The following is a 144,179-nucleotide window of genomic DNA, read 5'->3' as shown; positions in this document are numbered from 1 at the left end:
AATGATGCGCACGCATGAGGTACGCGTACGCGTGGTATTGCTTGTGCATAAAGCACACTTTCTACACTGCTCCCACGTAACTTTCTGCCACTTTTTTTCAAATTTTTTTTATGAAATATGCAGATGAAGATGCAAACTATATGTACTAATAATGAGAAGAGTCACTTAAAAAAGAAAACTAAGAAGAGAGAAAAGAATGATCATACCATGGTGGGTTATCTCCCACCTAGCACTTTTAGTTATTGTCCTTAAGTTGGACATTTGGTGAGCTTCTTGTCATGGTGGCTTGTGCTTGAACTCGTCTTGAAACTTCCACCAATGCTTGGACTTCCAATAAGCTATATCAATACCAGGTAAATTCCTCAAGCTTTGATGGAGTTCTTCACAAGCTTTGAGCTCCCAAAATTGATCCTCATATATTCCCGGATCCCAAATCCTATTTCTACACCCGCCTTCAAGTGGATCATGATGATTCCATCTGGGTGGTTCAGCCTTGGAATTCTCATTTAGGCACCTAAATATCCTCCTAGACCCAATCAATTGAGAATTATACCAACCCTTGCAATTAGGCCTTGAGCTTCCAACCTTAATGAACCTAGGATGGTGTTGCCAACCACTAACCATCTCCCTTTTACTCTTAATGCCACAAAGAGCTCTAAGTTGACCATCTATCTCTAGTAGCCCATATTCAAGTGGGAAAGTAAAGGTTAAGGATAAGAATTTTACCCACTTGAATGTTGTATTGGACGGTAATGGCTTTGGGAGAGGTGCTTCTAATGATCTTGCAAGCTCCACTCCCTTGTTCTCTTCTTTGAATTCTTCCACCTCTTTGCAAGCTTCTTTAATATCAACCTCTTTCTATTGGTAGCTTTCTTCCAATTCAATCTCTTCTTCATTGTTTACCAAGGGCATGGGAGGTTGTGCTTCTTCTTTAATCTCCATATCTTGATCAACCTCTGCAAAGTCTTCAACCATGATATGTCTTAGAGGTTGTACACCTTCCTCAACATCAACATCAAACACCTTGGAAGGAGGCTCTATGACTTGACTTTCCCATAGAGGTTCCCCATCTCCTAAGTCTTCAACCACTTTATACTTTTATTTTTGTTTTCTTTTCTTATGTTCTTGTAGATATTTGTTAGTACTTTTAGCTATTGCATTTTGAATCATTTTCTTAGTATATATTTTATAGATTGAAGTTGTGATTGGATGTTGGGGATAGTATAGCACAGAGTTCAATTTTGTCCTAATTGTTCATGTTAGTTTTTGGTTGTTGAAAATTAGGAATAGAACTAGAAAAATTTTTGAAAATTGTATCCATCGCATCATACATACATATAAGGAATAATCTTAGTGAGAAACAACAAAGATTTCCAAGAATTTTGTTATAGGGCATTCTATTGAATTGATGTGAAAAAGTGTTTTTAAAGCTTTCTTGAATGATTATTTTGGAACATAGAAGAGTAAAGAACAAATACCTTGTGAGTTTTTGGGCAATATTGAGTGGTTACACATTTTAACCACTAATTTTGTTCATTATGTGTTATATCTCTTCTATGATTGTAATCTTCGTTTTGGTTGATTCTTTATTTCCAATGATTGATGTTTTGAATTGCATTGAACATAATTGAGGCCATCTTTGATAAAAGCTTACTTTACCCACATAGCCTACCCTTTGCATCTACCATTGTTAACCCCTTTGAGCTTTGTTTACCCCATTGTTCTTGATACTAGCACATCACAACCTTAAGCGGAAAACCATGATTGACCTTGGATTGCATCCTTGATTAGCTTAGGTTGAAGAAGTATGTTTCATCTAAGTGTGGGAGAATTGATGAGTCCATATTTTACGATATATTTTGATTTAATTTGAGTGGATTTCATCACATAAACCCATATTTATTCATCTAAATAGCATAGTTTTGTAATTCTCCATAGATTTGTGTTTAATTGTGAAAACATAGTTTTGTAATTCTCCCTAGATTTGTGTTTAATTGTGAAAACATGCTTTTTAGGCCTTAAAATAGCTAAAATTAATTCACTTTAATCCAATTTGGTGCCTTGATGTATTTGTTGAGTAATTTCAGGTTTCCAAGGCAAGTATGGGATGGAAGAAGTGAAGAGAAAAGCATGCAAAAGGGAGAAATAATGAAGAAAATGAAATTTGGAAGCTGCTGCAAAGGTGCGTACGCACAGTGATGTGTGCGTACGCACAACGGTGACTTCGTGCAAGGATGTGTACGCACCAAACGTCGTGCATACGCACGATGGGAATTCTGCGCAACTGTGCATACGCACCGTAGGTCGTGCGTATGCACGCGTGCATATGCGTGAAGTCATTAATGAAAATTGCTAGGGGCAAATTCTGGGCCTCCAAAACCCAATCCAACTCATTTTCTGAAGCTATTTAAGGCCAAAGTGCAAAGGAATGAAGGTGGCAATTAGGTTTAGCTTTTTCATGCTTTTCTCTTAGTTTCTAGAGAGAGAAGCTCCCCCCTCTCTCTAGAATTAGGTTAGGTTTAGTTAATTTCTCTTTAATTTTAGCTTTTAATTCTTGTTCTAGTGTAGATTCATTTATGTTTTCATGTTCTTTTATCTTGTTCTCCTTCATTTCTCTTGTTATTTCCTTTCTTTTGTTCTTTTATGTTTATGAACACACTTTGTTATTTTAATTTTCAATTAATTCAAATTTATGTTTCATCTTTCAAAAAAATCCTAAAAGGGGGATGAAAGTTACCCCTAAGTAAAGAAACAAATGAACAAGGAATGCACAAGTGCTATGATTGAAAAACGCATACATGAGTGTTTGTGAAAAAGAAATGGTGAAAGGTTAAGGTTGTATTTTGTGTTGATTTGATTGATATAGGTTGATGTGGAAACTTGAACTAATCAAGGATTCAATTCAATTTAGTCCACTTAGCCATATTTATCCCACCTTGTCCATAACTCCATTTCAACCCTATGAAGACCTCATGATAATTACATTCATGCATCACTTATTTGTTGATTGTTAGATGAAAAGCAAATCCTTGAAAGCATGATTAGGAGGAGACTTGAGTGATTATTTACTCAATTTACTCAATTCTATGTTTTCACTCCTCTTATCATGCATTCTTGCAAGTTGCTTCGTTTTGACGAGTAAATCAATTCCTTAGATTTTGAGTGCATTGAATTATTTCATTGCTTAGCCCTAAATGTCTATATTCTTGCTTGGAAATTTGATTGTTTGTTTTCACCAACTTCATAGGAAGCTATAGATAGATAGATATATAGGTATATATAGTATATACATACTTACATGCATATAGATAGTTGCATTTAATAAGTTGATTATCCCTTTTGATCATTTTCCTTGTTGGTTTAGCATGAGGACATGCTATTGTTTAACTGTGGGGGAATTGACGAGTCCATATTTGATGGTATATTTTGACTTAATATGGATGGATTCTAGCACATGAACTCACACTTAAGCATCAAAATAGCATACTTTTGTGTTTTGTCCCTAAAATGAACCTAAATGTGAAAACATGCATTTTAGAAAGGATGGCCAAAAGTGGAAGAAAGCATGTACAAGGGATAAAACATGAAGAAAACAAGAAAAAGCACACACAGCAAAGTGTGCGTTCGCACAACCCTGCTTGCGTACGCACAAGCGAGAATTTCCATGTGTGCATGCGCACAAGTACGCACAGGTCATCTTTCAGCCGAGTGTGCGGATGCACACGTCTGTGCGTCCACACAGGTCCCTGCACATGATTTCATTAATGAAACACATGCTTTGCGAATTTTGAGGCCTCTTGGCCCATTTTGGAAGGCTTGGATGCTGATTTTGGATGCTATATGAAGGGAGAATCAACATATATCAAAAAAGGATAAGCTTTCATTAGGTTAGATTAAGAGAAAATGCATTAGGATTAGGAGTAGGAGTAGAATAGAAAATGCTTTCTTAGGGTCTAATTTCCATCTCCATTGTAGCATTTTATAGAAGTTTTGATCTTTGATTTTGCTCACCTTTATTGTAAGTACTCTCAATTTTCTCTTCAATTATAGCACATTTACTTTCATTTGCTTTGGTTCAAGTACTTGTTTATAATTGCAATTTTGAGTTTCTTGAAGTTTTGATTGATGAATTTAATGTTTCATGCTTTCTTTATGTTTGTTTGGATGTCTATTGTTGATCTTGTTGATAGTTGGTTATAGTTTTCTATTTTACTTTGCAAATTTCCATGTTTTACTTTTATGCACACAAGGTGTTTGTGAAAATGCCAACTTTATATTTTGAGTAGATTTTCACACCTTGGCTTGTGGTTTGAGTTTCTAGAACACTAGAGTCATAATGTCAGCCATTTAGTGGTAATTCTTGGGTAGTTAGTTGACTCTTGTTTCCATTGATGCTAGCCTTTTATCAACTAGTTTGGTAAGTTGGTTAGGACTTATGAATTAAGGTCAATTATGCTTGCTTGACTTACTCCTCGATGGTTGGGGTTGACGAGGCGAGGTTGACTCATGATAATTACCATAGTTGTAGTTATATCAATGATAGGATTCTTAGACTTTCATTCCCAAGTCAAGGCTCGTTATCGCATTTATAACATTTTCACTAGTCTTGATCTTGTTTACCTTTGATTGCATTAATTACAATTTTGATCATTTCTTAGTTCCTTTATTCTTAAGTTCTTTCAATCTTTAGTTCTTTAATGGCAAAACCCACTTTTCCTCACAACCGAAAGCGCATAACACTTCAACCACATCCTAGGGAAGAACCACGAGGTTTAACTACTCTCGGTTAAAATAGAAATTGTAAACTTTGATCGGGCGTTACTTGTTGGTTGAGAGCTATACTTGCAACGAGGTTATCTCTCCTTTACCGAGAAGGAATTCTTAACCGACAGTTTGCTCGCGTCAGAAGCTTAGAAATCACCCTCAGCAAATTTACTTTATTGAGGTCACGTGATCAGCGTACGTGTCGCTGCCCAAAATTCCTCCTCAAGCGTACGCGTGAGTGATGCGTGCGTGTGGCTTGCATATCTTTTTTCATGCGTACGCGTAGGTGACGCGTGCGCGTGGTCTTCAATTCTCCAAATGCTCATTTCTTAATGAATTCTCCACTTTGCATGCTTTTCTCTTCACTTCTTCCACCCAATACTTGCCTTATGAATCTAAAATCACACAACAAACACATGAAGGCATCGAATGGAATTAAGGTGAATTAAATTTAGCTATTTTAAGGCCTAAAAAGCATGTTTTCACTCTTAAGCACAAATTTAGGAAGAATTACAAAACCATGCTATTTCATTAAATAAATGTTAGATAAGTTGATAAAATATCCTAAATTAGGCACAAGATAAACCACAAAATTGGGGTTTATCGAACCTTCCCACACTTAAACTAAGTATGTCCTCATGCTAAACTCAAGAAAGAAACAAAGGGTATCTACATTTATTCAATGCAAACTATCTACATACAACCTATCTATAGGCAAACTATCTAAATGAATGCAACTACTCGGTCAAGATAAATCAATCTCCAAGAATACATATATAAGCATAAGGGCTAAAGGTATTAACAACCAAATCAAACCCACAATTGAATTGAGTTATTGAAAAGATTTTACAAACTTGCAAGAAAAGAGATGATAATGGGTAAAAACAAGTAATTGAGCAATCGAACCCTCACCGAATGTGTATCCGCTCTAGTCACTCAAGTGTATAGGGTTGATTCACTCAATTCTTCCCTAATCATGCATTCCAAGATTTGTTTTTTCATCTAATAATCAACAATTATTTCATGCATGCATACAAATATCATAAGGACTTATCCAAAGGTTGTAATGGGGCTAGGGTCAATGTGAGATTGTATTTGATCAAGTGGACTAGAAATTTGAATCTTTGATTAACTTAAACTTCCCACTTAATCTATGACAACGTATACAATTTAAATGCTAATCTAACTACCCATTCTTCACTTTTTCACACACTCATGAATTCTCTTTTTTTATCACAACTCATATGCATTGATTTTATTATTGAACTTTTCTTTAGGGCATTTTTGTCCCCTTTTTATTGCTTTCTTTTTCTTTCTTTCTTCTATTTTTTTTATTTTTCTTTTTTTTTCTTTTTGACAAATTATATACAAAGGTACCAATGCATATGGTTTAAATATTTAATGCATGAGTATTTACCCAATTCCAAAGATCTTCAACAAAAATACAAAAACACACTTTTATCCCAACCAATGTTTCCAAACTTCCCCACACTTGAATGATACACACTCTCACTAGCCTAAGCTAATCAAAGATGCAAATTAAGGACATTTATTATTTTTCTCTTTAAGGCTAGTAATGTGATAAATATAAGAACAAAAGATCTTAAAATAGGCTCAAAATTGGACCACAATGGTAGATAAAAGGTAAGGCTATTTGGGCAAGTGAGCTATTGAAATGACGGCCTCAATCATATAAATACATTCATATACAAAATAATGGACATAGAAAATCAAACAAATCAAAGATTACAATCATGGAAAGAGAATAATACACACTATAAGAAAAATAGTGGTTGTATGATGTAACTACATAATTAGGCTCAAAACTCACAAGCTTATGTGTTCTTAGCTCAAAAAACATGTTTCATAATATATAATTCAAGCAAGTTCAATGAAAAAATTTTTACTCAAATCAATTTGGGTGGAAATGCCTTATTGAGAATGTTTTTCTTGAAAAATTTCATTATTTTGACTAAGCTTATTATATATATATATATATATATATATATATATATATATATATATATATATATATATATATATATATAAACCAAGAAAATACACCTAACAATTCTAAATGACATAGTAATAACAAAAAAAATATATAAGTTTTGGGATTAGAAATTTGTCACCTAAAAATCGACCGATTGGTCCGACGACCTCTCCACACTTAAAAGTTTACACCGTCCGTGCATACAAAGATGAGCAAGGGGGTACGGTGGTGCGGTATTTTACAACCCACAAACTAACCGGCAAGTGCACTGGGTCGTACCAAGTAATACTTTCCGTGAGTAAGGGTCGATCACACGAGGATTGATGGATTAAGCAACAATAGTGTTTGATAGGCTTAGTTAGACAAGCAGAAAATAGTGTTTAGATGTTCAAAAAGCATTAAAGAGTAAAGAAGAGTTTGAAGAGACAGGTGAATAAGTGAATAAATTGGGAATAAATATGGAGAAGATATTTAAGGTTTCAGAGTTATCTATTTTTCTGGATTAACTTTTCTTACTAACTATTTTAATGTATGATTTAATTCATGTCAAACTATATGTGACTAGACCCTAATTCCTTAGACCTTCCTAGTCTCCTTTAAAATTCATTAACTGCCAATTCCTTGGTCAATTAATTCCAATTAGAGGGTGATAATCAATTTCCAGTTTATATGCCAAAAAAATTCTAATTACCCAAAAATAAGGGGATTATATATCATGTATCCCGTTAAATCCAAATAATTAAAATTTAGGAAAAATTGTTTTCAAGCTGTTGTTCAAGTAAAGAGCTTTTTCAAGTTTTACAAGAACTCAAATAGATAGAGGATCATACTTCCGTTCCACCCAAATTCATAAATTAAAGAGCGAAAACAATTCTTAAATTATAAATCCATGCATAAATTAAAATAGAAAAAGCAATAAAATCAATCCATACAAATAGACAGAGCTCCTAACCTTAACAATGGAGGATTAGTTGCTCATGGAATGTGGAATGTAAATTTGTATAGAATTCCCTATTGGAATCCCCCTAATGGAATGTACCTAATAGAAGAGAAGTCTCCCCCTTTTATAACTAATCCTAATTAATTTAAAATCTAATATTTAAAATTAAGATAATATCTTTTCATATTTTAAAATCAAATTTGAATTTAAATTAGAATTAATTAACTACTCCGTGTCTTGTAACGTGGGGACCACTTGGCTTTACTGGATCCGCACCTAACTTGGGTGCTAAAATGGGGCCCAGAAATCACCCCAGCGTTTTCTGCGTTTTCTGCACGTGGCGCATGTCACGCGTACGCGTCAGTCACGCGTATGCGTCGATGGTCTTTTTCCTGAGTCACGCGGACGCGTCGATCACGCACACGCGTCGCTGAGCAAATCTTCAAATCACGCGTCCGCGTCAGTCACGCGCACGCATCACCGTGGAAAGCTCCAAATCACACGTATGCGTCAGTCATGCGTACGCGTCGCTCCTCGCTGCCATCTCTTTTGATTCTTGAGCTACAGAAACTCCATCAAATCTAGTCGAATGCTACCTAAAATAAACAAAATTGCAAGAGACTCAAAGTAGCATCCATATTGGCTAAAAGATAATTAATTCTTTATTAAACTCAACAAATTAGATGCAAATTCACTAGGAAAAGATAGAAAAGATGCTCACGCATCACAACACCAAACTTAAACTGTTGCTTGTCCTCAATAAACCAAAACTAATATAAGCTTAGGATGTGAATTTGCATGAGAATGAGAGTTCGATTAAGCTCATGTCTCTTCTTATAGTAGGGTTTACAACTACAATCCTGAATAGTTTTGGCATTTCACTTTATCCTTTGAAGTTCAGAATGATTGGAATCCATAGGAACTCAGAATTCAGATAGTGTTATTGATTCTCCTAGTTCAGTAGGTTGATTCTTGAACACAGCTACTTTATGAGTCTTGGCCGAGACCCTAAGCATTTTGTTTTCCAGTATTACCACCGGATACATAAATGCCATAGACATAAAACTGGGTGAACCTTTTCAGATTGTGACTCAGCTTTGCTAGAGTCCCCAGTTAGAGGTGCCCAGAGTTCTTAAGCACACTCTTTTTCCTTTGGATCACGACTTTAACCGCTCAGTCTCAAGCTTTTCACTTGACACCTTCACGCCACAAGCACATGGTTAGGGACAGCTTGATTTAGCCGCTTAGGCCAGGATTTTATTCCTTTGGGCCCTCTTATCCATTAATGCTCAAAGCCTTGGATCCTTTTTACCCTTTGCCTTTTTGTTTAAAGGGTCATTGGTTTTTTCTGCTTGCTTTTTCTTTTTTTCTTCTTTTTTTTGCTAGCTTCGTGTTTTTCACCATTTTTTCTTGCTTCAAGAATCAATTTTATGATTTTTCAGATTATTAATAACATTTCTCTTTTTTTATTCATCATTCTTTCAAGAGCCAACAATTTTAACATTCATAAACTTCACTATAAAAAATATGCGCTGTTCATGTCATACATTCAGAATTACAGAAAATACCACCACATTTAAGTAAATAAGACTACTCTTAAAATTAACTTAATTTCTCATGCAATACATCACTTCTGTATTTTTTTATTTGAATTCAAGTTTAGTGAGTAATACATGAGACATCTTTTCAGAATTAAAGCAATTAAGAGAAAACAAAACTAGACCTAGGATTCTAACTAATAAAGGATCATGCAACAAACAAAGCAAAATAGTAGAAAATCGGAACATAACATAGAAAAAGAGGGGAGGAATAAAAAATGTAAGGAACTTAACCACCTTAGTTATCCCAGCGGTCGCTTTATTCTTCAGGTTGTGCACCTCAGTGAAGATGATTTGCCTCCCTTTTTGGTGCCATAGGAATAAACAGAAAAGCTTTAAGCGAAGCGTCAACACCAAACATAAATGTTTACTTGTCCTCAAGCAAAGAAAATCTGAAAACAAAAACAAATAATAAGATGAAAGAAGAATAAAAGGAAAGAACAAGAGAGAATTAGGATTGGGAGAGAGAGAAAGAAAATTAAAACTGGGCGGCGAACTAGTGTAATTGTGCGGCGCAGGCAACGCGTACGCGTGCAGCACGCGTACGCGTGGGGCGCAAAATTTCCTTAATAACGCGTAAGCGTCAGGCACGCGTCCGCGTGCCCTGGGTTTTGTGCGATTCGCGCGAAGGCAGCCGTGCGCACGCACAACTCGCTGTTCGCGTGGCTTGGGAACTAATATTTTCAGACGACGCGTGCGCGTCATGCACGCGCACGCGTGGATGGCCATTTGTGCAGATGACGCGCACGCATCAGTGACGCGTACGTGTGTTCAATTTTGTGCGTCTAGCACACTTCCAGTCCAAAGCCAACACAACTCTCTGCCCAACACATATTTATGTTGAAATTCAAGGTCACGTGTACGCGTCAGTGACGCATACACGTGGAGTGCCAAAATCACAAATGACGCGCACGCGTGGGGTATGGGTACGCGTGGGCTTGTTTGTGGAAAAGGCATTATTCTGGTGCCACTTCCGCGACACTCTCTATTCATTTTTATTTTTTACGCACACCCATCTGATGCGTGCACGTCAGCGACGCTTGCGCGTCGGGTGCTCTTTTTTTATTATTATTCGGTTCCTATTCTAAAATAGCTGCAAGATCAGAAAATTAGTAAGAACTCAATAAAAATCAAATAAGTAAGAAAACTACTACTGCGAAAAATAACTAAGAATGAAAAGGAACGATCATACCACGGTGGGTTGTCTCCCACCAAGCACTTTTAGTTAAAGTCCTTAAGTTGGACATGTGGTGAGCTCCTTGTCATGGTGGTTTGTGCTTGTACTGATCTAGGAATCTCCACCAATGTTTGTAATTCCAATGGCTACTGGGATCCCAATCTAGGCGCCTAATGCCTTTGAGCAAGTTGAAGCAAGTGACAAGACCCCAAGAGTGTTGATTGTGGGAATAAATTCCAAGGTCCCAAACCTTGCTCTTACATCGTCTTCTTGTGGATCACTATTGTTCCCACCGGGTGGCAAGCAGTCTGAATTCTCACAGAGACATCCAAACAACCTTCTAGATCCATTCAATTGAGCTTTACACCAATTATTGCACTTCAATTTGGAGCATGCAACAATATTGAATCTTGCTTGACAACTCTTGCCACTAACCATCTTCCTCTTACTCTTAATGCCACAAAGAGCTCTAAGTTGACCATCCGTCTCCAGTAGCCCATATTCAAGTAGGAATGTAAGGGTTAAGGGTAGGAATCTTACCCACTTGAATGTTGTATTGGATGGTGATGGCTTTGGAAGAGGTCTTGCAAGCTCTACTCCCTTGTGCTCTCCTTTGAATTCTTCTACCCCTTTGTAAGCTTCCTCAATTTCAACCTCTTCCTCTTGGTAGCTTTCTTCTAATTCAATCTCTTCTTCATTACTTACCAAGGGCATGGGAGGTTGTGCATCTTCCTCTTCTTCCATATGTGACGGTGGAAAGTTCTCTAATTTATTGGAGTATAAATTCCTTTGATTGGTTTCCTTACTTTCTTCTATAGGATCTTGCATTGTATCTCATGGGAAGGAATTTGCTTGTTCCCCTTCCTGGTTCTTAATCATTGTCTGCACATAATTCTCTACATTTTTGACACTCGTCTTTATATCATGTAGGAATTCTTTCATGAGGAGCTCAAGATCTGATGGCATTTGAGATGAATAAGGAGATTGTGGCTCTTGATATGAATAAGAAAGAGATGATGGTTCTTGATATGAATATTGAGATGGTAGTTCTTGATATGAATATGGAGGTGGTTGCTCTTGATAGTTGAAACATGGAGCATTGAAGTCTCTTTGGTTTTGACTTTTCCAACCAAAATTTGGATACCTCCTCCATCCACCATAATATGAATCACTACTAGGGTGTGAGTAGAAACCCATGTGATCTCTCTCCATTATTTTTCCTTAGCACAAAACACCAAACAGAATTAAACGCACCATGTGGTAAATAGGAAAGCAAAGAAGACAGAACATAATTTTCTTTGTTTTTTTGTTTTTTATTTTGAAAATATTATTTTTTATTTATTTATTTTTTTGAGAAAAATTACTACGAGGACACCAAACTTAATTTCAAAAATTAAGAGGAAAAAATTTTTAAATAAAATAAATCAAAATAAATATATATATATTTTTCGAATTTTTTTAAAATAGATTTTCATAAAATTAAAAATAAAATGCCTAATCTAAGCAATCAAACAACTAATAGTTGTTAATCACAGTCAATCCCCGGCAACGGCGCCAAAAACTTGGTGCGGTAAAATATGGAGAAGATAGTTAAGGTTTCAGAGTTATCTATTTTTTGGATTAACTTTTCTCACTAACTATTTTAATCATGTATGATTTAATTCATGGCAAACTATATGTGACAAGACCCTAATTCCTTAGACATTCCTAGTCTCCTCTAAAATTCATTAACTGCCAATTCCTTGGTCAATTAATTCCAATTAGAGGGTGATAATCAATTTCCAGTTTATATGCCACAAAAATTCTAGTTACCCAAAAATAAGGGGATTATATGTCACGTATCCAGTTAAATCCAAATAATTAAAATTTAGGAGAAATTGTTTTCAAGATGTTGTTCAAGTAAAGAGCTTTTCCAAGTTTTACAAGAACTCAAATAGAAAGAGGGTCAAACTTCCATTCCACCTAAATTCATGAGATAAAAAGCGAAAACAATTCTTAAATTATAAATCCACACATGAATTAAAATAGAAAAAAGCAATAAAATCAATCCATACAAATAGACAGAGCTCTTAACCTTAACAATGGAGGTTTAGTTGCTCATGGAATGTGGAATGTAAATTTGTTTAGAATTTCCTAATGGAATCTCCCTAATGGAATGTACCTAATAGAAGAGAAGTCTCTTCTTTTTATAACTAATCCTAATTAATTTAAAATCTAATATCAAAAATTAAGATAATATCTTTTCCTATTTTCAAATTCAAATTTGAATTTAAATCAGAATTAACTAACTACTCCATGTCTTGTAACGTGGGACCACTTGGCTTCACTGGATCCGCACCTAACTTGGTTGCTAAAATGGGGCCCAGAAATCACCCTCAGCGTTTTTTGCATTTTCCTCACGTGGCGCATGTCACGCGTACGCGTCAGTCATGCGTACGCATCGATGGTCTTTTTCCCGAATCACGCGGACGCGTCGATCACGCGCACTCGTCGCTGAGCAAATCTTCAAATCACGCGTTCGTGTAAGTCACGCGCACGCATCGCCGTGGAAAGCTCCTAATCACGCGTACGCGTCAGTCATGTGTACGTGTCGCTCCTTGCTGCCATCTCTTTTGATTCTTGAGCTGCAGAAACTCCATCAAATCCAGTCGAATGCTACCTAAAATAAACAAAATTGCAAAAGACTCAAAGTAGCATCCATATTGGCTAAAAGATAATTAATTCTTTATTAAACTCAACAAATTAGATGCAAATTCACTAGGAAAAGATAGAAAAGATTCCCACGCATCATACGACAACTGCACGGATTGCCACCCTCAGCTGGTGGGTCAACCGGTTGCTGCGTGTTCTTTCTCCCGCTTCCCTTGTTGCTTATGGTGAATTTTCCATGAAAAATAGAAAATAACACCGTAAAATGAAAAAATGCAAAAGTAAGGAAGCGTAGATTGTTGGAATGAGGTAAGAATTACTAGAATAGAGTGAATGAATTAGTGTGACATAGATACAAACAAGTGTGTCACAACTACACAAAAGGAGCATGAACTTCACTCAATCTAGTGTGCTTGAGATACTTGAGAGAAAACTTGTTGGCTAATACAAACAAACAAGTTATAAAGAAGCATAGAAGCTTTCAAGCAATAATCAGGCAAATGTGAAATGGATGATGAATAGACATTGATTGATGTGCAAGGAAACGTAATGAATAAAATAAAATATGAAAATTACACATCAATCAATGACACACTTTTAATTTTTCTTCCATCACCTAATTGACTAAAGTGGGACACATGGGTGCTATGCAACTTATTAAAAGAGAGATAGATGTTAAAATTAATCACATAGGAAGCATGGTCCATATGGCTTGAAAATTTTAAAAAATGTCCTTAGGTGAGCTTACAATCCAATTTCACAATTGAAGGATTATGCCAAAATGTCTAGTTTCAAATATGTGTAGAGCACATAGTCAAACAATTGAGGGTGAACATGTCATTAAGGCACAAGCATAACATATGGATGCACATGATCAAGCAACACAATGTATTGAGATAAATGCACAGTATCTAACATAAAAAATTGCCTAACAATAGATAGGGAATTCAAATTACATGATGACTAGCTATAATATGCAATTTAAAGAATGTAGAAAGCTTTGAAGGCAATGTAATAAGTACTTGGTATTCACAAATGTTAAGGATGAAGAACTCAATACCAAGTAACAAAGTATAACCTCAACAAAGAAATCCAACAATTGAATATTAACAATAATGAAGCTAAATTAGCATCCTATCAATAATCAACAGCAATTAACAACAAACAAGATCAATAATCCAACACTTAGTACCAAAACAAAAAATTAAACTGACTAACTAGCTAACTAAATAACTAACTAACTTAAGAAAATGGTAGTGGTAGATGATGGTTAGAGGAGGGAAAGAAGAGAGGAGAAAAGAGAGGAAGAAAAGAAATGGAGAGAAGAGGAGAAAAGAAGTGTAATGAAACAGGGGAGTCCACGCGTACGCGTGGGTCTAAGTGTGGGATGGGCAAAGGGACTGCGTGGAAGGAGAAAAGAGGTCATGACGCGTACGCGTGGGCGACACGTACGCGTGTGGGGAGAAAAGAGGTTATGACGCGTACACGTGGGCAACGCGTACGCATGGGTGGAATTTGTGCTAGACGCATGGGCCTCGCACCCTATGCACACAACTTTTTGTTTTTCGCGTGCAGCAGTAGCACCTTCCCCACACCATTCTCGCATGGTGGTCTTTCGAAGTCACGCGTACGCGTCAGGCACGCGCACGCATGAAGTGCCCTATTCTTTTTTTTAGAGAAGCATAAAAATAGAAATTAAAACTCTCCCAACACTATATACAACTCTAAACCAACCAAAATGCAAAATTAATAAAATCTTTAGCTTTTTGAAAAAATTTTCAAATACTATACTATGAAATTAAACAAAGTTACAATTTAAATAACTAACCTACAACTTAAGGTATAAACTTAATCAAACCAACTAACAACCAAAACACTAAAACAAGAATGTGCAAAGAAGAAAACTACCGAACAATGGCGACTCAATTCATTCATTGATTATATATACCAGAGAATGGAAAGAGTTTACCATGGTGGGGTGTCTCCCACCTAGCACTTTTATTTATTGTCCTTAAGTTGGACAATTGGGAAGCTCCTTGTCATGGTGGCTTGTGCTTGAACTCATCTTGAAACTTTCACCAATTCTTAGACTTCCAATAAGCTCCAACATTCAAAATTAATAGCTCCAAGCTTTGATGAAGTTCTAGACAAGCTAAGGGCTCCCAAAATTGATCCTCTTGATGTATACCGAGATCCCAAATCTTGTTTCTACACCCATCTTCAAGTTGATCATCATTCCACTCGGGTGATAAGCAAGCCGAATTCTCAATCAAGCACACAAACATCCTCCTAGATCCTCTCAATTGAGTAGCACACCTATCCTCGCTCCTAAACTTTCAGCTTCCAACCATAATGAACCTTGAATTTTGTGTCCAACGACTAACCATTTCTCTTTTGCTCTTAAATCCACAAATGGCTCCAAGTTGCCCATCCGTCTCAAGCAAATCATATTCAAGCAGAAAATTAAATATTAATGATAAAGGTTTTACCCACTTGAATTATAGAATGAATGGTGGCCTAGAAAAAAATGGTTCCAACCGTCTTGACAAAAAAATTTCCACTACCGTCCTTCTTTGTTGAGGGACTTCAACCACTTGATAAGCTTCTTCAACTTCCACCTCTTCTTCACCAAATTCTTCTAATTCTTCCCCATCACTCAAGTCATAAACCGGAGGCAATATGAAATCTATCTCAATATCAACGTCAAATTCAGAGGGGGAAGATTCATTAAGCTCAAAAGGATCATATGTTGATGCGGAATCATCATAAATAGGTGGACTTGTTGCTTGCTCCATTTCTTCTGATTCTTCATGCATAATATGCTTTGGAGGTTATGCACTATCCTCCTCAACATTACTTTCAAGCTCAATGGAAGAAGGCTCTGCAACTTTGGATTCCCAAGGGCATTCAACATCTCCTCTAAATCTTCAACCACTTCTTCCTCTTCTTCAACAATCATGGCTTCCTCCAATTGCTCCAATACAGAATTCAACTCCTCATTCTCCATCAGAGTTTCCAATCTCTCTTTCATACTCCGTTCTTTATTAGATTCCCCACATGTAGCCATGGGAGTACTTTGAATGTGTAGGCGTTGGGAGGCTAAGTTGGTTACTACCTTGGTCAAGGTAGCCATGAATTCTTCTTGCCTCCTTTGAAATTCAAGTCGCTCTTGAAGAATGGTATGAAGCTCTCGTTGCTCTTGGAGAATGCTACAAAGGGGATCATCTATTGGGGATTAGAGTGGGTATGAGGGTTCATTGTTTGGAGAAAAGGATTCATGATAGGAAGGTGATTCTTTTTGGTAAAGGCATGGAGGTGGTGTATATTGAGGTGGTTCTTGGGAGTAATTGGGTTGGAATTATTGTGGCACTATGTATGGCTCATATGGTTTATATGGTGGTTGGTATGGTGGATACAGTTTAAGGTCATATGAAGGTGTTTGGTGGTGTGGGACTTGTGAGTATGGTGGTTCAGAACTATGTTGAAGAGGGGGTTCATAGGCATATGGTGGTGGTTGTTGATAATCACAAGGAGGTCCACCATAGCCATTAGATGGGTATGCATCAAGGGGTGGTTCTTGCTCATAGTACATTGGAGGAGGTTATTGCTAAGGGGGTTGATCATAAGCATATGGTTCCTCCCACCTTTGATCTTTCCATCCTTGATGCATGTTCTCATTGTATTTCTCATCTCTTACAACATAGTTATAACTAAACTCATAGCCAAGGGGGTGAGAATTCAGGATAGCAAGAGAAAATAAAAACAAAGACTAACAAGAAATAAAGAAAACCAAATCCTACAACTAGCAAAAACTAGCAAAGAAATAAAAGATCAAGCTATTTACAATATTCACATATATACAATAACCAATAACAAGAACACATTGCAATTCCCTGACAATGGAGCCAAAACCTTGATGGAGGATTAATGTCGGTCTAGAATTTTCACTAAAATAATTCCGTTGCAAGTATAGTTCCAAACCAACAATTAAACCTCAATCAAAGTTTAATTTGTTTGTCACAAATACAAACCCAATAAAAATAACTGAAGTATTTAAATCTTGGGTCGTCTCTCAAGGAATTGCAGGAAAGTGTGTTTATTATTTGGTTATGATGTACTTCTTTTTGGGGGTCTTGGGTTTGATTGACAAGAAAATAAAAATGACAAGAAAGTAAAACTAACACTAAAATGGGTCTTGGCAAGGATCAAGAGACAATGGCTCCTATCTTGGATCAATGACCATAACATGGTAATTACAAAGGATTAATTCCACTTAGTTGCCCTCTAACATCAGTGGACATTGTTGGTCCTAAAACCACTAACAGCCCGAAGTCACCAATGGAACTGGACATCAATGATCTCAAGGGTCCTAAGTCCTCAATCACAAGTCAAGAGTATCAAAATCTACTCTAAAATCTAACCAAACATTTTATCAAACACTTGGAAGACATAAAAGAAAAGCATAGTAAATTGGCAAGAAATATAAATTCTACAACTACAAAATGCAAGAAAAAAACAATAACAACTCAATTAAACAATAAGAAACATGGAAACATAAATTTCATTGAATGAAATTAAAATCAACAAGAGTGCATGAACATAAAGGCAACAAATAAAAGGAAATAACAAGTAGATCTAAAGGAAAAAGATTTAAGAACAAGAAATAGTAAAGAAAACTAAATCAAAACAACAATTGAAACCTATATCTATGAGAAGAATTAATACAAAACCCTAAATTCTAGAGAGAAGAGGGAGCTTCTCTCTCTATAATTCTAACCTAAAACATGGTAAAAACTAAACTATGACTACTTGGTTCCTTTCCCCTTCAATCCTTGGGTTCAATAGCATCCGAAATCGCCCCTAGCGTTTTGCCTTTAATGAGGTCATGTACCGCTTGTCAAGCGTATGCATGGGTCACGCATATGTGTCGCCTGGCAAATGACCTTCTCACACGTACGCGTCGGTCATGCGTACGCGTCGCCATGAGTTCTCCAAATTCTCATTTCTTCATGAGTTCTCCCCCTTACATGCTTTTCCTTCACTTCTTCTTTCCAATCCTTGCCTTATAAACCCTGAGATCACTCAACAAACATATCAAGGCATCAAATGGAATTAAAGTGAATTAAAATTAACAATTTTAAGGACTAAAAAGCATGTTTTCACTCTTAAGCACAATTTTGGAAAAATTTACAAACCCATGCTATTTTAGTGAATAAATGTGGGAAAATTTGATAAAATCTACCAAATTCAATACAAAAATAAACCATAAAATTGTGGTTTATCACCCTTTTAGGCTATGTTCTACAAAGCTTCCACACCAAACTTAGAGTGATTACTTGTCCTCAAGCAACAAAGAACAATGGTGGTGATGGAATTAAAATAATCATGATTCTCTAGTGAAAGCAAATAAGTGATGCAGCAGTATATTCAAACCAAACAACCAGAGTGAAGGGAATGCTCTAGAAAATCCCTAGATATGACACCAGTACATGCTAAAATTTAACAAAAATGGGAGGTAAATACAATCAAATATTCAATAACGGATCATGACAAGCCAACTTAAAAAAAACAAAATAATGAGACAACTATTCCTAACTAAACTATTTATAAGCATGCATAAGATTTATTCATAAAAACTATTCAAACATGAGACATCTACTCTAAACAAATAAAAGAAACTACTATTCAATAAACTAACAAATTTAACAGCAAATAAGGTGAAACACCCATTGTAAAACAAAGAAATCAAAACTAATTAGTAAATTCAACAGACTAACTATAACAACTAAAGTTATGCATGAATTCAGTGACTTCCATAAGCAAAGAGTAGGTGTAAATTAAGTATAAATCAAGCTCAAAGGGTACCATGCAATGCAAGAAATAAACCATGCCACATCACACAACACCATGCATGCAAAAGTAAACAGAAGTTAACTACCATGACTAACCAAAATAACTGATTACCAATAATCTTAACCACTAACTATAAACTAAAATGATGCATATTATTCAATGTTAAACTCAACTAAAAGTCAGTACAAAGCTGATACAAATTAACCATGCAATGCAAGAAATACTGTAACACCTTGCCACACAGAGCTTTACGCTTAAGCCGTAAAACAGAGGTGGTGTGGTACTACGACCTCTAATATATGAAAAAGAGATAGTATACTAGAAGCCTTAAAGGACAGGTAACACAAAATCACGAAATAAAAGGCGCATCACTCAGAAAATGAGATACTTGCATGTAAAGAAATCTAAAGTTCAATAACACATATATACAAAAGGCAAGAGTAGAGAGTCAAGAGTACAAAATATCAAGCTCCTAACTCAGCCTGCGAAGCCAAGGCTGGCTGGAGAATATTTACATACATATATACATATCCAAAAATCCAAAATACATAGATAAAACCCTAGTACTCCATAATCCTCTAGGAGAAGCAGAATAAAAAAGTATATAAGAAGCGATATATATATATATATATATATATATATATATATATATATATATATATATCAAAAGAACAAAAGAAACCCTAAAATAAAACCACTTCACTGCAGAATCTCCAGATGCCTACTGAGGTGTCTCTCGACCTGCATCTGAAAAATAACAACATAGTATGGGATGAGAACTGAAGGTTCTCAGCATGGTAAAGGTGCCATGCATATAAGATATAAGGTCCTGGGAATGCCAGAGGCAATCCTAGAACACTGACACTCAGATTATAAAACTTCAAGATTTAAAATAAAAACCATAAACAAGGTGGCTCTCTAAGGCTTCCTAAACTTAACCGAAACTCTAATCAAGACCCTCAAGTCTCCACCTTCCTCCAATCCTCCAAACTCTGGAAGAACAACAGAAATAAACAAAGCAGACTGATAAACCACTATTTTATGGTTTATCTTGTGCTAATTTGAGTGGTTTTTATCAACTCTTTAATCACTTATTCATATGATTTGCATGATTTTACAATTCCTTCCCAATTTAATTCTGTGGTTGAAAACTTGTTTCCTAGACATCTAAATTATATATTTTTAATTTCCCTTTATACCATTCGATGCCGTGATCTGCGCGTTAAGTGTTTTCAGAGTTTATAAGGCAGGAATGGCTTAGAGGGTGGAGAGGAAGCTTGCAAAAATGGAAGGAACACAAGAAACTAGGGAGCTGAATAGCGAAGAACGACACATGCGCGTACCTGACGCATACGCGTGACACGCGAAGATGGCAAGCGACTTGTACGCGTGACTGACGCGTACGCATGACATGCGCGACTTGCAAAAAACGCAGAAAATGTTGGGGGCAATTTTGGGCCAAGTTTTGACCCAGTTTTTGGCCCAGAAACATAGACTAGAGGTAGGGGATAGCAGAGACTCAAGATACATTCACATTACGCATAGTTTTTAGTTTTAAATTGAAATCTTGGAGAGAAGTTACTACTTTCTCTAGGGTTCTTTACATTCATAGATTTCTAGTTTTTATGCTTTTGCTTTAGATATTGAGAAGAGTCACTACCTCCGTGAAGTTATTACTCTAGTTTGTTTCCTTTTTCCCTTACTCTTCCATATCCTTAATCCTTATTTAGAGTTACAATTGGATTGTTTTTAGAATTTATTAATGCAAGGAACTATTTTTACCTTTAATCAATTCTTGGTTATTATTCAATTTATCATGTCTTCTTCTTATTCCCTTTATATTCCTTTGAACGTAATATTCATGTCAATGGAGTAGATTCCCAACTTGACTTGGGGGTTAATTAAAAGGAGACCCTTGAGTTGGAATGCTCAAGTGATTAGTTAAATTGGAAATTGTTGGCTAACTCTCTAGGCACTAACGCTAATCCTTCCCAAGGTAGAGGATTAGGACTTGTGAATAAGAGTTAGCTCAATCATTTGACTCTCCTTTATTTAGTAAGGGTTAACTAAGTGAAAACAACAACCTTTTGCTATTCCACTTGGGAGAATCCAACAAGGATAGAACTTCCAATTAATCTACCCCCGGTCAAGGTTTTTACTTTGAATATATAAATTGCTTTTAATTCACATTGCTTTAATTTACCACTATTAAATTTTCTGTTCCTCAACTCTCAAAAATTTTTCGGAAAACCCCTGACTATTAAAATAGCACTCTCTAGTCAACTCGTTGGGAGACGACCTGGGATTCATACTCCCAGTATTTTTATTCTAAATTTGTGACAACCTTTCTAAATTGATAAGCGGATTTTTGCTGGTTAAGAACTGTACTTGCAACGTATTTCTTACATTAATATCTTAATTGGCTAATTTCTGCCACGTTAATTTTTGGCACCGTTGCTGGGGAGTTGCAATACCGTGCTAAATTGTTAGTTGGTGAAAATATTTTTAATTTTATTTGTTTGCACATTTTATTTTATTTTAATACCATGAGTTGTATGTTTCTTTCATTGAATGGCGCGTTCACTTCTTGATCCGAGCTTAGCCGCATTTGATCCTGAGATTGAAAGAACTCTTTCACATATTAGGCGAGCTCGATGTCAGTTAGCCTCTGAGGATGGTGAAGTGGTTATTGCCAATTCACCAGTCTTATCTGAGAGTGAATCTGAAGTGCCATTTGAGGAAGAAACAAGCTCCTCTTCTATTAATTCAGTTGATTCATGTGCAGGTAACATGGCAGAGCTCAGGAGAATTACTCTCCAGGAAGCTGGAGCCCCAGACTTTACCCTGCAACCGTATCAAGCGCATCACCCAAATTTGGCTGCAGATTTTGAACTGAAGACTGTGCTAATCAACTTGATACCTAAGTTTCATGGCTTACCGGCTCAGGAGCCTATAAAGCACCTCAGGGATTTTCAGACAGCTTGTTCTACTGTTAGGCGTCATGGTGCAGATAAGACTACTATTTTGCTGATCGCCTTCCCATTTTCTCTTGAGGGAAAGGCGAGGGAGTGGTATTACACTCAACTTGAGTCAGTTGTTACTAACTGGGATACGCTCCGGAGAGAGTTTCTGGACAAGTACTTTTCGGCTGAAGTTACAGATAGACTGAGGAAAGAGATATCCTGTATTATGCAAGGAGAGTCAGAAACCCTTTATGAGTATTGGGAATGCTTTAGGAACCTTTTAGATTCATGTCCCCACCACAAGATTGATGAGATGGTGTTGATGAGCTACTTCACACAAGGAATGAAGCCTCAGGATAAGACCACACTAGATGCTGCAAGAAATGGCTCTCTGAAGAAGTACAAGACAACAACAGAAGCGTGGCAGCTGATTACCGATCTAGCTGAGTCCACTCGGAATGCTAGACACAGGAACAACCATCCCAAAGCTGTTGCGGAGGTCTCCTCTGGCAGTGAGACTACTTCTTTCACACGGGCTATGTGTGAGATGATCAACCTACTTAAACAGATACATCTGAATCAACAACAACCTCAGCCTCCCCCATCACAACAGAGTCAATAGTTGGTTCCTCAAAGAGCATGCGGAATATGTGCTGATTATAGTCGTTACACTGATGAGTGTCCACATCTCCAACAAGAAGACAATACCTTGGCAGCTACTCACAACTTCTATGACCGCCCGAATCAAGGATACTATCACAAGGCGGCAATAATAGCCAAGGTGGAAATTATAACTAAGGTTAGCAAGACAACTCCAACCAGGGGTGGAGAGATAATTCCAACCAGGGCTGAAGGGATAATTCCAACAGAGGAAGCAGAGACAACAATGGAAATCAGAGCTGGAACAATAATAACAACAACAGATAGCAAAACCAGAACCAGCCTTATAGAGCGCCTCACCTAAGGCAGTCCTAGGCACCTCAGAACAACCAACAGCAGGCCCCTCAAATCACTTACCCTTCTTCTTCTAATGACAAGTTGCTTCACTCCCTTGCGCAAGGACAAAAGACCATTGAAAGCACACTTACTGGTCTAACTTCTGCTATACAAGCTCTCGTCTCCCAGATGGGATCATCGAGTACCTCTAACACTCAACCTGCAAGCTCCAGTGGAATTTCTTCTCAACCTCTATCCAACCCCAATGGTAGAATCAATGCCATCACTTTGAGGTTCGGGACTACATTACCAGAGAGGAGTCATGAGGAGCCAAGCTTAAAAGAAGACACGCCAGTTGAAAGTGCTGTGGAGGTAGAGGATGCTGAAGAAGAAGATGTAATACAAGACTTGGTTGAAGAAGAAGAAGCTCACCCCAGGAATGGAGCACCAAGGGACGCAGAAGTTGCAGGAAACGCTATCCTTATCCCATTTCCGAACCTTGCAAAGAAGCCCAGAAAGCAGATGGAACTCGATCCTAAAATGGTAGAAATCTTCAAAATAGTTGAGGTAACTGTTCCCCTTTTTGATGTTATTCAGCAAGTACCTAAATATGCAATGTTTCTAAAGGATTTGTGCATGCATAAGGATAAGATTAATGAATTAGAAACTATTCCTTTGGGTAGTTCCATATCTGCTTTAATGGGGGATATACCTGAAAAATGTAGTGACCCAGGTCCATGCATGGTTAACTGTACCATTGGGGGTGTAATATTTTCTGATTGCATGTATGATTTAGGAGCGTGCGTGAGTATTATGCCTTTGTCTATATATGATGCTTTGAGGCTCCCTCCCTTAAAAAGGTCGGCAGCTCATTTTGTGTTAGCAGATAAAAGCATTATTACAGTGGTTGAAATTGCTGAGGACGTTCTGGTGAGCATTAAGGGGCTCACATTCCCCATTGACTTCTATATCTTGGAAATGCCCCCAATAACTCAAGAAGACCATCATCCATCCTACTTGGAAGACCATTCCTGAAGACTTCAAAGTTCAAGTTGGATGCCTTCTCAGAGACTTATTCTTTTGAGATAGACGGTCGAGCAGTGAGCTTCAATCTGAATGAAACCATGAGGCACCCTCCGGAAGATCATTTCATCTTCCAATTCGACATCATTGATGAGACTGTGGCTGAAGTCCACCAAGAAGAAGTAGAGGAGCTGCACATGGAGCAAGATACAAGTGTGAGGACACCCTCTGAACACAATGAGGACACTTTTCCATCATCACTAGCTCCAGATAATCAAGTACATAGCCATGAGAAAAAATTGGAGTTAAAGCCCCTTCCACCCCACCTCAAGTATGCTTACCTTGAGGATAATCAGAAGCTCCCAGTTATCATTGCAAGGGAACTCACTTTCCAACAAAAGGAGCAGCTGCTTAGTGTTTTGAGAAGACACAAGAAGGCTATTGGGTGGAGCTTGGCGGATATAATAGGCATCAGCCCTCAAGTTTGTGAGCACAGGATATTTTTAGAAGAGGGAGCAAGACCTGTCCATTAACCCCAAAGAAGACTAAATCCCACCATCTTGGAGGTTGTTAAGAAGGAAGTGACCAGACTGCTGGAAGCCGATATCATCTATCCAATCTTAGATAGCGAATGGGTCAGCCAATTACATGTGGTGCCCAAGAAGTCTAGAGTCACTACAGTAAAGAATGAGCAAGGAGAGCTCATAGCAACTAGAGTGCAAAATTCCTGGAGGGTGTGCATTGACTACAGGCGACTCAACCAGGCCACTCGTAAGGATCACTACCCCCTGCCATTCATTGATCAAATGCTGGATCGCCTGTCAGGTAAATCGCATTACTGCTTTTTAGATGGTTACACAGGCTATTTTCAGATTCAAATAGCTCCTGAAGATCAGGAAAAGACTACTTTTACATGTCCCTTTGGAACATATGCTTACAAGAGGATGCCTTTTGGCTTATGCAATGCACCAACTACTTTCCAAAGGTGCATGATGAGTCTTTTTTCTTAACTTATTGAGAGTTGTATGGAAGTCCTCATGGATGATTTTAGCATATACAGTGGTTCCTTTAGCCTTTGCTTGATAGTTTGTCTAGAGTATTAGACAGGAGTGTTAGTTCAAATCTTGTCTTAAATTTTGAAAAGTGTCATTTTATGGTCAAACAAGGTATTGTTCTAGGACACGTTGTCTCTAATACTAGTATTTCTGTAGATCCAGCAAAGGTAAATGTCATTTCTAGTTTACCTTACCCTTCCTCCGTGAGGAAAGTCCGTTTGTTTCTTGGCCACGCAGGTTTTTATCGAAGATTTATCAAGGATATCAGTAAGGTAGATTTACCTTTATCTAGACTGCTACAAAAGGATGTTGAATTCAAGCTGAGTGAGGACAGTATAGAAGTGTTTGATAAGGTGAAGATCGCCATGACACAGGCTCCGATTGTGAGAGGACCAGACTAGAACCAGCCTTTTGAGATTATATGTGATGCCTCCAACCATGCAGTAGGACCGGCGCTGGCTCAGCGTGAAGGTAAGGATCCTTTTGTAATCGCTTATGCGTCTAAGACATTAGACGCTGCTCAATATAATTACACTACCACGGAAAAAGAGATTCTAGCTATTGTTTTTTCTCTGGATAAATTCCGAGCTTACTTACTTGGTACTAAGGTGGTAGTGTACTCAGACCATGCAGCTCTAAAATATTTATTAGCTAAAAAAGAGTCCAAACCAAGGCTAATACGTTGGATACTGCTGATGCAAGAATTTGATTTAGAAATTAAGGATAGGAGTGGTTCTCAGAAATTTAGTAGCGGACCACTTGAGTCGCCTTGAGCACGTTAAGGATGACTCCACTCCTATCAATGATGCTTTTCCATTTGATAGCTTGCATGCAGTATCTCAAGTAGTTCCTTGGTGTGCACCTGTAGCTAATTATCTAGTTAGTCATACCTTCCCTCCCAATTTTACTAAGCATCAGAAGGACAAGCTGAAAAGTGAGTCCAAATATTATATATGGGATGATCCATATTTATAGAGGTATGGTGCTGACCAGATAATTAGAATGTGTGTGCCTCAATCAGAATTCCTGTCCATTTTAGAGACCTGTCACTCCTCTGAGAGTGGTGGACATTTTGGCTCTCAAAGAACAGCTAGAAAAATTTTAGATTGTGGATTCTGGTGGCCCACTCTTTTTAAAGATGCTACTGCCTTCTGTAAATCTTGTTCTCCATGCCAGAGGTTTGGTAGTATATCCAAAAGGGATGAGATGCCTCAACAAATTATATTTTTCTGTGAGATTTTTTATGTTTGGGGCATTGACTTCATGAGTCCGTTTCCAAACTCTAGCGGTTTCTTATATATATTGTTACCTGTAGATTATGTTTCTAAATGGGTGGAAGCAATTCCTACCCGTACTGATGATGCTAACACTGTTGTCTCTTTTGTTAGAAACCATATTATCTGTTGCTTTGGATCGCCACGAGAAATCATGAGTGATCAAGGCACCCATTTTTGTAACATGAGATTGACTACTCTACTGAAGAAGCATGGCGTTATTCACAAGGTAGCAACTGCTTACCACCCGCAGACTAACGGACAAGCAGAGGAGTCTAACATAGAGATAAAGCATATCTTGGAGAAGATAGTCAAGCCTCATAGGAAGGACTGGAGCACCAGGCTACAAGATGCGCTTTGGACATATCGAATAGCATACAAGACACCAATCGGGATGAGTCCCTTCCGCCTAGTCCACGGAGAGGCTTGTCACCTCCCAGTGGAGGTGGAACATAAGGCTTACTGGGATGTGAGGGAGTGTAACATGGGATTTGAGAAAGTTGGCACTGAAAAGAAGTTGCAACTAGCAGAACTGGAGACCCTTCGACTCGAAGCATATGACAACTCCAGACTGTATAAAGAGAAGGTGAAGGCTGTGCATACAAGCATGTCAAAAGAAAGGAGTTCAGACCTGGGGAGCTATTTCTCCTGTACAACTCAAGGCTGAGGCTCATGCCAGGCAAGCTGCGCTCAATATGGGAAGGACCGTATAGAGTAAAGAAGGCAGAGCCATACAGAGTCTTCCACCTGAGTCACCCTTCAAGTTCCAATCTCATCAAGGTCAATGGACATCGCTTAAGGCTATATCATGGTGAGAAGATGAAGGAAAATAAAGAGCTAGAGGTCTTCCTCTTGGAGAACCCACCAACAGAAGCAGATTAAGCCTGTGGACCATCCAACTTAAGGACGTAAAAGCAAAGTGCTAGGTGGGAGACAACCCACCATGGTACCATCTTTCATTTTTACTCTTAGCTTTATTTTATTTTGTCTTGTTTCCTCCAGTATCCATTTATAATTTTTGCATTATCATCTGCATACTACATTCTGCATAAAAAAATAAAAAATAAAAAAAGGGATGGAATAAGCACCGGCGCGCGAGCGTCCACGACGCGTACGCGTCATATGTGAGTGCGAGAATAAGAAGGATTAAACAGATAGTTACGCAGGAGTAGTGCCGGAAGTGTGCATTGTGCACAAACATGCTCACGCGTACGCGTTCGTGACGCGTGCACGTCATTTGCAAATTTGGTACTCTACGCATACGCGTGATTGCGAAAAATGGCATAAATGGGTGTTAAACCAGAAAGTTATGATGGTATGGGGCTGGAACTGTGCTGGGGGCATAATCAGGGATGCGTACGCATCCTTTTCACCATATGGTGAAGGCATGCGCACGCGTCGAATGCAATTTTGGCCCCAAGCACAGAACGACCAGAGTGTTGTGCGTGCACAGTGATGCCCTCACGCCATTCGCACAATCCTTTTCACGCGTTCGCGTCCTTGACGCTTACGCGTCACCTGGATTTTACGCGAACCACGCGTATGCGTGCCGTACGCGTCGCATGCGACGCACAATTGGACCAGCCCGCCACCCAGATTTCTTATCTTTTCTTCCCTAATGCTAATTTCTTCCTTCTTTCTTCCTCTTTCCTCTTCTATCTTTTCTATCTTCTTCTTCCTTTTCTCCTCTTACTTCTTTCTCACTCACATCCTCCATTACCTCCCCCTTTTCATCTTCTTCTCAATGTTCTTTCTTCCTATCTTCTTTCTTTCCTTCTTATTATTTTTCTATTCTTTTTGTATTTTTTTAATTTGTGTTACAAATTTTAATGGGTGATTGTTTTCTTTTATATTTGCTTGTGAACATATTAGGGAGTAATTTGACAATTCATATCAATTTTTGGATTGCATGCATGTTGGATTTCATACTTTCCCTAACATATTTTACATGCATATCAAGTGTTTGTGAAAAAGCTCGTATGGCATTGTGAATTCTTAATTATTCTACTCTTCTACTCTACTGCCTGTTTTTCACAAAATCCTTGCAATCTTTTATTGATTAAATATAATTGTCAATACAAATGTGATTGTTAGTTTTTTACATTTGATAATCAAATTAAGCAATTAATGCTTGATCTACGCTGCTCATGCCTTTGCCGACATGCTAATAAACATCTTGCATCTAATTTTCTTAATTTATCATGCTATATTTCCATTGATGTCCTAATTACATGGAATCACAACGATGTGTTTACGACATTCTTCTTTACCTTGGCATGGATTATCACTTGTACTTTCCTCCTCCTTGCTCTAACCCTTTGATTATCCCTTGTATCTTCCTCCTCCTAGTTCTAGCTACTTGATTTCATGTCCCTTTCCACTCTCCCTTTTCAGGATGGCCACCAGGAAGGGTAAAGAGAAAGCCTCTAACAAGCCACCGGCGAAAAAAGAAACAAAAAGAGCACAAGTAGAGGAACCACCCTCAACATCAGTCAAGCCATCAACAAAGCGGGTCAAGAGAATTATCAAGGTCGATGTAACCGAGAAAGCCTTTCCAGCAAAGGACACTGCGCAGTTCACTAACCGCTACTGTGAGCGAATGTTCCCCATCCTAGCTGAGCAGAACTACAACAATGAACACCTAATCATCCTCCCTACCCATATTGTTGATCTTATAGTGCCCCACATAGAGCGCAGACAATGGAAATTCTTACGGAGGTAGCCAAGGCAGATCAACCTTTCGTGGGTAGTTAAATTCTACTCTAATTTTCACATGCTAAACCTGCAGTCTATCCATGTTCATCAAAAGCAAGTCCCTATATCAGAAGGGGCTATTCAGCGAGCTTTAGACCTTCCCCCTGCTTCGGAAGGATTGGATGCATACCAAGAAGCATGTCTCAAGTGCCAGACATACCAATTTGACTGGGACGACGTCCTCAGAGTTATAGCACAACTTGGTAGCAGGTGGATCTATGGTTACCAACGATCCCGACCTAAGGGCATATTGGCTTCAAGACTTACCTTGGAGGCTCGGGTATGGGCACAGATTATGTCTCACTACATCTTTCTGAGCACTCACGAGTCCTCCTTCACTACAGACATGGCTGTTCTCATCTGGTGTATCCTTCCAAACCAGCCTCTCAACTTACCGAGACACCTTCGGCAAGCCATGAGCCACGTACAGATTGCGGGCAACCTTCCCTTTCCCACCTTAATTTTAGATCTGGTCTCGGAAGCCGTAGTCTCTTATAGAGCTAGGGACACCAGGACCATGATTCCGCGGGATGATCAATATGTCCGCAGCGGAAAGTACATCAGACCCCTAACAGCCACTATCAGCCAAACTGTAGACCCGACCGGAGATACTCCCTCTCCTTCCACATCACAAGCACCTTTGACAAATTAGCTACTCCTTCAGATACTTTAGAGGTTGGACCGGCTAGACCGGCAGGCAAAGCGCAGGGAGCGCCGTAACAAGCACCGATTTACATACCTCAAGGAGATAATTGTTGGCAACCACCCACCTGAAGAAGAACCAGACACTCCGGACTCCACTTCACCTACCAGCACCGGGAGCCATGATGACCCCGACTGTGGAGATGCTGTTACCAGCCCCCCTTTGTTCCTGACTGATGGCACCGAGGACGGTGCCAAGCTTTATGTGTGGGGAGGTCAGTCAGTACCTGACTTCCGGAGGTAATTACTCTTTCTTAACACCAATAGGTTATTTTTTCTTTTGTTAGATAGGTTAGATTGCATAGTAATAAGTGTTTGCATGCATGTCTACTTGGTTGAAAAATAATAAGTTTCTTTTTAAGACCCTATTTTTAAAAATTTAACTAATTCAAATTTAAATTCTATGTTAAACTTGTTTGAAGCTTGTATTTGGAACATGAATTATAGCTAAGAACATACAACCCGTGAGTTTCGAGCTTAATTATATGGTTACATTATTTAACCATGATATTTATTCTTGTGTGTGTCCTTCTCTATAATTGCAATCTTTACTTTGTTCTACTCTATATGTCCATTATTTAGTGTATTTACATGTATGCATATGATTGATGCCATTATTTATTATTAGCTCACTTATCCCAAAGAGCTCATCCTTTCAATTACCTTTCTTAGCCACCTTGAGCCTATTAATCCCCAATTGTTCTATATTTTACCACATCACTAGCCTTAAGTAGAAGAAAACAATTAATTTCCGCCACGTCACAGACAAAGCAGGAACAAATAAAATACAGATACAACAAATAGAACATATAACATGTTATAATCACTTAGACATTTCCAATTAATGCACAAGCAAGCAATTCAAACAATATGCGCATGATGCATGCCTGTCCTATGGCTATTGATATCAATTGTTAGTTACTTAGCGAACTGACATGTCCTGGTAGCTAACCGTGGACAGAACACCGCAACAGGAGACATGTATTACTCGTCCATCTATGCTGGTGTTTCACCAAAACCGGGGTAGGCATTACTTGTCCATCCAAGCAGGTGCCACATCCTTAACCCGGGTAGGGATTACTTGTCTATGCACATGCTAGGACTCGAATAAGAATAACTTGTCTATTCTCGGATAGGAATTGCTCATCTACCCTCGACATTACACATCGAATAGGAATTACTCATCTATACTCACAAACATAGCTCGGATAGGAATTACCGATCATCCATCCTAACAATCACAACTCATCACTATCGCTTTACCGTCACACTTTAAGGTCATCAACATTTTCAACCCATCTTTCACTCAATTGAAATTCATTACTATCTTTACCATAATTATATAAGTTCAGTTAATACTTCTCAAGCTTAAAATCCCCCTTACAATCTTTAGTTCACTACTCCACAACTTGCTTCATTCCCAAATTACTACCTCTTCCTAATTACATCTTATCACTCAGTATCCAACTAAGGTTTAAGAGCTAAAAGAATAAAAATAGAGGTTTAGAGGTTCGAAATTAGGTTTTTAAAACATAAAATTAAGTTTGCTGAAAATAGGGGTCATGCGTACGCGTTTGGAACAAGACGCGTACGCATACGAACCAAGCAGAATTGTCTGTTCGCGTACGCAAAAACCCCAGGTCACGCGTACGCATAGGGCAAGCATACACATGGGCATACGTTTTATCTAAAATTTTGGCTAAGTCTGAAACCTGCAGAATTTTCATTTTTAAATCCTAAACTTTCGACGCACATAACTTTTTCGTTTTAAATCATTTTTCTTCTGTTCTTCGAACGGTATAAACTTCACGGATTCTTTTCATATAAAATAGATTTAAAATAATTTGGAGGTTCAGAAGTCAAGTTATGGCTCACTGAAGTTTGGCTAAAAATCAGTTTTTCACAAAAATCCTCAAACCTCAATTTTCATTAAAACCAGACTTAACTCCCATGTAACACCCTAATTAACCTAGGCCTTACCTCGCATCGTAAAGTAAAGGTTAATCAAAGGTTATGATAATTCTAAGATTATACATATCATATATAGAAGGAATTAATAATATATAGAAGCCCGATGAAGGATATAGCTCAAAAATAGGATTTGAAAAGCGTAAAACATACAAGCGAAGCTACTAACTTAAGGCACAAGGAATAGGTACAGCATAACTAAATATCATAGTATAATAGTATAATATCATAAGACGCTAGCCACGACTCGCGGAGTTTAAGCCGACTAGCCATATACAGACAATACATGAACCCAGATAGTAAAAGTAACTAATACAAATTTTGTTCTCTCAGATACAAGCTTCTAGGCAAAACAAAATACAAAAGTGAGAGACATAATACAAACTAAATCAAAACAACCAAAAGGAGTATCCAGACCCTTCGCTTCTATCACCAACCAGATAACTCACCATGGTGGGTTGCGACATGCGTCTGAAAATAACAACTGAAATATGGTATGAGAACTGGAGGTTCTCATTATGGTAATAATGCCCAGTGATGTAGGATATAAGACCCCAGGACGCCAAAGGCGATCCTAGACTCCATATCCATCACAAGATTCAAGCTTAAATTATTCTAAACTAAATAAGTATAATAGGTAAAACCTCAACAAAACTTAGAACCATAGCACCATAAAAGGGTAATCTATCTTAGGGGATTTCTAATCTAATCAAACACCGCTGTCCCACAGCCTTCACCAATCTATCCTCCGTGCGATCCCATCGCCACCGCCTACCTAACCTCCTCAGCACCAGACAAACACAGATAAAGCAAGCAAGGAAAACGCAGGTAATATTCAAATTTATAACAAGTAATTCAAGAAGCAAGTAGGCATATTATACAATTAGGCAAGCTCAAGTAATCAAATCAAGCAAACATATAGAAAATGCATATGATGAATGTCTGCCCTAATGGCTGTGATATCATATGTCGGTTACTGTGCCAAACCCGACAGCAAATCCCGTCAACAACTCCCGGATTAGTCTCTCTATTGCGCATAAGGAGGAAAATTCTGAGGGAGAGTGCCCTACCACCTTCTCTTTTGAGAGGAAAATATTCCGAGGGAACGTGCCCTACCACATTCCTCTGGTTGTCGCATGATTTTGTGGGTTAGTTCCCTACCACCTTGTAATCAGAGAGAAACTCATGCTCAGGAGGAAAATTCTGAGGGAGAGTGTCCTACCACCTTCTCCTTTCAAAGGAAAATATTCCGAGGGAGCGTGCCCTACCACCTTCCTCTGGAGCAATCAAAATGAGTGAGAAGCTCAACTTCAAGCCTCACATCTGAACGTACATAGGATACTGCCACAGCCCCTACGACAGATAGCAATACATATAATAATCACGTAATCAGACTCAGAGGCCACTCCTCATAGCACACTTTCACTCATTCTCATTCCATCAACCATAACCATTCATTCCCAAGTCTTCAACTCATCAAATCCATCATTTATCCACGACTTTCTATTCCGAACTCACTAGCTCGTCAATTTCTCAATTTCATCCACCATTCTTCTTTTGCACTACACCAACTCATCCTCGGAACAACAGAAACCTAGGCCTCCGTTCTCTAATCTTTCATAATAATCATTAACTAAAGCCCTTCGCCTATCTCTCATAATCCCATACTCAAAATTAATAATAAAAGCCTTAAATGGTGTTATGGAAGGTTACAACCTTATTAGGAAGGTGAAATAGTTGAAAACAAAATTTAAATTATGAAACAGGTCGTGTGCATTCACACATGGGTGTGCGTGCGCACACCCAGGAAGATTTTGAAAGTGTGCATGCGCATAGGGTGTGCGTGCGCACAGGTACTAAAAGTTATAAAGTCCATTCACTCACACAAGCTATTCGAGTGCCCCCAACAGATGACCCTTCCTGACTTGTGCGTGCACACAGGACTGTGCGTCCACACAGGTCGTAATTCTCCATTGATGTGCGTGCGTACAAGTTGTGCTAACACTGCAAGCAGTATGCCCTTTCCTGCCCGTGCGTACGCACAGGTCTATGAGTCTGCATAGAATAGAATTTTCACAGGGTTGTGCGTGCATACAAGGCTGTGCGTGCGCACATATCAGAAAATCCTGAAATTCTGCAACTTTGCAGAATTTCAGATTTTTAACACCAACTTTGAATGATCATAACTTCCTCTACAAAATTCCAAATTTCACCAACTTTATATCGATTTAAAGAGTTTTCAAATATCTTTAATTCTAGACAAGTTTCATCAGATTTTGAAAACCGAAGCAAAAGTTATGACCTGACAAAGTTCATCAAAAACCAAGTTTTACCCAAAAACACAATTTCCTCAATTCTTTGAAAAACATAACCAAAATCAAACCAAATTCCATTCTTCACCACAATTAACACTATATGTCATATTACACCAAGTTCACTACATTTTTCTTCACTTTTCATCATCCTCAACCTCAACATCAATATGTCACATTACAACCAATCCTATCAACAATTTACCAACTACATTACCAAACCATCAACATTAACATCACATATATCAACACAAATCACTTCTCAACTTCACAAATCACTCATCATTATTATATCACTATCAATTAATATAATCCAACTCAACAATCATCAATTCATCATAAATCACCACATACCATCATTTAACAACTCAACAACCATTTAAATTTAAACCTATCTTATGGGTCACTAACCTAAGTGTCCATGAATGTTATATACTACATAGAAGAAACTGAAACAATACATTGGCTGATCCCCCAATATGCACCAAAACTCAAATAAGCACCACAAAGATCACCAACAAGCTTTTCAATACAAGCCAAGCTTTCAACAATCACCAACAAGCTCCAAACTCACAATAATCAAACTCTATACATATAAATCACCACAAATCAACCTAAGACTCAACATAAATCAAATTTCACAAGGATTTTGTATCTCTTACCTCTCCCAACAGATTTGATGGCCAAAATCCAAGGCTAAGCAAGGATTAGAGCAAACTTAAACATCCAAAATAAAAAAATCTCACTTAACCCAAAACCCTAGATTTTCGAAAATTTGAAGGGAGGAACAGAAAAGATTTCGTGGTTACCTTACTACTTTCTTGGGTGGGTTTTGTAGAGCTCGTCCCAAGGAACGCGTAGCCGCTGAGGGCATGCAAATCGGAGCACCGTAGCTCAAGATATTAGCTTGGAAAGATTGAAGTGAATAGTACTCAAGGGTTTCTCTTCTTCCCCTTCTCTTCAGCTGAGTGTGTGTGTGTTTGAGTGTGTTATGAGTGTTTGGGTTCATTAATGAACCCTTATATATGTTGGACTTGGGCCTAACTTGGGCCCGGTTCAACTCGTTAGCGTTTTTAGTCCGTTTGACCCAACTTCGAGCCAAACTTTTAACACTAATGCCCGATTTTCCATCTCTAATATTTTTCTAAGGTTTTCAGTTGTTTTCATTGCCTCTTGTGCAACACCGAGCATACTTGAACCAGTTCAACCGGTTCGACTGTCGATTCACAGGTTTTCACAGTTTTTTGCAGAAAACACATTTCCTGAATTAGAAAAAGCTACTGAGTCCAAAAATCATATTTAAATCCCCAAATTCTCATCCTAACTTTTCAGAATTTAATTTGGACATTTAAATAATTTTATTCGTGAAAAATATGGTTCTTTCATCCTACTTCCTATACATGTATCCAGCACAACAACATACCACTTTAAAATGCCAAAACCTCCACATATAACATTATATTCCATCACCAACATCATTTATCAAGCTAATAATCTACCAAAATCAACAATCATTATCAAGGTACTACACATTTAATGCATTCGAACATTCACACCTAGCCTGTGGTCATCTAGCTTAAGTTTTCACAAAATCTTACATATTAAATACGGAAAACCTAAACCATATCTTGGCCAATTTCCACGTATTACCCAAGACATCACCAAATGCACCAAACACAGCCCCAAGGTTCCAAGATCTTCAAAACAATGATACCCAACCTCCACCAAGTCTCAAGTGTCCACAAATCAAGCTCCAATTAATATATATATGCCTAATTTCACATTACCACATATATATATATATATATATATATATCCAAAATTTAATATCCAACACACAAAATTAGAGAATTAACTATAGTTATAGATTCTCACCTTACCAACAAGAAATTGGAATAAGACCCGGCAAGTCCACCAAGTTAATTTGATCCTAAACACCGAAATTACACAAAATCTCAATACCAAAGCCCAAGAATTTTGAAACTTGAAATGGAGAAATTGAGGAAGAAAATGCGACTTCCTTACCTTATAATGTACTGGGCTTTGTAGAGCTCGACGCCACTGGTGGACGAAATTGTGATCCTCAAAGTTGGTCTCTTTGTATTCGTGTGAAATCAAAAATACCCCAAAGAGATCATGGTGTGATAAATTGGGATCTTAATAATCCCTGGTGTGATCATAACTCCGTTCAACTTTACCAGCAAGTGTACTGGGTCATCCAAGTAATACCTTACGTGAGTAAGGATCGATCCCACAGAGATTGTTGGTATGAAGCAAGCTATGGTCACCTTGTAAATCTCAGTTAGACAGATTAAATTGGTTTATGGTGAATTCGAAAATTAATTAATAGATAGAAATTAAAAAGAGATAGAAATACTTATGTAAAGCAATAGTGGGAATTTCAGATAAGCGTGTGAAGAAGTTGTGCTCCTCTTGTATCTCTATTTTCTTATTACATTCATCCAATCCTTCCTACTCCTTTCCATGGCAAGCTGTATGTAGGGCATCACCGTTGTCAATGGCTACATCCCATCCTCTCAGTAAAAACGTTCCTATGCTCTGTCACAGCATGGCTAATCATCTGTCGGTTCTCAATCAGGTTGGAATAGAATCCCTTGATTCTTTTGCGCTTGTCATCACGCCCAGCCTTCAGGAGTTTGAAGCTTGTCACAGTCATTCAATCCCAGAATCCTACTCGGAATACCATAGACAAGGTTTAGACTTTCCGGATCCTCATGAATGCCGCCATCTATCTAGCTTATACCACGAAGATTCTGTTGGGGAATCTAAGAGATATGCGCCCGGCCTAGAGTAGAACGGAAGTGGTTGTCAGTCACGCGCGTTCATAGGTGAGAATGATGATGAGTGTCACGGATCATCACATTCATCAAGTTGAAGTGCAACGTATATCTTGGAATAAGAATAGAAGAGAATTGAATAGAAAGTAATAATAATTGTATTGAAACTTGAGGTACAGCAGAGCTCCACACCCTTAATGTATGGTGTGCAGAAACTCCACTGTTGAAAATACATAAGTGAAAGGTTCAGGCATGGCCGAATGACCAGCCCCCTAAAACGTGCTCAATGGCCTCCTAAGATGAAGAATAAAACAAAACTTAGACCAAAGATGAAACGTGGTCAAAAGACGTCTAATACAATAGTAACTTATCCTATTTATACTAGACTAGCTACTAGGGTTTACATGAGTAAGTAATTGATGCATAAATCCACTTCCGGGGCCCACTTAGTGTATGCTTGGGCTGAGCTTGATCTATCCACGAGCTGAGGCTTTTCTTGGAGTTGAACTCCAAGTTATAACGTGTTTTGGGCGTTCAACTCCGGATCATGACGTGTTTCTGGCGTTTAACTCCAGACAGCAGCATGTACTTGGCATTCAACGCCAAGTTACGTCGTCAATTTCCGAATAAAGTATGGACTATTATATATTGCTGGAAAGCTCTGGATGTCTACTTTCCAAGTTTTGCTCAAGTCCCTCAATTTCAGCCAGAAATTACCTGAAATTACAGAAAAACACACAAACTCATAGTAAAGTCCAGAAATGTGAATTTAACATAAAAACTAATGAAATCATCCCTAAAAGTAGCTTGAACTTACTAAAAACTACCTAAAAACAATGCCAAAAAGCGTATAAATTATCCGCTCATCACAACACCAAACTTAAATTGTTGCTTGTCCCCAAGCAACTGAAAATCAATTAGGATAAAAAGAAGAGAATATACTATAAATTCCAGAATATCAATGAATATTAATTATAATTAGATGAACGGGACTTGTAGCTTTTTGCTTCTGAACAGTTTTAGCATCTCACTTTTTCCTTTGAAGTTTAGAATGATTGGCTTCTCTAGGAACTTAGAATTTCAGATAGTGTTATTGATTCTCCTAGTGAAGCATGTTGATTCTTGAACACAGCTACTTTTATGAGTCTTGGCTGTGGCCCTAAGCACTTTGTTTTCCAGTATTACCACCGGAGACATAAATGCCACAGACACAAGACTGGGTGAACCTTTTCAGATTGTGACTCAGCTTTGCTAGAGTCCCCAGTTAGAGGTGTCCAGAGCTCTTAAGCACACTCTTTTGCTTTGGATCACGACTTTAACCACTCAGTCTCAAGCTTTTCACTTGGACCTTCATGACACAAGCACATGGTTAGGGACAGCTTGATTTAGCCGCTTAGGCCTGGATTTTATTTCCTTGGGCCCTCCTGTCCATTGATGCTCAAAGCCTTGGATCCTTTTTACCCTTGCCTTTTGGTTTTAAGGGCTATTGGCTTTTTCTGCTTGCTTTTTCTTTTTATTTTTATTTTTTTCGCCATTTTTTTTTTGCAAGCTTTTTTTTTCACTGCTTTTTCTTGCTTCAAGAATCAATTTTATGATTTTTCAGATTATCAATAACATTTCTCTTTGTTCATCATTCTTTCAAGAGCCAACAATTTTAACATTCATAAACAACAAGATCAAAAATATGCACTGTTCAAGCATTCATTCAGAAAACAAAAAGTATTGTCACCACATCAATATAATTAAATTAAATTCAATGATAAATTCGAAATTCATGTACTTCTTGTTCTTTTGAATTAAAACATTTTTCATTTAAGAAAGGTGAAGGATTAATGGAATTTATTCAAAGCTTTAAGACATAGTTACTACATACTAATGATCATGAAATAAAGACACAAAACATAGATAAACACAATATTCAAAATCGAAAACAGAAAGAAATAAAAACAAGGAATGAATCCACCTTAGTGGCGTCTTCTTCTTGAAGGACCAACAATGTCCTTAAGCTCTTCTATGTCCCTTCCTTGCCTTTGTTGCTCCTCCCTCATTGCTCTTTGATCTTCTCTTATTTCATGGAGAATGATGGAGTGCTCATGATGTTCCACCCTTAATTGTTCCACATTGTGGCTTAAATCTTCTAAGGAGGTGTTGAGTTGCTCCCAATAGTTGTTGGGAGGAAAGTGCATCCTTTGAGGCATCTCAGGGATTTCTTGATGATGAGCTTCCTCATGCATCTCTTGAGAACCGTGAGGGATCTCTCTTGCTTGCTCCATCCTCTTCTTGGTGATGGGCTTATCCTCTTCAATGGGAATGTCTCCTTCTATGATAACTCCAGCTGAGTAACATAGATGGCAAATAAGGTGAGGAAAAGCTAGTCGTGCCATGGTAGAGGACTTGTCGGCTATTTTGTAGATTTCATTGGAGATGACCTCATGAACTTCTACTTCCTCTCCACTCATGATGCTATGAATCATGATGGCCCGATCCACAGTAACTTCAGATCGGTTGCTAGTGGGAATGATGGAGCGTTGAATGAACTCCAACCATCCTCTAGCCACAGGCTTGAGGTCCAGTCTTCTTAATTGGACTGGCTTGCCTTTAGAGTCTCTTCTCCATTGAGCTCCTTCCACACATATGTCCATTAGGACTTAGTCCAACCTTTTGATTAAAGTTGACCCTTCTAGTGTAGGGGCGTTCATCTCCTTGCATCATGGGCAAGTGAAACGCCAACCTCACATTTTCCGGATTAAAATCTAAGTATATCCCCCAAACCATTGTGAGATAATTCTTTGGATTCAGGTTCATACTTTGATCATGGTTCCTAGTGATCCATGCATTGGCATAGAACTCTTGAACCATTAAGATTCTGACTTGTTGCATGGGGTTGGTTAGGACTTCCCAACCTCTTCTTCGGATCTCATGTCGGATCTCCGGATACTCATTCTTCTTGAGCTTGAAAGGGACCTCATGGATCACCTTCTTCTTTGCCACAACTTCATAGAAGTGGTCTTGATGGCTTTTGGAGATGAATCTTTCCATCTCCCATGACTTGGAGGTGGAAGCTTTTGTCTTCCCTTTTCCTTTTCTAGAGGATTCTCCGGCCTTAGGTGCCATTGATGGTAATGGAAAACAAAAAGATTATGCTTTGACCACACCAAACTTAAAATATTGCTCGTCCTCGAGCAGTAGAAGAAAGAAGATAAGAAGAAGAAGAAGAAGAGAATATGGTAGAGAGGGAGAGATGTAGGTTCGGCCAAGGTGAAGAAGAGGGGGTTGTGTTGTGTGAAAATGAAGTAGAATGGAAGGGTATATATAGGGAGAGGGGGTAGTGTGTATTCGGCCATTTTGAAGGTAGGTGGGGTTTATGGGGAAGAGTGGATGGATGTGAGGTGTAAAGGGGGTGATTGGGAAGAGGAATTGAGGTGATTGGTGAAGAGTGTTGGGAAGTGTGACATGGGAAATAGTCATCACAAAAATAGGATTAGGAGGTAAGGTAGGAATATAGTAGGTGGGGATCCTGTGGGGTCCACAGATCCTGAGGTGTCAAGGAATTCTATCCCTACACCAAATAGGCATGTAAATTGCCTTTGCACACCATTCTGGCGTTTAAACGTCGTGTGGTGCACATTCTGGGCGTTCAACGCCCATGTAAAGCATGTTTCTGGCATTGAACGCCAGTTTCATGCTTGTTACTGGCGTTCAGCGCCAGCTTTTCTTCTCTAGGCACATTCCTGGCGTTTAGCGCCAGAATGTTGCTTGTTTCTGGCGTTCAGCGCCAGAATGATGCTCTGTTCTGGCGTTGAACGCCGGCCAGATGCATTTTACTGGCGTTGAACGCCAGCCTATGTTTCCTCCAAGGTGTGATTTTTTTCTGCTGTTTTTGATTCTGTTTTTAATTTTTATGATTTTTTCGTGACTCCTCATGATCATGTAAATAAAAATTAGATAAAATTGGGTTGCCTCCCAACAAGCGCTTCTTTAATGTCAATAGCTTGACAGTGGCTCTCATGGGGCCACAAGGTGATCAGGTCAATGTTGTATAGTCCCAACACCAAACTTAGAGTTTGGATATGGGATCTTAACACCAAACTTAAAGTTTGGTTGTGGCCTCACAACACCAAACTTAGAGTTTGACTGTGGGGGCTCTTCTTGACTCTGAACTGAGAGAAGCTCTTCATGCTTACTCTCTTTTGTCACAGAGGGATGGCCATGTGCCTTAAACACAAGGTAGTCCCCATTCAATTGAAGGACTAATTCACCTCTGTTGACATCTATCACAGCTCCTGCTGTGGCTAGGAAAGGTCTTCCAAGGATGATGCAATCATCCTCTTCCTTCCTAGTGTCTAAGATTATGAAATCAGCATGCATTTAAAGGCCTTCAATCTTTACTAGCACGTCCTCCACTATTCCATAAGCTTGTCTCAATGACTTGGCTGCCAATTGTAATGAGAACAAGGCAAGCTGTACCTCAATGATCCCCAGCTTCTCCATTATAGAGAGTGGCATAAGATTTATCCCTGACCCTAGATCACATAGAGCCTTTTCAAAGGTCATGGTGCCTATGGTACAAGGTATTAAGAACTTGCCAGGATCTTGTTTCTTTTGAGGTAGAGTTTTCTGAATCCAAGAATCTAGTTCACTAATGAGCAAGGGAGGTTCACTTTCCCAAGTCTCATTACCAAACAACTTGGCATTCAGCTTCATGATAGCTCCTAAATATTGAGCAACTTGCTCTCCGGTCACATCTTCATCCTCTTCAGAGGAAGAATAGTCTTCAGAGCTTATGAATGGCAGAAGGAGATTTAATGGAATCTCTATGGTCTCTATATGAGCCTCAGATTCCTTTGGATCCATAATAGGAAACTCCTTCTTGCTTGAAGGACGTCCCAGGAGGTCATTCTCACTAGGATTTTTGTCCTTCTCCTCCCTTGTGCATTCGGCCATATTGATTATATCAATGGCCTTACACTCTCCTTTTGGATTCTCTTCTGTATTACTTGGGAGAATACTGGGAGGAGCTTCAATGACTTTCTTACTCAGCTGGCCTACTTGTGCCTCCAGATTTCTGATGGAGGATCTTGTTTCATTCATGAAACTGAAAGTGGCCTTTGACAAATCAGAGACTATATTGGCTAAATTAGAATTGTTTTGTTCAGAATTCTCTGTCTATTGCTGAGAAGATGATGGATATGGCTTGCTATTGCTCAGCCTATTACGTCCACCATTGTTAAAGCCTTGTTGAGGCTTTTGTTGATCCTTCCATGAGAAATTTGGATGATTTCTCCATGATGAGTTATAGGTGTTTCCATAAGGTTTACCCATGTAATTAACCTCTGCCATGGCAGGGTTCTCAGGATCATAAGCTTCTTCAGAAGCTGCCTCTTTAGTACTGTTGGATGCATGTTGCCATCCATTCAGACTTTGAGAGATCATGTTGACCTGTTGAGTCAACACTTTGTTCTGAGCTAATATGGCATTCAGAGCATCAATTTTAAGAACTCCTTTTGGTGCACGAAATTGTGATCAATACTTTTCACAACTCAAATAATCCCCGGTGATGAAACCAAAAACTTGGTGTTCAATACCATGGCATAAACACAACTTCGCACAACTAACCAGCAAGTGTACTGGGTCGTCCAAGTAATAAACCTTACGCGAGTAAGGGTCGATTCCACAGAGATTGTTGGTATGAAGCAAGCTATGGTCACCTTGTAAATCTCAGTCAGGTAAACTCAAATGGGTATGGTGATAAACGAATAAAACATAAAGATAAAGATAGAGATACTTATGTAATTCATTGGTAGGAATTTCAGATAAGCATATGAAGATGCCTTCCCTTCCGTCTCTCTGCTTTCCTACTGTCTTCATCCAATCATTCTTACTCCTTTCCATGGCAAGCTTAAGCAAGGGTTTCACCGTTGTCAGTGGCTACCTCCCATCCTCTCAGTGGAAATGTTCAACGCACCCTGTCACGGCACGGCTATCCATCTGTCGGTTCTCGATCAGGCCGGAATAGAATCCAGTGATTCTTTTGCGTCTGTCACTAACGCCCCGCCTTCAGGAGTTTGAAGCACGTCACAGTCATTCAATCATTGAATCCTACTCAGAATACCACAGACAAGGTTAGACCTTCCGGATTCTCTTGAATGCCGCCATCAGTTCTAGCCTATACCACGAAGACTCTGATCTCACAGAATGGCTGGCTCGTTTGTCAGGCGAGCACTCGGTTGTCAGGCGATCAACCATGCATCGTGTATCAGGAATCCAAGAGATATTCACCCAATCGAAGGTAGAACGGAGGTGGTTGTCAGTCACACGTTCATAGGTGAGAATGATGATGAGTGTCACAGATCATCACATTCATCAAGTTGAAGAACAAGTGATATCTTAGAACAAGAACAAGCAGAATTGAATAGAAGAACAATAGTAATTGCATTAATACTCGAGGTACAGCAGAGCTCCACACCTTAATCTATGGTGTGTAGAAACTCCACCGTTGAAAATACATAAGAACAAGGTCTAGGCATGGCCGAATGGCCAGCCTCCCAAAGAGGGTTCAATCATCAAAACATGATCAAAAGATCCAAAGGTTGAAAGATCTCCCTAGTACAATAGTAAAAGGTCCTACTTATAGAAAACTAGTAGCCTAGGGTGTACAGAGATGAGTAAATGACATAAAAATCCACTTCCGGGCCCACTTGGTGTGTGCTTGGGCTGAGCAATGAAGCATTTTCGTGTAGAGACTCTTCTTGGAGTTAAACGCCAGCTTTGGTGCCGGTTTGGGCGTTTAACTCCCATTCTTGTGCCAGTTCCGGTGTTTAACGCTGGAATTCCTAAGGGTGACTTTGAACGCCGGTTTGGGCCATCAAATCTTGAGCAAAGTATGGACTATCATATATTGCTGGAAAGCCCAGGATGTCTACTTTCCAACGCCGTTGAGAGCGCGCCAATTGGGCTTCTGTAGCTCCAAAAAATCCACTTCGAGTGCAGGGAGGTCAGAATCCAACAGCATCTACAGTCCTTTTTAGTCTCTAAATCAGATTTTTGCTCGGGTCCCTCAATTTCAGCCAGAAAATACCTGAAATCACAAAAAAACACACAAACTCATAGTAAAGTCCAGAAAAGTGAATTTTAACTAAAAACTAATAAAAATATACTAAAAACCAACTAGATCATACTAAAAACATACTAAAAACAATGCCAAAAAGCGTACAAATTATCCGCTCATCACAACACCAAACTTAAATTGTTGCTTGTCCTCAAGCAACTGAAAATCAAATAAGAATAAAAGAAGAGAATATGCAATGAATTCCAAAAACATCTATGAAGATCAGTATTAATTAGATGAGCGGGGCTTTTAGCTTTTTACCTCTGAATAGTCTTGACATCTCACTCTATCCTTTGAAATTCAGAATGATTGGCTTCTTTAGGAACTTAGAATCCAGATAGTGTTATTGATTCTCCTAGTAAAGTATGATGATTCTTGAACATAGCTACTTATTGAGTCTTGGCTGTGGCCCAAAGCACTCTGTCTTCCAGTATTACCACCGGATACATACATGCCACAGACACATAATTGGGTGAACCTTTTCAGATTGTGACTCAGCTTTGCTAGAGTCCCCAATTAGAGGTGTCCAGGGTTCTTAAGCACACTCTTTTTGCCTTGGATCACAACTTTTTATTATTCTCTCTTTTTTTTTTCTTTTTCTCTTTCTTTTTCTTTCTTCCTTTTTTTTTCATTTTTTTTCGAATCACTACTTTTTCTTGCTTCAAAAATCATTTTAATGATTTTTCAGATCCTCAGTAACATGTCTCCTTTTTCATCATTCTTTCAAGAGCCAACATTCATGAACCACAAATTCAAAAGACATATGCACTGTTTAAGCATACATTCAGAGAACGAAAATATTGCCACCACATCAAAATAATTAAACTGTTATAAAATTCAAAATTCATGCAATTCTTCTCTTTTTCAATTAAGAACATTTTTATTTAAGAGAGGTGATGGATTCATAGGACATTCATAACTTTAAGGCATAGACACTAAGACACTAATGATCACAAGACACAAACATAGATAAACATAAGTATTAAAATTCGAAAAAAAAAAAACAGGAAATAAAGAACAAGGAAATTAAAGAACGGGTCCACCTTAGTGATGGCGGCTCTTTCTTCCTCTTGAAGATCCTATGGAGTGCTTGAGCTCCTCAATGTCTCTTCCTTGTCTTTGTTGCTCCTCTCTCATGATTCTTTGATCTTCTCTAATTTCATGGAGGATGATGGAGTGTTCTTGGTGCTCCACCCTTAGTTGTCCCATGTTGGAACTCAATTCTCCTAGGGAGGTGTTTAGTTGCTCCCAATAGTTTTGTGGAGGAAAGTGTATCCCTTGAGGAATCTCAGGGATCTCATGATGAGTGGGGTCTCTTGTGTGCTCCATCCTCTTCTTAGTGATGGGCTTGTCCTCATCAATAGGGATGTCTCCCTCTATGTCAACTCCAACCGAATAACAGAGGTGACAAATGAGATGAGGGAAGGCTAACCTTGCCAAGGTAGAGGACTTGTCTGCCACCTTATAGAGTTCTTGAGCTGTAACCTCATGAACTTCTATTTCTTCTCCAATCATGATGCTATGAATCATGATAGCCCGGTCTATGGTAACTTCGGACCGGTTGCTAGTGGGAATGATTGAGCGTTGAATAAACTCCAACCATCCTCTAGCCACAGTCTTGAGGTCATGCCTTCTCAATTGAACCAGCTTCCCTCTTGAATCTCTCTTCCATTGGGCACCCTCTTCACAAATAACTGTGAGGACTTGGTCCAACCTTTGATCAAAGTTGACCCTTCTAGTGTAAGGATGTTCATCTCCTTGCATCATGGGCAAATTGAATGCCAACCTTACACTTTCCGGACTAAAATCCAAGTATTTCCCCCGAACCATAGTAAGATAATTCTTTGGATCCGGGTTCACACTTTGATCATGGTTCTTGGTGATCCATGCATTGGCACAGAACTCTTGAACCATTAAGATTCCGACTTGTTGAATGGGGTTGGTAAGAACTTCCCAACCTCTTCTTCGGATCTCATGTCGGATCTCCGGATATTCACCCTTTTTGAGTGAAAAAGGGACCTCGGGGATCACCTTCTTCAAGGCCACAACTTCATAGAAGTGGTCTTGATGCACCCTTGAGATGAATCTCTCCATCTCCCATGACTCGGAGGTGGAAGCTTTTGCCTTCCCTTTCCTCTTTCTAGAGGTTTCTCCGGCCTTGGATGCCATAAATAGTTATGGAAAAACAAAAAGCAATGCTTTTACCACACCAAACTTAAAAGATTTGCTCGTCCTCGAGCAAAAGAAGAAAGAAGAGAGTAGAAGAAGAAGAAATGAGGAAGAAGGGAATGGCTTTGTGTTCGGCCAAAAGGGGAAGAAGTGGTGTTTAGGTTGTGTGAAAATGAAGGAGTGAAGAAGGGTTTATATAGGAGTGGGGGAGGGGTAGGGTTCGGTCAAGTGAGGGTGGGTTTGGGTGGGAAAGTGGTTTGAATTTGAATGGTGAGGTAGGTGGGGTTTTATGAAGGATGGATGTGAGTGGTGAAGAGAAAGATGGGATTTGATAGGTGAAGGGTTTTTGGGGAAGAGGTGTTGAGGTGATTGGTGAATGGGTGAAGAAGAGAGAGAGAGTTGTAGGGTAGGTGGGGATCCTGTGGGGTCCACAGATCCTGAGGTGTCAAGGAAAAGTCATCCCTGCACCAAATGGCAAGAAAAATTGCGTTTTGAGCCAATTCTGGCGTTAAACGCCGAGCTGGTGCCCATTTCTGGCATTTAACGCCAGCTTCTTGCCCTTTTCTGGCATTTAACGCCAGTCTGGTGCCCCTTTCTGGCGTTAAACGCCCAGAATGGTGCCAGACTGGGCGTTAAACGCCCAACAGCTAGCCTTACTGGCGTTTAAACGCCAACAGGTTCTTCCTCCAGGGTGTGATGTTTTTCTTCCTATTTTTCATTCTGTTTTTGCTTTTTTTCATTGATTTTGTGACTTCTCATGATCATCAACCTACAAAAAACATAAAATAACAAAGGAAAATAGTCAAAATATAACATTGGGTTGCCTCCCAACAAGCGCTTCTTTAATGTCATTAGCTTGACAGAGGACTCTCATGGAGCCTCAGAAATGCTCAGAGCTATGTTGGAACCTCCCAACACCAAACTTAGAGTTTGAATGTGGGGGTTCAACACCAAACTTAGAATTTGGTTGTGGCCTCCCAACACCAAACTTAGAGTTTGACTGTGGGGGCTCTGTTTGGCTCTGTTTTGAGAGAAGCTCTTTGTTCCGGGGGTTACCTGAAACGAGTAGCTCGGACGTCTTGGTGAGGCCCGAGGTGGGGGTCAGGGACCCGAGCTTGATATGTGGAGTGGTTGGTGGTTGTACCTGCAATGACACTCCGATGCTTAAGTTAGCATGGGTCTAAGCAGATATTGAGTAGAATTAGAGTATGAGTTATACCTGGGTGCTCCAGTGTATTTATAGTAGTTGGTCGTGATCTTCCCTGGATAAGATATTCTTATCTTATCTTATCTTTTGGGAGTTTTATCCCTATCTTTGTGGAACCGCCTTTCTTTAGGCCTTTTCGGCCTTTAGGTTTTGGGCTTCGTTCCTTCTGATGGGCCTTCTTAGCTTATTTGTCCGAGGTCCGACCTCAGGCGTGGGCCTTGGGACGAGGTCGGACCTTCTATGAACTTTCCGAGTTTGGGGAACTCGGTCAGGGTATGAACAGTGCCCCTGCCTGAGTTCGTCCTTTTTGGGAGGTCGAGCTCGGGCATAGTAGTTTTTTCAAAATTTGAAAACGGCCGTTTCAGCATTTATTGCTTTTTACCGTTTCTCCTCGATTTCCGTTCGGGCTCTGTGAAGGCATTATTTATTTGCCCCTTTCCTCATTTTCTTCGTTTATTCTGTTCCCTTTCCATTTTCTGAGTTTTTGCCACCTCTCCTTTGAGCGCCGCTCCTTCTTTGTTCTTCTTCTCCGATTCTTTCTGTGGGTTTTTCCGGGGTTTCCTCTGTGCCGCCGTTTTCGTTCTCCTTGCATCGGAGCTCGTCGTCTTCTTCCTTTCTTCCAGGTTTGTTCTCGTCTTCATTTTCTTTGCGCACATATGCTTCTGTTTCTTTTTCTTCTATGCCTGGGTTGCCCCGAAAAGAGGCGCCGCTATTGCTTTGGTTGTTTGTATGTGGGGGGCTCTTTTCTCTTGGTATTTCGTTTTCGGGTTTCTGTATTTTCTTCTAAAAGAACTTGGTTTTCTCGCCTTGCTGAATGGGTTTTCGCTGTCTGCCTTTATGTGATTTTTGCCTTGCTTGTTGTATTCTTCTTTGTAGGCAAGATTTTTATGTCTCGAAAGGTTCTTCAGGCGATGTCGACCAAGATTCCGAGTGGTCTTGGTTGGGTAGATCCCGTTCCCCTAAGAGTTCCTTCTGTGGTAGATTCTGAGTATTTAGCTAGGTTCCGTAGGCAATGTAGCATATGTGAAGATAGAGAATCTGAGAGGGATTATGAGTTAGTAGCCCCGGATTCCGAGGAGAGAGTGTGCTTCCCGCCTTTAGATAGTTCCGAGAAGCTCTTCTTTTATGCTTATGACTGTTTCTTCTCTAAGCTGAATGTCCGACTTCCTTTTACCGACCTGGAGTCCGAGGTGTTGTGGTCTTGTAACCTCGCCCCTACGCAGCTCCATCCGAATTCTTGGGCGTTTTTAAAGCTGTTTCAACTTTTGTGTCAGTTTCTGGGTGTCTCTCCCTCTATTTCCCTTTTTTCCTATTTGTTTGTGTTGACGAAGCCGGGGTCGGGCGGAGGGAAGGTGTCTTGGGTCTCTTTTAGGGCTAACCAGGGGAGGAAGTTCTGTACCCTGTATGATGAGTCTTTTCACGATTTTAAGAACTTTTATTTCAAGGTCCGGGCTGTTGGAGACGTCCGACCTTTCTTTCTAGATGAGAGTGGGGAGCCTTCTTTTCCTCTTTGTTGGCAGGAGAATATAGTGTCTGCTAAGTATACTTTTGAGAGTCTAGATGAGGTGGAGCAGGCCTTTGTGGGTGTGGTGAGCAGTTTATGGGGTCGGGCACCTCACTTGGACACGAAGAAAATGTTGGGAGATCCAAGCCTTCTCCATTCCGAGTTAGGTAGTTCCCGACCTCTTTTGAGATTTATCTTTCTTAGTATTTGGGTTTTGTTTTGGTGGAATTTCTGTTGTGGTGATCTTTTTTCCTTTTTATTTCTGCAGAGATGTCTTCTCAGGCGGATTCCATGAAGTTTCTTCGTCGGGCGAAGAAGTCGGTGGCTGCTCGAAATCTCGAGGCCGGGGATGCTTCTGCCCGATCTTCTCCGCAGAAGACTACTATAGGTGTTCAGACTTGGTCGAAGACTATTCCGACTCCCCAGTTCCGAGCTATAAGTCAGGATCCTCCGACCTCTGGGCCTGCTACCTCTTCTCCTCCTCCGTTCTCGGGTCCTCCTCCCAAGAAGCAGAAGACCTCTCAAGAGCTTGCCGGTTTCAATGACAAGGACTTCGATGCTCTTGGTTGGATTGAGCAGCACATCCTCCCTCAGACTTTCATTTCTACTGATGATGTGTCTATGGAGCATCATTTTCAGTATATGGCGCGGAGCTGTGTCCGGATGGCTAGTCTTCATGCCGCTATTGCCCGGGAGTTCAAGAAATCCCCCCTTGGGGCGACCAGCTCCCGACTTGAGAGGACTCAGTCCGAGCTTGATAGGATTAGTCAGATGAAGGCTGCCAGGATTACTGAGCTGGAGGCCTCTTTGGAGAAAGAGAAAACTAAAGCTACCGCGGCTGTGGCGGCAGCGAAGACATCTGAGGAGATGGCGAAGGCGGCTACAGAGAATTATACTCGGCTATATACCGAGCTTGTGGAGACAAAGGAGGAGTTGCAATCTGCACAGGACAAGTTTTACGAGCTGGAAGGTCATGTGGCCAAGGGTATGGATGCCATGTTTGAGAATTTGAAGGCTCAAGTCCGGGTTCTTGCTCCTGACCTGGATCTGAGCTTATTCAGTACGGACAACGTTGTTGTGGAGGGGAAGATTGTTCCTGCTCCTTCCGAGGATGAGGTTCCGATGTCCGACCCCAAAGCTCCGGTTGAGAACCCGACTTCACCTTTGGTCGGGGATAGATCTGGTCGGGATGATGTTGCCGTTGATGCAGTCCCGATATCTATGTTTCCTCCGCAGCCTGCTGTTGATGTGGAGTCTGGAAAGGACCTTGATCCTCTGTAATCTTTTTTAGTGGTTTTGTGCCCGGCCTGTGGGCTCTTTTGTCTTTTGGATGGTTTCTGTTGAACGCTTTGAACACCTTTTTGCTTTTAGCTACTTTTTAGTAACTTTTTAGCTTATTATGCGGTGTTTTTGTTCGCGTTTTGACCTATTGTTTCCGCTTCTGTGCTTTTTAGTTGTTTTTGGATAACAACTTTTTAGCTAGCGTTTTGAAACTTCCTTTGATTTCGTTCTTTTCGCTTTGTACTTTTTAGTTGCTTTTGTAAAGCAACTTTTTAGTAAGCGTTTTTCGAAATCTTGGTTCTTGCCGTTTTAAGGCTTCTTTCTTGGGTCCGAGCTTTTTCTCGGACATCGGGTGCTCGAGTACCTCCTTTTTGTTAGGTCCGACTTTGTCGTTGGTCGGCCCTTTTGAGTTATTTCTGTAATCTCTTTTTATTTGGCTTTTCGAGCCATTTCAGAGTTACTTTATAACTTTCCCTTTTGTTGGGTCCGACTTCGTCATTTGGTCGGCCTTTTTAAGTTATTTTTGTAACCTCTTTTTATTTGGCTCTTCGAGCCGTTTCAGAGTTACTTTATAACTTCTCACATTAATTTGAACCTCGTCGCTTTATCTTTGCCGACCTTGTATGGTCTCTTGGCAAATGATTTTTTGCGTTTTGCCGAGCATAAATTAATGCGCCTTGGTGGGGTACTTTCTAGGATTTGCTTCATCATGAGGGAGAGAAAATAGAGAAATTTGATTAGTATTTAAAAAAGAAAGAATATTTACAAAGTGTTTACCCTTTGACTAGGTCGGGTATCCTACTTAACCGGGTGTCTCATTAAAAAACCCTTGTAGGGAAAAAGAGTACACCTCGGGTTAAGTTTTTTCTAGCTGTAGTACCGTCTTAGATTACAGGCGTGCCAGGCCCTGGGCAGCTCATTGCCTTCTAGGTCGGATATTTTGTAGTAGCCTGTCCCTAAGACTTCTGTTACCTTGTAGGGCCCTTTCCAATTTGCGGCTAGCTTTCCTTCTCCCGACTTGTGTGTTCCGATGTCATTTCGGATTAGAATCAGGTCGTGAATGGAGAAACTTTGCTTTATTACCTTTTGATTGTATCTGAGGGCCGTTCGCCGTTTTAAGGCTTCTTCTCGGATTCGGGCTCTTTCTCGGACCTCGGGGAGGAGGTCGAGTTCTTCCCTTTGTGCCTGTGGGTTGCCTCCTTCGTTGTAGAAGATGACTCTGGGCGACCCTTCATCTATTTCGATAGGAATCATTGCCTCCATCCCGTAAGCTAGTCGGAATGGGGATTCTCCCGTTGTAGAGTGCGGGGTTGTCCGATATGCCCATAGTACCTGGGGGAGTTCTTCGGCCCATGCCCCTTTGGCTTCTTGGAGTCTTCGTTTTAACCCGGCCAAGATGACTTTATTTGCAGCCTCTGCTTGTCCATTGGCTTGTGGGTGCTCGACCGATGTGAATTGCTGTTTGATTTTTAGTTCGGCCACCAAGTTCTGAAAACTTGTGTCCGTGAACTGTGTTCCATTGTCTGTTGTGATGGAGTAGGGGACTCCGAACCTTGTGACAATGTTTTTGTATAGGAATTTGCGGCTTTTCTGAGCCGTAATGGTGGCTAAGGGCTCGGCTTCGATCCACTTTGTAAAGTAGTCGACCCCTACTATGAGGTATTTGACTTGCCCCGGTCCTTGTGGGAACGGGCCAAGTAGGTCAAGTCCCCATTTTGCGAAGGGCCATGGTGCGGTGGTGCTGATAAGGTCTTCTGGTGGTGCCTTGTGGAAATTGGCGTGTTTTTGGCAGGGGGGGCATATTTTCACGAATTCCGTTGCGTCTTTCTGCAAGGTCGGCCAGTAGAAGCCGGCTCGGACTACCTTTTTAGATAATGCCCGAGCTCCGAGATGGTTTCCACACATGCCTCCGTGGACTTCTTCGAGGACGTTCTTTGTTTCTGAGGTCGGGACGCACCGAAGGAGGGGATTTGTGAATCCTCTTCTGTATAATACGCCGTGAATTAGTGTATAATTTTGGGCCTCTTTCGTGAGTCTTTTAGCTCCCTTTCTTTCGGCGGGAAGAGTTCCCGACTTCAGGTAGCTGAGTATGGGGGTCATCCATCCTTGCTGTTGGTTGGATATATTCAGCGTTTCTTCCTCTCTTAGCACGGAGGGGGATTGTAAAGTTTCCTGGAGGAGACTTCTGTTGTTGCCTCTGGGCTTGGTGCTGGCGAGCTTTGAGAGGGCGTCTGCCCGGGCGTTTTGTTCCCGAGGTATGTGCTGGATTTGTATTTCTGAAAAGTGGCGTAATTGTGCCTGTGTTTGATCCAGGTATTTTTTCATAGTTGGGTCTTTGGCCTGGTAGCTTCCATTTACTTGAGATGTGACGACCTGGGAGTCGCTGAAGATCGTGATTCTCTGGGCTCCGACCTCTTCGGCTAGCTTTAGACCTGCTAGTAGGGCCTCGTATTCGGCTTGGTTGTTCGAGGCCTGGAACTCGAATTTTAGGGATAGTTCTATCCGTGTTCCTTGGTCGCTTTCGAGTATAACCCCGGCTCCGCTTCCTGTTTTGTTTGAGGACCCGTCGACATACAGATTCCATGAGAGTGGGGTTCCAGGGGTCTCAGTGTATTCTGCGATGAAGTCGGCTAGATACTGGGATTTTATGGCAGTCCGAGCTTCATAGTGAAGGTCGAACTCGGACAGTTCCACCGCCCATTGTAGGATTCGTCCTGCCATGTCTGTTTTTTGTAGGATGTGTCTCATGGGTTGGTTTGTCCGGACCTTGATGGTGTGGGCTTGAAAGTAGGGACGGAGCCTCCGGGCTGTGAACACTAGGGCGTAGGCGAATTTTTCTATTTTCTGATAGTTTAACTCGGCCCCTTGTAGTGCCTTGCTTACAAAGTATATGGGGTGTTGTCCTTGGTCATTTTCTCGTATTAATGCTGAAGCGACTGCCCGATGTCCGACCGAGAGGTATAATACGAGCTCTTCCCCTTTTAAAGGTCGGGTTAGGATTGGTGGCTGCCCGAGGAATTCCTTGAATTCTTGGAAGGCTTTTTCGCACTCCGGGGTCCATGAGAAGGGTTTCCCTTTCTTTAGGAGTGAGTAGAGAGGTAGTGATTTTATCGCTGATCCTGCCAAAAATCTTGATAGGGCGGCCAGCCTTCCATTCAGCTGTTGTACTTCTCTGACACAGGTCGGGCTTTTCATATTGAGTATCGCTTGGCATTTGTCCGGGTTTGCTTCGATGCCCCTTTGAGTCAACATGAAGCCTAAGAATTTTCCGGCTTCTGCGGCGAAGGTGCACTTTGTCGGGTTGAGTCTCATGTTGTGTTTTCTGAGGGTGCCGAAGACACTGGTGAGGTCGGTCAGCAAGTTTCCGTCTTCTTGTGTCTTTACCAGCATGTCGTCGACGTACACCTCTAGTTGTAGTCCGATGTGCTCTGAGAACACTTTGTTCATTAGCCTCTGGTAGGTTGCCCCTGCGTTCTTCAGCCCGAAGGGCATTACTACGTAGCAGTAGTTTGCCCTTGGGGTTATGAACGAGGTCTTTTCTTGGTCGGGTCCGTACATCGGGATTTGATTGTATCCCGAGTACGCGTCCATGAAGGAGAGATATCTATAGCCTGAGGCTGCGTCTACTAAGGCGTCGATGTTTGGTAGTGGATATGGGTCCTTGGGGCAGGCTTTGTTGAGATCCGTGTAATCGACGCACATCCTCCATTTTCCGTTGGGCTTTTTTACCAGGACCACGTTTGCGAGCCATAGGGGGTATTTTACTTCTCGAATGAACCCTGCATCTAGTAATGCTTGTACTTGTTCTTCTATTGCTTGCACGCGCTCAGGCCCGAGTTTCCGGCGTCTTTGTTGGACAGGTCTGGACCCCGGGTATACTGATAGCTTATGGCACATCAGGTCGGGGCTTATGCCTGGCATGTCGGAGGCTTTCCAGGGGAAGAGGTCGGAATTCTCTTTTAAGAGGGTTATGAGTTCCCCTTTTAGGCCTGCTTCGAGGTTCGCTCCTACGTTTGTTATTTTTTCAGGTGTGTTCCCGATTTGGATTTTTTCGGTTTCTCCCTCTGGTTGTGGCCGGAGGTCTTCTCGGGTTTGAACTCGTCCGAGTTCTATTGTATTGACCTCTTTCCCTTTTAGGCTCAGGCTTTCGTTGTAGCATCGCCGTGCTAGTTTTTGGTCGCCTTTTAGGGTAGCGATTCCCTTTGTGGTAGGGAACTTCATACAGAGGTGTGGGGTTGAGACTATAGCTGCTAGTCTGTTTAGGGTTGGTCGCCCAATGAGGGCATTGTATGCTGAAGTGACGTCGACTATAATGTAGTCGATGCTTAATTTCTAGACTGTTCGCCTCTTCCAAAGGTAGTATGTAGCGAGATGTATCCTAAGGGATGGATCGGGGTGTCCCCTAGTCCAAATAAGTCGGTGGGATAGGCCTTTAGCTCTTTTTCTTCAAGTCCGAGTTTGTCGAAGGCTGTTTTGAACAGGATATCTGCTGAGCTTCCCTGGTCAACCAGGGTTCGATGTAGGTTGGTGTTTGCTAGGATGATGGTGATTACCATTGGATCGTCGTGCCCGGGTATTATCCCTTGAGCATCTTCTCGGGTAAACGAGATAGTAGGTAATTCGGGCAGGGGGCTGTCTTCTCGGACATGATAGACGTCTTTGAGGTGTCTTTTTCGCGAGGATCTGGATGTTCCTCCGCCTGCAAAACCTCCATTTATCATGTGAACGTGCCTTTCAGGGGTTCGCGGGGTTTGCTCAGCCCGATCTTTGTTATCTCCCCTCCTTCTCTTTTTGGTCTCTTCTCCCTTCTCTGCTATGTATCTGTCGAGTTTTCCTTCTCTGGCTAGCTTTTCTATAACATTTTTTAGGTCGTGGCAGTCGTTAGTAGAATGACCGTAGAGCTTGTGGTATTCACAGTATTCGGACCGATCTCTCCCTGCTCTCTTGTGTTTTAGAGGTCGGGGCGGTGGGATTTTTTCGGTGTGGCATACTTCTCTGTAGACGTCTACCAGGGAAACTCGGAGGGGAGTGTAGCTATGATACTTCCGTGGCTTGTCCGAGTTAGATTCTTCTTTCTTCTTCTGTTCCCGATCTCGATCTCGGAACGGGTAGGTTGATTCCTTCCTAGAAGAGTCTCTTAGCTGGGAGGTTTCCTCCATGTTGATATATTTTTCTGCCCGTTCCTGCACCTCGTATAGGGAGGTCGGGTATCGTTTGGATAGGGATTGGCTAAACGGTCCCTCTTTTAGGCCGTTTGCTAGTCCCATGATGGCTGCTTCAGTGGGCAAGTGTTGTATGTCCAGGCAGGCTTTGTTGAATCGCTCCATGTACTCTCGGAGAGTTTCTTGGTTACCTTGTTTGATCCCGAGTAGACTGGGGGCATGTTTTGCCTTGTCCTTTTGAATGGAGAATCTTGTTAGGAATTTTTTGGTTAGGTCTTCGAAGCTGGTGATTGATCTAGGTGGCAGGTTGTCGGACCACTTCATGGCTGATTTGGTGAGAGTGGTGGGGAAGGCTTTGCACCGAATCGCGTCAGAGGCGTCGACTAGGTACATTCTGCTTCTGAAGTTACTGAGGTGGTGACTTGGGTCGGTGGTGCCGTCGTAGAGATCCATATCGGGTGGTTTAAAGTTTCGCGGTACCTTCTCCTTCATGATCTCTTGCGTGAAGGGATCATGGTTGCCTTCGGGGGTGGGGCCGCGGTCTGACCGATCTTTCAGGTTGGCCTCTATTTTCCGCAGTTTTTCTTCTAATTCTCTACGCTTGCGAGCTTCCCTTCTCAGATCTTGTTCAGTTTCTTTTTGCTTCTTTATGTCCTCTTCGAGTTGTTTTAGTCGGTTTTGTTGTGCCCGGACAGCTTCTAGAATTTCCGAGCTCTTTTCTTTTTCGGGATTTCGTGGATCTTTGTTTGGGAGTGACGTCTTTGGGTGATTCTGTTTGTTTCCTCCTGGAGTGCGTGGTGATAGAGGGCTGTCCGGTCTTTCTCCGGTGTCAACTTCCTCCTCTTGTTCTGATGCCGCGCGGTCATTTTTGGAGGGGTCGTTCGCCATGGTAGAGGGATGACTTCCAGGTCCCCGGCAACGGCGCCAATGTTCCGGGGGTTACCTGAAACGAGTAGCTCGGACGTCTTGGTGAGGCCCGAGGTGGGGGTCAGGGACCCGAGCTTGATATGTGGAGTGGTTGGTGGTTGTACCTGCAATGACACTCCGATGCTTAAGTTAGCATGGGTCCAAGCAGATATTGAGTAGAATTAGAGTATGAGTTATACCTGGGTGCTCCAGTGTATTTATAGTAGTTGGTCGTGATCTTCCCTGGATAAGATATTCTTATCTTATCTTATCTTTTGGGAGTTTTATCCCTATCTTTGTGGAACCGCCTTTCTTTAGGCCTTTTCGGCCTTTAGGTTTTGGGCTTCGTTCCTTCTGATGGGCCTTCTTAGCTTATTTGTCCGAGGTCCGACCTCAGGCGTGGGCCTTGGGACGAGGTCGGACCTTCTATGAACTTTCCGAGTTTGGGGAACTCGGTCAGGGTATGAACACTCTTCATGCTTCTTCTCCATGGTGACAGAGGGATATCCTTGAGCCTCAAACACAAAGGATTCTTCATTCACTTGAATGATCAACTCTCCTCTATCAACATCAATCACAGCCTTTGCTGTGGCTAGGAAGGGTCTGCCAAGGATGATGGATTCATCCATGCACTTCCCAGTCTCTAGGACTATGAAATCAGTAGGGATGTAATGGTCTTCAACTTTTACCAGAACATCCTCTACAAATCCATAAGCTTGTTTTCTTGAGTTGTCTGCCATCTCTAGTGAGATTTTTGCAGCTTGTACCTCAAAGATCCCTAGCTTCTCCATTACAGAGAGAGGCATGAGGTTTACACTTGACCCTAAGTCACACAAGGCCTTCTTGAAGGTCATGGTGCCTATGGTACAAGGTATTGAAAACTTCCCAGGGTCTTGTCTCTTTTGAGGTAATTTCTGCCTAGACAAGTCATCCAGTTCTTTGGTGAGCAAAGGGGGTTCATCCTCCCAAGTCTCATTTCCAAATAACTTGTCATTTAGCTTCATGATTGCTCCAAGGTATTTAGCAACTTACTCTTCAGTGACATACTCATCCTCTTCAGAGGAAGAATACTCATCAGAGCTCATGAATGGCAGAAGTAAGTCCAATGGAATCTCTATGGTCTCATTTTGAGCCTCAGATTCCCATGGTTCCTCATTGGGGAACTCATTGGAAGCCAGTGGACGTCCATCGAGGTCTTCCTCAGTGGCGTTCACTGTTTCTCCTTCCTCCCAAAATTCGGCCATGTTGATGGCCTTGCACTCTCCTTTTGGATTTTCTTCTGTATTGCTTGGGAGAGTACTAGGAGGGAGTTCAGTAATTCTCTTGCTCAGCTGACCCACTTGTCCTTCCAAATTTCTAATGGAGGACCTTGTTTCAGTCATGAAACTTTGAGTGGTTTTGATTAGATCAGAGACCATGGTTGCTAAGTCAGAGTTATTCTGCTTAGAACTCTCTGTCTGTTGCTGAGAAGATGATGGAAAAGGCTTGCTATTGCTAAACCTGTTTCTTCCACCATTACTGCTGTTGAAACCTTGTTGAGGTCTCTGTTGATCCTTCCATGAGAAATTTGGATGATTTCTCCATGAGGGATTATAGGTGTTTCCATAGGTTTCTCCCATGTAATTCACCTCTTCCATTGAAGGGTTCTCAGGATCATAAGCTTCTTCCTCAGATGAAGCCTCCTTAGTACTGCTTGGTGCATTTTGCATTCCAGACAGACTTTGAGAAATCATATTGACTTTTTGAGTCAATATTTTGTTCTGAGCCAATATGGCATTCAAAGTGTCAATCTCAAGAACTCCTTTCTTCTGACTAGTCCCATTGTTCACAGGATTTCTTTCAGAAGTGTACATGAATTGGTTATTTGCAACCATTTCAATCAGCTCTTGAGCTTCTGTAGGCGTCTTCTTCAGATGAAGAGATCCTCCAGCAGAGCTATCCAAAGACATTTTGGATAGTTCAGAGAGACCATCATAGAAAATACCTATGATGCTCCATTCAGAAAGCATGTCAGATGGACACTTTCTGATTAACTGTTTGTATCTTTCCCAAGCTTCATAGAGGGATTCTCCTTCCTTCTGTCTGAAGGTTTGGACTTCCACTTTAAGCTTACTCAATTTTTGAGGTGGAAAGAACTTTGCCAAGAAGGCATTGACTAACTTTTCCCAAGAGTCCAGGCTTTCTTTAGGTTGAGAGTCCAACCATGTCCTAGCTCTGTCTCTTACAGCAAAAGGGAATAGCATGAGTCTGTAGACCTCAGGGTCAACCCCATTAGTCTTGACAGTGTCACAGATTTGCAAGAATTCAGCTAAAAACTGATGAGGATCTTCCAATGGAAGTCCATGGAACTTGCAATTCTGTTGCATTAGAGAAACTAATTGAGGCTTAAGCTCAAAGTTGTTTGCTCCAATGGCAGGGATAGAGATGCTTCTCCCATAGAAGTCGGGAGTAGGTGCAGTAAAGTCACCCAGCACCTTCCTTGCATTGTTGGCATTGTTGTTGTTTTCGGCTGCCATGAGTTCTTCTTCTTTGAAGATTTCTGTTAGGTCCTCTACAGAGAATTGTGCCGTAGCTTCTCTTAGCTTTCGCTTCAAGGTCCTTTCAGGTTCAGGATCAACCTCAACAAGAATGCTTTTGTCTCTGCTCCTTCTCATATGAAAGAGAAGAGAACAATAAAATGTGGAATCCTCTATGTCACAGTATAGAGATTCCTTTAGGTGTCAGAGGAAAAGAAAAATAGAAGACAGAAGTAAAAAATTCGAATTTATCAAAGAAGATGGAGTTCGAATTTTGCATTAAGGAATATTGTTAGTCCATAAATAGAAGGATATGAGAAGAAGGGAAGTGATTTTCGAAAATTAAGTAAAAGATTTTGAAAACATTTTTTTGAAAAACACTAATTGATTTTCGAAAATGAAGGTGAAAAAGAAATCAAGTGATTTTTTAAAAAAAAAGAATTTGAAATTAGAAATCAAAGAAATTTGATTGAAAACTATTTTGAAAAAGATGTGGTTAAGAAGATATGATTAGTTTTAAAAAAGATGTGATTGAGAAGGTATGATTTGAAAAACATTTTAAAAAGATTTGATTTTAAAATTGATGACTTGGCTATCAAGAAAAGATATGATTCAAACATTAAACCTTTCTCAACAGAAAAGGCAACATATTTGATATGTTGAATCAAATCATTAATTGATAGCAAGTATTTTTGAAAAAGGAAGGAAATTGATTTTGAAAAAGATTTGATTGAAAATATTTGATTTGAAAAAGATTTGATTTTGAAAAATTTTGAAAACTTAAAAAAAATTTGCATTGAAAACAAAATCTTCCCTCTTGTGCCATCCTGGCGTTAAACGCCCAGAATGGTGCACATTCTGGCGTTTAACGCCCAAAACTCTACCCTTTTGGGCGTTGAACGCCCAACCAGGTACCCGGGCTGGCGTTTAAACGCCAGTCTGTCCTTCTTCACTGGGCGTTTTGAACGCCCAGCCTTTTCTGTGCAATTCCTCTGCTGTATGTTCTGAATCTTCAATTCTCTGTATTATTGACTTGAAAAGACACAAATTAAAAATATTTTTGGATTTTTAATAATGAGGAATAATCAAAATGCAACTAAAATCAAATCACAATGCATGCAAGACACCAAACTTAGTAGTTTGTATACTACTGACACTAATGAGAATGCACATGAGACACATAAACACTCAAGTCAAGAGAATTCAAAGATCAGAGTAAGAAATTATCAAGAATTACTTGAAGATTCTTAAGACACATGAATGAATGCATGCAATTGACACCAAACTTAAAATGAGACTAGTGTCTTAATAAGAAACATACAATATTTTTGGTTTTTATGATTTTGTAAATTTTTTTTGTGATTTTCGAAAATTAAGTGGACAAAGATATCAAAATTCTTAATGAGAATTCCAGGAATCATGCAATGTTTAGTCTAAGACTCCGGTCCAGGAATTAGACATGGGTTCACAGCCAGCCAAGCTCTCAAAGAAAGCTTCGGTCCAAAACACTAGACATGGCCAATGGCCAGCCAAGCCTTAGCAGATCACTGCTCCAACAGCAAGATTGATAAAAATCAACAAGCTCTTGTGATGATAAGTTGAAACCTCGGTCCAATGAAATTAGACATGGCTTCACAGCCAGCCAGACTTCAACAAATCATCATGAAACTCTAGAATTCATCTTCAAGAATTCTGAAAAAAAAAATACCTAATCTAAGCAACAAGATGAACCGTCAGTTGTCCAAACTCAACAATCCCCGGCAACGGCGCCAAAAACTTGGTGCACGAAATTGTGATCAATACTTTTCACAACTCAAATAATCCCCGGTGATGAAACGAAAAACTTGGTGTTCAATACCATGGCATAAACACAACTTCGCACAACTAACCAGCAAGTGTACTGGGTCGTCCAAGTAATAAACCTTACGCGAGTAAGGGTCGATCCCACAGAGATTGTTGGTATGAAGCAAGCTATGCTCACCTTGTAAATCTCAGTCAGGCAAACTCAAATGGGTATGGTGATAAACGAATAAAACATAAAGATAAAGATAGAGATACTTATGTAATTCATTGGTAGGAATTTCAGATAAGCGTATGAAGATGCCTTCCCTTCCGTCTCTCTGCTTTCCTACTGTCTTCATCCAATCCTTCTTACTCCTTTCCATGGCAAGCTTAAGCAAGGGTTTCACCGTTGTCAGTGGCTACCTCCCATCCTCTCATTGGAAATGTTCAACGCACCCTGTCACAGCACGGCTATCCATCTGTCGGTTCTCGATCAGGCCGGAATAGAATCCAGTGATTCTTTTGCGTCTGTCACTAACGCCCCGCCTTCAGGAGTTTGAAGCATGTCACAGTCATTCAATCATTGAATCCTACTCAGAATACCACAGACAAGGTTAGACCTTCCGGATTCTCTTGAATGCCGCCATCAGTTCTAGCCTATACCACGAAGACTCTGATCTCACGGAATGGCTGGCTCGTTTGTCAGGCGAGCACTCGGTTGTCAGGCGATCAACCATGCATCGTGTATCAGGAATCCAAGAGATATTCACCCAATCGAAGGTAGAACGGAGGTGGTTGTCAGTCACACGTTCATAGATGAGAATGATGATGAGTGTCACAGATCATCACATTCATCAAGTTGAAGAACAAGTGATATCTTAGAACAAGAACAAGCGGAATTGAATAGAAGAACAATAGTAATTGCATTAATTCTCGAGGTACAGCAGAGCTCCACACCTTAATCTATGGTGTGTAGAAACTCCACCGTTGAAAATACATAAGAACAAGGTCTAGGCATGGCCGAATGGCCAGCCTCCCAAAGAGGGTTCAATCATCAAAACATGATCAAAAGATCCAAAGATTGAAAGATCTCCCTAGTACAATAGTAAAAGGTCCTACTTATAGAAAACTAGTAGCCTAGGGTGTACAGAGATGAGTAAATGACATAAAAATCCACTTCCGGGCCCACTTGGTGTGTGCTTGGGCTGAGCAATGAAGCATTTTCGTGAAGAGACTCCTCTTGGAGTTAAACGCCAGCTTTGGTGCCAGTTTGGGCGTTTAACTCCCATTCTTGTGCCAGTTCCGGCGTTTAACGCTGGAATTCCTGAGGGTAACTTTGAACGCCGGTTTGGGCCATCAAATCTTGGGCAAAGTATGGACTATCATATATTGCTGGAAAGCCCAGGATGTCTACTTTCCAACGCCGTTGAGAGCGCGCCAATTGGGCTTCTGTAGCTCCAGAAAATCCACTTCGAGTGCAGGGAGGTCAGAATCCAACAGCATCTACAGTCCTTTTTAGTCTCTAAATCAGATTTTTGCTCGGGTCCCTCAATTTCAGCCAGAAAATACCTGAAATCACAGAAAAACACACAAACTCATAGTAAAGTCCAGAAAAGTGAATTTTAACTAAAAACTAATAAAAATATACTAAAAACCAACTAGACCATACTAAAAACATACTAAAAACAATGCCAAAAAGCGTACAAATTATCCGCCCATCACCTTTCTTCTGAGGTGTCCCATTATTCACGGAATTCCTCTCAGAAGTGTACATGAATTGGTTGTTTGCAACCATGTCAATGAGTTCTTGAGCCTCTTCAGGCGTTTTCTTTAGGTGAATAGATCCACCTGCAGAATGGTCCAATGACATTTTTGAAAATTCAAATAGACCATAATAGAATATATCTAATATGGTCCATTCTGAAAACATGTCAGATGGACATCTTTTGGTCAGCTGCTTGTATCTTTCCCAAGCTTCATAGAGGGATTCACCATCTTTTTGTTTGAAGGTTTGAACATCCACTCTTAGCTTGCTCAGCTTTTGAGGAGGAAAGAATTTATCCAAGAAGGCAGTGACCAGCTTATCCCAGGAGTCCAGGCTATCCTTGGGTTGTGAATCCAACCATATTCTAGCTCTGTCTCTTACAGCAAAAGGGAAAAACATCAGTCTGTAGACTTCAGGATCAACTCCATTCGTCTTTACAGTCTCACAGATCTGCAAGAACTCAGTTAAAAACTGATAAGGATCTTCAGATGGAAGTCCATAAAACTTGCATTTTTGTTGCATCAAAGCAATTAGCTGAGGTTTCAGCTCAAAGTTATTGGCTCCAATGGCAGGAATGGAGATGCTTCTTCCATCAAACTTGGACGTTGGCTTTGTGAAGTCACCAAGCATTCTCCTTGCATTATTATTATTTTCGGCTGCCATCTCCTTCTCTTGTTCGAAAATTTCTGAAAAGGTTACCTTTAGATTGTTGTAACTTAGCTTCTCTTAATTTTCTCTTCATAGTCCTTTCAGGTTCAGGATCAATTTCAACAAGAGTGCCTTTTTTCCCTGTTCCTGCTCATATGAAAGAGAAGAAAACAAGAAAAGAAAGAGGAATCCTCTATGTCACAGTATATAGATTCTTGTATGTTAGTAGAAAAAGAAAGGGGAGAAGAATGAAGAAGAGTGGGTTCAGATATTCAGATGGAGAAAGGTGAAGAGAAGTGTTAGTAATTAAATAATTAAATAGAGTAAGAAAAGAGAGGGCAAATTTCGAAAATAATTTTGAAAAAGGGGTTAGTAATTTTCGAAAATTAGAAATAAGATAAGATTAAAATTAAAATTTAAAATAAAAAGAATTTTTGAAAAAGAGATGAGATATTTTCGAAAATTAGAGAGGGATAGGTAGTTAGTTGGTTTTGAAAAAGATAAGAAACAAAAAAAAGTTAGTTAGTTGATTGAAAAAGATATTGAAATCAAATTTGAAAAAGATAAGAAGATAAGAAGTTAGTTAAGATATTTTGAAATCAAATTTTGAAAAAGATAAAATTTTTGAAAAAGATAAGATAAAAGATAAAATAGATAAGATATTTGTTGAAAAAGATTTTAATTTTAAAATTAAAATTAATTACTTAACTAACAAGTAACTACAAGATATGATTCTAGAACTTAAAGATTGAACCTTTCTTAACAAGAAAGTAACAAATTTCAAATTTTTGAACCAATCACATTAATTGTTAGCTAATTTTTGAAAATTAGATGTAAAGATAAGAAAAAGATTTTGAAAATATTTTGAAAAAGATTTTTGGAATTTTTGAAAAATAAAAAAAATGAAAAAGATATGATTTTTTTGGAAAAGATTTTGAAAAGATAAGATTTTTAAAATTGAAAATTTGACTTGACTTGTAAGAAACAACTAATTTTGAAAATTTTTGACTAAGTCAACTCAAATTTTCGAAAATTTGGAGAAAAATAAGGAAAAGATATTTTTTTGATTTTTGAATTTTTAAAGATGAGAGAGAAAAACATAAAAATGACCCAAAATATGAAAATTTTGGATCAAACACATAACGCATGCAAGAACACTATGAATGTCAAGATGAACATCAAGAACACTTTGAAGATCATGATGAACATCAAAAACATAATTTTGAAAAATTTTTTATGCAAAGAAAATATGCAAGACACCAAACTTAGAAATTTGTAATGCATGGATTCTAACAAACGAAAAATGCATATGAAAAACAACAAACAACACAAAACAAGAAAACATCAAGATCAAACAAGAAGACTTGTCAAGAATATCTTGAAGATCATGAAGAACACTATGAATGCATGGAATTTTTGAAAAATGCAAGAAAAATTTTTAAGGCATGCAATTGACACCAAACTTAAAAATTGACTCAAGACTCAAACAAGAAACACAAAATATTTTTGATTTTTTTATGATTTTATGATTTTTTTGGATTTTTATTAATTTTTTTTCGAAAATATTTTTGGAAAAATGAAAAAGAAAAGAAAATTTTGAAAAAGATTTTTGAAAAGAAAATTACCTAATCTAAGCAACAAGATGAACCGTCAGTTGTCCACACTCGAACAATCCCCGGCAATGGCGCCAAAAACTTGGTGGACGGCATTGTGATCCTCAAAGTTGGTCTCTTTGTATTCGTGTGAAATAAAAAATACCCCAAAGAGATCATGGTGTGATAAATTGGGATCTTAATAATCCCTGGTGTTATCATAACTTCGTTCAACTTTACCAGCAAGTGTACTGGGTCATCCAAGTAATACCTTACGTGAGTAAGGATCGATCCCACAGAGATTGTTGGTATGAAGCAAGCTATGGTCACCTTGTAAATCTCAGTTAGACAGATTAAATTGGTTTATGGTGAATTCAAAAATTAATTAATAGATAGAAATTAAAAAGGGATAGAAATACTTATGTAAAGCAATAGTGGGAATTTCAGATAAGCGTGTGAAGATGCTGTGCTCCTCTTGTATCTCTATTTTCTTATTACATTCATCCAATCCTTCCTACTCCTTTCCATGGCAAGCTGTATGTAGGGCATCACCGTTCTCAATGGCTACATCCCATCCTCTCAGTGAAAACGTTCCTATGCTCTGTCACAGCACGGCTAATCATCTGTTGGTTCTCAATCAGGTTGGAATAGAATCCCTTGATTCTTTTGCGCTTGTCATCACGCCCAGCCTTCAGGAGTTTGAAGCTCGTCACAGTCATTCAATCCCAGAATCCTACTCGGAATACCATAGACAAGGTTTAGACTTTCCGGATCCTCATGAATGCCGCCATCTATCTAGCTTATACCACGAAGATTCTGTTGGGGAATCTAAGAGATATGCGCCCGGCCTAGAGTAGAACGGAAGTGGTTGTCAGTCACGCGCGTTCATAGGTGAGAATGATGATGAGTGTCACGGATCATCACATTCATCAAGTTGAAGTGCAACGTATATCTTGGAATAAGAATAGAAGAGAATTGAATAGAAAGTAATAATAATTGTATTGAAACTTGAGGTACAGCAGAGCTCCACACCCTTAATCTATGGTGTGCAGAAACTCCACTGTTGAAAATACATAAGTGAAAGGTTCAGGCATGGCCGAATGGCCAGCCCCCTAAAACGTGCTCAATGGCCTCCTAAGATGAAGAATAAAACAAAACTGAGACCAAAGATGAAACGTGGTCAAAAGACGCCTAATACAATAGTAACTTATCCTATTTATACTAGACTAGCTACTAGGGTTTACATGAGTAAGTAATTGATGCATAAATCCACTTCCGGGGCCCACTTGGTGTATGCTTGTGCTGAGCTTGATCTATCCACGATCTGAGGCTTTTCTTGGAGTTGAACTCCAAGTTATAACGTGTTTTGGGCGTCCAACTCCGGATCATGACGTGTTTCTGGCGTTTAACTCCAGACAGCAGCATGTACTTGGCGTTCAATGCCAAGTTACGTCATCAATTTCCGAATAAAGTATGATTTATTATATATTGCTGGAAAGCTCTGGATATCTACTTTCAAACGCCGTTGAGAGCGTGCCAATTGGAGTTCTGTAGCTCCAGAAAATCCATTTCGAGTGCAGGGAGGTCAGATTCCAACAGCATCAGTAGTCCTTTTGTCAGCCTTTTTCAGAGTTTTGCTCAAGTCCCTCAATTTCAGCCAGAAATTACCTGAAATTACAGAAAAACACACAAACTCATAGTAAAGTCCAGAAATGTGAATTTAACATAAAAACTAGTGAAATCATCCCTAAAAGTAGCTTGAATTACTAAAAACTACCTAAAAACAATGCCAAAAAGCGTATAAATTATCCGCTCATCAGCCACATACGCGTGGCTGCAAACGGTGCGGTGATCGGAGCTCGAAGCAAAAAGTTATAGGGATTGAATTGGAATCAATGGTTTTGTGAATTTGTTATCTTCTTCCCCCTTGGCTGTGCATTCTGCATCCTTTTGCATTTAGAAGAGAAAAAAGTGAGCTGAAGCTCACTTAAATGAGTGAATTGGTTGGGCCTGTGGGCGCAGTTTAGGCTCGGTTCGACCGGTTCGACCCGTTTGGCTCAATCTTGGGCTGAATTCTTTGATATTAGTGTCAAAATTCTTGTTTTAATTAGCTCTATTCTATTAAACTATAAAATTTGCATTCTAATTTCTTTTATTAAAAGTTAATTTATTGATTAATTATTCACTAATTTTATGGGGTTTACATCCTACACACCTAATTAAGAACTTTGTCCTCAAAATTCATATTTTGTTACCTGAAAAGAGTTGTGGGTAGTCCTTCTGCATATCCAATTCGAGTTTCTAAGTGTGTCCTTCGATCTCAACCTGATTCCAAGCAACCTTTATTATCGGTACTACTTTTCCGTCTAGTTGCTTACACTATATTGTCAGCCTCAACCGCAGTTACTCGATACGTTAAATCTTCTTTTCAATTAGATTGACTCAGACCTTAAAATGTGGTTTATCTCAGAGGCATATTGCAGGCGTGTTGGAGTGTGGATATGTCGTGCAAGTTCAAAGGATACAGCGGAAAAGCTACTGGATACCTCACTGGTCCCTAATCTGTCTTAAGTATCCACAAATCAAGCTCTAATTAATATATTTACACCTAATTTCACATTACCACACACACACACACACACACACACACACACACACACATATCCAAATTTTAATACCAAATACATAAAATTAGAGAATTAACTAGAGTTCTAGGATTCTCACCTTACCAATGGAAAATTGGCATAAGACTCGACAAGTCCACCAAGTTAATTTGATCCTGAACACCGAAATTACACAAAATCTCAATACCAAAGCCCAAGAATTTTGAAATAGAAAATGGAGATAGTGTACTGGGCTTTGTAGAGCTCGACACGGCAGACACGTGGCCGCAAACGATGCAGCGATCGGAGCTCGGAGCGAAAAGTTATGGAGGATTGAATTGGAACCAAAGGTTTTGTGAATTTGTTATCTTCTTCCCCATTGGCTGTACATTCTTCGTCCTTTTGCATGCATAAGAGGGAGAAGTGAGCTGAAGCTCACTTAAACGAGTGAATTGGTTGGGTCCACGGGCCCGGTTCAGGCCCGGTTTGGCCCGTTTGGCCCAATCTTAGGCCGAATTCTTTGAAATTAGTGTCAAAATTCTTGTTTTAATTAGCTCTATCCTATTAAAACAACCTTTATTATCGGTACTACTTTTCCTTCTAGTTGCTTACACTGTATTGTTGATATTGAGAAGAACTATTGTATTGTTTGGAATCAATCAAAACAAGAATCAATTCGTTGGTAGCATAGTCCAAGCCAACAATGAATTCTCTTAATCAAATATTTACAAATTCTAATTAACCGAGAGTATTTAAACCTCGGGTCGTCCTACCTAGGAATGCAATTGACTTGTTATATGCTTTCGGTTGTGAGGAAAAAGGGGTTTTTGAAAATCAAGGAACAAAAGATTAAAAGAACTAAGGAACGCTCAAAATTGGAAATTAATGCAACCAAAAAGGAAGTAGAATCAAAACTAATGAAAATGGTATAAATGCATGAAAGAGCCTTGACTTAAGAATAATGATCCAAGAAATCCTATCATTGCCATAACCACAACTATGGTAATCATCATGAGTCAGTCTCACTTAGTTAACCCCAAACATCGAGGAGTAAGTCAAGCAAGCATAATTGGCCTTAATCCATAGGTCCTAACCAACTTACCAAACTAGTTGATAAAAGGCTAGCTTTAATGGAAACAAGAGTCAACTAACTCCCCAAAAATTACCACTAAATGTCGGACATTATGACTCTAGTATCGTAGGAACTCAATTCTCAAACCAAAGTGTGAAAATCTACTCAAAATCTAAAGTTGGAATTTTCACAAACACCTTGTGTGCATAAAAGTAAAACATGGAAAATTGCAAGAAAAATTAGAAAACTATAACCAACTATCAACAAAATCAAATATAAACAAGCAATCAAACATAAAGGAAGCATGAAACCTAAAATTCATTGATCAAAACTTCAAGAAACACAAAGTTACAAATATGAACAAAGTAACTTGAACCAAAGGAAATAAAAGTGCTTTAATTAAAAAGAGATTTAGAGTACTTACAACTAAAGAAGCAAAATCAAAGATCAAAACTTGCTATAAAATGCTACAGTGGAAATGTAAATGAAATCCTAAGAGAGCAATCTACTCTACACTGTAACAACCCTGATTTTCGAGTACGCGAGATCATTTCTGAAAGTACGAATTTCTCCGGAAGATCAGTAAAGGGAACACCTCTGTTATATCATCAAGCATCTCAATCCTCATTATCATTATGTCATCCTTAAGCTAGAACCTCCTCTAAGGCAATCTCGATAATGCAATCGCGAAGAACCTAGTTTTTGAACCATATCGGTTGGCAGCTTTGATTCTGACTTTCGTAAATAGTCTCTGTTTGATGAACCGGACTCGATTCATGAGAGGAGAGAGATAATAGTATAATATTATCATTATACTATTACTAGAAAATGCTTGAATGATATTATAAGGTTACCTAGTCTGTTTTTGTTAAAAACAGAAAATCGGTTTAACCGGGTTTATGGTTTACTGGTGCAACTTAGCAACAGCACTCTCTAATGACTTTAGCAATGCTAAGGCCTCATTATTCATGTTTTATTCTTATAATAAATATGTTACTAGTGTCATTTATGCTAGTAGCTCAGAAAATAATTTTTAGAGTTGTTTTTACGAGTATTCCGATACACCTAGTTTTAGTAGTTGTACACTAGAGATATTTTAATATTATTTTAATCCACCTCCAAGCCAACCAATCACAACTCACCCTACACCCCCAAAACCCCCAAGGCTGCCTCATTTGCTCATTGTGGCCGAAAATCACCAAGAGAAAAAGGAGAGAAAGTTCTTGGTTCATAAATCTTCAAAGCTTGATTTCTTTTGAACTAAAACTCAAATCAAAACTCCGATTTCACCAAAATGATCCTCTCTTCTTCCTCTACATAACCATATAACATATCATGGCTGGAAATAAGGTGAGATGGTTGTCTCCCTCCCTCTTCAATTCAGTTTTCAAGGAAAACCATGCAAAACATGTGTTTTCTTGATGTTTTTTCTTAGGAATCATGCTTAACTTGACTTGAGGGCCAAGAAACGTGACTTTCCAGAAAGTCTAAGGTTAGAAATCACTTCCTAACATGCTGAGTGAGATTTGGTTAGTTGAGGGTTTTTGGATTTAAAGTTGTTCTTGATGTGATTTAGGAGGAAAAAGTGCTAAAGGACCACCTGAAAGCCTAACTGAATTAGGAGTAGCAAAACCAGGTAGGGTTTGATGAATTTAATCTTGATTGATTGTGTTTGAGTTGTTTAATTATGATATGGTTTGGCTGTGCTTGAAATTGATTGTTTATATGAGTGATTCTTGTTGAAAGTTTGTTGAAAATTTGATGAAATTTGATGATATTTAAGCTATGAATGTTGTTCTTGAGGGCTGCTGGAAAACGAAACCCTAGGCATTAAATTGGGGTTCAATTTGTGTTAAAATCATGTAGAAAAGATGGGGTTTTAGTGGCTGGGAATTTATTTTGAATTTTGGTAAAAATCGGTTGCTGAAAAGACTGAAAAACGGGTAAAAACAGAGAAAGAATCTGAAGAATTTACGAAGAACACGAAGAACACTTTGAGTGTGGTGAAGAACAATGAAGAACACCTTTTAGATCTTAGAAAGGGCAAGGAAGTAATTATTTTGGTGTTTGAGGGGTTATTTGGTAATTTCTGAAAGTTAGGGTGGTTAAAGTAGAAATATTAAAAGTTACCGGGGTAAAAAGTTAATTTTAAAGGTTAAAAGGTAAAGACAAGGTAATTTTCAAAAATTTAATAATAAAATAATAAATAATAATAAAATATTAAATAATAATATTTAATTAAAAATAATATTTTAATAAAAATAATAAAATAATGCGAAAAAGGCAGTTTTCTGTAAAAGCTTTAGAAAGACAACTTTAAGTGCAGAATCTCATAATTACCTTCATAAAACACTTAGGGAGTGATAAGAACATATTAGTGAGGCAAAGATAAATAAAAGATAAAAAGTTGAAGAAAAGATAAGAATCGAAGAAAAAGTCTGTAAAGTTTTAATAACAGAAGAATAGACAGAGACTAGCGAACGAACTAGGGCAACATAGTTAGTCCTCGAGTTGTGACTAAGGTTAGGTATTATATGAAAAGTTAAACTATTTCAGTATAGACTTAATGAACCTATACTTGGGACAGGCTAACTATTCATACCGAAATTTACATAAGCTTTAAATACATACGTTAAGCAGAGAAATCAGAGCAGAGTAGAGAAACATAGAGAACAGAGTAATCAGAGTAAATTAAAGAGATAAAGAGAAAAAGAGTAATACAGATACAGAGGAAAGAGTAATTAAAGAAAAGTAAAGAGATACAGAGAAAAGAGAAACCAGAATAGAGTAAAGAGATATAAGGTTAAAAGAGTAATATGATAAAGAGAATAGAGAACAAGTAAAGGGCCTATTGAAAGGTCATTTGTTGCGTTAAGGCAACCCCAGAGATATCTATGTGTTCATTTGCTGCATTGTGGCAGTCAGATAGATGGTGGTACGACCACTGAGAACGCTTTCCTGGGATACCTTGCTATAATGCTTTGCTGTAAGACAGAGGTTGCTTACAGAGGTATCAAGATGAATGTGCTCCTGTAAGACAGAGGTTGCTTACAGTGAGTGTGTTGTTGCTCCTGTAAGACAGAGGTTGCTTACAGTGAGTATGTTGTTGCTCCTGTAAGACAGAGGTTGCTTACAGTGAGTCTGTTGGGCGTATATCGGCTAATAAGTTTCGCCCTGCAAGACAAAGGTTGCTTGCAGTGGATACCCTGCAAGACAAAGGTTGCTTGCAGTGGATATTGCCAACAGGAAAGCCTTATCCAGACAGAGGTTGCTGGGTAACATCGGGAGCGGGTATGTAACCGAAAGATGAGCTCATTACCTGCACTAGGGCTAGACATGCATCATACTTGGTTGCACATTTACTCTGTTATGGTTGATTGTTTGAACGCATGTTTTCTTTGTTTGTATTCTATTCACTGTGTCTGTGTTTTATTTTCTTGTATTCTCTTGTTTGTGTTCTGCTTTCTATTTTCTCTATTTTCTCTAAGTTATCTGCTTCTTCTATCCACTGCTTCTCGATATTCTACTATTTATCTGCTAAACAACACAGAATTAATGAACGTAACTAATAACCCCGACCCTACTAAGAACTCCCCAGTTCTTACCCCTTCTCTCTCCCTTCCCCTTCAGATGGAAGTAAGAGTACCTTACCGTAGTTCGTTGATGATGGTTCTGTGAAGAGGATCCTGCTCTAGGTAGTCTTCTGAGTCTAGGGTGAATATCGTTCTCTGATTATACGTATATACTGTGAGACCTGCCAAAGTCTGCACCCCGTTCGTATGCGCACTTTAACCTAAAACCCGTGTACAAGACTCCTGTTGTGTGGCTACTTGATGTGGTACCAAAGAGACGTTCTATGGCAAAGTATGATTGTGCAGAGGAGTAGCCGATGATGTTCTATCTTTTGATGACGTTCCACCTGACTTGAGTTGTGAAGACTTAGAAGGTACTTTCCCTCGTTTTAGTAGTGTAGAGGGACTAGGTGAGTATAGAGTCTAGGCTAGCCTAGGTGCCAGCTTAGGGACCTCTTGAACAGGTCAGGACCTGGGATGTTGTATGTATGTATATGTATATAGTTATTATCTAGCTATATCTAGGGGTGTTCTAACTAAAAGTATATTCTTAAACAAAGGCTGGATCACTGAATGTTGTTAACTGCTTGTGATGTATTTATGTGTGGTTGTTTATAACTTTTTTATCTGTTATTACTTGTGAATTGATTATGAGTGATTCCGTCTATTAACCCAAATATTTTCAAACAAAAAAATATACCTCGCAATTTAACTACGCTTTTAACAACGAATCAGGCTCGTATGATAAATAATAGATAATAATTAGGAGGACAAATTGGTAGCGCTCAGTTTCCGGTATGATCTAGACATATTGAAAATTGGGTCGTTACATACACTACTTCTACTCCTAAAACTATAAAAAATTATGTAAATTTTTCTCCAATGTCTTCCCCCCTTTGATATGTGATGAATTCTCCTTCATATAGCACTCCAAAACAGCATTCCAGCCTTCCAAAATGGGCCAAGAGGCCTCAGAAATCGCAAAGTACGTGTTTCATTAATGCAATCACGTGCAGGGACCTGTGCAGATGCACAGACGTGTGCATCTGCACACTTGGCTGAAAGCTGACCTGTGCGTACGCACAGGTACTCGTGCCTACGCAGACTTCACTGTGTGTGCTTTTCCATGTTTTCTTCATGTCTTCTCCTTTGTACATGCTTTCTTCCACTTTTGCCTACCTATTCTTGCCTTTAGGGCCTGAAATCACTCAACAAACATGTCATGGCATCGAATGGAATGAAAGTAGAATTAAAATAACTAATCTGAGCATTAAAATGCATGTTTTCACTTTTAGGATCAAATTAGGGACAAAAGACAAAAGTATGCTATTTTGGTGCTTAAGTGTGAATTTATGTGATGGAATCAATTCAAATCAAGCCAAAATATATCGGAAAATATGGACTCATGAATTTTCCCACACTTAAAGGATAGCATGTCCTCATGCTAAACCAAACAAGGAGAATGATCAAAAGGGGCGATCAACTTATTAAATGCAACTATCTATATGCACGCAAGTATGTATATACTATCTATACCTATATATCTATCTATAGCTTCCTATGAAATTGGTGAAATCAAACAAGCAAATCCCCAAGCAAGAGTATAGGCATTTAGGGCTAAGCATGAAAATAGTTCAACGCAAGCAAGAAATCTAAAGAATTGATTCAACTCATTAAAATGAAGAAACTTGCAGAGTTCATGATAAGAGGTATGGAAACATAGAATTGAGTAATTGAACCCTCATTAGGTGTGTATACATTCTAATCACTCGGTGTCTAGGGTCAATTCACTCCAATCTCCTTCCAATCATGCTTTCAAGGATTTACTTTTCATTTAACAATCAACAAACAAGTGATGCATGAATGCAATTATCATGAGGACTTCATATGGTGGTAACGGGGTTAGGGTAAAAGTGGGATAGATATGGCTTAGTTCAAGTTCCCACATTAACCTATATCAACCAAATCCAAACAAAATGCAATCCTAACCTTCTATTATTTTCTATTCACTAACACTCATGTATGCCTTTTTCATTCACATCACATATGCATTCCTTTATTCATTTCTTTTCCCTTTAGGGTGACTTTTGCCCACTTTTGTTGGTGACTTTTTTTAGATTTGAATTGCATATGGTTTAGTAGTTCATACATGAATGCTCCCATTTTTCCAAAATTTTCAATGAATACCCAAATTAAACATTTTCTTTCACTAACAATGTTTCCCAAAAATTTCCCCACACTTAATGTAACACACTCATTCAACCTAAACTAATCAAGGAAAGGGGGTTAACAATGGTAGATGCGAAGGGTAGGCTATATGGGAAAAGTGAGTTTTTAATCAAAGAAGGCCTCAATCATGCTCAATGCAATTCAAAACATCAATCATTGGAAATAAAGAATCAAGCAAAACCAAGATTACAATCATAGAAGAGATATAACGCACAATGAACAAAAATAGTGGTTAAAATGTGAAACCACTCAATATAACCCAAAAACTCACAAGGTATTTGTTCTTTACTCCTCTATGTTCCATAAAAATCATTCAAGCAAGCCTAAAACACAATTTTCCAAATCAATTCTTTAGAAAGCCCAAAATTCTTAGAAATCTTTGTTGTTTTTCACCAAAATTTATTTCATATATGTATATATATGTTGTGATAGATGCAAAATTTTTCAAAATTTCCTAGATCTTTTCCTGATTCTCAACCAGCAAAAAGTAACATGAACAATTAGGATCAAAATGAGCTAGGCATAAGCTATTCATATCATCCAATCACAATCCATATATATAATATGTGCCAAGCAATAAAAAGTGCAATATGTATATATACCAAAATGAAAATAAAATACTAGACATAACTAGAAACAACTAATGTATGTATACTAAAGTAAAATGTGCATAAGTCAAAGTGCTAAAGATATCCACAAAAAAACATAATAAAGACCAAAAGTAAGCTAAATGACAAGTGTTCAGGAGAGAATGTTTACACCCAAAAAAATAGAAGATCCTCCCCCACACTTAAATGATGCATGGTCATCCGTGCCAAAATTTATACTGGGGTGATCAACTCTGCGAAGTTCCACCATCTGGCGGTGGTGGATGGTGATGTCGGTGATATACAATAATGGTGCTGGACGGCTGTGGGGTGGGTTCAGCTGTGGGCTCCTGAATTGTCTGAATGGCTAGCTCTGCTACTGTCTGGACTATAGACTCATCAACTGTGGGCTCTGCTGCTCTCTGCTTAGGGGGCTCGACTGCCTGGCCAGCGTCAACTACTGCCTCCTCCGGTCCTGGTTCCTCAATCTCGGTCCCAGGCTCTGGTGTATCCGGGAGAGGTGGTCCAGGATCTCGACCCTCAAACTTTGCCACAATCCACTGGAAGCGGCCAGCGTTGCAGCGCTCCTAATGGTTAAGAGTCTCCAAGATCTCCCGACCCAGCTCATAGGATGTCTGAAGTCGGGGTGTGGGCATAAGAGGTGTTGGAGGTGTTAAGGGCTCTATAGAGGATGATGGTGGCTCAGTGGTCTTTCTCTTCTTCTGTGGTGGTCCGTCATAGTCGCCGTATGGTAGGAATGGCTGCTTATTGACGAGGACAGACATCTGGTCAGTCGGGCGTCTCTCCACTCCAGATAAGGTGGCTAATCTGGTGATCAACGACAAGAAGGGGATGTTGTATTTCTGCTGCTGAGTCACCTTCCACATCGAGTCTCTGATAAGGGGAAGAATAGAGATCCTCTTCCCCTCCAGAATAGCCCATAGCAAAACCGCCACACGAACTTTGATGTGTGTGGCATGCGTGCTCGGTAGGATATAGTCGGCAATGATCTGCTGCCATATCCTCGCCTCAGGATTGAGATCAGTGCACGCAATGCTCTGCAGAACTGCATTTTCTCCCCTGCTGTACTTCCATCTGGCATCAGGTGTGCCAATCTTCTTCAGGACAACATCCAATGACAACTTGCCCGATAACAATTCCTTCACTATCTAAGGGTAAGCGTCACGAGCCAGAGGAATATGCAGAATGTCCAAGAGGGCCTCTAAAGCAGTATCAGAGGTGTCCAGTGTGACACCTCTCAAAAAAATAGTTGGGGCATCCCTCTTTAGGAGATTTGCGTAAAATTCCTTGACCTGATGTTCATTGACTTCCACCGGATCGGATTTTACGAATTCCCAATGGTAAAAATTTAATCTATTAAAAACTTGGTCCGCATATTTCTCCGGTAAGTTCAGCTTTCTCTCGTAGTGAAAGGCTTTTGATTCTATTTTTTTGTATTATTCTTGGGTTTCAGCATTGATGAACATATCCGGTTGGGTACTTGGAGGCGTATGAGGAGGACGAGCCAAAGGATTGGCTTTCTCCTTTCCTTTGTGAGGCATCCTGAGAAAGACAAAGACATAATACAACTTAGGAGAAATAGATAAGAATTACAAAACAAAGAAGAAATAATCAAACAGTTCAAGTACGAGCCATTAAGGTAAACAAACACTCAATTGAGGAAAACATGTTTGAAACAAGTGATAAGATCAAAAGAAAATGTATGTTTCCACAATCAAGCAACCTAAGTAAACAACAAATGAGTAATTGACAATAATCAAAGCATATGTGACTTAGGTGAAACAATGCAAGTGAATTGACTTGAAAGAGATTGAGTATTGCAATTGTGCCTTGGAAATTGAAAGACATTGGAAAAATTGGCACAGAAGGCAATAATTAAAGCCACAGTGAAAGCATGCACATATTAATGTTGGGAAGATAAGAAATGACCACATGTACATAACTTCTTATCCACAGCGATACTTGATTGAAAAACAAATTGCATTGCTCAAAAACATAAAGGAACAAGTGGCTATTTATGTGGTTGTCTATTTTTAACAGCTTCATGAATATGCAATAGCATCAATTCACTAAACAAAATTCAGGTTATGCACTTAAAAGGTACCAAATGGAATGATCAAAGCTATAAATTTCAACCCAATTTGGTCTTAAGAACAAAATCAGCAATTAAATACACAACTGCCAGGTTATCCATTAAGGAATGGTATGCACAGCAAAAATTAACACCAAATAGAAGAAACACAACTGTAAATTTCAAGTTCAGTTTGGTGTCTTAGCAAATTGATCAACTAGAGACATAACCAGCAGAGTATCCATTGAAATATGTTATGCAAGCAGAAATGGACATCAACCTAAGAAATCATAGCCTAGAGTTAAGTTCAGTTTGATGTTCAAGCATGAATAATGCAATGTGCATAAACTTAGTTATCTCAGGCAGCATTCACATTTAACAGAAAATTTTTTCACAAGTATGAAATTAACAATGCAAAATGGGATGAAAATTTAGAACCTATGCTAATCAGACAAAGGAATTAAATCAAAAATTCCATTCAAGCATTATAACAAGCATGTTATGTGCAGAAATGGGAAGCAGCGATCACAGTTCATACATGGCAGTCACAGTTCAGAGTAACAACATTTAGTCTTAGTAAAATTCAAAATACTCAGCCAGTATCAACATCAACATTCAACCAGAAACAGGACATCAACTAACCTAAGACCACCTAATCACTAGACAAAAATCACAAATAGAATTAAAAAGCAAGTAAATTAAAGCAGTAGAAAATGGAACAGGGGCAGGGAATATAGGAAAAAAAGGGAACCTATAATGCGGAGGAAAAAAGAAATAGGCAGAGAGGAGGAGTGGTTGTCGCATGGCCGCGATGGCACAAAAACTTGCCACCGCTGGTGCCTAGTCGACGGACTGGAGGCGCGATTGATGGTGGTTAGCGCGGTAGGGGCAGGGCACAGTGCAGAGAAGAAGGGAAAATAGAGGAGAGAAGGAGAAGAAAGGGAAAAAAAGAGAGAGAAGAGATGGGGATGTTCGGCGACGGGAGTGTGGCCGCTGGTGGTGGCGTGAGATGAACGGAGGTGGTGATAGGGTTGAGAGGCTGGGGTTGCTACAGAGAAAAGAGAAGAAGAAAAGAGAGGAAGGTTTGGCAAACTGATAAGGTGCGACTTGGGCTCTTTTTGAATTAACGTTTGAAAAGTGACCTGTGCGTACGCACTAGGTGATGTGCGGACGGACACGAGGAAGAAGGAAAGGTATACGCACGCACCGCAGCTTGTAGGCACTGGGGACAATAGGTGTATCGCCTCTTGTGCGGACGCACAAGGGAGTGTGCACGTGCACAGACGGGGGAAAAAGGGGTGTGTTCACATGCACAAGGGGTGCGTGCGCTATAACCAGGGGGGTTGTCCAAGGTTGTGTGTGTGCTCAGTGCTATACGCACGCACAAGGGTGTTTGTTGTTTTTTTTTTAAGCAGGAAAAGTGTACGGGCGCACGCATGCTGTGCAGATGCACCGGGGGAAAAGAAGGTAGTGTACACACGCACAGGCTGTGCGCGTGCTGGGAATAGAGGGACTGTTTACGGGTGTGCATGCGCACATTGCTGTGCGTATGCACTAGAGCTGGAAAACAAGGGAACTGTGCGGACGCACAAGGCTGTGCGTACACACAAGGCCATGCATACACATAGGTCTCTGTTTCTGCAACAAAAAATATGCCTTTAAGGTATCAAACTTGACATCCAAAACAGGTTTTCAAGTCCCAAAACATCATAAAACTCCCAAAAACACATTATTTCACTAAAATTACCCAACAAACCTCAAAATAAATCTAACCAACCAAGCAATATAGCCAATTATTCACGAAACGAAAGCTACAAGAGAGAAAGTTAGAAGGATATTAACATGGTGGGGTGTCTCCCACCTAACACTTCGGTTTATAGTCCTAAGTTGGACTTGGTGAGGGGGGATCCTTGTTAGGGCGGCTTATGTTTCCACTCCTCCTTGAATCTCCAACCAAGTTTGCTCTTGATTTGACCTCCGGGGTCCCAAATAGATTGCATCAAACTCTTGAGAGACTTCAAGCTAGCGACTAGGATCCAACTTTGTTGACTCTTGAAACCAATGCCCGGATCCCATACTTATGTTCCTCTATCACCATTGACACACTTGTACACTCCCAGGAATCTGCTAAATTGACTCTTGTACCATAATTGAGTTCCAAACGTTGAATTGGTTCCCTTGATTAACTTTCTATTTCTTTGGCAATTAACATTCTTCTCTTCACCATCCACTACTCCAAGAAGGGTTTGAAGTTGACAATCCATCTTCAAGACGATGTATTGATGTGGGACTAGAAATTTTTTTGGAGAAATCTTCACCCACTCAATTCCTTTTGGCACAAATATGTTAACTTCTTGGTAACTAAAATCTTCCTCAACCTCTTTTGAATCTTCCTCATCATCACTTAAGTAAAAAATTGGAGGTTGTGTGAAGTCCACATCAATATCTTCTTCCAGATCTAACAAGGGATGCTCATGAAGGTCATTGGTGGGGTTGACCAAGTTGGACAAAAAATCTTGAATGATGGAATCCTCTTGATCAACTCCTACCAATGCTTCATTTATCTCCTTTTTCACCTCATGTTGTGACTTGACATCTTCTTCTTGATTTTGCAATTCTTCTTTCACTCCACACTTTTTACTTGGTTCCTCACATTCATCCACTAGAATTTCTTGTTCATGGCATGAACGCAATGAAGAAAAATGATCCAAGGTTTTCGCTAAGGTAGACATGACTTGCTCTTTCTTCTTCCGGAACTCTTGTTGTTCTTGAATGAGCATGAAAAGTACTTCTTGTGTGGCTTGATCCATATACGAAGATGAAGATTGAGGTGATGAAGGTTGACAATCAGACTCATAAGGGTAAGAGTTTTGGTTTTGTATGTGATGAGGTGATGGTGTATAGGATTGGTGACTAGAAAGGCAAGTGTTGGGGTCCCATTGGGGTGCATTATGGTGATGGTGTGAAAAAGTCATAAAAAAACTATAAACAAAAACCTACTAACAAAAGCAAACAATCAACCAAAAAGTGCTATTTATACTATCAACATATTTACATCAAACAAAAGATATAGCACCAATTACGTTCCCCGGTAATGGCGCCAAATTTGATATTGAGAAGAACTATTGTATAGTTTGAAATCAATCAAAACAAGAATCAATTTGTTGGTAGCATAGTCCAAACCAACAATGAATTCTCTTAATCAAATGTTTATAAATTCTAATTAACCGAGAGTATTTAAACCTCAGGTCATCCTCCCTAGGAATGCAATTGAAGTGTTATACGCTTTCAGTTGTGAGGAAAAGGGGTTTTTCAAAATCAAGGAACAAAAGATTAAAAGAACTAAGGAACGCTCGAAATTAGAAATTAATCCAACCAAAATGGAAGTAGAATCAAAACTAACGAAAATGGTATAAATGCATGAAAGAGCCTTGACTTGAGAATGAGGATCTAAGAAATCCTATCATTGCCATAACCACAACAATGGTAATCATCATGAGTTAGTCTCGCTCAGTTAACTGATGACTTACGTCATTTACCTCTTTCTCTTATTTAAAAGGACCATAGAATTAGTGAAATCTCATTCAAAGATGAAATTATATGAGCTATATGATTAATTTATGAACATTGCTTTGAAATGAGTTTTGGCTGAATTTCAGGTGAAAAAGAACAAAAAAAAAAGAGAGGTGCAGGAGAATGCTACGTTCATTAGATGAACGCTACGTTCACAAGTGACGCGCATGCGTACAGAGCGCTTCCGTGCAGGATGACAACGTTGGCAATCCACGCGTACGCGTACATGGCGGGTGAAGAACAAAACTCTCGCGCGATCTAAAATTTTCACAAATAAATTCCCGTTGTAAGTATAGCTTCTAGACCGACAAGAATGCCTTTCTTACAAACGTTTGTTTGTCACTTAAGCAAACCCAATAAAATTGATAACCGAAGTATTCAAACCTCGGGTTATCTTCTCAAGGAATTACAGGGAAGTGTGTTTTATTATTGGTTATGGAAAACAGTGTTTTTGGGTTTTAAGAAGGTTTGAGCAAGAGAAATAAATTGCAAGAATTAATAAATCAATAACTGTAAATCTCTTAGCAAGGCATGAAAATTGGAATTCCTATCCTAGTTATCCTTATCAAGTGTGTTGAGAATTAGGTTTTAATCCCACTTAATTATCCGTTATTAAATAAAGGAAAGTCAACTAGACTAATTAAATTGATCCTCGAGTTTCAGTCAACTTTTAGAGCAATCCAAGTTAATTAGCAATTGCCAATTTCAACCACTGCTGAGTTTGATAACTCAAGTATTACCAATTAATTAACCAAATCCAAAAGGAAAGAAATCTACTCGAATGAAAATAATTTGGATAAAGCGAAAGCATCAATAACATAAATTAGAGAAAGCAATCATAAGTCTGAAATACCTCAATGTATATTAATTAAGGAAATCAATCCCAATATGGAAAAGTTCATAAACAAATAAAAGAGAAAATAACTAAAAAGAACATTGAACCTGTAATGAAGAGAAGTAGTCTGAATATAATAAAAATCCTAAATCCTAATCCTAATTCCTAAGAGATAGGAGAGGACCTCTCTCTCTAAAAACTACATCTAATTCCTAAAACTATGTATAAATGTATGTTCTCATGATGTTGGATGGATTCCCCAGTTTATAGCCTTTAATCTGTGTTCTCTGGGCTTGGATCTGGATCAAAATGCGGCCCAAAATCATCTTCAGCGCATTCTGTAATTTCTACAGATCGCGCAAGTCACGCGTCTTCGTGGGTCATGCGGTCGCATCATCTGGAGTTTTGCTCTTCCACGCGGTTGCGTCGGTCACGCGTCCACGTCAGTTGTGTTTCGCGCGAGTCACGCGTTTGCGTCATCCATGCGCTCGCGTCGATGCTCTTTGCGCTAAGCACGCGTCCGCATCATCCACGCATTCGCGTCGCTGCCAGTTTCTTCGAAAACTCCATTTTGTGCTTTCCTTCCATTTTTGTATGTTTTCTTTCCATCCTCTAAGTCATTCATGCCCTATATAGCCTGAAAGTACTCAATACACAAATCACGGCATCGAATGGTAATAAAGGATAATTAAATTTAATATTTTTAAAGCATAGGAAACATGTTTTCTCATATATCATAAAACAAGGAAGGAATAGTAAAACCATGCAATTTACATGAATAAGTGGGTGAAGATTTGATAAAAACACTCAATTTAAGTACAAGATGAATCATAAATTAGGGGTTTATCAGCGAGCACGCGTGGATGAGGGATTAGAGTTCACAAGCCAAGAACGCAACATTCACTTGGATTGAACGCCTGCGATACTTTCAGAATTTGAATTCAAAGATGGGCATCGACGCGCACGTGTGCATGACTGGTATACGAAATTGTGATTCACACTGTTCACAACTCCGCATAGCTAACAAGCAAGTGCACTGGGTCGTCCAAGTAATACTTTACGTGAGTAAGGGTCGATCCCACGGAGATTGACGGCTTGAAGCAAGCTATCGTCATCTTGTAAATCTCAGTTAGGCGGATTCAAATGGTTATAAGGTGTTGATAATTAAAAGGTAAATAAAACATAAAATAAGATAGAGATACTTATGTAATTCATTGGTGGAAATTTCATATAAGCATCTGGAGATGCTTTGTTGCTTCTGAACCTCTGCTTCCCTATTGCTTCCATCCAATCATGCGTACTCCCTTCCATGGTAGGCTGTAAGTTGGTGGATCACCGTTGTCAATGGCTACCATCCATCCTCTCAGTGAAAATGATCTGGCTACGGTTCTCACCGCAGGGCTAATCATCTGTCGGTTCTAACTTGTGTCAGAATAAGATCCATTGATCCTTTTGCACACTGTCACTGTGCCCAACAGTCGCGAGTCTGAAGCTTGTCACAGTCATCCCCTCTCAGATCCTACTCAGAATACCATAGACAAGGTTGAGACTTTCCGGATCTCAGGAATGCTACCAATCGTTTCTAGCCTATACCACGAAGGTTCTAATCTCACTTATTTGAATGCTCTATTGTCTGGAGATTCTAGTCAAATGCATGGATTAGAGACCCAAGAGAATATACTCCAGCTGGCATCCAATGACTACGTTGAACATCATGTAGACCGCTTATGGTTGTCAAACACGCGGATCTTGGCTAAGCGAGTACTGAAGATATTAGGTGATTGTCACGGGTCACCCCTTTAGTCTGACTTAACTGAATATAGTACGAGAGTATATCTTGGAAAAGAAGTAGGCGTGAATTAAAAGAAAAACAATAGTACTTGCATTAATTCATGAGGAACAGCAGAGCCCCTCACCTTAATCTATGAGGTATAGAAACTCCACCGTTGAAAATACATAAGAACAAAAGATATAGGCATGGCCGAATGGCCAGCCTCCAAAAAGGTTTCGAAGAACTCCCAAAAGGTCAAAGACTCGAATACAATAGTAAAAAGTGTTATTTATACTAAACTAGTGAACTAGGTTTACAGAAAATGAGTAGATAGTGCAGAAATCTACTTCTGGGGCTCACTTGGTGTATGTTTGGGCTAAGCCATGAAGCTTTCACGTGCATAGGCCATCCTTGGAGTTTAACTCCAGCTTTGGTGCCAGTTCCAGCATTTTTTGCCAGAAAAGGGTCTCTGGTGGGTGTTTGGACGCCAGTTTGAGCCATTAAATCTCGGGCAAAGTATGGATTATTATACATTGATGGAAAGCCCAAAATGTCTACTTTCCAAATCAATTAAGAGCGTGCCAATTGGACTTCTATAACTCCAAAAAATCTACTTCGAGTGCAGAGAGGTTAGAATCCAACAACATCTGCAGTCCTTTCTCATCCTCTGAATCATATTTTTGCTTAAGTCTCTCAATTTCAGCCAGAAAATACCAGAAATCACAGAAAAACACACAAACTCATAATAAAGTCTAGAAATGTGATTTTTGCATAAAAACTAATAAAAATATATTAAAATGTAACTAAAACATACTAAAAACTACCTAAAAACAATGCCAAAAAGCGTATAAATTATCCACTCATCACAATAGCAAACTTAAATTGTTGCTTGTCCCCAAGCAACTGAAAGAAAAATAGGATAAAAAGAAGATAATATGCAATAAATCCCAAAATATCAATGAAGCTTAATTCTAATTAGATGAGCATGACTTGTAGCTTTTTGCTTCTGAACAGTTTTGGCATCTCACTTTATCCTTTGAAATTCAGAATGATTGGCATCTATAGGAACTCAGGATTAAGATAGTGTTATTGATTCTCCTAGTTCAATATGTTGATTCTTGAACACAACTATTTATGAGTCTTGGCCGTGACCCTAAGAATCTTGTTTTTCAGTATTACCACCGGATACATAAATGCCACAAACACATAACTGGGTGAACCTTTTTGATCGGGGTAAAACTTGTCTCTCAATAAATTCCCATTCAGCAAGTGTACCGAATTTGTCGTCAAGTAAAAACTCACAATAGAGTGAGGTCGAATCCCACAGGGATTGATTGATCAAGCAACTTTAATTAGAGGAATGATCTAGTTGAGCGAATCCATGAATAGAGTTGATAATTGCAGAAATTAAAATGGCAGGAAAGTAAATGACTGAAAGTAAATAGCAGAATTGTAAATGGGAATGGGGGAATTGCTCATAAAAGTAAATTGCAGAAAATAAAGAGAATGGGTAAGATCAGAAATGGGGAGTTCATTGGGCTTAGGAGATGTTGCATTCTCCAGATCAATTTCATTTTCATCTCTTCCTCAATCAATGCACTCATTGATCTCCTTGGCAATCTTAAGTGATTGAATCACAATTTCTTGCAATTCAATCTCTCAAATCTTGATCAATAGCCAATTCCTTGGTCAATTGCTCATGAGAAGAGATGAAGTGTGGTCACTGATTATACCACATGCACTTCCCAAATCAAATGCTTAGAGGGTTATAGCCACATACCCATCCAGACTCAATTTGGTCCAGCATGAGAAAGCATTTCTAACTAATCTCTTCATTCCTCTTTCAAGGATCCGAAGAGATCCATGTTTGAATAGATTCTTTTCCAAGATCACTATCCAATTTGATGAAGATCAAAGGCTTTCAAGTAAAATCAAAAGGAAAGATAGAAGAAGAATAAGAAAATTAGTATTGATCCATCAAATTACAACAGAGCTCCATAACCCAATGAAAGGGGTTTAGTTGTTCATAGCTCTAGAAAATGAAAACAAAGATAGTGTGTGAAGGGGGGAGAAGTCCGAAGACCCCTCGTCAATCCCCCATTCCAGAATTCCTTGAATGTAAAAACTAAGGCCTTTATATAGGCTTTCCTAAATTACCAAATGAAATTAAAAGCAAATTACACTTAAATGAAAATTCCTATTCTAAATGCGTCTTGTGGCCTTGATTGGTTGACAATTGTGGGCTTGCTTGCTTGAGCTTTGAAGTGGACTTGAGAGAGAAGTGAGTCAAGTTGAGGTCCAGATGCTAAAGTTAGTGCTAAAGTTAGCCACACTAACGCTACAAGTGTGGCGTTAGTGCTAAAGTTATTGTGGCTAACGTTGCACTTGCTGCCTAGTTGGTGTTTTTGGGGCTTAAAAGATGCCTCTTGTTTGTGCTCCAATTTCATGCCCATTATAGAGTATTATATATCGTTGGAAATCTCTGAATGTCAGCTTTCTAACGCAACTAGAATCATCTCAATTGGACCTCTGTAGCTCAAGTTATGCTCCTTTGAAGTGGACATGGTCGCTGGCATGGTCGCCAACGTTAATGAAAATGTTGAGTCTCAATAACGCTAGAAATTTCCCGTTTTTGAAGCTGAAACTTAGTGTCCACCCCATACTATTATATATTGTTGGAAAGCCCTGAATGTCTACTTTCCAATGCCTTTGGAAGCGCATCATTTGGAGCTCTACAACTCGAGTTATACTTCTTGGGAGGTGATAAGGTCAGTTGGCCTTAATACATGTTGATACCATGTTCATCATTGCACTTTCGGGGCAGGTTTTCTCCCTCAACTTTAGTGTCAACCATGTAGTGCCATAAATTTTTGGAAAGCTCTGGAATTCTACTTTCCAATGCCACTGGAATCACCTCATTTGGAGCTTTGTGGCTCAAGTTATGCATGTTTGAAGAAGGCATGGTCAGGCTGCCATGTGGGACTTTTGCCCACGTTAACTTCCACGTTAACTAAGTTAACGTGGGAGTTAACGTGGCTCATTGTGGCTTGTGTGGCTCCTTCCAACGTTAGTGACAATGTTGAGTGTCATTAACTTTGGCCATCACCTTCTTTCATCCACGTTAGCTTCCACGTTAACTAAGTTAACGTGGAAGTTAACGTGGCTTCCTTGGGGGTTGTGTGGTTGCTTTCAACGTTAGTGACAATGTTGGGTGTCACTAACGTTGTCGACCACGCTTGCCTCTTACGTTAGCTCCCATGTTAACCAAGTTAATGTGGGAGTTAACGTTGCATTTTTCACTTAGGCCAACGTTAGTGACAATGTTGAATGTCACTAACGTTGACTTCCTTCCCCCTTTTAACGTTAGAGGCCACGTTAACTAAGTTAACATGGACTCTAACGTGGCCACTTATGAGCTTGGTCCAACGTTAGTGATAATGTTAAGTGTCACTAACGTTGGCTCCATTTCCTTTCTTCAAAGTTAATGCCACTAACGTTCCAACTTTCCTTCCTTCCACGTTAGTGCCCACGTTAGTGTAACTAACGTAGCCACTAACGTGGCTCTTCTCTGCTTCTTTTTGCCTGAAATCAAACAAACAGAGTGCAGCAAAGTCTTGCTCTTAATCATGGGATCATGCATCATCCAATTTATCATATAATTCATGCAAAATCCTCATGAAATCATGTAAAGTGCACAATGTATACTTGAATCAAGAAGTAAGTGAAATTCTACCAAAAACTAGCTTATTTCCTAAGAAAATGCATGAAACTACCTTAAAAACAGTGAAGAAAAGGTCAATGAAACTGGCCAAAATGCCCTGGCATCACAACACCAAACTTAAAGCTTGCTTGTCCCTAAGCAAGTACTGGAACAAGAGAATGATGAATGGAATGCCAAGAGTAATGAGTCATTCTTGTGGAAGTCATGTCCCTGGTTTTATGGTGGTTTCATGCATAGCAACTTAGGTTCATTCCTGGCTTTCAGACCTTTATCATGTCCTAGAATACTCACTGTGACTGCATACCATGAGACTTTTATTAATTGATCCTTTTGTTGTCAATTCAGGGTTTATTTGTGTTCTTGGGCTAGGTGTTCTGTAAGGGGGTAACTCTTTAAAATAAGCTTTCAGCCAACACTCCCGAACCAGTTGGTTCAAGGTGCTAGGTGTTGAAGCACCCCTAAGAACTTACTTGCTCAAGTCTCTCCCCCATACATACACACCACAGGCATATAGTTTATTTATTTTCTTTTCTTGAGACCTTGGTATCCAGCACCTCTTTGGGTTACTAAATGCTCTGTAGTGAGGGTTACTCTTGATAGTGGACTTTCAGCTGATAATCCCGAGTTAGTTAACCCAAGTTACCAAGTGATAAGGCACCCCAAAGAGCTTATTCATCCAAGTAGATCCATCACACATGAGCACCACAGACACATGCCTCAAGCTCAAAACCACTGGTGCCTAGCCTTATTACTTACTCTTTTTCTTTTGTTTTTCAACCTTTATTGTTCTTTCCCTTTTTCTTCTTATGATCTTCTTATTTAGTTAGTCTTATGGGGTGTGTCTCCAACATAGCATTCATGACAGATAGTTATCCTCCCACCTTGTGGTTGAACCAACTTAGCCAACTTATGACCACACCACAAACTCAAGAACTTACTCCATAGTATGAACTCCACTATGGTCTTTTATAAAACACTCATTCTCGTTTCATTTTATTCAAAAGGGACAAGCATACAAGTAAGCAAAGTAAGGATGCAGTAATGACATTCAGACTAGAAAACACAGCCTTAATCAATAAAATGTTTAAAAGACAGAATTGACATGCTTATTCACAAGGAGCAAGCACACATACATACAAAGAACTTAGAAGACAATCATGCAAATTAAAGTGCTGGAAATAAGTAAGAGGAGAAAGGAACTTTACCACCTTGTATTTTATCTTCATTGTTGTTGCCCTTTTTCTCCTATTCTTCCCCTTCCCACACCAGACATAGAATGATTGCTTATACTTAAGCAACAATTAAAACAGTGGTGATGGGGTCCATGATGGATCATGAATGTCTTAGAATGAAGTGTGAGTATGCATGTGTTTCCGCAAGCAAGGTTAAGGATACAATAAAGACACAAGAGATACAAACAGAGACATTTTGATTGCATTAATAAGTGGTGTTGGCATGGTACTTGCTTGAAAGTTAAGTGGCAACACCAAACTTAGTGTGCCACTATCAATTTAGAATGTTGCAAGTACCCAGTGAAGATTGAAAATCAAATTGTTGCATAGCAACACCAAACCTAGAATGCAATCATATGCCAAATTATTGAAAGCAAACTAAGCAAAGCAAGGAAATGTTACCTACGGTTGGGTTGCCTCCCAACAAGCACTCTTTTAATGTCATTAACTTGACATGTTGTTCATGACTTTCTTCCTCTTCTTCCAGTTTGTTAAGGGGAATGACCTCAAGAGGAAAGACGAGCTAGTTAATGCCCCTTGTTTTGAGTGCCTCTCTCCAGCAAGCCTTCTTCTGTTGTTAGCTTGTGTAAACTTGCTTGATGGGGTAGGGGTGGGATGGCTTTTGGTTGACCTTTTCTTCTTCATGGATATTGTTCTTCTTTTCTTGGTCACCATCCTCTTTTTAGTGCTCATGTTAATTGCCTTCACCACCTTAGTTTCAGTACTTGGGTGTTGTATGAGGGTTGGAGCAACATCTTCATCAAGAACTTCTTGAATTGGTGGTTCAATGAACTCACCCTCTATGCAACTCTCTGTTTTATTGGAGTAGTGTGGACTCCCTTGATTGACTTCCTCCCTTTCTTCTACATGATGTTGCATCGTGTCCTTTGGGAGTGAGTTTGCATGTTCCTCATCTTTTATTGCAATTTCACTTGACACAGGGACCTTTTGTTCTTGTTTTTCTACTTCCTCACCCACAAATTGGTCTTCATTCTCACTGTTTGATGGTTCTAAGTTCCCCCTTGTCTGCTCTAAGGGCCCATTCATCTTCTTGAGGATGATTTCTTTCCAGGATTGGGGTCGTGTGTATCTTTCCACGAGTTTTCTATGTATTTCTATGTATGAAGGTTGAGAATAATCTTGGTGACATGGATGTGTTGTGGTGAAGTTGTGCTGAGGAGTGTGGAATGAGTTGTGTGATTGATGGGATGACTTGTATGGACTTTGTGTTGAGGCATAATCAAGTGATGAAGAATTTAGGCATGTAAAACTTGGAGGTGAGATTGTATAATTGAGAGGTGATGGCTCTTGATGAATGGGGTATGAATGAGTGAAATCTCTTTGATTATGATCTTCCCAGCCACAACTTGAGTAGTGATCAATTTCACCAAAATATGGATTATTTTGTGGCTCTGGAAAGTACCCCATTTCATGTTCTTGATACTCCCACCCACCATGAGCATAGTAAAGTGAATCATTCTGGGGTGGTGGAGAGTTTCGCATGAAATTTGATTGCCTAAAATATGATGGATGCTCCTTTCTTTCCTGCAGAAAGCTCTGTCTCAAACAATAATCACAAAAAGATGATGGATGCTCCTTTCTTTCCTGCAGAAAGCTCTGTCTCAAACAATAATCACCAAAAGAAATTAGAATCTCCATTGTCACAGATGAGGAAATTCCCAGTGAGGCAATATCACAAACAGTTAGTGGGTTAGTGACTGAATTGTAAATAACACAGAAAAACTAAGAAACAGGGTGAAGGAAAGAAATTAACTAAGACAGAAAGTAAATTACTTAAACAGAAAATTAAAGCAAACAAAATAAAAGTACTCAATCTAGTGATCCTCTAATTTAATCATTGTCGATGCAAAATCAATCCCCGGCAACGGCGCCATAAACTTGATCGGGGTAAAACTTGTCTCTCAACAAATTCCCATTCGGCAAATGTACCGAATTTGTCGTCAAGTAAAAACTCACAATAGAGTGAGGTCGAATCCTACAGGGATAGATTGATCAAGCAACTTTAATTAGAGGAATGATCTAGTTGAGCGAATCCATGAATAGAGTTGATAATTGCAGAAATTAAAATGGCAGGAAAGTAAATGACTGAAAGTAAATAGCAGAATTGTAAATGGGAATGGGAGAATTGCTCATAAAAGTAAATTGCAGAAAATAAAGAGAATGGGTAAGATCAGAAATGGGGAGTTCATTGGGATTAGGAGATGTTGCATTCTCCGGATCAATTTCATTTTCATCTCTTCCTCAATCAATGCACTCATTGATCTCCTTGGCAATCTTAAGTGATTGAATCACAATTTCTTGCAATTCAATCTCTCAAATCTTGATCAATAACCAATTCCTTGGTCAATTGCTCATGAGTAGAGATGAAGTGTGGTCACTGATTATACCACATGCACTTCCCAAATCAAATGCTTAGAGGGTTATAGCCACATACCCATCCACACTCAATTTGGTCCAGCATGAGAAAGCATTTCTAGCTAATCTCTTCATTCCTCTTTCAAGGATCCGAAGAGATCCATGTTTGAATAGCTTCTTTTCCAGGATCACTATCCAATTGGATGAAGATCGAAGACTTTCAAGTAAAATCAAAAGGAAAGATAGAATAAGAATAAAAAAATTAGTATTGATCCATCAAATTACAACAGAGCTCTCTAACCCAATGAAAGGGGTTTAGTTGTTCATAGCTCTAGAAAATGTAAACATAGATAGTGTGTGAAGGGGGGGAAGTCCGAAGACCCCTCGTCAATCCCCCATTCCAGAATTCCTTGAATGTAAAAACTAAGGCCTTTATATAGGCTTTCCTAAATTACCAAATGAAATTAAAAGCAAATTACACTTAAATGAAAATTCCTATTCTAGATGCGTCTTGTGGCCTTGATTGGTTGACAATTGTGGGCTTGCTTGCTTGAGTTTTGAAGTGGACTTGAGAGAGAAGTGAGTCAAGTTGAGGTCCAGATGCTAAAGTTAGTGCTAAAGTTAGCCACACTAACGCTACAAGTGTGGCGTTAGTGCTAAAGTTATTGTGGCTAACGTTGCACTTGCTGCCCAGTTGGTGTTTTTGGGGCTTAAAAGATGCCTCTTGTTTATGCTCCAATTTCATGCCCACTATAGAGTATTATATATCGTTGGAAATCTCTGAATGTCAGCTTTCTAACGCAACTGGAATCACCTAAATTGGACCTTTGTAGCTCAAGTTATGCTCCTTTGAAGTGGACATGGTCGCTGGCATGGTCGCCGACGTTAATGAAAATGTTGAGTCTCAATAACGCTAGCAATTTCCCGTTTTTGAAGCTGAAACTTAGTGTCCACCCCATACTATTATATATTTTTGGAAAGCCCTGGATGTCTACTTTCCAATGCCTTTAGAAGCGCATCATTTGAAGCTCTACAACGCGAGTTATACTTCTTGGAAGGTGAAGAGGTCAGTTGGCCTTAATACAGGTTGATACCTTGTTCATCATTGCACTTTTGGGGCAGGTTTTCTCCCTCAACTTTAGTTTCCACTACGTAGTGCCATATATTCTTGGAAAGCTCTGGAATTCTAATTTCCAATGCCACTGGAATCACCTCATTTGGAGCTTTGTGGCTCAAGTTATGCATATTTGAAGAAGGCATGGTCAGGTTGCCAGGTGGGACTTTTGCCCACGTTAACTTCCACGTTAACTAAGTTAACGTGGGAGTTAACGTGGCTCATTGTGGCTTGTGTGGCTCCTTCCAACGTTAGTGACAATGTTGAGTGTCACTAACGTTGGCCATCACCTTCTTTCATCCACGTTAGCTTCCACGTTAACTAAGTTAACATGGAAGTTAACGTGGCTTCCTTGGGGGTTGTGTGGTTGCTTTCAACGTTAGTGACAATGTTGGGTGTCACTAACGTTGTCGACCACCCTTGTCTCTTACGTTAGCTCCCACGTTAACCAAGTTAACGTGGGAGTTAACGTTGCATTTTGCACTTAGGCCAACGTTAGTGACAATGTTGAATGTCACTAACGTTGGCTTCCTTCCCCCTTTTAACGTTAGAGGCCACGTTAACTAAGTTAACATGGACTCTAACGTGGCCACTTATGAGCTTGGTCCAACGTTAGTGATAAAAGTGTCACTAACGTTGGCTCCATTTCCTTTCTTCAAAGTTAATGCCACTAACGTTTCAACTTTCCTTCCTTCCACGTTAGTGCCCACGTTAGTGTAACTAACGTAGCCACTAACGTGGCTCTTCTCTGCTTCTTTTTGCCTGAAATCAAACAAACAGAGTGCATCAAAGTCTTGCTCTTAATCATGGGATCATGCATCATCCAATTTATCATATAATTCATGCAAAATCCTCATGAAATCATGTAAAGTGCACAATGTATACTTGAATCAAGAAGTAAGTGAAATTCTACCCAAAACTAGCTTATTTCCTAAGAAAATGCATGAAACTACCTTAAAAACAGTGAAGAAAAGGTCAGTGAAACTGGCCAAAATGCCCTGGCATCACTTTTCAGATTGTGACTCATCTTTGCTAGAGTCCCCAGTTAGAGGTGTCCAGAGTTCTTAAGCACACTTTTTTTGCTTTGGATCACGACTTTAACCACTCAGCCTCAAGCTTTTCACTTGGACCTTCATGACACAAGCACATGGTTAGGGACAGCTTGATTTAGCCGCTTAGACCATGATTTTATTCCTTTGGGCCCTCCTATCCATTAATGCTCAAAGCCTTGCATCCTTTTTACCCTTGCCTTTTGGAAAGCCCAAAATGTCTACTTTCCAACGCATTTGAAAGAGCTCCAATTGGGCTTCTGTAGCTCCAGAAAATCCACTTCGACTGCAGGGAGGTCAGAATCCAACAGCATCTGCAATCCTTTCTCAGCCTCTGAATCAGATTTTTGCTCAGGTTCCTCAATTTCAGCCAGAAAATACCTGAAATCATAGAAAAACATACAAACTCATAGTAAAGTCCAGAAATGTGATTTTTGCATAAAAACTAATAAAAATATATTAAAAAGTAACTAAAACATACTAAAAACTACCTAAAAACAATGCCAAAAAGCGTATAAATTATCCACTCATCAATGACGCGCACGCGTCGATATGACAAAAGTAGTGACGGGCGCAGACGCGTACATGACGCTGGATACAGAAGTGACATTTCATCATCCACACGCACGCGTACAGGACGCGCATGCGTGAAGAGCGTTCATGGTGCGAACGTAGCGTTCAGTTCGTGAACTCTACCAAGGACGCAGACGCACGCATGTTACGCGCAAGCATGGTTGATACAGAAGGCAACATCGATGTGCACACACGCAGTACGCGCACGCGTCGATGGGGAAAAACACAAACGATGCAGACGCACCAAGTATGCGCACGCGTCGATGGTATGAAACGTAAGGGACGTGCAAGCGTGTCGCACGCGTACGCGTGGATGCCCGAACGCTCCGTTCTCAAAACGAATGCTATGTTCACCTGGAAGCAAGCTGTTAAGCCAAAATGGGTCATACTGATTGCAAATGAGAAAGGCCCACTTTTAGATCATGCAAGTACACTTGAAGACTCAGAGAACACTGGTATAAATAGGTGGTGACTTGAATTGAGAAGGGGGATTTTTGGACTTTGGAACTTTTACACACTTTTAGCTTCTGGAGACCTTGGAGTCTTGATTTATGTACTTAGCTTTATTTTTCCAGTTTTGAACTTCCATTCTGTACTGAGTTATGAGTAGCTAATTTCCCTCTCATTGGAGGAGGGAGCTCTATTGTACTTGATAGATTAATTGATAGGGAATTTCTTCTTCTCTTCATCTTCTCTTTGATTTGCTAGAAGGAATTTCATTTTTCATTCTTAGTGTTTAGGCATCTTTGAAAAAGAGGCTGAATACAGATTAGGTTTTATGTGAACCTTGGAAGAGGGATCATAAAACCATGCTTGAAATTCTCTCTCACATTGAGTAGATATGGGTTTTTGGGATTGGATACAGTGACATGAAATCTGCCCAATTAAATGGATCTATGATGATGTGTGGTGAAATCAGGGACCAAGCCTATTTCTCTTCATGAGCAATTAGACCAAGAAATTGGCTGATTATCAAGATTTGAGAGATTGAATCACCAAGGAATTGGGGTTGAATCAATCATGATTTCCAAGAGGTCAATGAGTTGCCTGATTGAAGATTAGATGATCTGATTTTAATCCAAAGAGAACAATATCTCCCAACTCCAATGAATTTTCTCTATTCTTATCTTACCCATTCTTTACTGCTTACTTTAATTTATGTTATCATCCCACACCCCATTTACAAATCAGTCATTTATGTTTATGCCATTTATTTTCTTGCTCTCTACGTTACTGCACTTTATAGCTTTCTTTTAGTTTTAAGTCATTTATAATTCTGCTGTTTAGAATTCTGCACTCACAATCACTCTTGATTAGCTTGACTAATTGATCCTTTAATTAAAGTTTCTTAAATCTACCAATCTCTATGGATTCGACCCCACTCCTAGTGGGTTATTACTTGACGATATTTGGTGCACTTGCCAAAGAACGAATTCATTTCTTAGTAAGTGAATTTCGGTCAATAAGTTTTATGGCGCCGTTGCCGGGGATTGGTTTGAATTTGACAATGACTAAATTGATGGACGGTTAGTGGTACACAAAATTGCAATCACACTTTCGCAATCCGCACAACTAACCAGCAAGTGCACTGGGTCGTCCAAGTAATACCTTACGTGAGTAAGGGTCGAATCCCACGGAGATTGTTGGTTTGAAGCAAGCTATGGTTATCTTATTATTCTTAGTCAGGATACCAACAACAGTGTTTTTCAAGTTCAATTGTAAAAAGTGAAAGGGCATAAAAAAATAAATAATTGTTACTCAATAATGGAGAATATGTTGGAGTTTTGGAGATGCTTTGTCTTCTGAATTTCTGTAACATAATGCTTCTTCACTTTCATAAATGCAAGGCTCCTTCCATGGCAAGTTGTATATAGGGTGTCACCGTTGTCAATGGCTACTTCCCATCCTCTCATTGAAAATGGTCCAAATGCTCTGTCACAGCACGGCTAATCATCTATCAGTTCTTGATCATGCCGGAATAGAATCCATTAATTCTTTTGCATTTGTCATCACGCCCAACAATCACGAGTTTGGAGCTCGTCACAGTCATTCAATCCCTGAATCCTTCTCGGAATACCACAGACAAGGTTTAGACTTTCCAGATCCTCATGAATGCTGGTGGACGAAATTGTGATAAAAGAGTTTCAGGCACTGTTAGAGAAGCTCACAACTCCGTACAACTAACCAGCAAGTGTACTGGGTCGTCCAAGTAATAAACCTTACGTGAGTAAGGGTCGATCCCACAGAGATTGTTGGTATGAAGCAAGCTATGGTCACCTTGTAAATCTCAGTTAGGCAGATTAAATTGGTTTATGGGTTTCGAAAATAGAAATAAGAAAATAAATAATAAAAGGGATAGAATACTTATGCAGACTCATTGGTGGGAATTTCAGATAAGCGAATGGAGATACTGCATGGCTCAAGGACGTCTGCTCTCCTACTGCTTCAACTCAATCCTTCTTACTCCTTTCCATGGCAAGCTGTGTATAGGGGTTCACCATCAGCGGTGGCTACTTTCAATCCTCTCGGGAAAATGATCCTATGCGGCTGTCACTCGCACGGCTAATCGTCTGGAGGCATCACCCATGGTTGATGGCTACATCCCATCCTCGCAGTGAAAACTACGCTCACGCACTCTGTCACAGCACGGCTAATCACTGGTTGGTTCCTGCACCTACTGGAATAGAATCCCTTGATTCTTTTGCGTCTGTCACTAACGCCCAGCACTTGCAAGTTTGAAGCACGTCACAGTCATTCATTACCGGAATCCTACTCGGAATACCACAGACAAGGTTAGACTTTCCGGATTCCCAGGATCCTACTCGGAATACCACAGACAATGTGAGACTTTCCGGATCCTCATAAATGCCGCCATCTGTCTAGCTTATACCACGAAGATTCTGTTGGGGAATCTAAGAGATACACATTCAAGCTCGGTTGCATGTAGAACGGAAGTGGTTGTCAATCACGTGCGTTCATAAGTGAGAATGATAATGATCGTCACTTTCATCATTACATTCATCATGTTCTTGGGTACGAATGAATATCTTGGAATAAGAATAAGAGAGATTTGAATAAAAGAAAATAGAATTGCATTAATACTTGAAGTACAGCAGAGCTCCACACCCTTAATCTATGGTGTGCAGAAACTCCACCGTTGAAAATACATAAGCAAGGGGTTCAGGCATGGCCGAATGGCCAGCCCTCTCCATGATCAAGTGACCGAATAGTCAAGAGATTAAACTGTCAAAAGATCTCTAATACAATAGATAAATATTCTATTTATAATGAACTAGCTCCTAGGGTTTACATGAGTAAGTAATTGATGCATAAATTCACTTCCGGGGCCCACTTGGTGTATGTTTGGGCTGAGCTTGATCAATTCACGAGCTAAGGCTTCTCTTGGAGTTGAACTCCGAGTTATGACGTGTTTTGGGCGTTCAACTCCGGATCATGACGTTTTTCTGGCGTTTAACTCCAGACAGCAGCATGAACTTGGCGTTCAACGCCAAGTTACGTCGTCTATCTCCGAATAAAGTATGGACTATTATATATTGCTGGAAAGCTCTGGATGTCTACTTTTCAACGCCGTTAAGAGCGCACCAATTGGAGTTCTGTAGCTCCAGAAAATCCATTTTGAGTGCAGGGAGGTCAGATTCCAACAGCATCAGCAGTCCTTTTTGTCAGCCTTCTTCAGATTTTGCTCAAGTCCCTCAATTTCAGCCAGAATTTACCTGAAATCACAGAAAAACACACAAACTCATAGTAAAGTCCAGAAATGTGAATTTAGCATAAAAACTAATGAAAACATCCCTAAAAGTAGCTTAAACTTACTAAAAACTATATAAAAACAATGCCAAAAAGCGTATAAATTATCCGCTCATCACAACACCAAACTTAAATTGTTGCTTGTCCCCAAGCAACTGAAAATCAAATAGGATAAAAGAAGAGAATATACTATAAATTCCAGAATATCAATGAATATTAATTTAATTAGATGAGCGGGACTTGTAGCTTTTTGCTTCTGAATAGTTTTGGCATCTCACTTTTTCCCTTGTAGTTCAGAGTGATTGGCGTCTCTGGGAACTCAAAATTTTGGATAGTGTTATTGACTTTCCTAGTTAAGCATGTTGATTCTTGAACACAGCTACTTATGAGTCTTGGCCGTGGCCCTAAGCACTTTGTTTTCCAGTATTACCACCGGATACATCAATGCCACAGACACATAACTGGGTGAACCTTTTCAGATTGTGACTCAGCTTTGCTAGAGTCCCCAGTTAGTGGTGTCCAGAGCTCTTAAGCACACTCTTTTGCCTTGGATCACGACTTTAACCACTCAGTCTCAAGCTTTTCACTTGGACCTTCATGACACAAGCACATGGTTAGGGACAGCTTGATTTAGCCGCTTAGGCCTGGATTTAATTTCCTTGGGCCCTCCTATCCATTGATGCTCAAAGCCTTGGATCCTTGCTACCCTTGCCTTTTGGTTTTAAGGGCTATTGGCTTTTTCTACTGCTCCTTTCTATTTTTTTTTTTTTTGCAAGCTTCCTTTTTCACTGCTTTTTCTTGCTTCAAGAATCAATTTCATGATTTTTCAGATCATCAATAACATTTCTCTTTGTTCATCATTCTTTCAAGAGCCAAAAATTTTAACACTCATAAACAACAAGATAAAAAATATGCACTGTTCAAGCATTCATTCAGAAAACAAAGAGTATTGCCACCACATCAATATAATTAAATTAAATTCAAGGATAAATTTGAAATTCATGTACTTCTTGTCCTTTTGAATTAAAACATTTTTCATTTAAGAGAGGTGAAGGATTAATGGATTTTATTCATAGCTTTAAGGCATGGTTACATACTAATGATCATGAAATAAAGACACAAAACATAGATAAACATAATACTAAAAACCGAAAACAGAAAGAAATAAAGAACAAGGAATGAATCCACCTTTAGTGGCGTCTTCTTCTTGAAGGACCAATGATGTTCTTAAGCTCTTCTATGTCCCTTCCTTGCCTTTGTTGCTCCTCCCTCATTGCTCTTTGATCTTCTCTTATTTCTTGGAGAATGATAGAGTGCTCATGATGTTCCACCCTTAATTGTTCAACATTATGGCTCAAATCTTCTAAGGAGGTATTGAGTTGCTCCCAATAGTTGTTGGGAGGAAAGTGCATTCCTTGAGGCATTTGTTGATGATGAACTCCTTCATGTTCTTCTTGAGGACCGTGAGGAGCTTCTCTTGCTTGCTCCATCCTTTTCTTGGTGATGGGCTTGTCTTCTTCAATGGAGACATCTCCTTCTATGATAACTCCAGCTGAGTAACATAGATGGCAAATAAGATGAGGGAAGGCTAGCCTTGCCATGGTGGAGGACTTGTCGGCTATTTTGTAGAGTTCATTGGAGATGACCTCATGAACTTCTACTTCCTCTCCAATCATGATGCTACGGATCATGATGGCCCGATCCACAGTAACTTCGGATCGGTTGCTTGTAGGAATGATGGATCTTTGGATGAACTCCAACCATCCTCTAGCCACAGGCTTGAGATCCAGTCTTCTTAGTTGAACTGGCTTGCCTTTGGAGTCTATTCTCCACTGAGCTCCTTCCACACATATGTCCATAAGGACTTGGTCCAACCTTTGATTAAAGTTGACCTTTCTAGTGTAGGGGCGTTCATCTCCTTGCATCATAGGCAAGTGAAACGCCAACCTCACATTTTCCGGACTAAAATCTAAGTATTTCCCCCGGACCATTGTGAGATAGTTCTTTGGATTCGGGTTCATACTTTGATCATGGTTTCTAGTGATCCATGCATTGGCATAGAACTCTTGAACCATCAATATTCCAACTTGTTGCATGGGGTTGGTTATGACTTCCCACCCTCTTCTTTGAATTTCATGTCGGATTTCCGGATACTCCTTCTTTTTGAGCTTGAAAGAGACCTCGGGGATCACCTTCTTCTTTGCCACAACATTATAGAAGTGGTCTTGATGGCTCTTGGAGATGAATCTCTCCTTCTCCCATGACTCGGAGGTGGAAGCTTTTGTCTTCCCTTTCCCTTTTCTAGAGGATACTCCGGCCTTAGGTGCCATTGATGGTAATGGAAAAACAAAAAGCTTATGCTTTTACCACACCAAACTTAAAATTTTGCTCGCCCTCGAGCAAGAAAGAAAAGAAGAGTAGAAGAAGAAGAAGAAGAGAAGATGGAAGAAGGGAAGAAGTAGGTTCGGCTATGTGGGAGAAGAAGGGGTTGTGTTGTGTGAAAATGAAGTAGAATGGAAGGGTATTTATAGGGAGAGGGGAGGGTGGGTGTTCGGCCAATTTGGGTGGGAATGGGTGGGAAATTGAATTTGAATTTTATGAAGGTAGGTGGGGTTATGGGGAAGAGAGGGTTGATGTGAATGGTGAATGGGGTAATTGGGAAGAGGAATTGAGGTGATTGGTGAAGGTTTTTGGGAAGTGTGATATGGGGAAGAGTGAAATAAGATTTGGATTAGGAGAGTGTGATTAGGATTAAAAGAAAAGGTAGGAATATGGTAGGTGGGGATCCTGTGGGGTCCACAGATCCTGAGGGGGATCCTGTGGGGTCCACCAATCCTGAGGTGAAAAGAAATACCATTCCTTCACCATATAAGCATGTAAATTGCCTTCGTGCATCATTCTGGCGTTCAAACGCCCATTGGTGCACGTTCTGGGCGTTCAACACCCATGTAATGCATGTTTCTGGCGTTGAACGCCAGTTTTATGCTTGTTACTGGCGTTCACCGCCAGTTTGTCCTCTCTGTGCACATTCCTGGCGTTTAACGCCAGGTTGTTACTTGTTTCTGGCGTTCAGCGCCAGAATGGTGCTCTGTTCTGGCGATGAACGCCAGCCAGATGCATCTTACTGGCGTTGAACGCCAGTCTGCGCTACCTCCAGGGTGAAAAATTTTTTTCTTCTGTTTTTGACTCTGTTTTTAATTTTTTTTTATTTTTTTCGTGACTCCTCATGATCATGTACCTAATAAAACACCAAAATAACACTAAAACAAAATAAAATAAAATTAGATAAATAAAATTGGGTTGCCTCCCAACAAGCGCTTCTTTAATGTCAATAGCTTGACAGTGGCTCTCATAGAGCCACAAGGTGATCAGGTCAATTTTAGTGTGGTCCCAACACCAAACTTAGAGTTTGGATATGGGGTCTGAACACCAAACTTAGAGTTTGGTTGTGGCCTCACAACACCAAACTTAGAGTTTGACTGTGTGGGCTCTTCTTGACTCTGAACTGAGAGAAGCTCTTCCTGCTTACTCTCTTTTGTCACAGAGGGATGGCCATGTGCCTTAAACACAAGGTAGTCCCCATTCAATTGAAGGATTAATTCTCCTCTGTTGACATCTATCACAGCTCCTGCTGTGGCTAGGAAAGGTCTTCCTAGGATGATGCATTCATCATCTTCCTTCCTAGTGTCTAGGATTATGAAATCAGTAGGGATGTAAAGGCCTTCAACCTTTACTAGCACATCCCCTATTATTCCATAAGCTTGTCTCAATGACTTATCTGCCAATTGTAATGAGAACAAGGCAGGTTGTACCTCAATGATTCCTAGCTTCTCCATTACAGAGAGTGGCATAAGGTTTATCCCTGACCCTAGGTCACATAGAGCTTTTTCAAAGCTCATGGTGCCAATGGTGCAAGGTATTAAAAACTTGCCAGGATCTTGTTTCTTTTGAGGTAGAGTTCTCTGAATCCAAGTATCTAGTTCACTAATGAGCAAGGGAGGTTCACTTTCCCAAGTCTCATTACCAAACAGCTTGGCATTCAGCTTCATGATAGCTCCTAAATATTGAGCAACTTGCTCTCCAGTCACATCTTCATCCTCTTCAGAGGAAGAATAATCTTCAGAGCTCATGAATGGCAGAAGGAGATTTAATGGAATCTCTATGGTCTCTGTATGAGCCTCAGATTCCTTTGGATCCTTAATAGGAAACTCCTTCTTGCTTGAAGGACGTCCCAGGAGGTCTTCCTCACTAGGATTTTCGTCCTCCTCCTCCCTTGTGCATTCGGCCACATGGACTAAATCAATGGCCTTGCACTCTCCTTTTGGATTCTCTTCTGTATTACTTGGGAGAATACTAGGAGGAGTTTCAATGACTTTCTTACTCAGCTGGCCCACTTGTGCCTCCAGATTTCTAATGGAGGATCTTGTTTCATTCATGAAACTGAAAGTGGCCTTTGACAGATCAGAGACAATATTGGCTAAATTAGAAGTGTTTTGTTCTGAATTCTCCATGATGGATTATAGGTGTTTCCATAAGGTTCACCCATGTAATTAACCTCTGCCATGGCAGGGTTCTCAGGATCATAAGCTTCTTCAGAAGCTACCTCTCTAGTACTGTTGGATGCATGTTGCAATCCATTCAGATTTTGAGAGATTATGTTGACCTGTTGAGTCAACATTTTGTTCTGAGCCAATATGGCATTCAGAGCATCAATTTCAAGAACTCCTTTCTTCTGAGGCACCCCATTATTCACGGAATTCCTCTCAGAAGTGTACATGAACTGGTTGTTTGCAACCATGTCAATGAGTTCTTGAGCCTCTTCAGGCGTTTTCTTCAGGTGAATAGATCCACCTGCAGAATGGTCCAATGACATTTTCGAAAATTCAGAGAGACCATAATAGAATATATCTAATAGGGTCCATTCTGAAAACATGTCAGATGGACATCTTTTGGTCAGCTGCTTGTATCTTTCCCAAGCTTCATAGAGGGATTCACCATCTTTTTGTTTGAAGGTTTGGACATCCACTCTCAGCTTGCTCAGCTTTTGAGGAGGAAAGAATTTATCTAAGAAGGCAGTGACCAGCTTATCCCAGGAGTCTAGGCTATCCTTAGGTTGTGAATCCAACCATATTCTAGCTCTGTCTCTTACAGCAAAAGGGAAAAGCATGAGTCTGTAGACTTCAGGATCAACTCCATTTGTCTTTACAGTCTCACAGATCTGCAAGAACTCAGTTAAAAACTGATAATGATCTTCAGATGGAAGTCCATAAAACTTGCAGTTTTGTTGCATTAATGCAACTAGTTGAGGCTTAAGCTCAAAGTTATTGGCTCCAATGGCAGGAATGGAAATGCTTCTTCCATCAAACTTGGATGTTGGCTTTGTGAAGTCACCAAGCATTCTCCTTGCATTATTATTATTATTATTTTCGGCTGCCATGTCCTTCTCTTGTTCGAAAATTTCTGAAAGGTTGTTTCTGGATTGTTGTAATTTAGCTTCTCTTAATTTTCTCTTCAGAGTCCTTTCAGGTTCTGGATCAATTTCAACAAGAGTGCATTTTTCCCTGTTCCTGCTCATATGAAAGAGAAGAAACAAGAAAAGAAAGAGGAATCCTCTATGTCACAGTATAGAGATTCCTTTATGTTAGTAGAAAGAGAAAGGGGTAGAAGAGTGAAGAAGGATGGATTAGGATTTTTGGATGAAGAGAGGTGAAGAGAAGTGTTAGTAATTAATTAATTAAATAGAAGAAGAGAAGAGAGGGGGGAAAATTCGAAAATAATTTTTGAAAAAGAGATTAGTAATTTTCGAAAATCAAAGACAAAATATAATTAAAATTAAAATTTAAAACAAAAAGAATTTTTGAAAAAGAGAGGGAGAATTTTCGAAAATTAGAGAGGGGAAAGTAGTTAGGTGGTTTTGAAAAAGATAAGAAATAAACAAAAAGTTAGTTAGTTGATTGAAAAAGATTTGAAATCAAATTTTGAAAAAAAAGATAAGAAGATAAGAAGTTAGATAAGATATTTTGAAATCAAATTTTGAAAAAGATAAAATTTTTGAAAAAGATAAGATAAAAGATCAAATAAAAGTTTTAAGAAAAAGATATTTTGAAAAAGATTTAAATTAAAAAAAGACTTAACTAACAAGAAACTACAAGATAAGATTCTAGAATTTAAAGATTGAACCTTTCTTAACAAGAAAGTAACAAACTTCAAATTTTGAACCAATCACATTAATTGTTAGCTAATTTTTAAAATTTTGATTTAAAGATAAGAAAAATATTTTGAAAATATTTTTGAAAAAGATTTTTGAAATTTTCGAAAATTATAAAAAAAAATGAAAAAGATATGATTTTTGAAAAAGATTTTAAAAAAGATAAGATTTTTAAAATTGAAATTTTGACTTGACTTGTAAGAAACAACTAATTTTAAAAATTTTTGACCAAGTCAACCCAAAATTTCGAAAATTTGGAGGAAAATAAGGAAAAGATATTTTTTTGATTTTTTGAATTTTTAAAGAAAAACACAAAAATGACCCAAAACATGAAAATTTTGGATCAAGACACAAGATGCATGCAAGAATGCTATGAATGTCAAGATGAACACCAAGAACACTTTGAAGATCATGATGAACATCAAGAACATAATTTTGAAAAATTTTTGATGCAAAGAAAACATGCAAGACACCAAACTTAGAAATTTTTAATGCTTGGAAAATATGAATGCAAAAATGCACATGAAAAACAACAAACAACACAAAACAAGAAATCATCAAGATCAAACAAGAAGACTTATCAAGAACAACTTGAAGATCATGAAGAACACTATGAATGCATGGGATTTTCGAAAAAATGCAAGAAAAAATTTAAAAGCATGCAATTGACACCAAACTTTAAAATTAACACAATACTCAAACAAGAAACATAAAATATTTTTGATTTTTATGATTTTCTAAATTTTTTTGTATTTTTATTAAATTTTTCAAAAATAAAGTTTAGAAAAACGAAAAATAAAAAGAAAAAAAAATTTTTTTTTTGAAAAAGATTTTTGAAAAGAAAATTACCTAATCTGAGCAACAAGATGAACCGTCAGTTGTCCATACTCGAACAATCCCCGGCAACGGCGCCAAAAACTTGGTGGACGAAATTGTGATAAAAGAGTTTCAGGCACTATTAGAGAAGCTCACAACTCCGTACAACTAACCAGCAAGTGTACTGGGTCGTCCAAGTAATAAACCTTACGTGAGTAAGGGTCGATCCCACAGAGATTGTTGGTATGAAGCAAGCTATGGTCACCTTGTAAATCTCAGTTAGGCAGATTAAATTGGTTTATGGGTTTCGAAAATAGAAATAAGAAAATAAATAATAAAAGGGATAGAATACTTATGCAGACTCATTGGTGGAAATTTCAGATAAGCGAATGGAGATACTGCATGGCTCAAGGACGTCTGCTCTCCTACTGCTTCAACTCAATCCTTCTTACTCCTTTCCATGGCAAGCTGTGTATAGGGGTTCACCATCAGCGGTGGCTACTTTCAATCCTCTCGGGAAAATGATCCTATGCGGCTGTCACTCGCACGGCTAATCGTCTGGAGGCATCACCCATGGTTGATGGCTACATCCCATCCTCGCAGTGAAAACTACGCTCACGCACTCTGTCACAGCACGGCTAATCACTGGTTGGTTCCTGCGCCTACTGGAATAGAATCCCTTGATTCTTTTGCGTCTGTCACTAACGCCCAGCACTTGCAAGTTTGAAGCACGTCACAGTCATTCATTACCGGAATCCTACTCGGAATACCACAGACAAGGTTAGACTTTCCGGATTCCCAGGATCCTACTCGGAATACCACAGACAATGTGAGACTTTCCGGATCCTCATAAATGCCGCCATCTATCTAGCTTATACCACGAAGATTCTGTTGGGGAATCTAAGAGATACACATTCAAGCTCGGTTGCATGTAGAACAGAAGTGGTTGTCAATCACGTGCGTTCATAAGTGAGAATGATAATGATCGTCACTTTCATCATTACATTCATCATGTTCTTGGGTACGAATGAATATCTTGGAATAAGAATAAGAGAGATTTGAATAAAAGAAAATAGAATTGCATTAATACTTGAGGTACAGCAGAGCTCCACACCCTTAATCTATGGTGTGCAGAAACTCCACCGTTGAAAATACATAAGCAAGGGGTTCAGGCATGGCCGAATGGCCAGCCCTCTCCATGATCAAGTGACCGAATAGTCAAGAGATTAAACTGTCAAAAGATCTCTAATACAATAGATAAATATTCTATTTATAATGAACTAGCTCCTAGGGTTTACATGAGTAAGTAATTGATGCATAAATTCACTTCCGGGGCCCACTTGGTGTATGTTTGGGCTGAGCTTGATCAATTCACGAGCTGAGGCTTCTCTTGGAGTTGAACTCCGAGTTATGACGTGTTTTGGGCGTTCAACTCCAGATCATGACGTTTTTCTGGCGTTTAACTCTAGACAGCAGCATGAACTTGGCGTTCAACGCCATGTTACGTCGTCTATCTCCGAATAAAGTATGGACTATTATATATTTCTGGAAAGCTCTGGATGTCTTCTTTCCAACGCCGTTGAGAGCGCACCAATTGGAGTTCTGTAGCTCCAGAAAATCCATTTTGAGTGCAGGGAGGTCAGATTCCAACAGCATCAGCAGTCCTTTTTGTCAGCCTTCTTCAGAGTTTTGCTCAAGTCCCTCAATTTCAGCCAGAATTTACCTAAAATCACAGAAAAACACACAAACTCATAGTAAAGTCTAGAAATGTGAATTTAGCATAAAAACTAATGAAAACATCCCTAAAAGTAGCTTAAACTTACTAAAAACTATATAAAAACAATGCCAAAAAGCGTATAAATTATCCGCTCATCAAATGCCGCCAACAATTCTAGCTTATACCACGAAGATTCTGATTAAGGAATCTAAGAGATACTCATTCAATCTAATGTATAACAGAGGTAGTTGTCAGGCACACGTTCGTGGATTGAGGAAGGTGATGAGTGTCACGGATCATCTCCTTCTTCATAGTGAAGCGCGAATGAACATCTTAGATAGGAAGAAGCATGTTTGAATGGAAAACAGAATAATTGCATTAATTCATCGAGACGCTGCAAAGCTCCTCACCCCCAACAATGGAGTTTAGAGACTCATGCCATCAAAAGATATATAATTCAAATCTAAAAATGTCATGAGATACAAAATAAGTCTCTTAAAGCTGTTTAAATACTAAACTAGTAACCTAGGTTTACAGAAAATGAGTAAACTAAGATGGATAGTGCAGAAATCAACTTCTGGGGCCCACTTGGTGTGTGCTGGGGTTGAGACTTAAGCTTCTCACGTGTCTGGGCTGTTTTTGGAGTTGAACGCCAGGTTGTAACCTGTTTCTGGCGTTGAACTCCAACTTGCAACCTGTTTCTGGCGCTGAACGCCAGACTACAACATGGAACTGGCGTTGAACGCCAGTTTACGTCATCTATCTTCGTGCAAAGTAGGGACTATTATATATTGCTGGAAAGCCCTGGATATCTACTTTCTAACCCAATTAAGATCGCGCCAATTGGACTCTTGTAGCTCCAAAAAATCCATTCCGAGTGCAGAGAGGTCAGAATCCAATAGCATCAACAGTCCTTTTTCAGCCTAAATCAGATTTTTGCTCAGCTCCCTCAATTTCAGCCAGAAAAATATCTGAAATCACAGAAAAACACACAAACTCATAGCAAATTCCAGAAATATGATTTTTGCCTAAAAACTAATAAAAATCAACTAAAAACCAACTAAAACATACTAAAATCTACATGAAATTACCCCCAAAAAGCGTATAAAATATCCGCTCATCTCAACACCAAACTTAAACTGTTGCTTGTCCTCAAGCAACTAGATAAATAAAGTAGGATGAAAAGAAATTAAGAAGCAATAATATCTCAGAGTTTCAAGTGAAGCTCATATTCTAATTAGATGAGCGGGACTAGTAGCTTTTTGCTTCTAAACAATTTTGGCATCTCACTTTGTCCTTTGAAATCCAGAATGATTGGCATCCATAGGAACTTAGAATTCAGATAGTATTATTGATTCTCCTAGTTTAGTATGTTGATTCTTGAACACAGTTACTTGATGAGTCTTGGCCGTGGCCCTAAGCACTTTTTTTTCCAGTATTACCACCGGATACATAAATGCCACAGACACATAACTGGGTGAACCTTTTCAGATTGTGACTTAGCTTTGCTAAAGTCCCCAATTAGAGGTGTCCAGAGTTCTTAAGCACACTCTTTTGCTTTGGATCACGACTTTAACCACTCGGTCTCAAGCTTTTCACTTGGACCTGCATGCCACAAGCACATGGTTAGGGACAGCTTGATTTAGCCGCCTAGGCCTGGATTTATTTCCTTGGGCCCTCCTATCCATTAATGCTCAAAGCCTTGGATCCTTTTCACCCTTGCCTTTTGGTTTTAAGGATTTTTGGCTTTTCTTTTTCTTTATCCAATGATTCCCTTTTTTTTCGCCCCTTTTTTTTCACTGCTTTTTCTTTCTTCAAGAATCAATTTCATGATTTTTCAGATCATCAATAATATTTCTCTTGTTCATCATTCTTTCAAGAGCCAACAATTTCAACATTCATGAAATTCAATATAAAAAATATGCACTATTCAAGCATTCATTCAGAAGATAAAAAGTATTGCCACCACATCTAAATAATTAGAATTTTCCTTATTAAAAACTCGAAAAATATTGCCTCTTTATTCTAAAAATCTACTATTTTATTCATGTTTGATGATGATGAGAAAAAATAAATTATAGCTTAATTGGAGATAAAATCAAAATAGAGATACTAATTACTACTACTAATATATAACTTCTAAGGTAAATTCCTAATAAGAACATTTATCACAGAATTAAGTTTAAGATTAGGACTCAACACCCTTTGTTTTGGGAGATGATGGGTGCTCCTTCAACTTGTGGGGTGTCTGGTCCTTCAAGAGACAGCTTATGGCGCTTCAGCTCCCGTATCTCTGGATATTCGTCTTCTTTTAGATCGAATTTCACTTCCGGGATCACTGATCTCAGACCCATTATTTTGTGGTAATGGTCTGCATGTTCTTTGGTTAAGAACTTCTTTTAATTCTACAGTGGTTTTGGAATATTCTCTTTCTTACCTCTTGAAGTAATTTGTTTTCCCTTAGGTGCAATTCCCTACAATCCTGGCATTAAATGCCCAAACGCTGCATGATTTGGGCGTTTAACGCCCGTTTGCAGCTTCTCCTGGGCGTTTGGTAGCGCGAAATTGTGATCACTACTTTTCACAAATCAATTAATCCCCGGTAATGAATCCAAAAACTTGGTGTTCAATACCATGGCATAGACACAACTTCGCACAACTAACCAGCAAGAGTACTGGGTCGTCCAAGTAATAAACCTTACACGAGTAAGGGTCGATCCCACAGAGATTGTTGGTATGAAGCAAGCTATGGTCACCTTGTAAATCTTAGTCAGGCTAACTCAAATGGATATGGTGATATACGAATAAAACATAAAGATAAAGATAGAGATACTTATGTAATTCATTGGTAGGAATTTCAGATAAGCTTGTGAAGTTGCTGTCCCTTCCGTCTCTCTGCTTTACTACTGTCTTCATCCAATCCTTCTTACTCCTTTCCATGGCAAGCTTATGCAAGGGTTTCACCGTTGTCAGTGGCTACCTCCCATCCTCTCAGTGGAAATGTTCAACGCACCCTGTCACGGCACGGCTATCCATCTGTCGGTTCTCAATCAGGCCGGAATAGAATCCAGTGATTCTTTTGCGTCTGTCACTAACGCCCCGCCCTCAGGAGTTTGAAGCACGTCACAGTCATTCAATCATTGAATCCTACTCAGAATACCATAGACAAGGTTAGACCTTCCGGATTCTCTTGAATGCCGCCATCAGTTCTAGCCTATACCACGAAGACTCTGATCTCACGGAATGGCTGGCTCGGTTGTCAGGCGAGCACTCGGTTGTCAGGCGATCAACCATGCATCGTGTATCAGGAATCCAAGAGATATTCACCCAATCTAAGGTAGAACAGAGGTGGTTGTCAGTCACACGTTCATAGGTGAGAATGATGATGAGTGTCACGGATCATCACATTCATCAAGTTGAAGAACAAGTGATATCTTAGAACAAGAACAAGCGGAATTGAATAGAAGAACAATAGTAATTGCATTAATACTCGAGGTACAGCAGAGCTCCACACCTTAATCTATGGTGTGTAGAAACTCCACCGTTGAAAATACATAAGAACAAGGTCTAGGCATGGCCGAATGGCCAGCCTCCCAATGGTCTAAGAACTAGATGTCCAAAGATAATCAAAGGATCTAAAATAATCCAAAGATGATCAAAAGATCCAAAGATGAAAATACAATAGTAAAAGGTCCTACTTATAGAAAACTAGTAGCCTAGGGTGTACAGAGATGAGTAAATGACATAAAAATCCACTTCCGGGCCCACTTGGTGTGTGCTTGGGCTGAGCATTGAAGCATTTTCGTGTAGAGACTCTTCTTGGAGTTAAACGCCAGCTTTTATGCCAGTTTGGGCGTTTAACTCCCACTTTGGTGCCAGTTCCGGCGTTTAACGCTGGGAATTCTGAGGGTGACTTTGAACGCCAGTTTGGGCCATCAAATCTTGGGCAAAGTATGGATTATCATATATTGCTAGAAAGCCCAGGATGTCTACGTTCCAACGCCGTTGAGAGCGCGCCAATTGGGCTTCTGTAGCTCCAGAAAATCTACTTCGAGTGAAGGGAGGTCAAAATCCAACAGCATTTGCAGTCCTTTTCAGTCTCTGAATCAGATTTTTGCTCAGGTCCCTCAATTTCAGCCAGAAAATACCTGAAATCACAGAAAAACACACAAACTCCTAGTAAAGTCCAGAAAAGTGAATTTTAACTAAAAACTAATAAAAATATACTAAAAACTAACTAGAACATACTAAAAACATACTAAAAAACAATGCCAAAAAGCGTACAAATTATCCGCTCATCACAACACCAAACTTAAATTGTTGCTTGTCCTCAAGCAACTGAAAATCAAATAAGATAAAAGGAAGAGAATATGCAATGAATTCCAAAAACATCTATGAAGATCAGTATTAATTAGATGAGCGGAGCTTTTAGCTTTTTGCCTCTGAACAGCTTTGGCATCTCACTCTATCCTTTGAAATTCAGAATGATTGGCTTCTTAAGGAACTCAGAATCCGGATAGTGTCATTGATTCTCCTAGTTAAGTATGATGATTCTTGAACATAGCTACTTATTGAGTCTTGGCTGTGGCCCAAAGCACTCTGTCTTTCAGTATTACCACCGGATACATACATGCCACAGACACATAATTGGGTGAACCTTTTCAGATTGTGACTTAGCTTTGCTAGAGTCCCCAATTAGAGGTGTCCAAGGTTCTTAAGCACACTCTTTTTACCTTGGATCACAACTTTATTTCCTTCTTTTTCTTTCTTTTTCTTTTTCTTTCTTTTTTTTCGAAATTTCCCTTCTCTTTTTTTTTTTGTATTCACTGCTTTTTCTCGCTTCAAGAATCATTTTAATGATTTTTCAGATCCTCAGTAACATTTCTCCTTTTTCATCATTCTTTCAAGAGCCAACATTCATGAACCACAAATTCAAAAGATATATGCACTGTTTAAGCATACATTCAGAAAACAAAAGTATTGCCACCACATCAAAATAATTAAACTGTTATAAAATTCAAAATTCATGCAATTCTTCTCTTTTTCAATTAAGAACATTTTTCATTCAAGAAAGGTGATGGATTCATAGGACATTCATAACTTTAAGGCATAGACACTAAGACACTAATGATCACAAGACACAAACATAGATAAACATAAGCACTAAAATTCGAAAAACAGGAAAATAAAGAACAAGGAAATTAAAGAACGGGTCTGATGAGCGGATAATTTATACACTTTTTGGCATTATTTTTAGTATGTTTTTAGTATCTTTTAGTTAGTTTTTATTATATTTTTATTAGTTTTTAGTTAAAATTCACTTTTCTGGACTTTACTATGAGTTAGTGTGTTTTTCTGTGATTTCAGGTATTTTTTGGCTGAAATTGAGGGACCTGAGCAAAAATCTGATTTAGAGACTGAAAAGGACTGCAGATGCTGTTGGATTCTGACCTCCCTGCACTCGAAGTGGATTTTCTGGAGCTACAGAAGCCCAATTGGCGCGCTCTCAACGGCGTTGAAAAGTAGACATCCTGGGCTTTCCAGCAATATATGATAGTCCATACTTTGCCCAAGATTTGATGGCCCAAACCGGCGTTCAAAGTCACCCTCAGAAATTCCAGCGTTAAACGCCGGAACTGGCACCTAAATGGGAGTTAAACGCCCAAACTGGCATAAAAGCTGGCGTTTAACTCCAAGAAGAGTCTCTACACGAAATTGCTTCATTGCTCAGCCCAAGCACACACCAAGTGGGCCCGGAAGTGGATTTTTATGTCATTTACTCATCTCTGTACACCCTAGGCTACTAGTTCTCTATATATAGGACCTTTTACTATTGTATTTTCATCTTGGTTCTTCTGGCTCCCTCTCTGGGGCCGAAACCAATGATCACTTTTGTTCTTATGTATTTTCAACGGTGGAGTTTCTACACACCATAGATTAAGGTGTGGAGCTCTGCTGTACCTCGAGTTTTAATGCAATTACTATTGTTCTTCCATTCAATTCTGCTTGTTCTTGTTCTAAGATATCACTTGTTCTTCAACTTGATGAATGTGATGATCCGTGACACTCATCATCATTCTCACCCATGAACAAGGTGACTGACAACCACGTTTGTTCTACAAGCGACCAAGGCTCTAGTGAATATCTCTTGGATTCTTTTACCGGAATCTTCGTGGTATAGGCGAGAACTGATGGCAGCATTCAAGAGAATTCGGAAGGTCTAACCTTGTCTGTGGTATTCTGAGTAGGATTCAATGACTGAATGACTGTGACGTGCTTCAAACTCCTGAGGGCGGGGCGTTAGTGACAGACGCAAAAGAATCACTGGATTCTATTCCGGCCTGATTGAGAACCGACAGATGAATTCCGCTATGCTGTGACAGAGCATATGTAATCGCTTTCACTGAGAGGATGGGAGGTAGCCATTGACAACGGTGAAACCCTACACAAGCTTGCCATGGAAAGGAGTAAGAAGGATTGGATGAAGACAGTAGGAAAGCAGAGAGACGGAAGGGAAGGCATCTTCATGCGCTTATCTGAAGTTCCTACCAATGAATTACATAAGTATCTCTATCTTTATCTTTTATGTTATTTTCGTTCATCACCATATCCATTTGAGTCTGCCTGACTAAGATTTACAAGATGACCATAGCTTGCTTCATACTAACAATCTCCGTGGGATCGACCCTTACTCGCGTAAGGTTTATTACTTGGACGACCCAGTGCACTTGCTGGTTAGTTGTGCGAAGTTGTGTAATGCCATGGTATTGAACACCAAGTTTTTGGGGTTCATGACCGGGGATTATGAGAGTTGTGAAAAGTATTGTTCACAATTTCGCGCACCAGGGTCCACCTTAGTGATGGCGGCTTGTTCTTCCTCTTGAAGATCCTATGGAGTGCTTGAGCTCCTCAATGTCTCTTCCTTGTCTTTGTTGCTCCTCTCTCATGATTCTTTGATCTTCTCTAATTTCATGGAGGATGATTGAGTGTTCTTGATGCTCCACCCTTAGTTGTCCCATGTTGGAACTCAATTCTCCTAGGGAGGTGTTTAGTTGCTCCCAATAGTTTTGTGGAGGAAAGTGCATCCCTTGAGGAATCTCAGGGATCTCATGATGAGTGGGGTCTCTTGTGTGCTCCATCCTTTTCTTAGTGATGGGCTTGTCCTCATCAATGGGGGTGTCTCCTTCTATGTCAACTCCAACTGAATAACAGAGGTGACAAATGAGATGAGGAAAGGCTAACCTTGCCAAGGTAGAGGACTTGTCCGCCACCTTATAAAGTTCTTGAGCTATAACCTCATGAACTTCTATTTCTTCTCCAATCATGATGTATGAATCATGATAGCCCGGTCTATAGTAACTTTGGACCGGTTGCTAGTGGGAATGATTGACCGTTGGATGAACTCCAACCATCCCCTAGCCACAGGTTTGAGGTCATGCCTTCTCAATTGAACCGGCTTTCCTCTTGAATCTCTCTTCCATTGGGCGCCCTCTTCACATATGACTGTGAGGACTTGGTCCAACCTTTGATCAAAGTTGACCCTTCTAGTGTAAGGATGTTCATCTCCTTGCATCATAGGCAAGTTGAATGCCAACCTTACATTTTCCGGACTAAAATCCAAGTATTTCCCCCGAACCATAGTAAGCCAATTCTTTGGATCCGGGTTCACACTTTGATCATGGTTCTTGGTGATCCATGCATTGGCATAAAACTCTTGAACCATTAAGATTCCGACTTGTTGAATGGGGTTGGTAAGAACTTCCCAACCTCTTCTTCGGATCTCATGTCGGATCTCCGGATATTCACTCTTTTTGAGTGAAAAAGGGACCTCGGGGATCACCTTCTTCAAGGCCACAACTTCATAGAAGTGGTCTTGATGCACCCTTGAGATGAATCTCTCCATCTCCCATGACTCGGAGGTGGAAGCTTTTGCCTTCCCTTTCCTCTTTCTAGAGGTTTCTCCGGCCTTGGATGCCATAAATGGTTATGGAAAAACAAAAAAGCAATGCTTTTACCACACCAAATTTAAAAGGTTTGCTCGTCCTCGAGCAAAAGAAGAAAGAAGAGAGTAGAAGAAGAAGAAACGAGGAAGAAGGGAATGGCTTTGTGTTCGGCCAAAAAGGGGGAGAAGTGGTGTTTAGGTTGTGTAAAAATGAAGGAGTGAAGATGGGTTTATATAGGAGTGGGGGGCTTGGTTCGGTCATGTATGGGAGGGTTTGGGAGGGAAAGTGGTTTGAATTTGAAGGGTGAGGTAGGTGGGGTTTATGAAGGATGGATGTGAGTGGTGAAGAGAAAGATGGGATTTGATAGGTGAAGGGTTTTTGGGGAAGAGGAGTTGAGGTGATTGGTGAATGGGTGAAGAAGAGAGAGAGTGGTGGGGTAGGTGGGGATCCTGTGGGGTCCACAGATCTTGAGGTGTCAAGGAAAAGTCATCCCTGCACCAAATGGCATGCAAAAATGCGTTTTTAGCCAATTCTGGCGTTAAACGCCGGGCTGGTGCCTATTTCTGGCGTTTAACGCCAGCTTCTTACCCTTTTCTGGCGTTTAAACGCCAGCACGCTCTCCTCCAGGGTGTGCTGTTTTTCTTTCTGTTTTTCATTCTGTTTTTACTTTTTCAATTGATTTTGTGACTTCTCATGATCATCAACCTACAGAAAACATAAAATAACAAAGGAAAATATATAAAATATAACATTGGGTTGCCTCCCAACAAGCGCTTCTTTAATGTCAGTAGCTTGACAGAGGGCTCTCATGGAGCCTCACAGATACTCAGAGCAATGTTGGAACCTCCCAACACCAAACTTAGAGTTCGAATGTGGGGGTTCAATACCAAACTTAGAAGTTGGTTGTGGCCTCCCAACACCAAACTTAGAGTTTGACTGTGGGGGCTCTGTTTGGCTCTGTTTTGAGAGAAGCTCTTCATGCTTCCTCTCTATGGTGACAGAGGGGTATCCTTGAGCCTTAAACACCAAGGATTCTTCATTCACTTGAATGATCAATTCTCCTCTATCAACATCAATCACAGCCTTTGCTGTGGCTAGGAAGGGTCTGCCAAGGATGATGGATTCATCCATGCACTTTCCAGCCTCTAGGACTATGAAATCAGCAGGGATGTAATGGTCTTCAACTTTTACCAAAACATCCTCTACAAGTCCATAAGCTTGTTTTCTTGAGTTGTCTGCCATCTCTAGTGAGATTTTTGCAGCTTGCACCTCAAAGATCCCTAGCTTCTCTATTACAGAGAGAGGCATGAGGTTTACACTTGACCCTAGGTCACACAAGGCCTTCTTGAAGGTCATGGTGCCAATGGTACAAGGTATTGAAAACTTCCCAGGATCCTGTCTCTTTTGAGGTAATTTCTGCCTAGACAAGTCATCCAGTTCTTTGGTGAGCAAAGAGGGTTCATCCTCCCAAGTCTCATTTCCAAATAACTTGTCATTTAGCTTCATGATTGCTCCAAGGTATTTAGCAACTTGCTCTTCAGTGACATACTCATCCTCTTCAGAGGAAGAATACTCATCAGAGCTCATGAATGGCAAAAGTAAGTTCAATGGAATCTCTATGGTCTCATTTTGAGCCTCAGATTCCCATGGTTCCTCATTGGGGAACTCTTTGGAGGCCAGTGGACGTCCATTGAGGCCTTCCTCAGTGGCGTTCACTGCCTCTCCTTCCTCTCCAAATTCGGCCATGTTGATGGCCTTGCACTCTCCTTTTGGATTTTCTTCTGTATTGCTTGGGAGAGTACTAGGAGGGAGTTCAGTAATTCTCTTGCTCAGCTGACCCACTTGTGCCTCCAAGTTTCTAATGGAGGACCTTGTTTCAGTCATGAAACTTTGAGTGGTTTTGATTAGATCAGAGACCATGGTTGCTAAGTCAGAGGTATTCTGCTTAGAACTCTCTGTCTGTTGCTGAGAAGATGATGGAAAAGGCTTGCTATTGCTAAACCTGTTTCTTCCACCATTATTATTATTGAAACCTTGTTGAGGTCTCTGTTGATCCTTCCATGAGAGATTTTGATGATTTCTCCATGAAGGATTATAGGTGTTTCCATAGGTTTCTCCCATGTAATTCACCTCTTCTATTGAAGGGTTCTCAGGATCATAAGCTTCTTCCTCAGATGAAGCTTCCTTAGTACTGCTTGGTGCATTTTGCATTCCAGATAGACTTTGAGAAATCATATTGACTTGTTGAGTCAATATTTTGTTTTGAGCCAATATGGCATTCAGAGTGTCAATCTCAAGAACTCCGTTCTTCTGATTAGTCCCATTGTTCACAGGATTCCTTTCAGAAGTGTACATGAATTGGTTATTTGCAACCATTTCAATCAGTTTTTGAGCTTCTGTAGGCGTCTTCTTCAGATGAAGAGATCCTCCAGCAGAGCTATCCAAAGACATCTTGGATAGTTCAGAGAGATCATCATAGAAAATTCCTATGATGCTCCATTCAGAAAGCATGTCAGAGGGACACTTTCTGATTAATTGTTTGTATCTTTCCCAAGCTTCATAGAGGGATTCTCCTTCCTTCTGTCTGAAGGTTTGGACTTCCACTCTAAGCTTACTCAATTTTTGAGGTGGAAAGAACTTTGCCAAGAAGGTATTGACTAGCTTTTCCCAAGAGTTCAGGCTTTCTTTAGGTTGTGAGTCCAACCATATCCTAGCTCTGTCTCTTACAGCAAAAGGGAATAGCATAAGTCTGTAGACCTCAGGGTCAACCCCATTAGTCTTGACAGTGTCACAGATTTGCAAGAATTCAGCTAAGAACTGATGATGATCTTCCAATGGAAGTCCATGGAACTTGCAATTCTGTTGCATTAGAGAAACCAATTGAGGCTTAAGCTCAAAGTTGTTTGCTCCAATGGCAGGGATAGAGATGCTTCTCCCATAGAAGTCGGGAGTAGGTGCAGTAAAGTCACCCAGCACCTTCCTTGCATTGTTGGCATTGTTGTTGTTTTCGGCTGCCATGAGTTCTTCTTCTTTGAAGATTTCTGTTAGGTCCTCTACAGAGAATTGTGCCTTAGCTTCTCTTAGCTTTCGCTTCAAGGTCCTTTCAGGTTCAGGATCAGCCTCAACAAGAATGCTTTTGTCTTTGCTCCTGCTCATAAGAAAGAGAAGAGAACAAGAAAATGTGGAATCCTCTATGTCACAGTATAGAGATTCCTTGATGTGTCAGAGGAAAAGAAAAATAGAAGGCAGAAGTAGAAAATTCGAACTTATCAAAGAAGATGGAGTTCGAATTTTGCATTAAGGAATAGTGTTAGTCCATAAATAGAAGGATGTGAGAAGAAGGGAAGCAATTTTCAAAAATTAAGTAAAAGATTTTGAAAACATTTTGAAAAACCTTAATTGATTTTCGAAAATAAAAGTGGGAAAGAAATCAAGTGATTTTTGAAGAAGAATTTGAAATTAGAAATCAAAAAGATTTGATTGAAAGCTATTTTGAAAAAGATGTGGTTAAGAAGATATGATTAGTTTTAAAAAAAAGATGTGATTGAGAAAATATGATTTGAAAAACATTTTAAAAAGATTTGATTTTGAAAATTAATGACTTGGCTATCAAGAAAAGATATGATTCAAACATTAAACCTTTCTCAACAGAAAAAGGCAACATACTTGAAATGTTGAATTAAATCATTGATTGATAGCAAGTATCTTTGAAAATGGAAAGAAATCAATTTTGAAAACATATGATTGAGAAGAAATGATTTGAAAAAGATTTGATTTTGAAAAACTTTGAAAACCTGAAAAAAATTGCATTGAAAACAGAATCTTCCCTCTTGTGCCATCCTGGCGTTAAACGCCCAGAATGGTGCACATTCTGGCGTTTAACGCCAAAAACTCTACCCTTTTGGGCGTTAAACGCCCAACCAGGCACCCTGGCTGGCGTTTAAACGCCAGTCTATCCTTCTTCACTGGGCGTTTTGAACGCCCAGCTTTTTCTGTGCAATTCCTCTGCTGAATGTTCTGAATCTTCAATTCTCTGTATTATTGACTTGAGAAGACACAAATTAAAAATATTTTTGGATTTTTAATAGTGAGGAATAATCAAAATGCAACTAAAATCAAATAACAATGCATGCAAGACACCAAACTTAGCAGTTTGTACACTACTGACACTAATGAGAATGCATATGAGACACATAAACACTCAAGTCAAGAGAATTCAAAGATCAGAGTAAGAAATCATCAAGAATTACTTGAAGATCCTTAAGACACATGAATGAATGCATGCAATTGACACCAAACTTAAAATGAGACACTAGACTCAAACAAGAAACATACAATATTTTTGGTTTTTATGATTTTGTAAAATTTTTTTGGATTTTTTTCGAAAATTAAGTGGAAAAAGAAAATAAAGGTATCAAAATTCTTAATGAGAATTCCAGGAATCATGCAATGTTTAGTCTAAGACTCCGGTCCAGGAATTAGACATGGCTTCGCAGCCAGCCAAGCTTTCAAAGAAAGCTTCGGTCCAAAACACTAGACATGGCCAATGGCCAGCCAAGCCTTAGCAGATCACTGCTCCAACAGCAAGATTGATAGAAATCAACAAGCTCTTGTGATGATAAGTTGAAACCTCGGTCCAATAGAATTAGACATGGCTTCACAGCCAGCCAGACTTCAACAGATCATCATGAAACACTAGAATTCATTCTTAAGAACTCTGAAGAAAAAATACCTAATCTAAGCAACAAGATGAACCGTCAGTTGTCCAACCTCAACAATCCCCGGCAACGGCGCCAAAAACTTGATAGCGCGAAATTGTGATCAATACTTTTCACAAATCAAATAATCCCCGGTAATAAATCCAAAAACTTGGTGTTCACTACCAAGGCATAAACACAACTTCGCACAACTAACCAGCAAGTGTACTGGGTCGTCCAAGTAATAAACCTTACGCGAGTAAGGGTCGATCCCACAGAGATTGTTGGTATGAAGCAAGCTATGGTCACCTTGTAAATCTTAGTCAGGCAAACTCAAATGGATATGGGTGATATACGAATGAAACATAAAGATAAAGATAGAGATACTTATGTAATTCATTGGTGGGAATTTCAGATAAGCGTATGAAGATGCTTGTCCCTTCCGTCTCTCTGCTTTCATACTGTCTTCATCCAATCCTTCTTACTCCTTTCCATGGCAAGCTTATGCAAGGGTTTCACCGTTGTCAGTGGCTACCTCCCATCCTCTCAATGGAAATGTTCAACGCACCCTGTCACGGCACGGCTATCCATCTGTCGGTTCTCAATCAGGCCGGAATAGAATCCAGTGATTCTTTTGCGTCTGTCACTAACGCCCCGCCTTCAGGAGTTTGAAGCACGTCACAGTCATTCAGTCATTGAATCCTACTCAGAATACCACAGACAAGGTTAGACCTTCCGGATTCTCTTGAATGCCACCATCAGTTCTAGCCTATACCACGAAGACTCTGATCTCACGGAATGGCTGGCTCGGTTGTCAGGCGAGCGCTCGGTTGTCAGGCGATCAACCATGCATCGTGTATCAGGAATCCAAGAGATATTCACCCAATCTAAGGTAGAACAGAGGTGGTTGTCAATCACACGTTCATAGGTGAGAATGATGATGAGTGTCACGGATCATCACATTCATCAAGTTAAAGAACAAGTGATATCTTAGAACAAGAACAAGCGGAATTGAATAGAAGAACAATAGTAATTGCATTAATACTCGAGGTACAGCAGAGCTCCACACCTTAATCTATGGTGTGTAGAAACTCCACTGTTGAAAATACATAAGAACAAGGTCTAGGCATGGCCGAATGGCCAGCCTCCCAAAGAGGGTTCAATCATAAAAACATGATCAAAAGCTCTAAAATGATCCAAAGATGATCAAAGGATCTCAAAATAATCCAAAGATGAAAATACAATAGTAAAAGGTCCTACTACTTATAGAGAACTAGTAGCCTAGGGTTTACAAAGATGAGTAAATGACATAAAAATCCACTTCCGGGACCACTTGGTGTGTGCTTGGGCTGAGCATTGAAGCATTTTCGTGTAGAGACTCTTCTTGGAGTTAAACGCCAGCTTTTATGCCATTTTGGGCGTTTAACTCCCACTTTGGTGCCAGTTCCGGCGTTTAACGCTGGGAATTCTGAGGGTGACTTTGAACGCCGGTTTGGGCCATCAAATCTTGGGCAAAGTATGGACTATCATATATTGCTGGAAAGCCCAGGATGTCTACGTTCCAACGCCGTTGAGAGCGCGCCAATTGGGCTTCTGTAGCTCCAGAAAATCCACTTCGAGTGCAGGGAGGTCAGAATCCAACAGCATCTGCAGTCCTTTTCAGTCTCTGAATCAGATTTTTGCTCAGGTCCCTCAATTTCAGCCAGAAAATACCTGAAATCACAGAAAAACACACAAACTCATAGTAAAGTCCAGAAAAGTGAATTTTAACTAAAAACTAATAAAAATATACTAAAAACTAACTAGAACATACTAAAAACATACTAAAAACAATGCCAAAAAGCGTATAAATTATCCGCTCATCAATGAGGCTTCTGTTATTGCCCCTTGGTTTGGTGTTGGCTAGTTTTGAAAATGCATCAGCTCGGGCATTCTGCTCCCGAGGTATGTGTCGGACTTTATTTTCCTCGAAATGTCCGAGCTGTTTTCTGTTTTTGTCCAGGGTCCCCCGAATTGTCTGAGCTGTTCTCTGGTGTTGTCCAGGGTCCCCCGAATTACCCGAGGTATTTTTTCATGGTGGGATCCTTAGCTTGGTTGCTCCCTTCTATTTGTGAGTTGACTACTTGTGAATCACTGGACATGGTAAGCTCCTACCTTCCTAGCTAGCCTTAAACCAGCCAGTAGTGCCTCGTATTCAGCTTGGTCATTTAGCTTGATTTGGCTTCCCTGATCGCTTTCTATAATTATGCCTGCACCACTCCCGGTTTTGTTTGAAGAGTCGTCCATGTAGGGTTTCCATTTTGTAGGATTTCCCGGGGTGTCAGTGTACTCTGTAATAAAGTCGGCCAGATACTGTGATTTGATGGCTGTCTGAGCTTTATGTCGAAGATCGATTTCGGATAACTTGACTGCCTACTGTAGAATTCTTCCTGCTAAGTCTGTTTTCTGTAGGATGCCTTCTATGGGCTGGTTGGTTCGAACTCTGATAGTGTGAGCTTGAAAGTATGGGTGGAGTCATCGAGAGGTGAGTATGAAGGCGTAGGCAAACTACTCTATCTCTTGATAGTTTAGTTCGGCCCCTTGTAGAGCCTTGATGATGAAGTAGACGGGTTGTTGTCCACTTTTGTCTTCTTTAACTAGTGATGAGGCTATTGCCAGACTTTCCACTACGAGGTAAAATATGAGCTTTTCACTTTCCCTTGGTTGGGTAAGAATGGGTGGTTGCCCCAAGAATTTTCAAAATCTCGGAAGGCTTGTTTGCACCCCGTAGTCCTATTCAAACATCTCTCCCTTCCTTAATATACCTCTTTGAGGTGTCCTTTGCGAGATGATTTAGAGATCCTTCCTCCTGCGAATCCTCCATGAACATGTCTCTCAGGGGTGTGAGGTGGACGTTCAACTCGTTCGACCTCTTTGGTGTGAGACGTTCGACTTGTCCGACCTCTTTGGTGTGAGGTTGACCTTTCGACTTGTCCGATCTCTTTGGTGTGAGGTTGACCTTCGACTTGTCCGACCTCTTTGGTGTGAGGTGGACCTTCAACTTGTCCGACCTCTTTGGTGTGAGGTGGACCTTCAACGCGTCCGACCTCTTTGGTGTGAGGTGGACCTTCAACTTGTCCGACCTCTTTGGTGTGAGGTGGACCTTCAATGCGTCCGACCTCTTTGGTTTTTGATTGGGCGAGTTGATGGGATCTTCTCAGTGTTGCATATTTCTCGGTAGATATCCACAACAGACACCCGAAGGGGGTGTAATTGTGGTATTTTTTAGGCTTCTCTCCATGTTGATCTTCTTTTTTCTTGGACTCTTTATCCTTATCCCGAGAGGAGTAGGAATGTTTGGTTTTTGAGATCTCTCCTAGTCGAGAGTTTTTCACCATGTTGATGTACTTCTCTGCCCGTTCTTGTACCTCGTTCCGAGATGTTTGGGTGCTTCTTGGATATTGAGTGGCTAAAAGGTCCTTCGCGCAGACCATTGATGAGACCCCTGATAGCTGCTTCTGTTGGCAGACTTTGTATGTCCAGACAAGTTTTGTTGAATCTTTCCATGTAGTTGCGAAGGCTCTCTCGATCTCCTTGCTTGATCCCTAATAGGCTTGATGCGTGTTTGGCTTTGTCCTTCTGGATGGAGAATAACGGATTGCATCTGAGGCCTCCGTGAGATACATCATGCTTCTGCAATTGCTAAGATGATAGCTTAGATCTGATGTGCCGTCATACGGAGTCATGTTGGGAGCTTTGAAGTCATTTGGGACCTTTAGCTTTCATGATCTCTTTGGTTTTGAGATCAGCTTCGAGTTTTAAGAGCTTATCTTTTAACTCTCGGCGTTGCCTAGTTTCCCCTCGGAGGTCCTTCTTGGCTTCCCGTTGATGCTCGGCTTCTTTTTCGAGTTGTTGGAGGCGGTTTTGTTGAGCTTGTAGTGCTTCCAGGATTTCTGTGTTTGGAGTTTGCTTATCTCCCCCGTTTTGGGGTGTGCTTTTGGGGGTGGCGTCCGCGTTTTTATGCGGCGTCCTATTTTCTGGATCAGAATCGTGGTCATTGTCATGGTTGTCCGCCATGGTGATGGGATGACTTCCAGGTTCCCTGGCAACGGCGCCAATGTTCCGAGGGTTACCTGAGACTGTAGGTCGATCTCGGATGAGATATTCTGTGTTGGTCGGAGCCGACGTGTCCGGCAGGTGTACGACGGCCGGAGCTGGTGTGTCCGACTTGTTGGACTTGGTGGTGATGCGGATCCTTCGTTCCCGGAGGGTGGGGGTACCTGCAAGGGACTCCGATGCTTAAGTTAGCAAGGGTATTAAACAGGTATTGAGTAGAATCAGAGTATGAGTTATACCTGGGTGCTCCAGTGTATTTATAATGGTGAGATGTGGCCTCATGTGGATAAGATAAGTTAGTTATCTTATCTTATCTTTATCTTATCTTTAAGTGAGGTTATCTTATCTTCAAGGGAACAGCCTTTATCTTTCTGGGCTTTGGCTGCCTTTAGATTGGGCTGTGTTTCTTCGTTTTTGGGCCTGCTTTGGGCTCCTTGGGCGATTTAGCCGAGCTCTTTGAGAAGAGGTCGGGCATTTGGCCGAGCTCTTTGAGAAGAGGTCGGATAGTCTGACCTGAAGAGGTCGGTCGGCTTGTCGCTAAACATCCCGGGTCGGACAGCTTGACCCAGGGTATGAACAGGGACATCCTGATGGGAGTCTTAAATGTAGTCCGATATGTCCAGAGAGCACCGTCAAGTTTCTTTGTCCAATCTCTTCTGAAGGTGCTCATTGTCCTCTCCATAATTCATTTGAGCTCCCTGTTAGAGACTTCAGCTTGCCCATTAGTCTGTGGAAGGTAGGGGTCACCACGTTTTTATGAACACCAAATCTTTATAAGATGGAGTTAAGTTGTCTGTTGCATAAGTGGTGCCTCTGTCACTGATCAGTGTCCGTGGGATACCGAATCTGCTGAAGATGTACTTTTGGAGGAATTTTAACACCACTTGGGTGTCATTAGTGGGTGATGCTATTGCCTCAACCCACTTGGACACATATTCCACCGCCACCAGGATGTATGTGTTTGAATATGAGGGTGGAAAGGGTCCCATGAAGTCTATCCCCTATACATCAAATAGCTTAATTTCCAGAATCCCTTGTAGTGGCATTTCGTGATTATGAGGGAGATTTCCAACTCGTTGGAACTTGTCGCAATTGCGGACAAACTCTCGGAAATCCTTAAAGAGTGTTGGCCAGTAGAATTCGCTCTGAAAGACCTTGGTAGCTGTTTGCTCTCTTCCAAAATGTCCTCTATATTCAGAGCCATGACAATGCCAAAGAATCTGCTAGGCTTCTTCCTCGAAGACACAATGTTAGATTATACCATCCGAGCATCTCTTAAAGAGGTAGGGTTCATCCCACAAGTAGTATTTAACATCATGCAGAAGTTTGCGTGCTTGTTGTCTGCTATACTCTTTCGGAATGAACTTCATGGCTTTATAGTTTGCAATACCTGCAAACCATGGTGCTTTTTGGATTGCAAAAAGTTGCTCATCAAGGAATGTTTCGGAACTTCAGTGATGGGCATGGTCGTCTCTGCCTTTAGAGTTTTGAAGGCAAGTAGGCAGTCTTCACCAAAAACAAAAGGTGTGTTTGCAACTAGAAGATTGCACAGGGGTTCTGCAATTTTGGAGAAGTCCTTGATAAACCTCCTATAGAAACCTGCATGGCCTAAGAAGCTCCTGATGGCCTTAACATTAGTGGGCGGTGGTAATTTTTCAATTCTTTCCACCTTAGCCTGATTGACATCTATTCCCTTGTTTGAGATCCTATATCCAAGAACAATTCCTTCAGTAACTATAAAATGGCATTTCTCCTAGTTTAAAACCAGGTTTGTTTCTTAGCACTGCTTTAGCACTAGGGCCAGACGGTTGAGACAAGATTCAAAGGAATCACCAAAAACAAAGAAGTCATCCATGAACGCCTCCAAGAATTTTTCCACCATATCTGAGAAAATGGAAAGCATACACCTTTGAAAGGTTGCTGGTGTATTGCAGAGGCCAAAAGGCATCCTCCTATAGGCAAGTACTCCATATAGGCATGTGAACACTGTCTTTTCTTTGTCTTGAGGATCAACTGCAATTTATTGGAGCCGGAGTATCAATCCAAGAAGCAGTAGAATGCTTGGCCAGCCAGCCTTTCCAACATCTGGTCTATGAAAGTTAATGGAAAGTGATCCTTTCTAGTGGCGTTGTTGAGTCTCCTATAGTCGATACACATACGCCACCGTGTGATAGTCCTTGTGGAAATCAGCTCATTCCTTTCATTGTGGATCACTGTCATCCCACCCTTCTTGGTGACAACTTGTACAGGGCTCACCCAGGGGCTATTAGAAATGGGATATATAATCCCAGCCTCCCACAGCTTTGTAACCTCTTTTTGGACAACTTCTCATAGCTAGATTTAATCTCCTCTGTGGTTGTACCATGGGTTTAGCATCATCTTCCAGTCTGATTTTGTGCATACATCGAGTTGGAATGATTCCCTTTAGGTCACTTATAGTCCATCTGATAACTGTCTTGTGGGCCTTAAGCACCTAAATCAGCGCCTCTTCTTCCTGCTGCTCTAGGATAGAGCTTATGATAACTGGATATGTGTCACCCTCTCCTAAGAACACGTATTTCAAGGATGGTGGCAGAGGCTTAAGCTCTAGTTTAAGAGTTCTATATTCCACTTTAGGGATGGTCAACGTCTCCTCTTGTTCTTTTGGTGCATGCATGTCAAGCATGGCATCTTCAAGGATTTTATCCAGCTCTTCCTCAAGTCTTTCAATCTTATGTACCTCTTCAACCAAGGGTTCTATGACATCAATCTTCATGCATTCCTCTGGGAGGTCAGAATGTTGGATGACCTTGATAGCATTGAATGTGAACTTATCCCTATCGACTCTCAGTGTTACTTCCCCTTTCCGAACGTCAATGATAGTTCTCCCTGTGGCTAGAAAAGGTCTAGCAAGAATAATGGAGGCATTCATGTTCTCTTCCATATCTAGGATCACAAAGTCTATGGAAAATGCAATGGGTCTAACCCTGACAATCATATCCTCAACCACCCCTGATGGGATCTTGACGGAGCCATCAACAAGTTGAAGAGAGATGCAGGTAGGCTTGGGTTCTTGGATTCCGAGCTTCTTCATTAATGATGAAGGCATGATGTTGATGCTTGCTCCAAGATCACATAGGGTAGTCCTAATGCAAGTGTCTCCAAGGGTGCAAGGTATCACAAAACTCCCAGGGTCCTATAATTTCTTTGGTAAGTTTCTCTAGATGACTGCACTACACTCCTTAGTGAGAAAAATTGTCCATGCCTTCCTCCAATCCCTTTTGTGGCACATTATGTCCTTCATGAACTTTGCATAGGAACATATCTACTCAAGAGCCTGATGAGCGGATAATTTATACGCTTTTTGGCATTGTTTTTAAGTAGTTTTTAGTAGGATCTAGCTACTTTTTGGGATGTTTTTATTAGTTTTTAAGCAAAATTCATATTTATGGACTTTACTATGAGTTTGTGTATTTTTCTATGATTTCAAGTATTTTCTGGCTGAAATTGAAGGACCTGAGCAAAAATCTGAATCAGAGGCTAACAAATGACTGCTGATGCTGTTGGATTCTAACCTCTCTGCACTCGAAGTGGATTTTCTGGAGCTACATAACTCCAAATAGTGCGTTCTCAATTGCGTTGGAAAGTAGACATCTAGGGCTTTCCAGCAATATATAATAGTTCATATTTTGTTCGCGTTTTGACGACATAAACTGGCGTTCAAACGCCCATTCTCTGCCTTATTCTGAAGTCAAAACGCCAAAACTGGCATAAAAGTTGGAGTTAAACGCCCAAACTGGCACCAAAGCTGGCGTTTAACTCCAAGAGAGGTCTCTACACGTGTAAAGCTCAATGCTCAGTCCAAGCACACACCAAGTGGGCCCGGAAGTGGATTTCTGCATCATTTACCTATTTCTGTAAACCCTAGTAACTAGTTTCATTATAAATAGGACATTTTACTATTGTATATCATCTTGGATCTTTGGATCATCTTTTGATCTCTTGATCATGTTTTGGGGGCTGGCCTCACGGCCATGCCTAGACCTTGTTCTTATGTATTTTCAACGGTGGAGTTTCTACACACCATAGATTAAGGTGTGGAGCTTTGCTGTTCCTCGAGTATTAATGCAATTACTATTGTTCTTCTATTCAATTCATGCTTAATCTTGTTCTAAGATATTTACTCGCACTTCAACCTCATGAATGTGATGATCCGTGACTGACAACCACTTCTGTCTACTTAAGATTGAGCGTGTATCTCTTAGCCTCCATTCCGAAAGATCGGAGTCTTCGTGGTATAAGCTAGAATTATTGGCGGCCATTCTTGAGATCCGGAAGGTCTAAACCTTTTCTGTGGTATTCCGAGTAGGATCTGGGAAGGGATGACTGTGACGAGCTTCAAACTCATGAGTTTTGGGCGTAGTGACAAACGCAAAAGGATCACTAGATTCTATTCTAACATGATCGAGAACCAACAGATGATTAGCAGTGCGGTGACAGCGCATTTGGACCATTTTCACTGAGAGGACGGGAGGTATCCATTGACGCCGATGAAACCCGAACATACAGCTTGCCATGGAAAGGAGTATGAAGGATTGGATAGAGGCAGTAGGAAATCAGAGATTCAAAAGGAGCAAAGCATCTCCATACACTTATCTGAAATTCTCACCAATGAATTACATAAGTATCTCTATCTTTATGTTTTATTTATCTTTTTACTTATTAAAACTCCATAACCCATTTTAATCTGCCTGACTGAGATTTAAAAGGTGACCATAGCTTGCTTCAAGCCGACAATCTCAGTGGGATCAACCCTTACTCACGTAAGGTATTACTTGGACGACCCAGTGCACTTGCTGGTTAGTTGTGCGGAATTGTGACGAAGTGTGATTCATGTTTGAGCGTACCAAGTCTATTGGTGCCATGGTTGATGATCACAATTTCGTGCACCAAGTTTTTGGCGCCGTTGCCGGGGATTGTTCGAGTTTGGACAACTGACGGTTCATCTTGTTGCTCAGATTAGGTAATTTTATTTTATTTTTTAAGCTTTTTATTTCTTATTTTAAAAAAAAATACAAAAAATTCTTCTTTTTCGTTTTTTCCAAAATAATTTTCGAAAAATATAAAAAAATTCATAAAATCATAAAAATTCAAAAATATTTTATGGTTCTTGTTTGAATCTAGGGCCAAATTTTAAGTTTGGTGTCAATTGCATGATTTTAATTGTCTTGCAATTTTCGAAACACATGCATTGTGTTCTTGATGATCTTCAAGTCGTTCTTGATGAATTACTTTGTTTGATCTTCATGATTTACTGATTTGCACTGCATGATGTTCTACATATGCATTCTTGCATTCATATGGCCCAAACATGAGAAAGTTCTAAGTTTGGTGTCCTCCATGTTTTCTTTCATTAAGAAAACTGAGTTCTTGATGTTTATATTGGTCTTCAAGACTGTTCTTGGTGTTCATCTAGACGTTCATAATGTTCTTGCATATATCTTGTGTTTTGATCCAAGAATTATATGTTTTGACTCATTTTTTTGTTTTTCAAAATTGAAAACATATCTTCTTGAATAAAGGACTTAGCAAAATGAAGATCCAAGAACATAAAGCAGAGGAATTACAGAGAAAATGCTGGGCATTCAAAACGCCCAGTGAAGAAGGAAAACTGGCATTTAAACGCCAGCCAGGGTACTTGGCTGGGCATTTAAACGCCCAAACCATACAGCAATTGGGCGTTAAACGCCCAAAACATGCAGCTCCTGGGCGTTTAATGCCAGGATGACACAAGGAGAGGAATCTTGTTTTCAAATCAAATCTTTTTCAAATCTTCATATTTTTTTCAAATCTTTTTCAAATCAAATATTTTCAATCATATCTTTTTCAAAATCATATCTTTTCAAACATATCTTTTTCGAAAAAAAATCAAATCTTTTTAATTTCTTTTTCAAATCTTTTTCAAAATAAGTTTCAATCATATCTTTTTAATCATATCTTTCTCAAATCATGTCTTTTTCAAAAAAAAATTATTTCAAAAATTTTTTCTAAACTTCCTATCTTTTCAAAATTGATTTTCAAGTCTTTTTCAACTAACTAATTGATTTTTTTGTTTGTTTTACTATTTCTTATCTTTTCCAATTTTTCAAAATTTTCATTTAAAACTTAATTCTTTTTAAAAAATTTAGTTTTTGAAAAATTTTCTCCCCTCTCTCATCTTTTTCTATTTAAACACTAACATTCCTCCTCCATTGTCAATTCGAACTCCATCTCTTTTGTGTGTTCGAAATTTTACCTACCTCCTTCTTCTATTCTTATTTTCCTCTAACACCTCAAGGAATCTCTATACTGTGACATAGAGGATTCTATATTTTCTTTGTCTTCTTCTCTTTCTTATGAGTAGGAACAAAGATAAAGGCATACTTGTTGAAGCTGATCCTGAACCTGAAAAGACTCTGAAGAGGAAGCTAAGAGCAGCTAAAGCACAAAACTCTGAAGAAGACCTCACTAAAATTTTCGAAAAGGAAGCAGCAAAAGAAACAATTATGGCCGAGCCAAACAATAATGCAAGGAAGATGCTTGGTGATTTTACTACACCAACTTCCAACTTTTATGGAAGAAGTATCTCAATCCCTGCCATAGGAGCAAATAATTTTGAGCTAAAGCCTCAATTAGTTTCTCTACTGCAACAGAACTGCAAGTTTCATGGACTTTCATCAGAAGACCCTTATTAGTTCTTAACTGAGTTCTTGCAGATCTGTGGTACTGTTAAGACTAATGGAGTTGATCCTGAAGTCTACAAGCTTATGCTTTTTCCTTTTGCTGTAAGAGACAGAGCTAGAACATGGTTAGACTCACAACCCAAAGATAGCCTGGACTCTTGGGATAAGCTGGTCACAGCTTTTTTAGCCAAGTTCTTTCCTCCTCAAAAGCTGAGCAAGCTTAGAGTGGACGTTCAGACCTTCAGACAAAAAGATGGTGAGTCCCTCTATGAAGCTTGGGAAAGATACAAGTAACTGACCAAAAGGTGTCCTTCTGACATGCTTTCAGAATGGACCACATTAGATATATTCTATGATGGTCTGTCTGAATTTTCTAAGATGTCATTGGACCACTCTACAGGTGGATCCATTCACCTAAAGAAAACGCCTACAGAAGCTTAGGAACTTATTGAAATGGTTGCAAATAACCAGTTCATTTATACCTCTGAGAGGAATCCTGTGAGTAATGGGATGCCTCAGAAGAAGGGAGTTCTTGAAATTGATGCTCTGAATGCCATATTGGCTCAGAACAAAATATTGACCCAACAAGTCAACATGATTTCTCAAAGTCTGAATGGATGGCAAAATGCATCCAATAGTACTAAAGAAGCAGCTTCTGAAGAAGCTTATGATCTTGAGAACCGTACAATAGCAGAGGTAAATTACATGGGTAAACCTTATGAAAACACCTATAATTCATCATGGAGAAATCATCCAAATTTCTCATGGAAGTATCAACAAAAGCCTCAACAAGGCTTTAATAATGGTGGAAGAAATAGGCTAAGCAATAACAAGCCTTTTCCATCATCTTCTCAGCAACAGACAGAGAATTCTGAGCAGAGCCCCTCTAATTTAGCAAATTTAGTCTCTGATCTGTCTAAGGCCACTTTAAGTTTCATGAGTGAAACAAGGTCCTCCATCAGAAATTTGGAGGCACAAGTAGGCCAAATGAGTAAGAAAGTCACTGAAACTCCTCCCAGTACTCTCCCAAGCAATACAGAAGAAAATCCAAGAGGAGAGTGCAAGGCCATTGATGTAATCAATATGGCCGAATGCACAAAGGAGGAGAAAGGACGAAAATCCTAGTGAGGAAGACCTCCTGGGACGTCTCTCAAACAAGAAGGAGTTCCCTATTGAGGACTTAAAGAAATCTGAGGCTCATATAGAGACCATAGAGATTCCATTAAATCTCCTTCTGCCATTCATGAGCTCTGAAGATTATTCTTCCTCTGAAGAGGATGAAAATGTAACTGGAGAACAAGTTGCTCAATATCTAAGAGCCATCATGAAGTTGAATGCCAAGTTATTTGGTAATGAAACTTGGGAAGGTGAACCTCTCTTGCTCATTAGTGAACTTGATACATGGGTTCAGCAAACTCTACCTCAAAAGAAACAAGATCCTGGGAAATTCTTAATACCCTGTACCATAGGCACCATGACCTTTGAAAAAGCTCTGTGTGACCTAGGGTCAAGCATAAATCTTATGCCACTCTCTGTAATGGAGAAGCTGGGGATCGTTGAGGTACAGCCTACCTTATTCTCATTACAATTGGCAGACAAGTCAGTAAGACATAGTAGAGGACGTGTTAGTAAAGGTTGAAGGCCTTTATATCCCTGCTGATTTCATAATCTTAGACACTAGGAAGGAAGAGGATGAATGCATCATCCTTGGAAGACCTTTCCTAGCCACAGCAGAAGCTGTGATAGATGTTAACAGAGGAGAACTAGTCCTTCAATTGAATGGGGACTACCTTGTGTTTAAGGCACACGGCTATCCTTCTGTAACAAGGGAGAGTAAGCATGCAGAGCTTCTCTCAATACAGAGTCAAACAGAGCCCCCACAATCAAACTCTAAGTTTGGTGTTGGGAGGCCATAACCAAACTCTAAGTTTGGTGTTGAACCCCCATATCCAAACTCTAAGTTTGGTGTTGGGAGTCCACAACATTGACCTGACCACCTTTATGGCTCCATGAGAGCCCACTGTCAAGCTATTGACATTAAAGAAGCGCTTGTTGGGAGGCAACCCAATTTTTATTTATCTAATTTTATTTTTATCTAATCGTTATTTTATGTTTTAGTAGGTTCAGGATCATGTGGAGTCACGAAAAAAATTATTAAAATTAAAAACAGAATCAAAAATAGCAGAAGAAAAATCACACCCTGAAGGAAGGACTTACTGGCGTTTAAACGCCAGTAAGGTGCATCTGGCTGGCGTTCAACGCCGGAACAGAGCATGGATCTGGCGCTGAATGCCAGAAACAAGCAACATCCTGGCGTTTGAACGCCAGGAATCTGCCCTGAGGAAAGCTGGCGCTGAATGCCAGTAACAAGCATGGAACTGGCGTTCAACGCCAGAAACATGCTACACATGGGCGTTGAACGCCCAGAACGTGCACCACTTCGGCGTTTAAACGCCAGAATGGTATGCTAAGGCATTTTACATGCCTAATTGGTGCAGGGATGTAAATCCTTGACACCTCAGGATCTGTGGACCCCACAGGATCCCTACCTAACATATTCCCACCTTACCTCCTAATTAATCCTATAACACACTTTCCCAAAAACCCTTCACCAATCACCTCAACCTCTCTTCCCAATTACCCCCTTCACCACTCACATCCATCCACTCTTCCCCATAAACCCCACCTACCTTCAAAATTCAAAAATCTTTCCCACCCAAACCCACCCTAAATGGCCGAACCTACCCTCTCCCCCCTCCCTATATATACCCCTCCATTCTACTTCATTTTCACACAACACAATTCCCTCTTCTATACCTTGGCCGAATACACCTCCCCCTCACTCTCTTCCATATTTTCTCTTCTTCTTCTTCTTTTCTTTCTTCTCTTGCTCGAGGGCGAGCAATATTTTAAGTTTGGTGTGGTAAAAGCATAAGCTTTTTGTTTTTCCATAACCATTGATGGCACCCAAGGCCAGAGAATCCTCTAGAAAAGGAAAAGAGAAGACAAAAGCTTCCACCTCCGAGTCATGGGAGATGGAAAGATTCATCTCCAAAGCCCATCAAGACCACTTCTATGATGTTGTGGCCAAGAAGAAGGTGATCCCTGAGGTCCATTTCAAGCTCAATAAAAATGAGTATCCGGAGATCCAAAGAAGAGGTTGGAAAGTTCTAACCAACCCCATTCAACAAGTCAGAATCTTAATGGTTCAAGAGTTCTATGCCAATGCATGGATCACTAGGAACCATGATCAAAGTGTGAACCTGAATCCAAATAATTATCTTACAATGGTTCGGGGAAAATACTTAGATTTTAGTCCGGAAAATGTAAGGTTGGCGTTCAACTTACCCATGATGCAAGGAGATGCACGCCCCTACACTAGAAGGATCAACTTTAATCAAAGGTTGGACCAAGTCCTTATGGACATATGTGTGGAAGGAGCTCAATGGAAAAGAGACTCCAAAGGCAAGCCGGTTCAACTAAGAAGATTGGACCTCAAGCCTGTGGCTAGAGGATGGTTGGAGTTCATTCAACGCTCCATCATCCCCACTAGCAACCGATCTGAAGTTACTTTGGATCGAGCCATCATGATTCATAGCATCATGATTGGAGAGGAAGTAGAAGTTCATGAAGTTATCTCCTATGAATTCTACAAAATAGCCGATAAGTCCTCTACTTTGGCAAGGTTAGCTTTTCCTCATCTTATTTGCCATCTATGTTACTCAGTTGGAGTTATCATAGAAGGAGACATCCTCATTGAGGAGGACAAGTCCATCACTAAGAAAAAGATGGAGCAAACAAGAGAGCCCACTCATGGAACCCAAGAGACGTATGAGGAAGCTCATTACCAAGAAATCCTGGAGATGCCTCAAGGGATGCACTTTCCTCCCAACAACTATTGGGAACAACTCAACACTTCCTTAGAAGATTTGAGTTACAATGTGGAACAATTAAGGGTGGGACATAAAGAGTACTCCATCATTCTCCATGAAATAAGAGAAGATCAAAGAGCAATGAGGGAGGAGCAACAAAGGCAAGGAAGGGACATAGAAGAGCTTAAGGACATCATTGGTCCTTCAAGAAGAAGACGCCACTAAGGTGGACTCATTCCTTGTTCTTATTTCTCTATTTTTCGATTTTTATGCTTCATGTCTATTTATGTTTTGTGCCTCTACTTCATGATCATTAGTATGTAGTAACTATGTCTTAAAGCTATGAATAAATTCTATAAATCCTTCACCTCTCTTAAATAAATAAAAATATTTTTAATTCAAAAGAACAAGAAGTACATAAATTTTGAAAATTGTCCTTGAATTTAATTTAATTATATTGATGTGGTGACAATACTTTTTTGTTTTCTGAATGAATGCTTAAACAGTGCATATTTTTTATCTCGTTGTTTATGAATGTTAAAATTGTTGGCTCTTGAAAGAATGATGAACAAAGAGAAATGTTATTGATGATCTGAAAAATCATAAAATTGATTCTTGAAGCAAGAAAAAGCAATGAAAAAGCAAAGGCTTGCGAAAAAAAATATTTTTAGAAAGAAAAAGAAAAAGCAAGCGGAAAAAACCAATAGCCCTTAAAACCAAAAGGCAAGGGTAAAAAGGATCCAAGGCTTTGAGCATCAATGGATAGGAGGGCCCAAGGAAATAAAATCCAGGCCTAAGCAGCTAAATCAAGCTGTCCCTAACCATGTGCTTGTGTCATGCAAGTCTAAGTGAAAAGCTTGAGACTGAGTGGTTAAAGTCGTGATCCAAAGCAAAAAAAGTGTGTTTAAGAGCTCTGGACACCTCTAACTGGGGACTTTAGTAAAGCTGAGTCACAATTTGAAAAGGTTCACCCAGTTATGTGTCTGTGGCATTTATGTATCCGGTGGTAATACTGTAAAACAAAATGCTTAGGGCCATGGCCAAGACTCATAAAAGTAGATGTGTTCAAGAATCAACATACTTAATTAGGAAAATCAATAACACTATCCAAAATTCTAAGTTCCTAGAGAAGCCAATCATTCTAAACTTCAAAGGAAAAAGTGAGATGCCAAAACTGTTCAGAAGCAAAAAGCTACAAGTCCCGCTTTATTAAAGTTTGGTGTTGTGATGAGCGGATAATTTATACGCTTTTTGGCATTGTTTTTAAGTAGTTTTTAGTATGATCTAGTTACTTTTAGGGATTTTTTCATTAGTTTTTATGCTAAATTTATATTTCTGGACTTTACTATGAGTTTGTGTATTTTTCTGTGATTTCAGGTATTTTCTGGCTGAAATTGAGGGACTAGAGCAAAACTCTGATAGGAGGCTGACAAAGGACTGCTGATGCTGTTAGAATCTGACCTCTCTGCACTCGAAATAGATTTTCTGGAGCTACAGAACTCCAAATGGCGCGCTCTTAACGGCTTTGGAAAGTAGACATCTAGAGCTTTCCCGCAATATATAATAATTTATACTTTATTCGTGATTAGATGACGTAAACTAGCGCTCAACGCCAGTTTCATGCTGCATTCTAGAGTCAAACGCCAGAAACACGTCACGAACCAGAGTTGAACGCCCAAAACACATTACAACTTGGCGTTCAACTCCAAGAGAAGCCTCAGCTCATGATAGATCAAGCTCAGCCCAAGCACACACCAAGTGGGCCCCGAAAGTAGATTTATGCATCAATTACTTACTCTTGTAAACCCTAGTAGCTAGTTTAGTATAAATAAGACTTTTTACTAGTGTATTAGTCGTCCTTTTTGACCACGTTACATCTTTGGTCTCAGTTTTATTTTATTATTCATCTTAGGAGACTATTGATCACGTTTTGGGGGCTGGCCATTCGGCCATGCCTGGACCTTTTACTTATGTATTTTTAACGGTGGAGTTTCTACACACCATAGATTAAGGGTGTAGAGCTCTGCTGTACCTCAAGTTTCAATGCAATTACTATAATTTTCTATCCAATTCGATTTATTCCTGTTCTAAGATATTCGTTGCACTTCAACTTGATGAATGTGATGATCCGTGACACTCATCATCATTCTCACCTATGAACGCGCGTGACTGACAACCACTTCTGTTCTACCTTAGACCGGGCGCATATCTCTTGGATTCCTTAATCAGAATCTTCGTGGTATAAGCTAGAATTGATGGCGGCATTCATGGGAATCCGGAAAGTCTAATCTTGTTTGTGGTATTCTGAGTAGGACTCCGGGATTGAATGACCGTGACGAGCTTCAAACTCCTGAAGGCTGGGCGTTAGTGACAGATGCAAAAGAATCACTAGATTCTATTCCAACCTGATTGAGAACCGATAGATGATTAGCCGTGCTGTGACAGAGCATTTGGACCTTTTTCATTGAGAGGATGGGATGTAGCCATTGACAACGGTGATGCCCTACATACAGCTTGCTATGGAAAGGAGTAAGCAGGATTGGATGAATGTAATAAGAAAGTAGAGATTCGGAAGGAACACAGCACCTCCATGCACCTATCTGAAATTCCCACCATTGGATTACATGAGTAACTTTATCTTTATTTCCTGTTTATTTTATTTATCTTTTGAATATCTAATCCAATCATATTTGAATCAACCTGACTGAGATTTACAAGATGACCATAGATTGCTTCATACCAACAATCTCCGTGGGATCGACCCTTACTCACGTAAGGTATTACTTGGACGACCCAGTGCACTTGCTGGTTAGTTGTGCGGAGTTGTGACTAAGTGTAATTCACGTGTGAGAGCTACCAAATTATTGGATCCATTGTTGATGATCACAAAATCCGTGCACCAAATCACTTGCATTTTGCCTCCCCTTTCTAGGCGTTGAACGCCACTATTGCCCTCTTCTGGCGTTGAACGCCTATGTTGCTCCCTTCTGGGCATTGAACGCTTGGAGTAGGAGTCTGGGGTACTGTGCATTCTTTGTCTGGTTCCTTATTGTATTGAGGTTGGGTAGTGATGAGCGGATATTTTATACACTTTTTGGGAGTAATTTCATGTAGATTTTAGCATGTTTCAGTTAGTTTTTAGTAGAATAATATTAGTTTTTAGGCAAAAATCATATTTCTGGACTTTACTATGAGTGTGTGTATTTTTCTGTGATTTCAGATATTTTCTGGCTGAAATTGAGGGAGTTGAGCAAAAATCTGACTTAGGCTGAAAAAGGACTGCTGAAGCTGTTGGATCCTGACCTCCCTGCACTCGTAATGGATTTTCTGGAGCTACAGAAGTCCAATTGGCGCGCTCTCAACGGCGTTGGAAAGTAGACATCCAGGGCTTTCCAGCAATATATAATAGTTCATACTTTGTGCGAAGATAGACGACGTAACTTGGCGTTGAACGCCAAGTTCATGCTGCTGTCTGGAGTTAAACGCCAGAAAAACGTCATGATCCGGAGTTAAACGCCCAAAACACGTCATAACCTGGAGTTTAACGCCAAGAAAGGCCTCTACTCGTGGATAGCTTTAGTCTCAGCCCCAGCACACACCAAGTGGGCCCCATAAGTGGATTTCTGCACCAATTATCTTAGTTTACTCATATTCTGTAAACCTAGGTTACTAGTTTACTATTTAAACAACTTTTAGAGACTTATCTTGTACCTCATGACATTTTCAGATCTGAATTACATACTTTTTGACGGCATGAATCTCTAAACTCCATTGCTGGGGTGAGGAGCTCTGCAGCGTCTCGATGATTTAATACAATTCCTTTGTTTTCCATTCAAACACGCTTGTTCTTATCTAAGATGTTTATTCGCACTTAATCATGAAGAAGGTGATGATCCGTGACACTCATCACCTTCCTCAACCCATGAACGTGTGCCTGACAACCACCTCCGTTCTACATCAGATTGAATGAATATCTCTTAGATTCCCTAATCAGAATCTTCGTGGTATAAGCCGGATTGATGGTGGCATTCATGAGAATCCGAAAAGTCTAAACCTTGTCTGTGGTATTCCGAGTAGGATTCTGTGATTGAATGACTGTGACGTGCTTCAAACTCCTGAAGGTTGGGCGTTAGTGACAGACGCAAAAGAATCAATGGATTCTACTCCAACCTGATTGAGAACCGACAGATGATTAGCCGTGCTGTGACAGAGCATAGGAACGTTTTCACTGAGAGGATGGAAAGTAGCCACTGACAACGGTGACACCCTACATAGAGCTTGCCATGGAAAGAGCCTTGCGTGTGTTGAAGGATTTCAAGGAAGAGTTGAAGTTCAAAGGACAATGCATCTCCAAAACTCCAACATATTCCTCATTATTGAACAACTAGTAACGCGATTATTCCCTTTTTCTTCTTACAATTTTAAATACTTTGACTTCTTACAATTAAATCCAAATAACTTCATTGGCCTCCTGACTAAGATTAATAAAATAAATATCGATTGCTTCAAACCAATAATCTCCGTGGGATCGACCCTTACTCGCGTAAGGTATTACTTGGACGACCCAGTGCACTTGCTGGTCAGTTGTGCGAATCACAAATTCGTGCACCAAGTTTTTGGCGCCGTTGCCGGGGATTATTGAGTTTGAACAATTGAAGGCATATTTTATTTCTTAGATCAGGAATAATTTATTTTTATAGAGTCATTAAATTCTGATAGGATAGTTTCTTTTCAAAAATTTCTTTTCAAAAATATTATTTTTTTTAATTAACTGTTAATTTTTCGTGAGTTTAGTGTCTTATTCTAAGTTTGATGTTAATTGCATATTTTATATCTTCTTTAAAAATCTCGTGTTAGTGTTCTTGGTTCTTCCTTGATTTTTAAGTTGCTCTTGATAATTGGTTATCCCCTTTGGAACCTTTTTCAAAAATAATTTTTCTTGGATTTAATCTTGTGCCAAACTTTAAGTTTGGTGTTTTCTTGTTAATCTCTTTATAATTTTCGAAAATTTTATTAAAGTTTTCTAAAAATTTTAAGTTTGGTGTTCTTCCTTTTGTTCGTGGTGTTCTTGTGAATCTTCAAGGTGTTCTTGAGTTTTTCTTGTGTTTTGATCTTAAAATTTTTAAGTTTGGTGTTCCTTGGTGTTTTCCCTCCAAAAATTTTCGAAAATAAGGAGCATTAGATCTAAAAATTTTAAGTCTTGTGCCTTTTGTGTGTTTTTCTCTTTCATCATAAAATTCAAAAAAAAATATATATATATATCTTTTCTAACTAATTTTAAAACTACATTTTCGAAATTTTTATATAAATTTCAGATTTCAATTTCAAATTTTTTTCGAAAAAAAAAATTTTCAAAAAAATATTTTTAAATTCTTTTTATATATTTTGTTTTTTTTATTTATTCCACTTTTATAAAATAAATAAAATCAACATATAAATTATCTCTTGTAATCCAATATGGAAGCAAGTAGGAATGAACAGTCCAAGAGGACTCTGGGGTCATATGCTAACCCCACTACTGCTTCATATGGGAGTAGTATCTGTATACCCTCCATTGGAGTTAGTAGTTTTGAGCTGAATCCTCAGCTCATTATCATGGTGCAGCAAAACTGCCAGTACTCTGGTCTTCCACATGAAGAACCTACAGAATTTCTGGCACAATTTCTGCAAATTGCTGATACAGTACATGATAAGGAAGTAGATCAGGATGTCTACAGATTATTACTGTTTCCATTTGCTGTAAAAGATCAAGCTAAGAGGTGGTTAAATAACCAGCCTAAGAACAGCATAAAAACATGGAAACAGTTGTCAGAAAAATTCCTGAATCACTATTTCCCTCCAAAACGGATGACACAGCTAAGGCTAAGCATCCAAGGCTTCAAACAAGGAGATAATGAATCCCTTTATGATGCCTGGGAGAGATACAGAGAGATGCTAAGAAAATGCCCCTCTGAAATGTTTTCAGAATGGGTGCAATTAGATATCTTCTACTATGGGCTTACAGAAAAAGCTCAGATTTCTCTAGACCACTCAGCTGGTGGATCTATACATATGAGAAAAACAATTGAAGAAGCTCAAGAGCTTATTGATACAGTTGCTAGAAATCAGCATCTGTATCTAAGCAGTGAATCTTCCATGAAAGAAGAAGCTAAAACAGTAACTGCTGAACTCAGTCCGGTGGATCAGGCTAATGAAATTAATCAGCAATTAGACTTTCTAACTCAGCAGCTAGCCGAATTCAAGGAAATATTACAGGAAACAAGAATGGCAAACAGGAATATGGAAGTGCAATTAAAGCAGACAGAAAAGTAACTGTCAAAACAAATAGCAGAAGAATGCCAAGCAGTTCAATTAAGAAGTGGGAAAACATTAAATACCTCACTTCAAAGCAGCAGGAAGCCAAGAAATGAACAGATGTCTACTCAAAATCCCTCTGAGGACAATCAGAGCCCAGAGAGGAATGATGCTGGCGCTGAACGCCCAGACCATGCTCATTCCTGGCGTTCAACGCCAGAAACAAGCATGAATCCGGCGTTGAACGCCCAAAGGGAACATGGTTCTGGCGCTCAAACGCTAGTAACAAATAAGGAAGTGGCGTCTAACGCCACTCCAGCTTCCACCCCTGGCATTCAAATGCCAGTGGGTGATCAGTCACATACAAGTGTTGATAACAACCCTTCTAAAAAGGCTTCCCAACCCACTTCTGTAGGTAATAAACCTGCAGCAACTAAGGTTGAGGAATACAAAGCCAAAATGCCTTATCCTCAAAAACTCCGCCAAGCGGAACAGGATAAGCAATTTGCCCGCTTTGCAGACTATCTCAGGACTCTTGAAATAAAGATTCCGTTTGCAGAAGCACTTGAGCAAATACCATCTTATGCTAAGTTCATGAAAGAGATCTTAAGTCATAAGAAGGATTGGAGGGAAACTGAAAAAGTTTACCTCACTGAAGAATGTAGTGCAGTCATTCTGAAAAGCTTACCTGAGAAGCTTAAAGATCCTGGGAGCTTTATGATACCATGCACATTAGAAGGTACTTGTACCAAGCAAGCTTTATGTGATCTTGGGGCAAGTATCAACCTAATACCTGCATCTACTATCAGAAAGCTTGGTTTGACTGAAGAAAATCAAGCCAACCAGGATATGTCTTCAACTTGCTGATGGCTCCATTAAATACCCATCAGGCGTGATTGAAGACATGATTGTCAAAGTTGGGCCATTTGCCTTTCCTACTGACTTTGTGGTGCTGGAAATGGAGGAGCACAAGAGTGCAACTCTCATTCTAGGAAGACCTTTCCTAGCAACTGGCCGAACCCTCATTGATGTCCAAAAAAGGGAAGTAACCTTGAGAGTCAATGAGGAGGAGTTTAAGTTGAATGTTGTCAAAGCCATGCAACATCCAGACACCACAAATGACTGTATGAGTGTTGATATTATTGACTCTCTGGTAAGAGAGGTCAATATGGCTGAGAGTCTCGAATCAGAGCTAGAAGACATCTTTAAAGATGTTCAGCCTGATTTGGAGGAATCAGAGAAGATAATAGAACCTCTGAAAATCCCTCAAGAAGAGGAGAAACCTCCAAAACCCGAACTCAAACCATTACCACCATCCCTGAAATATGCATTTCTGGGAGAAGGTGATACCTTTCCTGTAATTATAAGCTCTACCTTAGAGCCACAGGAAGAGGAAGCACTAATTCAAGTGCTACGGACACACAAGACAGCTCTTGGGTGGTCCATCAGTGATCTTAAGGGCATTAGCCCAGCAAGATGCATGCACAAGATCTTACTAGAGGATGACGCCAAGCCAGTGGTTCAACCACAAAGGCGGCTGAATCCAGCTATGAAAGAAGTGGTGCAGAAAGAGGTCACTAAATTACTAGAGGTTGGGATTATTTATCCTATTTCTGACAGCCCCTGGGTGAGCCCTGTCCAAGTTGTCCCTAAGAAAGGTGGCATGACAGTGATTCATAATGAAAAAAATGAACTGGTTCCTACAAGAACAGTTACAGGGTGGCGTATGTGCATTGATTATAGAAGGCTCAATACAGCTACCAGAAAGGATCATTTTCCTTTACCATTCATAGACCAGATGCTAGAAAGACTAGCAGTTCATGAATACTACTGCTTCCTGGATGGATATTCAGGTTATAATCAAATTGCAGTAGATTCCCAGGATCAGGAGAAAACGGCATTCACATGCCCATCTGGAGTGTTTGCATACAGAAGGATGCCATTTGGCCTGTGCAATGCACCTGCAACCTTTCAAAGGTGCATGCTCTCAATTTTCTCTGATATGATGGAAAAATTCCTGGAAGTCTTCATGGATGACTTTTCAGTATTTGGAGACTCATTCAGCTCCTGCCTTAACCATTTAGCACTTGTTCTGAAAAGATGCCAAGAGACTAACCTGGTTTTAAACTGGGAAAAATGTCACTTTATGGTGACCTTGGGCACAAAATTTTGAACAAGGGAATAGAGGTGGACCAAGCTAAGGTAGAAGTAATTGAAAAATTGCCACCACCTGCTAATGTTAAGGCAATCAGAAGCTTTTTGGGGCATGCAGGATTCTATAGGAGGTTTATAAAGGATTTTTCAAAAATCGCCAAACCTCTGAGCAACCTGCTAGCTGCTGACACGCCATTTATCTTTGATAAAGAGTGTCTGCAGGCATTTGAGACTCTAAAGGCTAAATTGGTTACAGCACCAATCATCTCTGCACCAGACTGGACATTACCATTTGAATTGATGTGTGATGCCAGTGACCATGCCATTGGTGCAGTGTTGGGACAAAGGCATGACAAGCTTCTACACGTCATTTATTATGCTAGCCGTGTTCTAAATGATGCACAGAAGAATTACACAACCACAGAAAAAGAGCTACTTGCAGTGGTTTACGCCATTGACAAATTCAGATCCTATTTAGTAGGATCAAAAGTGATTGTGTACACTGATCATGCTGCTCTTAAATATCTACTCACAAAGCAGGATTCAAAACCCAGACTCATTAGATGGGTATTGCTTCTGCAAGAGTTTGATATAGAAATAAGAGACAGAAAAGGGACAGAGAATCAAGTAGCAGATCATTTGTCCCGAATAGAACCAGTAGAAGGGGCGTCCCTCCCTCTCACTGAAATCTCTGACACTTTTCCGGATGAGCAACTCTTTGCCATCCAGGAAGTGTCATGGTTTGCAGACATTGCAAACTACAAGGCAGTGAGATTCATACCCAAAGAGTACAGTAGGGTGCAATCAAAGAAATTAATCACAGATGCAAAGTACTATCTTTGGGATGAACCATATCTCTTTAAGAGATGTGCAGATGGAGTAATCTGTAGATGTGTGCCTAAGGAAGAAGCGCAAAAGATTTTATGGCACTGCCATGGATCACAGTATGGAGGACATTTTGGAAGTGAGCGAACAGCCACAAGAGTCCTCCAAAGTGGCTTCTACTGGCCCACTCTCTATAAAGATTCCCGAGCATTTGTGCTTAATTGTGACAGTTGCCAAAGATCAGGCAACCTACCTCACAGTTATGCCATGCCTCAACAAGGAATCTTGGAGATTGAGTTGTTTGATGTATAGGGTATTGACTTCATGGGACCTTTCCCACCATCATACTCAAACACTTATATTCTGGTGGTAGTGGATTATGTATCCAAATGGGTGGAGGCTATTGCAACACCCACTAATGACACTAAAATAGTGTTAAAATTCCTCCAGAAATATATCTTCAGCAGATTTGGTAACCCTAGAGTATTAATCAGTGATGGGGGCACTCATTTCTGCAATAAACAGCTTTACTCTGCTCTGGTACGTTATGGAGTTAGCCATAGGGTAGCTACTCCATATCACCCACAAACTAATGGGCAAGCTGAAGTCTCAAATAGAGAACTCAAAAGAATCCTGGAACGGACTGTAATTAACCGTAGAAAGGATTGGGCAAGAAGCTTGGATGATGCTCTGTGGGCATACAGAACAGCATTTAAGACCCCTATAGGGACCTCTCCATACCAGCTTGTGTATGGAAAGGCATGTCACTTGCCAGTGGAACTGGAACACAAGGCCTACTGGGCAACCAGATTCCTAAACCTTGATGCCAAGTTAGCTGGAGAAAAACGATTGCTCCAGTTAAATGAGCTAGAGGAATTTAGACTCAATGCTTTCGAGAATGCAAAAATTTACAAGGAGAAAGCAAAAAGATGGCATGATAATAAATTGTCATACAGAGTCTTTAAGCCAGGGCAGAAAGTTCTGCTATTCAATTCTAGGCTCAAATTATTCCCTGGGAAATTAAAATCCCGGTGGAGAGGTCCATATGTAATTACAAGTGTGTCACCATATGGATACGTAGAGCTTCAGGATAATGAATCTAACAAAAAGTTCATTGTTAATGGACAGAGAGTTAAACATTATCTTGAAGGCAACGTCGAGCAAGAATGCTCAAAACTGAGACTTGATTAGAGCTCAGTGGTAGTCCAGCTAAAGACAATAAAGAAGCGCTTGCTGGGAGGCAACCCAGCCATTTACAAAGTTTATTTACTAATTAAATAAATTTTCTTTTCTTTACAGGTATGAGTCCAAGTATCTTCAAAAGGTGAAATAGCAATTGGTTGAAGTCACAAAGTCACAAGGAAAATTGGAAGCTCACTGGCGTGAAAAAGCCAGTAAGAAACACTTTGGGCGTTGAACGCCCAAAAGAAGCACCCACTGGGCGTTTAACGCCAGTAAGGGTAGCCATCTGGGCGTTAAACGCCAGAAAGGAGCATCTTCTGGGCGTTAAACGCCAGAAAGAAGCACCTTCTGGGCGTTTAACGCCAGTCTGCTAGCATCCTGGGCGTTCAGAAAAATGCCCAGTGACAAAGGACTTCCTGGCGTTCAACGCCAGAAAGAAGCATCAGCTGGGCGTTGAACGCCCAGGAGAAGCAACAATTGGGCGTTAAACGCCCAAAACATGCATCCTTTGGGCGTTTAACGCCAGGATGGTGGGAGGAGGTAAAAATTTGTTTTTAATCCTATTTTTTCTAAATTTTTATGTTTCAATTCATGATTTCTTACATAAACATGTTCCAAATTTTCATCCATCATATCAAGTTAGTTTTCCAAAAACCCTGATTTCTAAAATTCCATGTTTCAAAAAATTTTAGATTTATCTTAACCCAAAAAAAACAAATGGCTTTCCAATCCAATCCATCTCTTTTAAAATTTGTTTTTAAAACTCAATTATCTTTTTAAAATCTTTTTCAAAATTAAAAATTTCAGATTTATCCTTTAAATTATCATTCATATCTTTCTCTTTTTAAACTATATCTTTTTCTTATCATATCTATCTTTTATAAATCATATTTTCTATCTTATCTCTTTCTTATTTTCGAAAATTACCCTCCCCCCTCCCCATATTTTGAGTTCGGCGCCTCCTCCTCATCACCATCCAACACTTGCTCTCCTTCTATCCCTCTTCTTTCTTCTCTTTTGCTTGAGGACAAGCAAAGCTCTAAGTTTTGTGTGTTTTATCCGTGATCATAAAAACATACCCACTAAAGATCATGGCTCCTAAAGGAAAA

The sequence above is a fragment of the Arachis hypogaea genome, chromosome 7 (assembly GCF_003086295.3).
Source record: "Arachis hypogaea cultivar Tifrunner chromosome 7, arahy.Tifrunner.gnm2.J5K5, whole genome shotgun sequence".
NCBI classification, from domain to species: domain Eukaryota; kingdom Viridiplantae; phylum Streptophyta; class Magnoliopsida; order Fabales; family Fabaceae; genus Arachis; species Arachis hypogaea.
This window is presented reverse-complemented; position numbering follows the sequence as displayed.